This window comes from Mirounga leonina, unplaced genomic scaffold (genome assembly GCF_011800145.1).
Source record: "Mirounga leonina isolate KUSES-001 unplaced genomic scaffold, KU_Mleo_1.0 Mir_53, whole genome shotgun sequence".
Classification (NCBI taxonomy): Eukaryota; Metazoa; Chordata; class Mammalia; order Carnivora; family Phocidae; genus Mirounga; species Mirounga leonina.
The window spans coordinates 59,771,728-59,915,906 of record NW_023270807.1 but is presented as its reverse complement, the minus strand read 5'-3'; the positions used below and the strand labels follow the sequence as shown (position 1 = coordinate 59,915,906).

The 144,179-nt window shown below is 34.9% G+C and overlaps 1 long non-coding RNA gene and 2 pseudogenes across 1 annotated transcript; 1 reads left to right on the top strand and 2 right to left on the bottom strand.

Moving 5' to 3' along the window:
- The first annotated feature begins 41,513 nt into the window (after nucleotides 1-41,513).
- On the top strand, nucleotides 41,514-114,026 carry LOC118001244. The gene is made up of 3 exons (XR_004676658.1): nucleotides 41,514-41,550; nucleotides 42,711-42,790; nucleotides 113,976-114,026. It is a non-coding gene; the product is annotated as an uncharacterized LOC118001244 (long non-coding RNA).
- A 3,043-nt stretch (nucleotides 114,027-117,069) lies between these two features.
- Nucleotides 117,070-117,937, bottom strand: LOC118001243 (annotated as a pseudogene).
- A 4,489-nt stretch (nucleotides 117,938-122,426) lies between these two features.
- On the bottom strand, nucleotides 122,427-123,384 carry LOC118001341 (annotated as a pseudogene).
- Nucleotides 123,385-144,179: the final 20,795 nt, after the last annotated feature.

Sequence of the window (144,179 nt, the reverse complement as noted above, 5' to 3'; positions counted from 1 at the left end):
TATTGAGTACCTTGTTAATAATAAAATTTGCTCTTAAATAATATTTTGATAGATGAAAAATGTTATGTATGTATACATTGCATATGTATACATTGAATTTGTGATTGTATATATAGTTATACTATACACATAAAGATGTATAACCTTATCTAATTTATTTCAGTCCTCTGGGAAAGCTCCTGAAATTTTTCATGTTTTAGAAAATATGGCTCAACTCCTCTTAATCTATGGTTGATAACGGTCTGCTTCCTTTCTTCAACAGCACCACACTGATCTAGTTGACCGCCATCTCTCCTTAGAGTTTAGCAGGAGCCTTCTTATTAATTTCCTTGCAATAACTCTAACTCTTTTCCCATCAGCTGGGATGATTTAAGGTTGTTTTTTTTTTTTTTTTTTAACTTAATTCTTTTCATGTCCCCTTCTCTGTTTCAAGTTATTCAATTGTTGCTTGTTGTTTATTGATGAAGATAAACTCCCTAAATGGATAAGTTTCACATCATTTTTCTAGAGAAGATAAGGATCTTTTAAAAATATTTTATTTATTTATTTTTAGACAGAGAGAAAGAGCATGTGCATGAGAAAAGAGAGGGGCAGAGGGGAAGGGGGAGAGAGAGAATCTGAAGCAGACTCCTCATTGAGCGTGGAACCTCACATGGGGCTCAGTCTCAAGACTGTGAGACCATGACCTGAGCCAAAACCAAGAGTCAACTCCTTAACTGTCTGAGTCACCCACGTGCCCTGATAAGGATCATTTTTATATCTTTCAAACGTAATTGTCCAAAACAGAACTCTTGAACTTCAGATGTTTTCTTCAAAGCTTCTCTTTTATTTTCCACCTCTCAGTCAAAAGCACTAACATCCATGCCACATTTCAAGACCAAAAAATTGGGATCATCCTTCTTTCTTCCTTCATTTTAGCTAGATGTATCAGCACATCCTCTTGAATACCTGTCAACCTGAGATCAATCTCCCTGTGTTCATCTAAACTATAATCTAAATAATCTTCATTCCCCAGCTCGGTTGATTTAACATCCTGATAACTAATCTTCTGATCTTGCCTCTACAGGATTCATTTTATATCCAGAAGTCAGGATGATGTTCTAAAAATAAAAGTAGGTGATCTACCTGTCTATTCCCTCTTCCTACCGCCACTCCTACCATCGGCACACACTCTTCAAAGGCTTGCTATCGCTTTGAGAATATAACTAAGTTCTTTACCCCATTCTATACATCCCTGTGTGATCTAGCTCCTGCCTCTTTCTCCAGTGTCGTATCAGTTCACTTTCTCTCTTGCTCATTATGCTTTAGTCACATTGGTCTTTCCTCTGTTCTTTGTAACTGAAGCTCGTTACTTTCCTAAGGTCATTCGCAAGCTGTTTCTCTGCGTGAAATGCTCTTCCCCTTGTTCTCACAATGAATAGCTCTTTCTTACTTTTTCCTCCCCATTAAATATCACTTCTTCTTCAGGAAAGTTTTTTTTTTTTTTTCCTCAAACATTCAGTTTTACTAAAAAAATTTGTTGTATCCGTCATTTCAGCCTGATTCAACTCTCTGAAAAGAAGTTTGTATCACCTGACATTGTCTTGCTCAGAGAAGTTTTCGGTTATGTCCACTGCTCTAGTCCCAGTGGTTTAAAAGCAGCCTACTTAGTGCTCGATATATACTCATTGGACGGATGAGAAAATGCATGGATGACTGGAATGACAGCCTAGCCCGATGACTTCTCTTCTCACATCTTAACCTACCCCTACTCCAAGCCAGAGTGTTCTTCCTCTTAATACATTGTGAAATGTTAAGCTCCCTTCCCTATCAGGGCCTTTCACAAGTGGTTCTGTCTCTGCATGTAACACATTCCTGTTCCCTTAGATCCCTTCCTCACCTACTGAACTTGTGTTTATCTTCAGATTCCAGCTCAAATAAGTCCTCCTCGGGAAAATCTACTTTGTGACAGGGAACGTTTTCATTATAAAGTTTCATAACACCAAGTTCTACTATTTTGAAGGACATATCTAGGCTGTAGTTTCTTTTTTCAATTTTTTATTCTCATTTTTCTCCTCAACAAAATTGTAAACGCCTGAGTCAGGACCATATCCGTTTTTGCATTCGATTATATCCTCATCAACTAGGCAGGTAGGAAGTCTTACTCAAAAATATTAATCCAATCTCTTTTATCTCCTTTAATTGTCTAAATAAAAATGAAAGTAAAGTCCCACAAAAGCAATCAATAAGTACATCCTCAGCCAGAGCCTATCTATTTCCCATAACCTGTGACTGAGCTTAATCAACAATTAGGGCATTTTGAGCTCTAATGGACCATGGATACCAACGGCTTGGTCTAACTATCAGCTCCCAAAAAAGACAAGTGGAGGGCAAACATAATTAAATGGCAGAGCTCTATCAACAGTTCAGTAATCCTTGTCCACACCTGGGTGACTCCAATAATAGCTGACAGTAAGATGCTGGAGGTAATAAAACTGAGCTGCCTTGCATGTTGAGGGCCCTGTGTTCATTCTGGGGGGAGACAGAGAATTTCTAAAGCATATAAATTTTACCCCTTATGATGTGTTTTTAGTTGCCAACAAGGTAGGTAAATAGTTCTATCCCTGTCCCTTTTTCTATCCTTTGTTTCTTGTTCAAGCTATATTTTATTTTATTTTATTTTTATTTTTATTTTTTAAAGATTTTATTTATTTATTTGAGAGAGAGAATGAGATAGAGAGAGAGAGCATGAGACAGGGGAGGGTCAGAGGGAGAAGCAGACTCCCTGCCGAGCAGGGAGCCCAATGCGGGACTCGATCCTGGGACTCCAGGATCATGACCTGAGCCGAAGGCAGTCGCTTAACCAACTGAGCCACCCAGGCGCCCTGTCCAAGCTATATTTTAAAGAAAGCTGAGATTTGGGTGGAAATGGGTTCTCTACCTATTTTTCTGAATATGCTATCAAGCAGCTCCTGGTTCTACTCCATTCTTACGGGTTTTGTTACATTTAATTAAATGTGATAAAATTAACAATCAGTCTTTTAAAAATATCAATAGAACTAACTAATGTTGACCCAGTATTTTCTGCCACTTTGTTTTTTTTTTTTTTTTTTTTGTAATCATTGAATGCCAAGAGAATAAAAACTGCAGGCAACCTACTATCCACTAAAGTGCTCTGGAATTCTGTTATTTGAACTCTGTTTGGCAGCAGGGAATGGGTTTGGAATGGGTCAATGACTATTTTTTGGGGGAGAAAAAATTGACTTTGTCCCACCTCAAAACAAAATAATACATATAAAATGAGAACTGCGCCAGATGCCAACATTTTGGTGCACTCAGCATATGCCAACCACTATTCTAGGCACCTGCCATGTGTTACTTCAGTTAATCATCACAACAACTTTATATATCTGTATCTTTCTTATAACAAATTTGAGGCTCAGAGAAAATATATCTCTTGCCAAAGTAAGTGCCAAAGTGAAATTTGAACTCCACATTGATTTTTCTACATGAACAGAATGTCAAAAGAAAAACAAGTTAAAAACACTAAGATTAAGCAATAACCTTTGCTAACATAACTAACATCTGTTGAACAACAAGAACAAATAAACACTATGATAAGCAAATGAGAGGATTAGGGGATTTATTTCTAAGATGCTCTGTGTTGGTACATCTGAGCTAGATAATTTAGCAGTTACAATGGCCAGAGAAGAGTTACTGTTTGCTTTACTTCAATTCAAGAATATTTGGGGGGCACCTGGGGGATTCAGTTGGTTAGGCATCTGACTTTTGGTTTTGGCTGGGTTCATGATCTCAGGGTCCTGGGATCAAGCCCCAAGTTGGGCTCTGCATTCCCTCTCCCTCTGCCTCTCCCCCTGCTTGTGCACTCTCACGCTCTCTCTAAAATAAATAAATAAATCTTAAAAAAAAAACCCACAAGAATATTTGGGAAATAGAATAGCAGATGTTCTAATTGTGAGGCTTATAAACATTCTGCTATTGTCAATGGAGAGTATCTTCACAGTTGATTGTCACAGTTTCATCCATCTGTACCTAGATGTCTGACATAGTACTTATGGTCAGGTATTGGGTTACAATTTGCTTGTAGGTAGGTGTTATAATTCCTGCCAAAGATGGACTCTCAGGATAAATAACAGCAAATAATAGTAATAGAGATTATCATTCAGAATGCATTTTGTTTGTGTTTTTCATGATTCAGTTGAAATCCACTGATGATGACTCTCAGCTTCTGTGTATTATATTCTCCCCATTAATGGGTTTGACTTGCAAACAAACTGTGGTCTCAGACCTGGATGGATTCTAGAACCAACACTGACCCGAGGCAAGAAAACTTTATGTAGCACTACGTCATCTTTAAATTTTCTGATATTCCTGGCGCCTGGATGGCTCAGTCAGTTAAACTGCCTTTGGCCCAGGTCATGATCCCAGGGTCCTGGGATTGAGTCCCGCATCGAGCTTTCTGCTCTGTGGGGAGTCTCCTTCTCCCTTTCCCTTTGCCCCTCTCTCCTGTTCTTGCCTGTGCTCTCTCTCTCTCTTTCTCAAATAAATAAATAAATTTTTAAAAATTTCTAATATTGCAATATTTGATGTTATACCTATATAGCACATTCAATAAGCAGTTGGATTATCTTTTTAATTATTGTGCTGAAATATAACTGATGGTTTTGGTGGAATGATTTAGCTTTAAGTGAAGCATAAAAAAAATGAAGGTTTTTAATTTGCGTATGTTTGAGTCTCAGACGCTCTTAAGAGGGTAGCATAATTTTGTTTATGCCCTTTGTTTATTATTTGCTTCAACTTTGAACAAGGCTTTTAATCCAAATATTAAAATATACAAATTTAGGAATTAAGGTAGATACTTACTGGCATAGGAATTGACAGATTGGTGAAACACAATAGAAAAGTCTGAAACAGATGAAAACAAATAGGAATTTAATGCGTGATGAATGTTTTAAATATATGAAGAGCTCTTACAAATCAAACTAATATAACACTGCATGTTAACTATACTGGAATTAAAATAAAATATAAAAAAATATGGCTATAAGCCATATTGATACAAATAAACAGGGAGATGGAAAGGTTCTTTTTTTAATTAAGGTATTTATTAAACAGTTGTGTATCTAAGAATTTCTATGAAACAGAAATACTTCTTACACTACAGGGCTTTTTTTTCCTTTAATTTTATAATATTAACAGAATTTTAGACCTGCAAGGGGATTATAGAGACTTTGTTACCTAACAAAGAAATACTTATTTATTTATTTATTTATTTATTTATTTATTTATTTATTTATAGAGAGGGTGGGGGAAGACCCTGAGATCATGACCTGAGCCAAAATCAAGAGTCAGACACCTAACCGACTGAACCACCCAGGCTCCCCAAAGAACCATTTAGAAAAAGAATTAAAGGAATGTCATTGCTAAATTTATTGATACTTTCACTTAGGCTATGCCTGAGATCATTTTTAGACTCATGGTACATTTTTATGTTGGGGTATAGATATCTTTTTCTAATACTTTTCCAACTGTATTTCAATTGGGATGTTTGTGAATTTAACAAAAAAATATTTATGAAATCACAAATACTAGGTTTATTTCCAGAAAATCTAGCATGGAATGTTTAATATTGTAAAACTGAAGTATATGAAAAGGCTTTTTCTTACTTGCCAACTAATGCCAACTAATAAATACAGAAAGTATGGATGCTAAAACACATGGATGAAATTGTTCTAAGGAATTTGATATTTACAAGTTCTCTTCCTAAATTACTTATTAATTAGAAATGGAAAGTAGTAACTTTGTAATGGAGAAACCTGGGGGATACCACTAAAAAAGTCATCAAATCTAACATCACCAATATTGGAACAAATGACATCAAGTGCCTTCTTATAAATGCACATAGAAATAAACATCATTTCTGCATTATTCCTGCCAACAATATAAAGTCTAAATTTAATCACAAGGAAACAGGCAAATTGAAGTTGAAGGACATTCTATAAACTGTTCCTAACTCTCAAAATGTCAATGAAAAGAAACAAGAAAATGCTGAGAACATGTTCTGGAATAAGGGAAACTAAAAAGCCAAGACAACTAAATTGAGTGTTGGTCCTGAATTTGATCCCCATCCAGGGAAAGATAGCCATAAAAGAAATTATTGGAACAGTTGATGACATTAAATATGGATTATGATTTAGACAATAATTTTATATTATTGAAATTTGTTTGATTTTCAAAACTGCATTTGTTTATGAAAGATAATATGTTTATTCTTAGAAAATACACTAAATACTTTTAGGGACAAGTATAGGGTATGGTTCCTTAACTTATTCTCAAGTAGTTCAGCAAAATGTAATAATTTGTATATATATAAATGTACTGATGTATAGTAGGGAGGAGGGAAAGAGACAGGGACAGAGAGAGGAAGGAGAGAGAGAGAAATAAAAAAAATTTGAACAATTGCTAATATGGGCAAAGGATATAAAGGAATTCCTTACACTATTCTTGCAACTTTTCTGTTAGTTCAAAATTGTATCAAAATAGGAACTTACTAAAATATCTGAGATGTTAAGCAATGAAAGCTTGTAAAACTATTAGAAGTTCTGTTGCAGAAGTTTATCTGTTGGCCTAGAGATGTTCTTAAATATATTTTTAAAATTAAAATTATAAATGCATGCTATGTTATAATTCACATACTAAATTTCAATACATACATGATTTTCAGTGATGTGTGGTAAAATTTCAGACTTTTGTTTGTTACTTCTTTTCTTTTGCTTACCTCTCTTCTTTGATTTCTCTGTAAGAAACACTTTTTGCTTTCATAATAAAAATATTTAAAAATTATCTACAAAACAAAATGCCCTTTCAGTATACATACCCCAAGAACAAGTTATTTTTTAATGTGTCCTTTAAGCTGTCACTTCTTTAAGTATGTAGTACATCAGACTTTGGAGGGGAAACTATATTCATTTGCTTGCCAGTATTAACTGAGTGAACTTACTCTACCAGCTCTTTCATCTTGATTGACTAGGGCTGTGTTGGTGTGACACTAAAACAAGAAAAAAATATAAATAAAATAAAAAGATGGTCCTAACTCTAATATAAATCTCCATAGAAACTCAACAATAGAAACCAGGGTGACAAAAGATACACAAATACACACATGTACACACACACAAATCAGCAATGAACTTAAACCATTTATTTCTGACATAGAATGGAATAAAAAAAGGAATTCTTAAAATTCCAAATGCTCAAACTAATATATACTAATATATAAAATGATCAAGATTACTCTTTATAAGAGAAATTTTGCATTGTTCAATAAAGTACTACCATACTGTAGTTAATTTCCTGGAATATGTCAAGTATATACTTACAATGTTATACAATGTTAAAAGAAATCCCAGTACCTATGGGAATCAAATAATCATTTTGGGAGTAAATGGAATAATAATTCACTCACTTTTTATGAATATGTTAACAGAATTTTAACAATTGCCAAATCCCTTTTACATTGACATGTTTTAAGTCAGCTGGGTATAAGAACTTATGATAAAGGGATACCACCCTTTTACCCAAAGGTCATGGTTCATCCCCAGTTTACTATTGTTCTTAATCAGAGCATTAAAGTTAGTAAGTTATGGAGCTGTCAAGGTATTCAGCAAAGAATTTACGTATGAAAATTTAAGAGTGGCAGTCCACTGAACAGTGGCAGAATTCTGTAAAGATATTGGATAATTGAAAGTGTAAGTTTATCTCTACAGAACTTCTCTAAAGTACAGTTTTATACAATCAGCATAATGTAACTTTCATAACTGGTTTATGAGAAATATTTCTACTCTGCGGACTTCACATTAAATTATTCTTGTTTCCACTAGGTGGTTCTTAAACTGAAAATTCCTTCTGTAACAATTGATATAGGGCCCTGTATTTTCTTCCTTTTTGCTATTGCTCAGAAGAGCAAATCAAGATTGCTATTTGCTAGCAGTAAACAACCTCTGTAAGAGTAACCTAATCACTTTTTTCCTTTGACTTTCTGAACCAGTTAGGCAATGATCTTGCATTTGATTTTCTTTCAATAATTATTTCAAATTATATAGAAGAGGAAGATGTATCTGTTTTCGAGTATGCAAAACACATTCACACACATACACATTCACACACATAACACACACACACACTAAACCCCCTTCCAGCCAAATAATTGGAGTATTAATCCTATTACTATATTTTTCATACAAAAGTAAGTAAAATTTAATGACTAGTGGAAAAGAAAGAACTTAAAAGAATCATTTATTTTTAAGCTGGACAATAGAAGAGACAGGAAAACTGAAAAGTGAATCAGGTTAATAAAATAGTGTAGAAGAGTAACCTATTTTACAAGTAAGCTATGTGGTAAAATATAGAATGTAGGAAGAGTTGAAATATAATGTGGTCTCTAAGCAGCTTGAGATATTGAACTCATTTTTATCTTCTCATAGAAAGAGAAAGAAAATAAATCGAGGTTATAAGAGAACAAGTGAAAATTATCGGCATCAGCTATTTATTGGGCGTTGCCTATGTGCATAGTTTCACAATTACCATCATTGATCAAAAGCGGACAAGATGATGTTGACCTTAGGAAATTTCAACATATGAAAGAAAGTAGTAGACAACTATGGGTTATCTTTTGGCTTCAAACCCACACTTCCAACAAGGCATTTTGGGAGGAGGGGACAAAGGTGAAGCCGGTAATTTTGTTTAAATGGCTAAAGCATGATTAACATGTTTGGAGATATGAGCTCATGCTTGGGGTACAGCTTCATGTTGCAGACCAATTTCAGATTCTGTATCTTTGTCATATTCTGATCAACATCTTTACTTGGAAAGGATAACTGTGTTTCTCTATTCCATTATGAGCCATCTCCTACTGTTTCTTTACCATCTATTCCTATCCTTTATTATTCAAAATATCCTTACACACCACATGTCTTTCCTTCAACCTACTTTTTAATGTTTTATCAGTAGCCAAACTTTATTTTCCCAAATAGAATAATAATTGTTTAGCATTGGAAGGTGTCTTCCAATTCCTTCCATAAATAGAAATTTCTTCTACAACCTAATAATACTATTTAAAATGTTACTACTCCTGAGAATTATGATCCCCCTTAGCAATGACATCTTAGTGCTGTAATTCTCCGTGGGTGATGAAAAAAATCTCTCTCTCTCAAACTCAGTTTTTCTTAATCTGAATCATTTATTTTTAGGATGGCAAGATAAGAAATATTACTTAAAATTAGGTTACATGATCATAGATACCACTTCATTTTTTCAACCCAAAATTATAAATGTTATTTTGTAATTTTCCTATTCCCTATGATATTTCCAGTTTTTCTACATCTTTGAGCTCCACCAAAACATATGATAGATATAAAGATCATTGGCATAGTATAGCTCACCTATGCGTTTATAAAAACTCAGGAAAAATTTTATCTCACATATATAAAGATCAGAAATTTCTGTTTTTCTGTATAGATAATATTATCAGTTCACTTTCTTATGGAAGGTGAAGAAATCTCTTTTGTTCAAGGCAACTAATTTCATTTGCTCATAAAGAGAGGGCATTGTTGAAATTTTTTCACATGGTGTTATTCTTTCCCTAATACTGTTTGCATTTTATGGGCAGTTCTCACATTTAATGCTGTTACTAAACTCTTTTCAGCTACTACAACATCATAGCCCATAGACACGCTAAGGCTTTCCTACTGTGAATACTTTAGTTCTAAAAGATCATTTTCCATGATAATACAGTTTTAGCTATTGCAATGCTAGAAAGTACTCCAGAGACAAACTTTCATTTTACACATGAACAAATTTGGCCCCAGAAAAATAAAGTAACTTGCCTAATGTCATACAGATAATAAATTAGACCCTCTTCAGAACTAGAATTTAAATGGATTGACTCACATCCCACTGTTCATTTCATTATACAAGTATTTTCAAAACACTCCTAGCCAAGGTTTGAAATAAATTCCCAAACTTAGTCTTCTTTGTTTTTACTTTTTTTTCTTTTCTTTTCTTTTCTTTTTTTAGGTTTCAGAGATTCTCAATCCTAGTTTAGAAATACTTTGGGGGTCCAGGAAAACTATGGATTTGTGTTTCTAGATCTTTCTAGCTTGGTTCAGCCTGCAGAGACTTTTAAGTTTTTGGAGTTTAGATTTTATTATCAATTAAATGGGAAGACATAGAAGGTTAAGATAAGTGATTAATTAATATAATTTCATTAGCCTTTGAAAACACCACTCTGATGCTGTGATGGGAAGGAAGAGGTCTCTTAACCAAACTGGACTTCAGTGAATACATATACATTATATATATTAGTGTCTAAATATTTAAGTTCCTAGGAAGTTCTGAGTTGATACGAATTCATTTAAAAATAATCACCTAGACAGTCAGAATTGCATGGGAGTGGGGATGCAGATAAGGACTGGGAGTTGTAGCTATTGGCAAACTGTACTTATTTCTTGGACCAACCTTGTGAACTTCCAATGGAGATAATTAACCATGTTGATTACCTAAAATGTCTTCTTGACTCTGAAAAAACAAGATGTATCTACAGATTATTTTCCCACTTATAATATGTGCAAGTATCAGTGGTTTGCCGTTTTCACAATGGCAAAGATTATAAAGAAGTGCTATATGAATGACTCATTAAAATATACTTTCAGGAATTATCAGGTTTTTATTAAAGATTTTATTTATTTATTTGACACAGAGAGAGCACAAAAGTGGGGAGCTGTAGGCAGAGGGAGAAGCAGGCTCTCCGCAGAGCAGAGAGCCTGATGCGGGGCGGCAGACACTTAGCAACTGAGCCACCCAGGCGCCCCAGGAATTATCAGCTTTTGAATAACAGGTTCAACATAAAAAATTGCATAAATATAAATGTGTTTAGAGTAGAAATAAATTATATAAAACTTTGAGATGATGGCTGTGAGAATAAGGCTAGAAAGACTAATAGAATAAAATTAAAATTAAATAAAACCACAGTTAGAGAAATAATAAGCATGTAAAGAAAAGAGAGATATAACCCTCTTAATCAGAAATTACATATAATTAATAAGAAAACATATCAAAATTATTTGCTTTACACAATGTGCTTTTTTTTCTCTCACTGCAGTTTATTCGTGCAAAAAATATATATTCAACTTTGGCTGTGAGCCAGAGACTGCTCCAGCGCCAGTTACAGTGATGAAGAGATTTGACACCTGCCTTCATGGAGCTTTCATGATGTTGAGAATACTTGATAAACAGGTAAAAATATTAAATAAATAGAAATTTGATATAGGAATAAGTGTTGAAGTTTAGCATTGTATGGATAGAGAGGGACTTAGGGGCGAGAACAGAGAATGCTTTAGGTAAGGTTTTCAAAGAAGAATTCTTAGGACAGTTTTTGATTTGAAACCCAATGGTCAGTAAAATATCATGGAAAATAGAGTTCCTGACAGAGAGAACAGAAAGAACACAGGCCCTGAGATGGAAATGAGGTGGTATATTTGAAGAACAAAATCAATGCCAGCTCTGGAGAGCAGCAGTGAGGGAGAGGGAATATGAGACAAGACAGAAGACAAAATCTGGTCAAAGGATTGCACCATCCCATCAGGTAGAGTTTGTTTAGACTGCATTCTAAGCAGAGTTACACCTTAAATAACTAGATCCAATTTCTGAATTAAAGGGTTGATAATGTCAAATTTGATTAACTGAAAAAAAAAAAACATTTAGGAAAAATCATGAGATTGATATCATTTTTCACTTAATTTTTAGCTCTGATGTCTCCATCAGCAAAGTGGACAATAGCTGTGTTTTTTATGATACTGAAGTTGCCTGTGGTGAAGTGATAGAGTATATTTAATTCTCTATTTCTTCACTGTTATGTAGGTTGCTTGGGAATGTAATATTGATTACTGTATTCCATAAAGTAGAATAGTGCATGCTTCAGATTGCTCAATTATTATTTATGACTAAGTGAAGGAATGAATGAGCCACTGAGTAAGTTCATATGTTAATAGAAAACCATTTTTAAATTTCTTAGATAAAAATACTTAATATCCCAAATCATAGAAGGAAGTCATATGGTGGTAAGTGACATCTTGATTCAGCATTAAAAAAAAATAGATTCAAGTATGTGCTTTATAATTATAGCAAGTCCTTTACTAAAGAAAGGAAAGGGCTTTCCTCTTCCTCCTCTTTTGTAAATGAGAAGGAAGGGGGTGATGAAATATCACCAACAAGGATGTTTGGATTATGGGGTTTTTAAAATTTTATTTTTTTTTTAAGATTTTATTTATATTAGAGAGAGAGCACAAGCAAGAGCAGGGAGAGGAGCAGAGGGAGAGGGATAAGCAGACTCCACACTGAGCCCAATGAAAGGCCTTGAGATCATGACCTGAACTAAAACCAAGAGTCAGATGCTTAACTGACTGAGCCACTCAGGCTCCCCTGGATTATGTTTTTTAAATAGGCAGGCTAAGTCATAAAAAAAAAAAAAAAGGAGGGAAAACACAAATTACTAATACCAGAACTGAAAGAGAGGACAGCACTAGAGATCTCATGGACATTAGAAGAATAATAAATATATACCATGAACAAGTCTATGCCCATAAATTTGATAACCTAAATGAAATGGACCAATTTCTTGAAAGATAGTCTATCAAAACTTACTCAAGAAATAGACAGTCTGAATAGAAACTAAATCAATGATTAATAACTTTTCCAAAACAGAAAGTGTCAACACTAGATGGCCTCAGTGATAAATTCTACCAAATATTTAAAGAAATAAGTATACCATTTCCCCACAATCTCCTCCAGAAGATAGAAGCAAAGGGACTACTTCTTAACTCATTCTATGAGGCTGTTACCCTAACTCCCACACCAAAGACATTACAAGAAAAGACAACTACAGATTGATATTGCTTATGAACATAGATGCAAAAAATGTCAACAAAATATTAGCATATAAAATCCAACAATGTATAAGAAGGATTTTATACTAGATCAAATGGAATTTATCCCAAGTATGCAAGTCTGGTTCAACATTTGAAAATCAATTAATTTAGTATGTCATATCAACAAACTAAAGAAGAAAAATCACATGATCATATCAATAGCTTCGGAAAAAGCATTTGACAAAATCCAACACTCTTTGATGATTAAAAACTCTCAGCAAGTTTGGAATAGAAGGCAACTTCCTCACCCTGACAAAGAATGTATGCAAAAACCCTCTAACTAACATAATACTTACTGGTAAGAAACTAGAAACTTCCCCGCTAAGATCAGGGGAACAAGGCAAGGATGTCTCTTCTCACCACTTTTACACATAGTACTGGAAATTCTGGCTAATATGGTAAGACAAGAAAAGGAAATACAAGGTAAATAGATTGGAAAGGAAGACATAAAACTCTCTTTGTTGGCAGATGACATGAACATTTAGGTTTTAGAAATCCAAAAGAATAAACAACAACAACAAAAAACTTCTGGAACAATTACAGCAAATTATGGCAAAGTTAGAGAATACAGACCTACCAGCAATAAACAAGTAGAGTTTGAAATTTAAAAAAAAAATTATATTACCACTCCCCAAACTGAAATACTTACGTATAAATCAAACAAAATATGTGGACTGTCTATGAGGAAAATGGCAAGACTCTAATAAAAAATATAAATAGGAACTAAATGGAGAGATACTCTATGTTTATGGATAGGAAGTCTTAATATTGTCAAGATGTCATTTTTTTTCTAGCTAATCTGTAGACTCAATGACATCCCAGTTAAAATTCAACCAAGTTATTTGGTGGATATCAACAAATTGATTCTAAAGTTCAAATGGAGGGGCAGAGAACCATGTGCTGGGTTTAGTGTATTTTTGCTGGACATGCCTTACCTATATGTCTTAGGGAAAAGGTCCTGTCTCTGTGTTTCTTTCTTTCTTCTAAGACAAGCATGAAAGCAGCCTTACAGCAGGAGAATACAAAATCTGCTTGGTACAAGTTTGTCTGAATTGGCTTGTGAGGATTTTTGTAAGGATTTTTGGGAAAGCACTTAAGGCCCTTTGAACGCATGGGATGCCCAATTACTGTAGAATCCCTCCTTTTGTGAGAAGGGAAGACATCCACCCCAGAGAGCTTCTTGATCAGTGAAAAGTGATTCATCTTCCAGAGTTATTTTTTACACTATACTGCTTGTTGCACTAGGGTCCAGTCCTTTATCCTTGAGGATCATCATATATATCTAAAATAGGAATAGTGGGGAGATGTTTGCAAACCTCTTTGCCCTTTTGTTCTTTGGGATTGAAAAGGTTTGCTAAGCACTCAGGGTATGAACCAGATTGTCATTTCCTGGAGCAGTAAGATAAGCAAAGGTTATCACTTTGTTACCGTGGATTGCCTCTGGGGGAAGAAACTATTGGTTGCAAAGGCATTGCTACTTTTATAAACTCACTAAGATTAAGTAGGAAAAGTATAGGATTTCATGCTTCTTCCTGAACCTTCTGCCTGAATTTCTTCTTAAGTATTTTTTTTAAGATTTTATTTATTTATTTGTCAGAGAGAGAGAGAGCACGAGCAGGGGGAGGGGCAGAGGAAGAAGCAGACTCCCTGCTGAGCAAAGAGCCTGATGTGGCACTTGATCCCAGGACCCTGAGATCATGACCTGAGCTGAAGGCAGATGCTTAACCTACTGAGCCACCCAGGTGTCCCTCTTCTTAAGTATTTAAAAAAATTTTTTTAAAGATTTTATTTATTTTTTTGACAGAGAGAGACACAGCGAGAGAGGGAACACAAGCGGGGGTAGAGGGAGAAGGAGAGAGAAGCAGGCTTCCCACTGGCAGGGAGCCCGATGCGGGGCTCGATCCCAGGACACTGGGATCATGACATGAGCTGAAGGCAGACGCTCAACGACTGAGCCACCCAGATGCCCCTCTTCTTAAGTATTTTATGTGTTTGTTCAAATCCCAATATTTTTTAGATTTTGGCTGAAAAGTTTCCACTAGGCTAACGAAAATTACGGCTATTTAAAATGAATGAAAAAGTAGATTAAATAGATATTTAAGGAGAGGCACCTTATATCCATAAATTAAATTGAAAAATCATCTACTTAAAAACTTAGTGCAAAGATTCTGGAACATGAGTGTTAACAGTGGCAGCATAGTTTTTGGCTCTTCCAAAAACCTCACATAAAACCATAAGAAGCAACTAGATAGCAAAGAAAACAAAAAACAAGCAAACAAAAAACCAAAGCAACAAAAATCTAATGGACAACATTCATATAAACATTAATGACTAGGTATCCCTATAAACTTCAAAATACCAGCAGCTATAGCCACAAATACACCAGTTATTGGTACAGGGAAATAGAAAACAGAGGGAAACAAAGGGATAACTGATAGACATAAAGGAGATTACAAAATAGTCTAAAGTTATTCATTAAAGTACACTGACAATTTGAGAATACTGGCTACATCTACATGGAGAATTGCTTGTTCTGAAAGTGGAGGAGAAAAGGGCCTATGGTAAGTACTGAAGGGGCTGAAGTAGTCTAGGTTCAATGAGTATTCAAAACTGATCTACCCAGGATCTCTCCTAAACAAGGTCCTCTACACTAAGGAGAAACTACTGGAAGGAATTAGAGTGGGGAAGAAGAATAGAACAAGGAGAACTCAGAAAGCAAGATGCCATATTTTAAAATAATACACAAAAACAATAGAAAAGTGGGTTTCTGTGATGTAGTGAAAGTTATCTGAACCAGGCATCTTTTTAAAACGAAGGACAAAGAAGTATTAGTGCCAAATCTCATGCAGTACTTCCATAGGAAAAAAAGAGATTACAAAGCAGAATGACATCACAGTGAGAAATGTGTCCTCAAGCAGATCAGAACTTCAATATTTCAAAACAAATGTCAAAACAAACTGAAATACATCAAGAAAATGATACCAGATATGAATGAATAAAATATATCAGAAGCAGGAAAACATTCAGGAATGATGTGACATACTCATAAAATAATTTGAAATAAAAGAGAAAATTATTTTACACATGAAGACTAAATGAGAAGAATGAAAAAGCAACTCAACACAATAATGCTTTAAGAGAAAAAGATGGGAAGGAAAAACATTTTTAAATTAACACAAAAAGGGATTTGTAACTATATATTGAATGAATACAGCTTACATTTGAGAAATTCTACCCAGAACAACCGACACAAAAAATACAACCACCAAAAACAACAACAACAAAAAAACCTAAACAAAACCCAAACCCAAACCCCAAAACACTTCGAGCATCTGACACAAAGGGTATGTGACTTACAAAGAAAATAAAATGAGATCGTCAAACCCTTTGGTAGCAACACGTTATCCCAGAAAAATATGAAATAACATACTGAAAATAAGAAAAGAAAATGTGAAGCAATGATTTTATATTTGAAAAAGTTGACATTCAAGTATAAAAGGCATGTACAAACTGTTATTAATACACAAAATCTTGAATATTTTTCTCAAGAGCTCTTCGTATGGAATTTACTAGAGAACAAGAGTTGGGTAATGAAAATGACTACAGAGATATCAATGTAATTAGTGCTGGAGAGCATTAAATATATAATTACTTGTAAAACCAAGACAAAATGAGCCTTTGAAAGAAAAGATTATAGCAGATAATGACTATACAATCTGACAATGGGGAGAAAGTGGGAATAATTCATGCAGAAATATATTTAAAACTATTTCTAGTAATCATAATTGGTTGGGGTAGCATTAGTTTTGTTAGTCTGAGACTGTTGTATAGCAAATAAACTAGTTCTTAAATATTTCAATATTGCCACCCACCCTTAAGAATTAGAATTCACTGTATAGAAGAAAGAAGATACAGCTATAATATATAAGAGGTTCTGTTGAAACCTTTTAGTTTTGAATTTGAATTGCAGGTATTAATATGAGCTTACAATGTATTTAATTTTTCCATTGAAGAATTCTAGAAACAATTCCCAATAAACATCCCTAGTGCCAATATGGTGGACTTGAAATAATATTTTTTTATTGAAAAGCCAGAGCTTCCTGAAAAATGACTGATTACAGACCTGGGGCAGGAATAATTTGGCATACCAGATAGGAAGGACTATCAGAGACTTAACAGGGTTATGTCAAAGGAGGCTACAATAAAAGTAGATATGGCAATGAACCCAAGCCCATCAAATGCATTTAAATTCATGAGTTCATAATAATACTGCAAAAAGATTAATCATTGGTAACTTTCTCAGGCTGACAGGTAATAGAGTCATTATGTAAAAAAGCTAGTTACATAAAAGAGTCAAGCATTTCTCCTGACTTTTCTATTAACCATACATTTAATAAGCAAATAGTAGATGAGAGAAAGCATCTCCATGCAAATTTATTCCAGCTATTTAATGAAAACAAAATGATAGCATTTGAATATTAACATTTTAGAACCCCTGATGATTTAATGGATCCATGTGTTGAACATCAGTGGATGCTAACACCATAGATAAGTAAATTAAACGAGCTAACATACTGTAAAACAGCCATTGATTATGTACTTCTTGATGAAAGAACACATCACACTATCATCTTGGTAAGGGTATCAAACCTGAATCTCAACAAGCATCTGGATCCAGTTGTCAGTTTGTAGGAATTGTAGATGACAAAGAAATATAGTGAACTGTGAAAAATCCATAGGTTCAGTTTCCCAGGTTCTTCAAGAGATTTATTGTAACAAAAAGAAAGGGAAGAAGAGATAAACCTGTAGGTTAAAAGAGACTTAAAAGTAATATAAAGTTGGAGTACCTGGGTGGCGTAGTTGGTTAAGCATCTGGCTCAGGTCGCAGGGTTGTGAGATTGAGCCTTGCACGGGGGCTCTGCTTGAGATTCTCTCTCTCCCTCTCCCTGCCGCTCCCACTTGTGCTCTCTCTCTCTCTCTCAATCTCAAATAAATAAGTAAATCTTAGAAAAAAGTAATATAAAATTTAAAAAAGTGGGCATGTACTTTTGGGTGATAAAATCATAATGAAAAGTGGAGTGCCTCGGCGGCTCATTTGTTTGAGTGTCTGCCTTCAACTCAGGTCATGATCCAGGGTTCTGAGATGGAGACCTGTATAGGGCTACCTGCTCAGTGGAGAGCCTGCTTCTCCCTCTCCCTCTGCCCCTCCCCCTGCTCCTGGATGCACATACTCTCTCACTTTCTCTCTCAAACAAATAAATTGTATCTTTAAAAAATATATAACGAAAAGCCAGGGAGTGATGATGAAAGTCAGGATAGCAGGGGCTTTTAGAGGGAGAAGAGCCATGATTAATATGGGAAAATGCAGGGGCTACTGGAATGGCTCCTAAAGTTCCATTTATTCACCTGGATAATGGTTTTAAGATTATTCAATTTATAATAGTTTATTAACCTCTATATATTTTTGCTTTCTTTATTTGTGCTTTATATTACAATAAAAGATTCAAAAGTATTCATGAAAGTAGCTGCTAAATATATAAGCAGTTTAGTTCTTTTTAGCTAAAGTTGAGTTTAATACAATGTCTGAATTAAAATGCCCTAAAATCAATGCTGTTTGGTAGGGGGACAGTGAAGGAAAATAATTGATCATATATTTTCTATTTTGTGTACTATTTCTATTTTATATATTCTTTTATGTTTCAATCTGTTCTTTAAATCAGAAGCACATATTGTATAATTAAAATCAAATATTCAAAAAGAAGTTAGCCTGGTGATGGGTATTAAAGAGGGCATGTATTGAGTGAAGCATTGGGTGTTATATGCAAACAATGAATCCTGGAACACTACATCAAAAACCACTAATGATGTGGGTGAAAGCGGCGGGGAGTTCGTACAGTGCAGAAGGCGACGCATCTCCAGCTTGGGGTCTCTTCTGATTTGTTTAGTGTATATTTTTCTGGGGTTGTTGTTATCCTGTTAGCATTTTGTTCTCTCATTCATCTGTTCTCCTCTGGACAAAATGACAAGATGGAAAAAATTACCTCAGAAAAAAGAACAAGAGGCAGTACCAACTGCCAGGGACCTAATCAATATGGACATTAGTAAAATGTCAGAACTAGAGTTCAGAATGATGATTATAAAGATACTAGCTGGGCTTGAAAAAAACATGGAAGATACTAGAGAAGCCCTTTCTGGAGAAAAAAAGAACTAAAATCTAACCAAGTTGAAATCAAAGAGGCTATTAATGAGGTGCAATAAAAAATGGAGGCTCTAACTGCTAGGATAAATGAGGCAGAAGAGAGAATTAGTGATATAGAAGACCAAATGATGGAAAATAAAGAAGCTGAGAAAAGGAGATTAACAACTACTGGATCACAGCGGCAGAATTCAAGAGATAACTGATACCATAAGATGAAACAATATTAGAATAATTAGGATCCCAGAAGAAGAAAAAAGAGAGGGGGGGGAGAAGGTATATTGGAGCAAATTATAGCAGAGAACTTCCCTAATTTGGGGAAGGAAACAGGCATCAAAATCCAGGAAGCACAGAGAACCCCTCTCAAAGTCAATAAAAATAGGTCAACACCCCGACATCTAATAGTAAAACTTACGAGTCTCATAGACAAAGACAAAATCCTGAAAGCAGCTCGGGACAAGAGATCTGTAACCTAAAATGGTAGAAACATTAGATTGACAACAGACCTATCCACAGAGACCTGGCAGGCCAGAAAGGACTGGCATGATATATTCAGAGCACTAAATGAGAAAAATATGCAGCCAAGAATACTATATCCAGCTAGACTGTCATTGAAAATAGAAGGAGAGATAAAAAGCTTCCAGGACAAACAAAAACTAAAGGAATTTGCAAACACCAAAACAGCCCTACAAGAAATATTGAAAGGGGTCCTCTAAGCAAAGAGAGAGCCTAAAAGTAACATAGACCAGAAAGGAATAGAGACAATATACAGTAACAGTCACCTTACAGGCAATACAATGGCACTAAATTCATATGTTTCAGTAGTTACCCTGAATGTAAATGGGCTAAATGCCCTAATCAAAAGACACAGCCTATTAGATTGGATTAAAAAAACAAGACCCATCGATATGCTATCTGCAAGAGACTCATTTTAGACCCGAAGACACACCCAGATTGAAAGTGAAGGGGTGGAAAACCATTTACTGTGCTAATGGACACTAAAAGAAAGCTGGGGTGGCAATCCTTATATCAAACAAATTAGAGTTTAAACCAAAGACTATAATAAGAGATGATGAAGGGCACTATATCCTACTTAAAAGATCTATCCAACAAGAAGACCAAACAATTGTAAATATCTATGCCCCTAACATGGGAGCAGCCAATTATATAAGGCAATTAATAACAAAAGCAAAGAAACACTTCGACAACAATACAATAATAGTAGGGGACTTTAACACCCCCCTCACTGAAATGGACAGATCATCTAAGCAAAAGATCAACAAGGAAATAAAGACTTTAAATGACACACTGGACCAAATGGACTTCACAGATATATTCAGAACATTCCATCCCAAAGCAACAGAATACACATTCTTCTCTTGTGCCATGGAACATTCTCCAGAATAAATCACATCCTAGGTCACAAATCAGGTCTCAACTGGTACCAAAAGATTGGAATCATTCCCTGCATATTTTCAGACCACAGTGCTTTGAAACTAGAACTCAGTCACAAGAGGAAAGTCAGAAAGAACTCAAATACATGGAGGCTAAAGAGCATCCTACTAAAGAATGAATGGGTCAACCAGGAAATTAAAGAAGAATTAAAAAATTCATGGAAACCAATGAAAATGAAAACACAACTATTCAAAATCTTTGAGATATAGCAAAGGCTGTCCTAAGAGGAAAGTGTATAGCAATACAAGCCTTCCTTAAGAAACAAGAAAGTCTCAAATACACAACCTAACCCTACACCTAAAGGAACTGGAGAAAGAACAGCAAATAAAGCCTAAACCCAGCAGGAAAAGAGAAATAATAAAGATCAGAGCAGAAATCAATGAAATAGAAACCAAAAGAACAGTAGAACAGATCAACAAAACTAAGAGCTGGTTCTTTGAAAGACTTAATAAGATTGATAAACCCCTGGCCAGACTTATCAAAAATAAAAGAGAAATGACCCAAATAAATAAAATCATGAATGAAAGAGGAGAGATCACAACCAACACCAAAGAAATACAAACAATTATAAGAACATATTATGAGCAACTATATGCCAGCAAATTAGATAATCTTGAAGAAATGGATGCATTCCTAGAGATGTATCAACACTAAAACTGAACCAGGAAGAAATAGAAAACCTGAACAGACCTATACCCACTAAGGAAATTGAAGCAATAATCAAAAATCTCCCAACACACAAGAGCCCAGGGCCAGATGGCTTCCCAGGGGGATTCTACCAAACATTTAAGAAGAATTAATACCTATTCTACTGAAGCTGTTCCAAAAATTAGAAATGGAAGGAAAACTTCCAAACTCGTTTTATGAGGCCACCATTACCTTGATCCCCAAACCAGACAAAGATCCCATCAAAAAGGAGAATTACAGACCAATATCCCTGATGAACATGGATGCAAAAATTCTCACCAAAATACTAGCCAATAGGATCCAACAGTACATTAAAAGGATTATTCACCACGACCAAGTGGAATTTATCCCTGGGCTGCAAGGTTGGTTCAACATCTGCAAATCAATCAGTGTGATACAATACATCAATAAAAGAAAGAACAAGAACCATATGATCCTCTCAATAGATGCAGAAAAAGCATTTGACAAAGTACAGCATTCTTACTTGATCAAAACTCTTCAGAGTATAGGGATAGAGGGTACATACCTCAATATCATAAAAGCCATCTATGAAAAACCCACAGTAAATAGCATACTCAATGAGGAATAACTGAGAGCTTTCCCCCTAAGGTCAGGAATGCGGCAGGGATGTCCACTATCACCACTGCTATTCAGCATATTATTAGAAGTGCTAGCCACAGCAATCTGACAACAAAAAGAAATAAAAGGCATCCAAATCGGCAAAGAAGAAGTCAAACTTTCACTCTTTGCAGATGATATGATACTTTATGTGGAAAACCCAAAAGACTCCACCCAAAAACTGCTAGAACTCCTACAGGAATTCAGTAAAGTGGCAGGATAGAAAATCAATGCACACAAATCAGTGGCATTCCTATACACCAACAATAAGACAGAAGAAAGAGAAATTAAGGAATCGATCCCATTTACAATTGCACCCAAAACCATAAGATACCTAGGAATAAATCTAACCAAAGAGGCAAAGAACCTGTCCTGTCCTCAGAAAACTATAAAATACTCATGAAAGAAATTGAGGAGGACATGAAGAAATGGAAAAACGTTCCATGCTCATGGATTGGAAGAACAACTATTGTGAAGATGTCAATGCTACCTAGAGCAATCTACACATTTAATGCAATCCCTATCAAAATTCCATCCACTTTTTTCAAAGAAATGGAACAAATAATCCTAAAATTTGTATGGAACCAGAAATGACTCCGAATAGTCAGAGGACTGTTGAAAAAGAAAAGCAAAGCTGGTGGCATCACAATTCCGGACTTCCAGCTCTATTACAAAGCTGTCATCATCAAGACTGCATGGTACTGGCACAAAAACAGACACATAGATCAATGGAACAGAATAGAGAGCCCAGAAATGGACCCTCAGCTCTATGGTCAACTGATCTTTGACAAAGCAGGAAAGAATGTCCAATGGAAAAAGGAGAGTCTCTTCAACAAATGGTGTTGGGAAAATTGGACAGCCATATGCAGAAGAATGAAACTGGATCATTTCCTTACACCACACAGAAAAATATACTCAAAATGATTGAAAGACCTAAATGGGAGACAGGAGTCCATCAAAATCCTAGAGGAGAACACAGGTAGCAACCTCTTCGACCTCAGCTGCAGCAACTTCTCCCTAGAAACATCGCCAAAGGTAAGGGAAGCAAGGGCAAAAATGAACTATTGTGCCTTCATCAAGATAAAAAGCTTTTGCACAGCAAAAGAAACAGTCAACAAAACCAAAAGACAACCAACAGAATGGGAGAAGACATTTGCAAATGACATATCAGATAAAGGGCTAGTATCCAAAATCTATAAAGAACGTATCAAACTCAACACCCAATGAACAAATGATCCAGTCAAGAAATGGGCAGAAGACGTGACTAGACATTTTTCCAAAGAAGACATCCAAATGGCCAACAGACACATGAAAAAGTGCTCAACATCGCTTGGCATCAGGGAAATCCAAATCAAAACCTCAATGAGATACCACCTCACACCAGTCACAATAGCTAAAATTAACAAGTCAGGAAACGACAGATGTTGGCGGGGATGTGGAGAAAGGGGAACCCTCCTACACTGTTGGTGGGAATGCAAGCTGGTGCAGCCACTCTGGAAAACAGTATGGAGGTTCCTCAAAAAGTTGGAAATTGGGTACCCTACGACCCAGCAATTGCGCTCCTGGGTATTTACCCCAAAGATACAAATGTAGTGATCCGAAGGGGTACGTGCACCCCGATGTTTATAGTAGCAATGTCCACAATAGCCAAACTATGTAAAGAGCCAAGGTGTCCATTGACAGATGAATGGATAAAGAAGATGTGGTATATATATATATATATACATTGGAATAGGAATGAAATCTTGCCATTTGCAATGACGTGGATGGAACTGGAGGGTATTATGCTGAGTGAAATAAGTCAGTCAGAGAAAGACATGTATCATATGATCTCACTGATATGAGGAATTCTTAATCTCAGGAAACAAACTGAGTGTTGCTGGAGTGGTGGGGGTGGCAGGGATGGGGTGGCTGGGTGATAGACATTGGGGAGGGTATGTGCTATGGTTAGCGCTGTTAATTGTGTAAAACTTTTGAATCACAGACCTGTACCTCTGAAACAAATAATACATTATATGTTAAAAAAAAGAAGATGATATTAGGAAGAGAAAAATGAAGGAGGGGATATCAGAGGGGGAGATGAACCATGGGCAACTATGGACTCAGAAACAAACTGAAGGTTCTAGAGGGGAGGTGGGGGGGATGGGAAAAAAGAAAACTAATGATGTAATGTATGTTAATTAACATAACATAATAAAAAAAGAAAGGAAAAAAAAACAACAAAAGAATGAAAAACACTGTTTAGCAGTTTGAGACATTGACAGTTAATAATATGAAAAGAAACAAATGTTTGCAAATTTCAGTCAAAGGGTTAATGACACTGGGCTGTGTAGTTGCTGGGCTCTTGTATTGGTTACTTTATCTCTTTTGACTAGTACAACTAGACTGAAATGCCCAGATCAAATACTTTCCATTTAATTTTATGTAGCTTGGGAGAAATAGAGGAAAACAAAATATTCTATTTAAACGTTATAGTTTTGGAGACAGAATAGAATATACATTAAATTCTAAACTACAACTTGTTTATAAAATTTTAATTATAATACTTTATTCTTTAATAAAATATTGGCTTCAGCAAAGAAATACATAAAGTAATGCTACGTGCTTTGTTCTGTTTAGTAGCTCAATCATCATGCCTCTTAATGTTGAGGATTCAGTAAAGAGTTTCCTTGTAGAAGTTGAAAAAGTCAGTTCCATGTCAAGACAATATGAACATGAGAAGCATTATACTTACTTCCAACACTATTTTAAATTCTCTTTTCACAATCTTTAAAAAGATTATCTTGACCAACTGTTATTCTTCCAAAAAGAAATATGTTAGATTATATTTTTTAGCTGTTAAGGGTTGTCAAATATTAGTCAAAATATGTAGATGCTGAACTCCATTTCCATCTGCCATTCTTAAATGATGAATTCATATTTTAAAATAATTTTCTTCCCTGATTTTAACAGTGGCAAATGGAACAGGAACTTTGTCTTACTGGAGTTTTCCAATATTAAGTCATGTTTTTGACTTTATTCCAGGGGAATTAATATAGCTTTTAGAAAGAAAAAAGAGCAAGCATCACTGACTGCATCCACAGTGCAAATGGAGTGTGCTCATTATGAGCCATTTTTAGCAGAGAAGGAAAATACAGTTCTAATATAAATTTCAAAAGTAGGAAAATAATTTGTACATTACAATTCAATTTTGGTACTAGAATGACAAAAATAGGCCAATAATTTACAAGCATCCTTCACAAGCTACTAAGCCTAGATTTTGTAACATTTGAATTCAAATGTAAGTGAAATGTAGTCTTCCTACCATTTATTTAAAATCTAAGAGTTTTCTTTTTTTAAAAAAATATCTAACAAGACAACATATACAGTATTCAAAGAGAACTTTGAAATTATGCAGCCCACTCTACTGTTTTTCTGCTTCTCAAGGTATGATTCAAATATATCCCCTTAACAACATGCAGTACATGCTAGGTAAATAAAACCTCAATACGAACACAATTTATCTTCCAATAATGTGATTTTGGGTGTTCACTGGCAATTAACTAATTAGTTCATACTATTTGTCATGTGCCTTCTCCATGGGATGTAGTATGCTAAGTACTAAGGATACTCCTGCACAAGGGCCTTTGCCCTTAAAAACCTTACATTCTAAAAGGTGACACAAATAAATGAATTAATAAGATAAATTCCAGGTTGTGATAAGCATTCTAAAGTCAATGAAAATGTTGTTCATATCACGATTGGTCATTTAGAAGGAATATACCTAATGCACTTCCATTTAAGCTCCCTAAAGAGTGAGGAACTAGCCCTGTGAGGACCTATGCAAAGAGGGCTCTAGGGAGAGGAGATGCCATGTGAAAGGCCCCAAGAACAGTGAGATTGGAGCTTAATGAGCAGGGGGAGAATGTTGTGATAAAGGAGAGTTAGTCGCAGATAAGATCCTGCATGATCTTTTCTTTTGGAAATGTTTTGAATGGAGGGAGTGTGACATGACAGTACACTCTCAGTGTGCAGTGGCTCATTTCTAGTGAGCAATAAATTATTGCTATACATATATTAAGATGTCATAACTTCTAAGTAATGCTTTATAAATGATTCTAATAAATAAATTTTTACTGTGGACGTAGAGATTGGATAAGCACAGCCCCTTTCTTATCTCCCAAAGATACTCCATCACCAGACACTCACATTGTCCTTTGGACAATATGGATTTTAACCCCCTTCTAGAAATGATGAGTTGGCAATTCATTAAAAAAATATATTGAGCATTTTTTTTTTTTTTTAATGATAGGCACTATTCTAGATGCTGGGAATAGAGCAGTAACCAAAATGAGACCAAAATCCTAATATCCTAATATGTGTTTCCTCTCATCAATTAGTGAAATTTATTCTCTCCCTCTCTCTCTCTCACACACACACACACACACTCACTCACATGAAATACACATACACAGATATTCTCAGAGAAAAAATACACATACAAAGCAGGGAAGGGAAATAGGGAGGAGGGCAGGGGTGAGGGAAGGGACAGGAATAGAGTATTTAAGAAAGGTTTCACTGATGTCAAGATATAAAAGCAAAGATGTGAAGAAGTTAAATTTACAAATAGTAGGGATATCTAAGGATTTAAGGGAAGGGTGCTCCAAACTGAGAACAGGTGCAAACACTATGAGATTAGATCGTTCCATGTGTATGTAAGAAAAAGAAAGGTATGGGATGAGAGAAAATGAGAGAGTAGGAGATGAAGTCAAATAGGTAACAAAGTTTAGAGGTAAGGGGTATGAGAAAAAGGAGTCAAGGTATCTATAAAGTACTCAGCTAGAACAACCCACAAAAATGAAAGAAGGATATTATTGGCAAAGCAAGATAATCAGGATTTGCTTTCATCCATATACAATTTTAAATGCCTATTAGATATCCATCTGAAGATGTCAGGTAACCAATTTGGAGCTCTGAGGAGAGATCCAGGGTGTAGGTAGAAATTTGGGGTTTATCATCTTATAGATGACATTTATAACCTGAGACTGGTTGAAATTGCCTATCGAGTAAACAAGGATATCAAAGAATTCCAACATCTGAGCCCTTGGGTATTCTAACATTTATGAACCAGAGTGGTGGTGGAGTTGAACTAGCAAGGGGACTGAGAAAGGTGACCAATTCAACAGAGAAAACCAAGATAAAGATGTTGGGAGAGAATTGAAAGAATGATCACCTGTGTTAAATAAGTCAAAAAGATAACGGACTTACCATTCACCATTGAATTGAGCAATCTACCAGTCAGTCAAAATAAAGAAAATAATAATTTCTCAACATTCCACAGTAAGGTTAAAGAAAAATGAGTTCAAGTTCTAAGCCTTCATACCCTGATTTCCCAGAATTGTCATAAGGAAAAGAATATATATTTATCTGCCTAAGACAGATGTTTCTGTACAGGGATTACAATTTGTTTTGCATTGCCCCAATTGCTATATCCAATTCACATGTTGATGTCCTACCCATTTTCATCAGGCACGAACATTTTAGTGTGAATAGACAACCTCTATCTACCAATACGTCCATGTCTAGACTTGCAGGCTTTTTCTGGAATGGGAAGATATTTCTGCTCACACCTAGGACAGGGAGAAGTGCCTGGGAATTAACACCTCTGGCTAGCAGAGATGAAATAGCTCTTCATTATGAGTTTGACTCCATTTACCAGTCTTGTTAGATTAGTATCTAGTCAGCCATTCCTATAGCTGGCTTTCACCCTTTGGTGCCTGAATTTCCTTCACTCTAGGACTTCTCTAATTTCCTACCAGAGTACCTTCCACCTATCAAATAAATCACTGCACTTGAATCTTTGTGTTTTATGCCTTTCAGATAAATTAATTGCACTTATGTATTTTCTTAGGTACCTGAACATACAGCAACAACGATACATGGTTATCTGTCTGTTCTCCTTTTTGAAGTAGGAAGACTCATTAAAAGGATCTTAATTTCCCCCCATCTTCTTCTTCTTCTTCTTTTTTTTTTTTTTAACATATAATGTATTATTTGTTTCAGAGGTACAGGTCTGTGATTCAACAGTCTTACACAATTCACAGCTCTCACCATAGCGCATACCCTCCCCAATGTCTATCACCCAGCCACCCCATCCCTCCCACCCCCCACCACTCCAGCAACACTCAGTTTGTTTCCTGAGATTAAGAATTCCTCATATCAGTGAGGTCATATGATACATGTCTTTCTCTGATTGACTTATTTCACTCAGCATAATACCCTCCAGTTCCATCCACGTCATTGCAAATGGCAAGATTTGGGGGTTTTTTGATGGCTGTATAATATTCCATTATATACCACATCTTCTTTATCCATTCATCTGTCGATGGACATCTTGGCTCTTTACATAGTTTGGCTATTGTGGACATTGCTGCTGTAAACATCGGGGTGCACGTACCCCTTCGGATCACTACATTTGTATCTTTGGGGTAAATACAAGTAATGCAATTGCTGGGTCATAGGGTAGCTCACTTTCCAACTTTTTGAGGAACCTCCATACTGTTTTCCAGAGTGGCTGCACCAGCTTGCATTCCCACCAACAGTGTAGGAGGGTTCCCCTTTCTCCACATCCCCGCCAACATCTGTCGTTTCCTGACTTGTTAATTTTAGCCATTCTGACTGGTGTGAGGTGGTATCTCATTGAAGTTTTGATTTGGATTTTCCTGATGCCGAGCGATGTTGAGCACTTTTTCATGTGTCTGTTGGCCATTTGGATGTCTTCTTTGGAAAAATGTCTAGTCACGTCTTCTGCCCATTTCTTGATTGGATCATTTGTTCTTTGGGTATTGAGTTTGATAAGTTCTTCATAGATTTTGGATACTAGCCCTTTATCTGATATGTCATTTGCAAATATCTTCTCCCATTCTGTCGGTTGTCTTTTGGTTTTGCTGACTGTTTCTTTTGCTGTGCAAAAGCTTTTTATCTTGATGAAGTCCCAATAGTTCATTTTTGCCCTTGCTTCCCTTGCCTTTGGCGATGGGGGGTGGGGGAATCAGAGGGGGAGATGAACCATGAGAGACTATGGACTCTGAGAAACAAACTGAAGGTTCTAGAGGGGAGGGGTGTGGGGTGATGGGTTAGTCTGGTGATGGGTATTAAAGAGGGCATGTACTGCATGGAGCACTGGGTGTTATATGCAAACAATGAATCATGGAACACTACATCAAAAACTAATGATGTAATGTATGGTGATTAACATAACATAATAAAAAATAAAAATAAATAAATAAATAAATAAAAGGATCTTCATTTTTGAAGACTGATTAAGAGGATCTCAATATTCCCATTCTGTTTAAACCCAACATGAGGAAATTTCCTTGGAGCATTTTCTTCGTTAAGCAATTATTTGAGAGCTGTGTCTGCATTTATTGTTGTTGTAACAAATTTCAATAAATGTAGAAGCTTAAAACACATCAAATTTATTATATCACAGTTCAATAAGTCAGAAGTCTGTGTTCACATCACTTAACTGGTTCTTCTTCTCCAGGTATTATAAGACCAATATCAAGGTGTCTCCAGACCTGTGTTCCTTTCTGGAGGCTCAGGGGATGAATCTGCTTCCAGCTCATTCAGTTGGTTAGCCAAATTCAGCACTTTGTGACTTTAGGGATGAGTTCTCATTTCCTTACTGGTTGTTAGTAGTAGCTTGTTCTCAAGATTCCAGAGGAAGTCTTCATGCCCTAGTCTGTGACCCCTTTCATTCTCCAAACCAGCAATGGAGATTTGAGTCCTTCTCACCCTGTGAATTTCACTAACTTCCTTTTCTCCTCCATCGGTGTCACACATTCAGAGAGGTTTCTCTGCTTTAAGGGTTCAAGTGAGTAGCTTGGTCGCACCTGGATAATCCAGAATAATTGCTCTTTTTTAAGATTTGAAGCCTTAGTTTAGTCAGCAAGACCATTTCACAGAAGTATGTAGATTAGTGTGTAATTGAATAACTAGAGGAGAGGAATGTTGGCAGGACATCTTTAGAATTCTTCCTACCATGGAAGGCATACAGTTTATTTGTCCTTATTATCCTTGAGCACTTAGAGCAAGAAGGAAGTACAACTATGAAGCCAAACTTCTAGGCAGTCGTACCAACTGCTAGGTCTCTTAACTCTACCCAGAGGGTAGTAGCCAATTGTAGGTCTCTATCCTCATACAATCTTCCACGGAGGGATGGAGTATTTTTCATCACCATTCATACTTCTACATCACAGTTGTTATAATCATCACAAACTTACACTGATGCTACAGTTTTTAGTCATTAATTTTGAGTATATGAGATAGATTCAGTAAGAGAAAATAAACCAAACAAACAGAAAAAAACAATAAAGTATGCTTCCGAGGAAAATGGCAAAAATTACTAAAAATTTCAGGTGATGATATCTCCTACAAGCTCCCACCTATAGAGTAAGATCAGGTACAGAACTTTATGTAACAAAAGCAATCATTTCTGGAAGCCAAGGACACTTTTTAGTCATTTGCTAAATGGATGCAGGGATGAAACTTTTGGGCCTCTATAAGGTATCCAACTTCTCAGACTTATTCTGAAAAGAACTAGTTGATAACTCAATCTCTCTAAATATTGAGTGTTCTATCTAATTAAAAGTTTTAGTGGTATTTAATGTCACTGTATTACTTCGCAGGAAAAAAAATGTTCATTTTTGTATTTTGATTAATTGTGGGAAAATATACATAAATAAAATTTACCATTTTAACAATTTTTAAGTACACAGTTCAGTGGCATTAAGTCCATTTGCATTGTTGTGCAACTATCACCACCATCCATCTCCAGAACTTCATCTTCTGAAACTGAAACTCCATATCCATTAGACAATGATTCATGATTCTCTCCTCCCCTCAGTCCCTGGTGATCACCATTTCACATGATTTCTCTATGAATTTCTCTACTCTGGGTACTTCATATAATGGCTAAAATATAGTATTTGTCCTTTTGTGACTGGCTTACTTCACTAAGCATTAATGTCTCCAAGGTTCATTCATGTAGCATGTGCAGAATTTTCATCCTGTTTAAGACTCAATAATATATCATTGTATGTATATATCACAATTTTGTTTATTCATCTGTTTGTGGATGCTTGAGTTGCTTCCCACCTTCTGCTGTTGTGAATAATGCTGTTGTGAACATGGATGTACAAATAATTTCTTTGAATACCTACTCTCAATTCTTTTGGGTATATAGCTTTAAGTGGGTTTGCTAGGTTATATATCAATTCTGTGTTTAAATTTTTGAGTAACCAGGTAAGATTGAGAAAGACTGATAAAATAAAACCAAGTATACATCTATTTCCACCCTCACCATGCTCTTTTATGTGTCAGGATATTTGTTCATCATGTTTCTTTTGTCTGGATTCCTCAAATCAGAAACCTGGGCACATTTAGCTAGACTTTGGTTTAGTATTAGGATGCTTATATATTTGTAGCTAGTTTCAACTCCCTTACCTGATTCAGCCTTTTGGTTTGAAAATACTGTTAGTTTGTAACCAGAAGATAAAGGGCAAAAGTCTCATGCTAAGACCTGGATGGTTTCTAATGATTCAGATTAGGAGCCTCTATTAGTATTTTTACAAACAAAGTTTATGGCAGTAAGCATTACAATATATTTTTGTTGAATAAAAATCTAAGGTATTTATATTGTTATGCACTCGCTGTCTCTGGATTTTTTATGCCATTATATACCTATGCCATTTCTATCTAATTTGTACCAGCTTAGAATTACATAAACATACACACATTGGTATTTCAAGTAAGAAAAAAATGAATATGTTCCTTTTGAAATAACTCAGTTTAATTTTTTAATCAAAGCATTGGGTATGTACCCTAACTTTAAAATAAATCTTTAGGACATGTAGCTGTTATCACATTATAACTCAAGATGTGTGCCTTGAGAATATTTTTCATGATTCATTTATAATTAATGCCTTCGAACATTTCCCATATAATGATGATTTAACATTTTAAGATATTGAAACCAGTCAATATAATTTTACTTCATAATACTCAACTAGTTATATGAAAATGCAAATTAAAGATCAGAGTATTAGGCAAATCAAATTTGCATGCATATGGTGTATATATATAAAATGATCCAGAATATTGGGTATCATTATCCACTCATTATACTCATAGACCATAATAAGGAACAAGAGGAATTTGCCACATAAAAGACATTAACAAAATGGAAAATTTTACAGGCATACAATTTATATTCTAAGCCCTAACATGGACCTGAATGCCAAAGTCGATATAGCTAAGAAAATAAAGGTAAAAGCAACATTTCTTTCAGCATTCTGAAGAATATCTCTATAGGGAACAAAGTTAATGAGGTCGGATTTTATCTAGATCTCTTCAAAAGGACTTGAAAATACACATTTTTTTTTTCTATTTAAACATTGGGATAACTCACTAGAGTGAACATAAACATATAGTATAGTACTATGAATGACCATTCTTCCTTAGTAAATGCTAAATATATGTAATTAATATCTACATATTGGAATATCAAGCCTAAGTTTCTAATATTTGTCAGAATATCTGGTAGATTTGAAAAATCTGATTCGGGGTTCCTGGGTGGCTCAGTCGTTAAGTGTCTGCCTTCAGCTCAGGTCCTGATCCCGGAGTCCTGGGATCGAGCCCCGCGTCCGGCTCCCTGCTCGGCGGGAAGCCTGCTTCTCCCTCTCTCACTCCCCCTGCTTGTGTTCCTTCTCTCACTGTGTCTCTCTCTATCCAATAAATAAAATGTTTAAAAAAAAAAAAAAGAAAAATCTGACTTCAAACCTTCAAGCTGAATAGTGAAATTCAAAGCATATATTCAGGAGGCCAGACATTCCACTCATACTATTAGCTAAATCAGTATTGGGTCTTAAAAATAGAAATTAATAGGGCGCCTGGGTGGCTCAGTTGGTTAAGTGACTGCCTTCAGCTCAGGTCATGGTCCTGGAGTCCTGGGATTGAGTCCCACATCGGGCTCCTGGCTCGGCGGGGAGCCTACTTCTCCCTCTGACCCTCTCCCCTCTCATGCTGTTTCTCTCTCTCTCTCTCTCAAATAAATAAATAAATAAAATCTTAAAAATAGAAATTAATAACTGATTTATACTTTTGCATGTCCACATGGACACTGTAACTGGGGCCAGAAGCAGTACTCATTCAAAGTTGGAAATATCAACATTAAAGCTATGTGTATGTGCAAAGTGAAACATCTGATCAAGCATCCTGGTACTATTTGTGTTTATTTTACTCTAGCTCAAACATGTAGTATCTGCAAACATGTAGATTTCCTAACACCTTAAGTTTGATCCATCTTTGAAACTAGAGTACATTTCTTTTAAAAAACTTAAGACACACACACACACACACACACATAGATATACAGACACACACACATATATATATACACATACATACACACACACTATAGTATATGTACAGTATGCATCAAATACTTTCTTAAAGAAATTACCAAGGTAAAGATAAATCATTAACTGATTTACTTTGTATGTCATGATCTATCAAGTTCTTGAAATTAAATGCAACTGAGGTTTTCTGCCTCTACGATTTTCAATTTAATATATACATGTATATGTAGTTGTATATGTAAATAAAGCACAATTGTGATTTTGAACTTTTAATGTGTTTGTAGGAGTAGAAGCAGAGGTAGGAGGTAGAAAAGCATAGCAGTAAGAGGAATGGCTACTGGACAAGAATATGAAAATGATGCTCTATTAAATTTCTGAGTAAATACATAATTTTACCTACAGATTAAGCAACTAGGATAATTGTATTTATGTGAATTCCTTCTGGAAATAGTCTCCTGATTACTAAGGAATTAATTGAGTTGATACCATGGCATAAGATGATAAAATTAAAAATTTTCAAGTTTCCAGGAATCTCTGCTTATTCCACTGAAATAAACCTGTGGCCTGTTTAAGGGGTAACAAAATATTTTGATGAAATTATTAAAACCCTGATCAAGTTAAATGTAATTTGACTTCTTATTCTTTCCAAAGCACTTTTGGTAACTTTCCAGTGCAAGATTTCAGAAATTAAACTCATATATTCATAGTCTTCCTATTTATTTTTTTCTCATTTTCATTCACCCAAATATTTATTATTCTTATCCAGTTTCCAACATAAAACATACATTTTTTACTGTGTCCATGTGCTACCTAGGGTTTTAGTTGTGGAAAGTAAAATAAAATTTTATTTTATTATTTATTTATTTATTTATTTTTTAAAGATTTTATTTATTTGAGAGAGAGAGAATGAGAGACAGAGAGCATGAGAGGGAGAAGGGTCAGAGGGAGAAGCAGACTCCCTGCCGAGCAGGGAGCCCGATGCGGGACTCGATCCCGGGACTCCAGGATCATGACCTAAGCCGAAGGCAGTCGCTTAACCAACTGAGCCACCCAGGCACCCCAATAAAATAAAATTTTAAAAATCCTTGCATTCTAATCAGCTTAGACAGCCATTGAATATAATAAATTTTTGACTTGTATAGTAAGTTAAAAAGAAACAAGGGCTAACAAAACCCACAAAACAAAACAAAACAAACTAAAGAGCAGGGGGTAGGTAAGGAGTACCGCTTTGGAATGTTAACTAGGGCAGTCAGGATAGACCTCCAAAAGAAAGGTGTCAAATGAGCAGAGACTTGAGAGAGGTGATGGAGCAAGATATACACACACATGAAGGAAGATATTTCCAAGCTGAGCAAGAAACTAGTGCAAAAATATTTGAGACTGGAACATAAATGTTAGGGAAGCTCAAGGAGGTCTTGTGTCACACAGGTGTACTGTGAAAGGAAAGAAGAGTAGTAGAAGATGGCTTTAAGGGAGGACCATAGGGGAAAGGAGGGAAATCCAAAGGGGGAGAAATCAGAGAGGGAGACAAACCATAAGAGACTATGGACCCCAGGAAACAATCTGAGGGTTTCAGAGGGAAGGAGGGTAGGGGAAGGGGTAACAGTGTGATGGCTATTGAGGAGGGCACATGCTATGCTGTGATGAGCACTGGATGTTATACGTAACTAATGAATCATTGAACACTACATCAAAAACTAATTCTGTACTATACAGTGGTTAACTGAATGTAATAATAATAATAATAATAATAATAATAATAATAAATGATGGCTTTAGTAAGGAAACTGGGAGCTAGTTAATGCTCTCACAGGTCAGTGTAAATACATTGGCTCTTGCAGACCTGCTAGAGTTTTTGCACCAAAGAATGCTATGATCTACTTATATGTTAAAATAATTACTTTGTTAGATTGGCTGAGAGTAAAGTATATGGGTCCAAAGGTGTAGGCACAGAGATTAATTAAAAGGCTTTTGGAACAACGCTCAGGACTCCTGCCAGAAAGTCCACATGTGGTGTGTGCACACTTCCTTTTCTTTTTGGATTTCAGCACTTGGTCGGTGCTATGCAGTAGTTGGTCCTCACCATGCAGCTGCCTCTGGGGCGGGCCCTGGTTAAGTTGAGCAAGGAGGCCATTCAGAGGCTGCAGCAGCTCCAGGGCGGTTGGTTTGCTATTTACTGGGGATTTATTCGTCTCGTATTTTACCTGGCCTACTCTGGGAAAAAAAGATTTGGGTTATCTGGATTTGGAAGCAGTCAAGAACAGGAACAATGTAGAAGGTGCATGCCCTAGCTGATATGAGAGATGGGATATACTTAAGACATTCACCAGTTCACAGGGCTCTTACTTCACAGATGCATCCACGTCAGATTAATGTTAAAAAATGTTTTTGCAAAAATCCAGAGTAGACCTTGTGTTGGATTGGAGCAAGGTGTTAGCAGTGAAGTTCAGAAGTACTTGGATTCTGTAGATATTTTGAAGATCAGTAGAATTTTCAGATGGATTTTATGTCAGATGTGAAAAAAAGAAAGCAAGGATGACAGTACATTTTGATCTAAGCAATCAGACAAATGGAGTTACATTAATTGTAGGTAGAGCAGAATGAGAGCAAACACTGGGATTTTGATTTTAGTCATGTTAAATTGGAGAGTAGTACAATATTTTGATACTACTTAAATGTAAACAAACTTTATTAAGGAAGTAGTTCATTATATGACTCTGAAGTTGAAATATAAACTGGCTATAAATCAAAATAATTTAGTGTTATCATATAGATAATATGTAAAAACCACAAACCATGGGAGTGAGGGCTGATAGAAGAGAGAAAAAGTCAAGGACTGAGCACTGAGCCCTCCCATATTATTAATGTGATCACACTAAACCAACAAATGAGATCAAGAATGAGCAGCAATAGAAGGGAAAAAAAAAAACAAAAACAAAACAAAACAAAAAACCCCAGAAAGGTAAAGTGTTCTGAAAGACAAATGAAGAAACAGTGTGGGAAGTTGAAGGGGTCGATTATGCCATATGCTACTGAAAGATCAAAAATGAGAATTGATCATTGGATTTTGCAATGAGGATAGTATCAGTGACCCTTATAAGGGCAGTTTTGGAAGAGTGGTGAGAGCAAAAGCCTAGTTAGATTATTTGTTAAAGAGCAAACAGGAGGTACTGGATTCAGGGAATATAGAAAGCCTGGTCAAAGTATGTAAAAGGGAAGGGATGTGGGTGTTAAGGTTTTTGTTTTTATTTCTGTAATTGACAGAAATGATCTAGTAGAAAGAGAAAAATAGATGAGTTGGGAGAAAGATTGCTTGAGTTGTTTTTAGCAGATGATAAGATATAGGATCTATTGCACAGTTGAAAATGTTGGCCTTAAATAGGAGTATAGAAAATTAACCTATGGTGATGATAGAGAAACCAGTATGTGTCTAGATGCTGGCAATGGCTAGGCTTAATGGAGGGAGATAATACTCTTTTTAAACATTGCTTAATTTTCTAATTGGATTAAGAATCAAGGTCATCATTTAAGAATCAGAATGGGCTCTGGGGGGTTTTGCCTATTAGAGGAAAGAAGAGACGATTGTACATGATAGTCTAGAACAGGCGTTGGCAAACTGCAGGCCATGGGCCAGATTCAGACTGTTGCCTGTTTTGGTAAATGAAATTATATTGGTACACAGCCATGCCTCTGGCTTAGTTGAGCAGTTATAACAAAAACCATCTGTTTCACAAAGAATAAAATATTCAATATCTGGTCTTCATGGAAAAAGTTTGCTGACCCTTGGTCCAGAAAGTTAAAGAGAGAGTAGATCAAGGTAATCAATATCAAGGCCCTTCTAGAATTCAATGTGAGAATTCACACACGTGGCTACAGATTTTTTTCAGGACTCATTTACCTTTACAGGTGCACATGCAGAGTAGAGGGAGAATTGGATTTAACCAGGGCAGTGTTACACTAAGGTAACACAATGAAGGAAGAGAAGGCCAAGGAAGGATCAAGTGATTAACCATGTTACATGATCACATGGTTACATGGATGTTACATGAGAATATTCACTTGGTAATAATTCATCAGGTTGCACATATATGGCATGTATATTCCAGTGTGCATGTTATAATTCAGTAAAAAGCTAAAATGGTTAAACATGGAATTCAAATTAGGAAAAGAGGGCAAGAAGGAAATTAGGGAGATGAGGGCTGTATCATCAATAGATCTAGGTCACAGTGGGTTGAAAAATTATTAGAGATTGTGTAATAAAATAAATGTGTTGAAAAGGTAGGGGGTTGTAGATACTGTGTGTGTTAGTTTGCTAGGGCTGCCTTAAAAATACCACAGACTAGATGGCTTAAGCAATAAAAATTTATTTCACGAGGTTTAGAAGTCCAAGATCAAGTTTCTGACAGGGTTGGTTTTATTCTGAGGCCTCTCTCCTAGGACTGCAGATGGTCATCTTTTTCCTCTGTTTTTACATGGTATTTTCTCTGAGAACACAAATGTCTGTGTCCTAATCTCTTCTTATAAGGACACCATCATATTGGCTTTAAGGACCATCTATAGGCCCTCATTTTACCTTAATTCCCCTTTTAAAGGATCTTTCTCCAAATACGGTACATTGTGAGATACACGGGGTTAGGAGATCAACATGTGAATTTAGGGTAGGGGTGACATAGTTCATCCCATAACAGTGTGGGATGCTTGAAATTAAGATTGGAGGAAAATTACTATGTAATAGCAGGGTCTAGGACATGAATATGGCAGAGAATAGCTGAGGTAGTAAGCAGGGCAAGATCACTGGAAGAGAAGTGTTGAAGTAATGAGTATCTTTATGTATAATTAAATTACCCAAAATTAATACAGGAGTAGTGTTGGAGGAATTGACTAAAATGTAAGTGGGGATGAGCTGAGAGTGTAGAAGAAATTACCTCTGAAGTGTAGTAGTATGGACCAATGACATGAAATTCAGTATTGTTTGCTTTCAAAAGTAAAGAAGGGAGAGTGATCTGAGACCAACAATGGAATGCAAAGAGGACACTTAGCACCAACTCCAGGGCCATTAATGTATGGATTGTGGTAGAAAAATGGTCCACCTGTTAAGAAGGCTACAAGTGGTAAGATTCAGAGAAGTCATTTACCGAAAGGTGATGGAAGTAACAGAGAAGTGATTGAGGATTTAATGTTGATGACATGTAGAAATACTGTAGTAACACTGTACTTAGAAGTATGTATACATGTATACACACATGTATACATGTATACATACATGTACCCCCCAAATACAGAAACGTGTAGACACACATAGACACGTGGGTACACACACACACGCACACAATGAGTTTGTACCTGTGAGCCCGAGCGGATACTTTCCCAAAATATCTTACATACATCCCTCTTGTAATTAAATAGTATAGTTAAAGAGCTTCAAGAGGAATATTAACTATTGCGTAGTTTCACAACTCCAGAAAATAAATGAGTTAGCATGGACGGACACTTTCCAGAGAAATCTGTTATAGCTTTTTGTTTCTTCTACTCTTTCCCCTTGTATTTCTGTTACTTCCCATGCATGCCACCTCAATGCTAACCTGCTGTCAACTGTAGCCTCCCTCTCCACTTTTTAAATGTAAGTAAAAACTAAAATTTAGCAAGTTAAAAATAGAGAATAGATGACCACATCTTGGAATTGGGACAAATTCAGGAACAACTCAGAACCAGCCCAGACCTTGTCATGGTAAGTGAAGTGCAAAAGGATTGTTGAAGCTTTATGTATGTATGTATGTATGTATGTATTATTTTTTAAAGATTTTATTCATTTGAGAGAGAGAGAGAGAGCACAAGCAGGGAGGAGGGTCAGAGGGAGAGGTAGAAGCAGACTCCCAGTGAGCAGGGAGCCCGACATGGGGCTCGATCCCAGGACCCTGAGATCATGACCTGATCCTCAGCCACTTAACTGACTGAGCCACCCAGGTGCCCCGAAACATTTTTTATTTTGTCAAGCATTTTAATTTTGTTTTTCTTCTGTTCATTATGAAGTTTTTGGATCTTGGTTGGTTGAGTTTGCCATTTGCCCCCTAGGTACTATTTAAACCAAAACCAATAAAATCATAAATTAATATCTGTGCTCTAAAAATAGCACGAGTGAAGTGAATTATCTCTTTTAAAATCAAAGCAGTTATTTCTTATAGAATTTATATAAAGCATGAGAAGGAAGAAAAATAAAGGGGACTATTTAAAATAATGGAAAATTATAACTCATATTTCAATTAAATTGTTCAGAGGAAACAATAGGGATATTTTATAGACCTCTTTACAGAGGTTTTTAAGGCTATAAATTGTTGCTTAATGCACAAAAATATAATTATTTGAGATGGCCAAGAGTATTTTTCTCTTCTTTCTGAAGTCTTCTATTATAAAAAATGCTTATGATAAGGATATGTATATTTTATACCTAAAATCAATACATGTTGTCTTAAGAGTATAATCCTTAACATTTTAGACTTTATTTAAAACCACAATTGTGTGACATGTTATAAGGAGAAATCTACTTGCGACTGCTAAATACAAGTTCTCAGCAAAATTTTAACTTCTTTGACAATTTGTATCTTTCAACTGGGTAACTAGCACTCTAAAATTATTTTTTTCCCTTGTTTTCTTGATGTGAACCACATGAACTGGCTTGCTCAATTTTCTTCTGTTTTTATGTCTCAACACAGAAGCAGGCAGTCTTGTGAAAGTACAGATGTTCTCAAATAATCATGTTCCAGAGATGTGGAGAATGGAGAATCTCAGTGGATTTGAAGTATTTTCTAAAATCGGATCAGAAACTTTATAGCACATTCTAGTCTTCTGAAGTAGGAGCTTAAAGCATTGATAATAAATCCACTTGTCTCCTATCCTGTTAAAATGGCAACATTCTTGTTGTGCTAAAATACATAGCTTGCTTTGCTAAGCTGAAAAATTGTTTAAAAGAATATACTAGTCACCACTTATCTACAGAAGATATGTTCCAAAACCCCCAGTGGATGCCTCAAACTGAATAATATTGAGCCCTATATATACTATGTTTTTTTTTTTTCTATATACACCTACCTGTCATAAAGTTTAATCTATAAATGATGCACAATAAGCAATTAATGACAATAACTAATAATAAAATAGAACAGTTATAACAGTATTTTGTAATGTTGTGAATATGGTCATTGTCTGTCTCAGAATATCTTGTACTGAATTCCTCCTTCTTGTGATGAACCATGATGAAATGGTTATGGGATGAGATAGAATAAGGTGAATGACTCAGGCATTGTGATGTAGTGTTAGGCTACTCTTAACCTTCTGATGATATGTCAGAAGGAGGATCCTCTCCTCAGAAAGTCAGTTACTTGTTTCTGAACCGCAGTTGACTGTGGGTAACTGAAACTATGGCAAGCGAAATCGTAGAAAGGAGGACTAGTGCTCTTAGAATCAGGATATAAACTCAACTTTTGAGACTCATTTGGAATTTGTATTTGAAAAGAAAAATGTGAACAATGTGAATGAGTTTTAGGATAAATTCTATCAAATACATTTTCTTCTCTGTTTCTTGCACAAGATCTGTCTGGTTCAAGTCTACTCTTACTTTTAATTCCTAAATTTTGTTTCCTCTTCTTGTATTTGTTTTTAGTTGTGGATGGATTTTAGCACAAGTCATGTTACATATAGTTTCTTTTAGTTTTGCCTAAATTTGTGTTAAAATATGAAACCCAAAATGTCTGCATGTATAACCATTTCAAGCCTTTTTCCTACCCTTCAGTCACTAATCCATATATTTTTTCTATATTAGCTATTTTCTTTTACTTATGGTGTTACAAAAATCTGCTTATCCTTTTTATTTCCTTAGGAGTTTTGACATGTGAATATTCTGAAATAATATCTGTATGGACCTATAGAGGATTGTTGGAAGAGGTCATTGCGAGTCCATGACCACTGGTTGATACACAATTTGGACCTTGGAATAGGAGACTTCTCACCCTGTCCCTATCCTTGGAATATATGCTCTGCCAACCATTCCCACAGTGGGAGCCATTTTCAAGGACACAGCCTTGACAGAGCAGTGTGTTGTTGAGACCATCTGCTGAATACGTTGTTGAATCCAGTTAAGACCTCTGTATAAACTTTTAAGATTCTGGTGGACAGGTTTCAAGATCTACTCATCTTGTGACTGCATGAGATAAGCCTTGTAAGTAAATTCTCTTGCTTATTAAACCTGCCGCTTGCCAATCTGGAATGGTCTGCCTCTTTCTTCTGCCTCTGTTTGCTCTTTTTTGTGCTGGGCCAGTTTAGGAACCAACAAGGATAACTACCAAATACTTATGCGTCAGTGGTTCTGCCATTAGGGGCGGTTTTCCTTTGCTGATCAAAATAGATTTTTAGGATAAAGCCTGTGTTAACAGGATAACAGAGTGCTTAAATTTTTTGCCCTGACTCTCTCTGACCATGGTTTCTACTCAGTGTACATGATAATAAATTGTATATTTTATGCTGCTGTAAGTATATATGTTTTGTCTTTCCCACTGATGTATGTCATAGCAGAGGCTACGTGTCAATTCTTGTACCTATAGGGTCTCCTCAGAGGTATTCAGTACATAGGGCTGACTCTAATTTACGTTTGAAATAAGATTAAATGTATTAAAATCTCGTATTAGTTATTGAATTCTGTTGGTAAAAATCATGTTAATACCTCTTAGGAAATTACAAAATCTGAAGCTATCTGATAAGTACAACTATGACCATTAAGGAGAACATGCTACTGAAAAGTCATGCCACCGCAGTACTCTGACGTAGTATTAATACTTCTAGTGAATAAATTCTGTACTGACTGAAAATAATTCTAAACAAGACAGCAGTACCATCGATGAAAGAAAAATCATAATTTTCTGAGGCAAACCTGACTCCAGGAGTGTATCTGGACTCTGCGAACACTAATAATACTAAGTATTAGTAATGATTTTAAACCACATCTGTTAATATCATTGAAGTTTTGTACTTGTAACATTTCATGGTCCTAAATGGTTTTTAAATCAATATTTTAATGTTTAAATATGTAAAAATTAGTTAGATTTCTATCTGCAATATCTGGAGACCTATAGGGGTTTATCTAAAACTATCTATTCTTTAGTATTTCTGGAACTTAAATAATACGCACAAGTGAAAAACCAGTCTTACAATATATTTATGCTATTTACTATATATATGATACATGTAATATGTATTAACTTGTCTGTAAAATCAATTATATTGATAAATTATAGTATAAATATTGAAAAGTTTTTCTTAAAAATAATGACTTCTCTTGGGACTTGTACAAGATATTTCATCAGTAATTCTCTTTATGTTTAGCTCTTTTGTGAACTCTGCAACTTGAGTCAATTGTATGAAAAATAGCAACTTCTTGGATATAGGAGATCCTGTAACTCCAGGTAACATAGTCATGCCAGAGATTAACTATAGTCATGTTCACTTCTCCCATGCCATCTAAATACCTGATTCAAGAGTCAGGAATATAACAATTATTTTATATAGTTACAGTCAGGGAAGAGAAAGTCACAGCCATCTGAGAAACAATGTCCTATATCCAACCCCCACCAATTGAAAAGGTTATTTCCAAGTGTAAATAATATGTATCAATTAGTTAATATATATTAATTAATTAATATTTTGTATTTATATTTTATTATAATATTAATTATTTTTATTTAATATTTTATTAAAATAGGTAATATTTTAATTAATATATATTAATAAGTTTTAGTTGGTTACAATGGGTTTTTTGTTTTGTTTTGTTTTTATTGGGGGTTTGGCTACAGTGGATTTAAACTGAGAGTAGAGGCTTGGTTTCAGTGTGAAGCATGTCTCAAAAAACATTGATTTTTAAGGAGGAAAGGAAGGGAAGGTTGGTTTGGAATAGAGGATGAGGAAACTGAGTAGACTCTACTGATGGTGCTAGAGGGAAACACCTAGTGAAAAAGCCCAAAAGGGATATTCTGCAGATACTCATATAGGAGAGGTGTAAGGGCTCCGGCATGGCCTAAATGTTTCATGCATTATGTGATAATTTAAAAAGTGAGACATTATGTATAGGCTGGTTTTAGGAAAACAGTTTGTTCAGAATTGTGGAGTTCAAGGAATGCCGTTGAGACTGTTAGGGGAGGTGCCTTTTAAAAGCTAGCATGGTATCAGGGCCCCAAGAAGGTAAACGAATTCAGAGCAGAACAATCAAAGTGAAGAACAGAAACAGTAATTAAAAACAAAATAAAATAGAGAAATAAACCAAGACCACATCAGCTATTTCTCACGTCCTGGGCTCCTTTACCTCTATAATAGGGAGTGTTAAGGTCAGGTGGATTGAAAACTCTGGAGCTTCCCTTGGTTTCCAACTTGGTAAACCCAGTGCAATAATATGTGTCTGAGAAAAAAACAAATCACGCAAATCCTCAAAGACTTGAGGATGCAGCAGTGGTGATCTAATCACATTCTCTGTTATTATTATTTTTTTAATTTAATTTTTAAATTTTTTAAAAAAATATTTTATTTTTTAATTTTATTTATTTACTTATTTGAGAGAGAGAGTGGTGGGGGGAGGAACAGAGGGAGAGAGAAGGGGCTCGATCCCTCAACCCTGAGATCATGACGTGAACTGAAATCAAAGAGTTGGACACTTAACTGAGTGAGCCACCCAAGCATCCCAGTACATGGAGTTCTAAATAGTAGCTTTAATGAAATGATAGGACAAAACCTTGATTGTTGTAAGTTTGTACAAATGAAGGGATATGTGAAACAAGATAAGTTGTTTTTTTAAGATGGAAAAAATACTACTACTTTTTTTTGGTGATGGAAGTAATTATGTAGAGAGCAAAATAGAAAAAAAAGGAATTGTAGGAGATACTGGGATATTGTTACTGAGTTGGTGAAACCAAATAAGATCTAATTTAAAAGTGAAGGGATTAAAATCAGAACAGACATCTCACCAAAGAAGATATACAGTAGGCAAATAAGCATGTGAAAAGATGTTCAATATCATATGTCATAGGGAATTGCAAATTAAATCAACAAAGAGATATTGCTGCACACCTACTAGAATAGCAAAAATCTAAAACACTGACAAACCAAATGATTGTGAGGATATTGAATAATAAGAACTCTCAGTCTTTGCTGGTGGGAATACCAAGTGATACAGCCACTTTGAAGATGGTCTACAAGTTTCTATAAGTTTACCATAAAATCAGCAATCTCACTCCTAGATTTTTACCCAAATGAAGTGTAAATTTATATACACACAAAAACCTGCAAAGAATGTTTACAGCAGCTTTATTCATATTTGCCAAAACTTAGAAGCAAATAAGATGCTATGTATAATACATATAGGACATTATGCATTTGTTAAAACCCATAGAACTATACAACACAAAGAGTGAATGCTAATGTCAACCATGGACCTTAGTTAATAATTATGTATCGACAGTGTTTCATCAGTTGTAACAAATGGATGAGTGGGTACTAATGCAAGATGTTAATAATGGGAGAAAATGTGGTGAGAGTGTATATAAAAACTGGCTGTAATTTCTGCATATTTTTCTGGAAACTTAAAACTACTGTAAAAATTACTATTCCAGGATGAAAAAAATCAGCAGAATTATAAAAATGTTAAAAATAAGTGGAGGGACTCTCTTCTGATACAAGCAGAGATCTTTGGTAACAGGTAGGAAATTAGCATATTCAGGTATAGATGCTGGTTGATGAGATGTAGGGAAGAAAGATGGTGAAAATTATGTTCTATTGTTTCAAATTCTTAGTAAAAGAAGAAGAAAAGTTTTAATCATGGAGTGAGGATATTTAAGTATTAGAACTTTGAGATATGAAGAAAATATGTGAAATAATCTCTTAAAAGTAGAAAAATCAATGTGTTAGGAAAGTATAAGATAATTGCAATGCAGTTAAGGGCCAAGTTGACATCTGTGGTTTTAATTTTAAAACAAGACCAGGCAATGTGGTTTTAATATGAAGTTCTTTTTTTTTTCTTGCTCCAGACTTACTCAAGATATATGTTACATGTGTAGAATAGACAGACATTGGATGTAACTAGAGTTGTGGTTTTGGGAAGCAAATATGATAAAATGTGTCAGGGATATGGAAGAAAATTATGAGAGAGAGTACTTTTAATGCATTACCATATGTATTAGTCTGCTAGGGCTGTCATAACCAAATACCACAGACTGAGTGCCTTAAATAATAGGAATTTTTTTTTTTTTCCACGGTTCTAGAAGCCAGAAGTCCAAGACCAATGTATTGTCAGGTTTGGGTTCTCCTGAGGTCTCTCTCACAATTCATCCAACTTCTTTAAGTTTTTTGCCACTTTGTGACAAGGGTCACCTTTCCTGTAGTTTCTAGTAACACATTCCATATTTCCATCTCAGGTTTGACCTAAGAATCCCCTCTAATGTCCTTATATCTGCCAGTAGTCTCTACAAGTCCATCTAGGCTTTTTCGTTTTTTCTCCTTTTTTTTTTTTTAAGATCTTATGTGTTTATTTTGAGAAAGAGAGAGTGCATGTGCGTGAGCGGGGGGAGGGGCAGAGGGAGAGAGAATCTCAAGCAGACTCCCTGCTAAGCAGAGGCCATGCAGGCTCGATCCTATGACTGAAATCATGACCTGAGCTGAAATCAAAGAGTTTGGAGGCTTAACCAGCTGAGCCATCTAGGTGACCCTAGGCTTTTTCTAACATGCAACTCAAATTCATCCAGCTTGTACCCATGCCAAAGCCACTGCCATATTTTTAGGCATTTGTTTCAACAGAACTCTACTTATGAGTGCCAAAATCTGTCTTAGTTTGCTAGGGATGCCATAACCAAAATACCACAGACCACGTGGCTTCAGCGATACAAATTTATTTCCTCAGAGTTCTGGAGGCTGGAAGTCCAAGATCAAGGTGTTGGCAAATTTCTCCTGAGGCCTCTCTCCTTGGCTTGTAGATGGCCACTTTTTGCTGTGTCCCCATATGATTATTCCTTTGTACACACACACCCCCTCAGTGTCTCTAAGTGTGTCCAGATTTCATCATTTTAGAAGACAGCAGATAAGTTGGATTAGAGCCCACACATATGGTCTCATTTAATCTTAATTACCTCTTTAAAGGACCTATCTCCAAAGCCACATTTTGAGGTACTGGAAATTTGGGCTTTAGAATATGGATTTTGAGGGGGACACAGTTCAGCCCCTAGCACCATATAATTTAAGATTAGTAGAAAGGGAAGAAAGACCATCAAATAGATGAGAGACAGTGAAAAAATAATAGGATCTATGAATTGGAGGTCGTCTTAATGTCAGACTTGGAGTTTGAATACTTGGAAATAAGATTATGGAGTGTTTACAGTTCTTGACAATGCCACAGTCTAAGATACTTCTATGGAAATGAGCAGTAGAGAGAAAGACCAGATCAGTTTGGGGAAGAGGTTCAAGGTCATTGGAAAGACCCTGTAGGTTTGTTTTGAAATAACAAAGAATTTAAACTGGAATCATGTATCATATAGCATTGGTGAACAGGAGATAAAATCATTGAGGAATCAGGACTAACATGTTAGAGGTACATACATGACAGCAGTAATGAAGGTATATATATATATATATATATGAAGCAGTAATCTGATGTTCCAATTTAGTGACATGAGATTTAAAACTGGGGAATTTAGGGATAAAGGAGGGAGAATTGTGTGGAAGCAACAATGAGAATTAAGGAGGACACCTACCATTTCTGCTGACATGTGGAGGCCTGAGAGTGGTAAGAGAAATACACAGTTATTCCTGCAGAGAAATCAGAGTCCTCAGGGAAGAATTAGGTTTCCTTTAGAGCAAGAAAGTACAGGGAATATTTAGAAAAGAGTTTGGTGATGATGATGTATCATTAATTTTCAGTGTTTTAGAAGTTGTGAAAGGGTAAAATAATGGGGTTCTACTTGAAGTGTTTAAGAAATTGAAGAGGGGTGGAAGGGTTTCACGAATTGAGGATAAGAGGCTCAGTAGGAATATAAAGGGCCATAGGGACATTAATGAACAGAAGATGAGAAATGACTTAGAACTCTGGGCATTCCTCTGATACTAACATAAACAGATCAAAGGGGCTATTTAAATTAGTCTCAGTAGATTCAGAGCAGATCCTGGTGGCAAAGCTGGAGGTATTGTACATGGATGATTTCTATTACTCTCTCTAGACATTTGATAATGGAGGCAGAGGTGTCTGGGAAAGGGGTGTCTTAATCCTTGTGCTCAAACTGATACTGGAAATAGAAGTTCTAGGGGAAGCTTGTCTTATTCCCAATATAGGCTTCATGTTGTTTAGTTAGTGACTACAACTGCTGTTCTAGATGAGATCTCTTTATATAACTAATCAACAGCACATGTCACCAGGCATAGGCTATTTATTTTTTATTAATTTTTTCTTTTACTACCTTTGACCCCCTTCACCCATCTTTCCCACTCACCACCCTCCATCTCTAACAACCATTAACCTGTTCTCTGTATCTATGAGCTTCTTCTTCTTGTATGTTTTTAATTTTAATTTTTTTAGGTTCCACATATATGTTTTGGATATTATGCTCTTATTAGATATATGATTTGCAAATACTTTCTTCCATTTAGTATGCTGTGCAGAAGCTTTTTAGTTTGATGTAGTCCCACTAGTTTATTTTCACTTCTGTTGCTTTTGCTTTGGTGTCAGATTAGAAAAATAATCACCAAGACCTGTGCTTTCTTTTAGGAGTTTTATGCCTTCAGGTCTTACATTCAAGTTTTTAATCCATTCTGAGTTAAATTTTATGTATGGTGTAAGATCATGATTGCATGTAAATATCCAGTTTGCCAACATCATTTATTGAAGAGATTATTTTTCCCATTGTATATTCTTGGGATTTTTGTCATAAATTAATTGACCATTAATTGCAGGTTTATTTCTGGGGTATTTATTTCGTTTTGTTGATCTGTGTGTCTTTTTTTTGTGTGTGTGTGCCAACATCATATTGTTTTAATTACTGTATCTTTGTAGTGTAGTTTGCAATCAGGGAACATGATGCCTCCAGCTTTGTTCTTTTTTCTCATGATTGCTTTGGCTATTTGGGGTCTTTGTGGTTCCATACAAATTTGGGGATTACTTGTTTTATTTTTGTGAAAAATGAGTTTTTGATAGGGATTGCAATGAATCCGTACCTTGCTTTGGGCAGTATGACATTTTAATATTGTTGATTCTTCCAAGCACAGAATATCTTTCCATTTATTTATGTCATTTTCAATTTCTTTCATCAGTATCTTACAGCTTTCAGAGCCCGAGTCTTTTACCTCCTTGGTTAAATTAATTCCTAAGTATTTTATTCTTTTTGATGCAATTATAAATGGGATTGTTTACTTGATTTCTCTTCCTGATAGTTGACATCTTTGTGCTCTTCCTTTGTTGTGCTTCAGAGCACCAGTATCTCCCAGAAGGGAGCTTTTACATGCATCTCTTGCCCTAGATTTTGCTGCTGCCATCCAGGGACACCTCTTGACTGCTTGGTGTTGGAGGCTAGAGGAGCTTGTGCTCATGGTGCCATGGGATTGTTACAATTGGTGTCACCAGGGAAGGAGCTCATACCCCTATCTGGCACCCCAGTTTTTGTGGCTGCTGCCAGGTACACCTCTACATTGCCTGGTTTGGTAGCCAGTGGGACGTATACTTTTGTGCCTCACAAGAGAAACATTTCTTGAACAGATACCACCCTGAGGGCACAGCAAGGGGCAACTGACTCAGGAGCTTTGTGAAGGGAGCCTATCTGATAACCATCATGTACTCCAGCAGCCTGGAGTACAAGTTGCTAATTAAACACACATTCAGGTGCTGACTGTAACCCTTTCCAGAGACCTTGGAGGGCACGTGCTGTCTTCACCTCTCCTCTGCTGCATTCCGGAGCACTAGTCTTTCCTAGAGGGGAACTCTGTATGTGTCTGGTGTCCTGGGTTTTACAGCTGGGGCTCTGATTTTTGCTGTTGCTTCTCAGGGGATGCCCTTTGATCTCCTGGCTCTGGTGATATAGAGGGCCTAAATTCCTGGGTTCCCCAGGACTGTGGCAATCGGAGAGACACTTGTTGAGGGACTACCACCCCCAGGGCACTGATAGCAAACTGAGGCCCACCCCTTCATGGGCAAAGGAGGCCTCTTTGCTTTTCCCAGAGCTTTGGCCTGGGGGGTAGGCTTCAGGTTTGACACACATCTGGTGGCCTGTGGAGCTGCTCTCAAGGAACATAGGCTGTAGATGACATATTGGTGATCTCTCTGCTTTACTCCAGCTCACCAGTACCTCCCAGAGAAGAGCTTATACACTTGTCTGGACCCCCAGTTTTTGCAACTGCCTGACAGAGGGCATTGCCAGATCGCCTGGCTCTGGTGGCCAGCAGAGTTTATGCGTGAGGTCCCACAAGGTTCTATATTTTGCTTACTTTTGAAAGCTTCTGTCTAAGGGTCTGGCTTCCAATCAGCTTGAATCTAGGTGTTGAGATCCTGCCCTTAGGGACCCTAAAAGGTCATTGCACATCCTTAATTACTGAGAGCTATCAAAAATATAATAGGCTGCTTGGACAAGCATGGAGTTTTGAGAGATAACAGAGAGCTAGAACAGGATTAAAAAAAAAATACTTATCTCCTAAAAGAAGCCACTCCTTCAAGACTGAGAGAGGTGGTTTTATCTATTGTAAAGAAACTAAGGACGCCTGGGTGGCACAATCAGTTAAACATCTGACTCTTGGTTTCGGCACAGGTCGTGATCTCAGGGTCATGAGATGGAGCCTCACATTAGGCTCCACACTCAGCACAGAGTCTGCTTAAGTTTCTGGGTCTTATGTCTGCCTCTGCCCCTGTGCCCCCTCCCCCCATGCTCACTCACACGCTCTCTCTCTAAAATACATAAATAAATCTTAAAAAATAAATAAATAAAACAGCAGAGACAGTCAAGCAAATGAAGAAATTCAGGAATATGTTCCAAATAAAAGAGCAAGATAAAAATTCAGGAAAAAAGGCTTAGTTAATGGAGATAAGTGATTTACTTGATAAAGAGTTCAAAGTAAAGGTCATAAATATGCTTAATGAACTGGAAAGAAGAACAGATTAACACAGTGAGAACATGAAAGAAGAGATGGAAAATATAAGAAAGTACCAAATATAAATCATAGAGTGAAGAATGCAATAACTGAACTGAAAAATTCATGAGAGTAGTTCAGCAGCAGATTAAGTGAAGAAGAAAGGATCAGTGAACTCGATGATGAGGCAGTGGAATTCACCCAATCAAAGCAGCAAAAAGAAAAAAAGAATGAAAAAAAATGATGATAGCTTAAGGGACCTCAGGGACAATATCAGATGGACTAACATTCACATGATAGGGCTCCCAGACAAGAGAGAAAGGGGAAGAAATCTTATTTGAAAAAACAATGGCTAAAAACCCCTAACTGTGGGAAGAAAACAGGTATCCAGATCCAGGAAGCCCAGAGAGTTCCAAATATGATGAACATAATGAACCTCACACCAACACACATTATAATTAAAGTGTCAAAAGTTAAAGACAAGGAGAGAATCTTAAAAGCAGCAAGAAAAAACAGCTTGTTACATAGAAGAGAATACTCTCTTGTAGGACTATCAGATTTTTTAGCAGAAACTTTGTAATCCAAAAGGGAGTAGCGCAATACATTCAAAGCACTGAAAGAAAAACAGACAGACAAGCAAGCAAAAACTTCTAGCCAAGAATATTCTACTCAGCAATGTTATCATTCAGAATTGAAGGAAAGACAAAGAGTTTTCCAGACAAGCAGAAACAAGTTTTCCTTTCCAAACAAAGGGGAAAGGAAGGGAAAACTTATCTGGAAGATGTTTGTTTATTTAAAAAAATGCATAATATCAAAAATAGATATTTGCCTGCCCTGGGCAGCACAGGTGTATACTTTCTCTCTCTCATTTAAGAGGTTTACTAAGGTTCTCTGATTTCATGCTTCCATTTAGTCTGCAGGTAAGATGATTATTTTGTCCTACTCAAAGGATCATGCCCATCAGACATATTGATAGGTAGGACATGAGATTAAAATCTGGGAGACTTTAGAGATATGTTGTCAGCTCTGAAGAGCAAATCTCAGGCTCTTTTAATGCCATAATAAATATCATGTGAAAAGTCAATTTTCCTTGTCTCTACTAGCATTCAGAGAGATGCATCTCTTTTGGTGGATTTTGGTAGATTTCCTGTGGATTTTGAGTGCAAAATATAACATGTTTGAGTGTATTTCTGGGACCTTTTTACTAACGGACCTCAAAGTCTGTCTGTTTCCAGTTAGGCCTTTGATAAAGAAGGCTTTAGACATTGTTCAGGCTGCATTGCAATTCCTGTCTTTAACTCATTTCACCAAGAATATCCAATCAGGTTGGGAAGTTCTATGGATCCCATAGCACATTTTTATAGGACAAACACAGGAGGAACCTGTAGGTTTTAGGAGACACACATTTATATATTAGTAAATAAATTTTTTCTTTTGAAAAACTACTCTTAATTTGCGGAAGGTTCCTATATAAATTGAATGCCTCATCATAAAAGCAAATGACATGAATCTAAAGTGCCTTCCATCTGATATGTGTTACATGATTTTCTGAGCCATAAGTGTCATATTTGAAGAATATTCCACCCTCAAATGAAAGTTATATTTACATGCCTATGTAGCTCTTTCTGTAGCTCTCTATGTAAGAGTGGGGATTATCAGATCCTAAAATCATCCTTTGATATATTTTTATGCATTGATTTATTTTTAGTCTTTCACACTAGAAAAGAAGCTTCATGAGAGCAAGAACTCTGCCTTATTACTCAATTACCCATAACTAGAAAAATATTGGCACATAAGAATAAAATTTAAAATATATGTACTTTTGAAGGACTCCGTGAAAGGGGATTACCTAAAATTGATGTGCTGGATCTAGAGAGCCTCTCCCATTTTACTTTCTCTGCCAATCTCTCCTTCAAATCTCTATTGCTCTTTTTTACACATTTATTTGGTAATAGCTTCAAGAGTCCTTCTGTCTTGGGACAACTGGGTAGCTTAGCCGGTTAAGCATCTGACTCTTGGTTTTGGCTCAAGTCATGATCTCAGGGTCCTGGGATTGAGCCCTGCATGGGGCTCCACTCTCAGTGGGAGTCTGCTTGTGTATTCTGTCTCTCTCCATTTTCCTCTGCCCCTTCCACACCCATGCTCTTGCACTCTCTCTCGCAAATAAAAAATAAATCTTTGGAAAAAAAAGCCAGGCTGTTCTGCTAAATGTAGTAATGAGGCAGAAAACTCTAGGAGACAATAATAAAAGAAACAGTGACTGGCTCTTTCTCTAGAGGGAGAATTACTTTTTTTTTTTTTTTAAAGATTTTATTTATTTATTTGACAGAGACACAGCAAGAGAGGAAACACAGCAGGGGGAGTGGGAGAGGGAGAAGCAGGCTCCCCGCTGAGCAGAGAACCCGATGCGGGGCTTAATCCCAGGACCCTGAGATCATGACCTGAGCCGAAGTCAGATGCCCAATGACTGAGCCACTCAGGCGCCCCTAGATGGAAAATTTCTATCCCAGAAGCATCAAATAAGAATAGATATAATACTTTACATAAATATTTTCTCATTTCTCTCATCATTATGCAACTTATGCAATTTATCAAGAATTCCTGATATACTAATATTTTATAGTATAATTAATATTCAGTTTTAACAATTTCACCCTTTATGAAATTGCCTCAGGTCACAATTACATGGCTTGTGTAGAGTAATTAATTAAACAGCTGCTTTTGAATCCATATCATATTATTTGACTTTATAACCTCTAACAATGATGATTCTATTACCAACCATGAAAAATCTTTTCTCTAGGCCTAATTTTGCCTTTATTGAAATTTACTCTAACCCTTCATTATTGTATTGTAGTATACTGTACAAAGAAACAGAAGATCAATTTTCATTGTATTTTTTAGTAATAATGATAAAGCCTTTCCACTTTTTCAAATCACATAGTCAAAGAGCCCCAACAGCATTTTTTAGCAGAAAAAAAAGCTGCTCTGATAGAATATCATACCATACTCAGACAGCTCCTGGAATTTTCTTTCAGTGTGTTCTGAAATACTGGCCTTACTACTTTTTTTCTGAGCCTTGGTGAATTTTTTCAACCAGTTTTTTCAACCAGGGCATTCATGTCCATCTGACAGTATCTAAAATCAAATTGAGTTCACAAGGAGTCCTATCACATGGCTTGCATTGTTCTTCTGGTGCTTCTGTAGTGATACCTATAGTAAACTAGAATAATAGTATTAATAATGATATCAAATAACATGTTTTTATGAGCTCACAATGTACCAGATGCCGTGTTAGACATTTTACATTTATAATTTTATTACAATACCTACTATGAAATAGATATTAATATTATCTGCATAATTTAGGGAAGTTTCAGAGCCTATGATCACATAGCTGACAAGTCATATAAATATCATTAAAACTCAGGAGTGACTCTGTGCTCTATAGTTATGCCAACCATTTACAGCCAGGATGAGATATAGGTGTCCAAAGATTCATTTATTGTATAACCAAATCTGATTCTTAATTGTGACCCTTGAAAATATCAATGACATAATAAATCTTGTTTAATGAAAGGAAACATTTAATGAAAAGAAACCTGTGTCTGGGCAACTCAGGTGTTAAGCACATAATAGTAATGACACTGTTGTTGATTTTTGTTTAACAAAATGATTTGTACTTTGTCATTTATACATATGACAGGCTAAAATTTTCCATCATTCATTGAGTCTGGCTAAATCACTAAATTCATACTAACAATTGTGCAGTACAGATTTGAGCATTACTGTCATGATTAATCGCAGTATACATGGCATTTTTAAGGATGCATGGAAAACGTTCTGGTGCACAGATTAGTCTCTTTTGGTACAGTGTTTAGTATCTTTCAAATCTCTAGTTACTGCACTAGGGGCAGCAGTTAGTATCTCTTAAGAACTGATGTCCTGACTTCATTTCCAGCATTTCTACAGCATGAGGGTGTTTGGAATAATTAGATGTGATCCAATCAATACTCAGAGGCTTCAGTGATTCTAATCAAAAGAACATTTTATCATTAAAAATATAAACATTGGAATGGCTAATTTTACATATTTTGTTCCTGTCATGTTGGTCACCTCCAAAAAGTGAAATCTTTCTTTTTTCCCTGTCTGCCTTCTTTCTCACTCCTACTGGACAAGAAACACTCTTGGGGAAAAAAAAAAATCATATAAATGCACAGATCATTATGTCTATATTGGATGAGATTCTCCCATTATATGTTTCTACTCCATTCTATTTCACATTTATCAATGCCATCTTCACTTTCACTGGGTACTATGAAGACATCATATTCAACCATTAAACAATACTACCTCACATCCTCACTTTTTGGAAGAATATTTTCACTACTTCTTTGCTTTGACCAAATTCTGGTTCTTCTGGATGGGCCCTGCTTCTCTGGGGCTGCTCAGTGTGCTCGCCCTAGGTAGTGAATTCTTGGATGTGGATAGTGCTCTCAGACTACCTCATTGCTGCTTCCATCCTTTTGTCTCATCTACCATTCATTGTGCTACTTGAGTACTGACATCCACCTCCTGGTCACTGACCCACATTTTGAAGACGTTAACATGTAGCTTATCTTCTTTTTACTCATAAATTCCAAGGAGCTTTAGCTCATATGAACATACCTTCTTCCACCTATCACTCAGAATTTCTTGACCATCCCACTGTTCACTTTGTTCTTATACGACCTCACTAAAAATGTTCCACACACATTCCTTGCAGTGAGGATAAATGCAGATAATGTTATCCTTGTAACATTTTTTTATAAAGCACTCCATTAGAAAGCCAAACAAATGGAGGGGAAAAAAAAAAAAATCCCAAATATCTGGCTTGAACTGAGAGGTAAGGGAAAAGAGATAGATTTTAAAAAACAATCTTGTTCCTAATAGTTACCACAAATTATATTGTAATTTTAGGGCTCAAAAATAGTAATTATTAAGCCTCTAATAACATTTTCCATTTGCTAACACAATTGCTTGGTTATATGTGTATCTTATTCACTGAAATGCTCTAATTCTGAAATCTTAAACTCTAACACTATACCTGGCAATTGGCATCATATTTTCCCATCCTCTTATGGATCCTCATGGATTCCTAGTTCACCATATTTCCAAAGACATTTTTGACATTCAGTCTCTTTAGCTTGTTTTAACCACTTGTTATTTGAGTGTTCTTGAGTTGCTTACTTAATTCTTTGTGTTTGAGTTATTTCATCTGTAAAATGAGTTAATAATGGCATCAGCTTTATGATTAAATAAGAACAATAAGAACAGTTGCTTGCACACAAAGATTACAAAGTAATTTTTAGCTATTCACATTAATTATACTATTCATATCATCATTATTATTCTATTATTTTTTTATCTATTCTTGAAATTAGTCCTTTCCTCAGGTCTTCTCCTTCCTTAACTAAGATTCTTCAGTGTTTACATCCTTTCTTCCCTGTATGTTCAACTGCTCTGTTCACTTTGCCTTTTCCCGGAGCCATGCAGCAAAAGGCCAATAATACATTAATCCCATAATCACATTCTCTGTTTTTTTGTTTAGCCTATAACAAAATATCTTTATTACAAGTCTTGTTAAATATATCACTATAGGGGCACCGGAGTGGCTCAGTTGGTTAAGTGGCTGCCTTCGGCTTGGGTCATGATCCCAGGATTCTGGGATCCAACCTGCACTGGGCTCCCTGTTCACCAGGAAGCCTACTTCTCTCTCTCCCTCTGCAACTCCCCCTGCTTGTGCTCTCTCACACACACTCTCTCTCTCTGTCAAATGAATAAATAAAATATTACAAAAAAATACTTCACTACATGCATTATGGAATGTATTTCACTTCCATTCACTGAAAGAAAACTGTGCTGAATGCAGTTTGCAAGTAGCTTGTTACAAACATCTTTATTACAAGTGTTTTAAACACTTTACTACATGCATTACAAAATAGGTATTCCTTCCATTCACTGAAAAAAAACACTGTGCTGAACCCAGGGTGCAAAGAGCTTCCTAGAATTATCTTTATATTAAAAATCTTTTTAAAAAAATCTTTTTCCACTTTTTTTTTTGCCATTTTAGAAAAAATCACTGGAAGAATAAGTTTGTACAATTTCTCTGAATTTATTTTATTTTATTTATTTTTAAAAAATTTTTTTTAAAGATTTTATTTATTTATTTATTTGACAGAGGGAGAGATGGCGAGAGCAGGAACACAAGCAGGGGGAGTAGGAGAGGGAAAGGCAGGCTTCCCGCCGAGCAGGGAGCTCGATGTGGGGCTCGATCCCAGGCCCCTGGGATCATGACCTGAGCCGAAGGCTGACGCTTAATGACTGAGCCACCCAGGTGCCCCTGAATTGATTTTATTTTTGAGGTATAATTGACATATAACATTAGTTTCAGGTGTACAACATACTGATTCAATATTTGTATATGTTGTGAAATAATCACCACAATAAGTCTAGTTACCATCTGATGTTCCCTGTTTCTATACCCATACTCCTAAGTGCTGCTGAAGAAAAATTACAAACAAAAATTACTAAGAGTCATTAGAAATTCATGGTTCCCCTGGGGTGCCTGGGTGGCTCAGCTGGTTAAACATCTGCCTTCCACTCAGGTCATGATCCCCAGGGTCCTGGGATCGAGTCCCACATTGGGCTCCCTGCTAGGTGGGGCAGGGAGCCTACAGCCTACTTCTCCCTCCACTCTCTACCCCTCTCCCCTGCTCATGCACTCTCTCTCTCTCTCTCATACTCTCTCTCAAATAAATAAATAAAATCTTTATATATAAAAAAAAAATTCATGGTTCCCAATATCGGCTCTCTCTTCAACACTTTTTGGCAATTCTATTGTAGGTCACTAGTCAGCACCTTCATTATTCCCTTTGGTGGCTATTAAGAATCTTCACTGATGGGCGCCTGGGTGGCTCAGTTGGTTAAGCGACTGCCTTCAGCTCAGGTCATGATCCTGGAGTCCCAGGATCGAGTCCTGCATCGGGCTCCCTGCTCGGCAGGGAGTCTGCTTCTCCCTCTGACCCTCCCCCCTCTCCTGCTCTCTCTCTCTCTTTCTCTCTCTCAAATAAATAAATAAAATCTTTAAAAAAAAAAAAGAATCTTCACTGAGCTCCTGAAGTCCCCTTTACCACCCTTACCCACCTCCCCCATTATCCATAGATGATCTTGCTTCTTACTTCAAAATATATTATAAAAATAATTAGATGTGAACTTCCTGAATTTCCTAACATCTTATAAATTTATCTACACTTGATCTCATTGGATATTTCCTGTTTTCCCTGAGATGGAGGAATATTTGCCCCTCCACTATTGAAATCTAAGCCATTCACCTGGTTTTATTTTTCTGGGGAGCTACTTTATCACTCATGTTTGATTTTTTGTCTCAAAATAAACAGACTGCAATGTGTTACATGAAGACAAAAAGAAAAGAAAAACCATTTAACTATTTCTCCTTCAAACTCTTGCTCCTTCCTGCTAGAGCCAGACTCTCAGCCACTAAAGTCTGTGCTCATTGTCCTCATTTTCACAGGATTGATGTGCAGTTCATTTCTTATCATTTTGGTTTCTACTGTCTATTCGCTAAATCTACTTTGGCAAAATGAAGCAATATTTATCATGATCACTAACCTGTGATAAACATCATGGAATCTATATATCTGTATCTATAACATCTGCATCTATCAGTCTCTCCAGAAGTTACTCAAATTCATTTTAGGAGACAAAAAGCACGGTCTATAGAGCTAACGTACAGGTTGCTCTATTCTCTAGCCTCTCCTTTCACTGCACAGAAGCTCGGGGGTACCCACAAATGGTATAATGTTCTCCTTTCAGTCAAATGCGGTTCATGGGATTTCTTTTTTTTTTTTTTTAAAGATTTTATTTATTTATTTGAGAAAGAGAGAGAATGAGAGAGCATGAGAGGGAGGAGGGTCAGAGGGAGAAGCAGACTCCCTGCCGAGCAGGGAGCCCGATGCGGGACTTGATCCCGGGACTCCAGGATCATGACCTGAGCCGAAGGCAGTCGCTTAACCAACTGAGCCACCCAGGCGCCCCAGTTCATGGGATTTCTGATGCTGCTTTAGTAGTTGGTAATTTTTTTCCAGATTATAGGAATATTTTCAAAATTGTATACATTAGGGGAACTTTCTGTAGTGTGGTCTCTTTGGCCTATTCATTGCACGTCATTATAGAACACTGTGATAAAATATAGTGGCTGTCTGGGCTCATGGGGTATTTAGAGCCCTGTTAACTGCCACTGTGGCAGGGAAGGGCCATAGATAGAGAGAGTGAGGATGTGTGAGCATCTTTTCTATAAACCCCAAAAGCACCACCTTCAGCTAGAGCTGTTCCATCATAAAACATATTACAAATACATTTAGCTTCTCTGTAATTTTTGTTCATAGAAAGTTTCCATGGCCAAATCTAATGAATTGCACAGAGACTTTGGTGTCAGACACACCTGGGATTTAGGTTTATGTCTCCCACTTTCTAGCTGTGCAGCCTCAGCCAAATTAGTTTTGACCTATTTCTTACCCAGTAGATAGGGCTATGATTTCAAATTTGAAGGCTGTAAGACATAGACCTAAAACATACAAACAGCCCCAATAATTAAAATAGATAACATTATCTTCATTCTATAAATAAAGAAACCATGGCTTTAAGATGTGATGTAAATGCTGAAGATGACTTAGCTGGTCACGGACTGAACTCATATTGATCTGATTCCAAAGTCCATGCTCTGAAACAAGATGTGGTACTTGGTACTTTACATAACACAGCAAATGCCAAGCCAATAGTAAGTAATAAAAAGGGTCTTATAAAGTTTCTGTTCCATAATAAAATTTTAATTAAGTATATTCTTTATATTTATAAGCTGGTTTAAATTTCAAAGTTTTTTGATAGTCATGTTTTTACTTGAAGTTTAAAATACTTCTGTAATGGAGACCAAGTAGATACTCCATTTTTCAGATAAACACACAGATCCATATAACTAAAAGGACTTCCTTGAACATGATTAGTAAGTGGCACAATTATTTGCATTTTTTTGCTTTCCCTATATCAGAGTGATTTATGAGAAATAAATTTTATATTCCACTCATAACACAGAAGAGCAATATTATAAAATAGTTCAAATCATTCTTATTTAATACCACTTAATAGTATTAACCTGAGAAAGTCCTACTGCCTCTTTTCATTTTCCTTTAGCTTTAAACAAAATTTTCTTTAAAATAGTTCCCTAAAAGAAAGAGTGAAACATATAGAGTATATTTCTGTCTGTAAACTGGAAGGTTAGTTCTTTAAAAGAAAAAGTTGAAATTGAACACTGATTATCTGCGAGAGTTTAGGACTCTAATCAATGAAGCTGCTCTTTAATGTCTGTAGCTATAAATGCTTTAGATAGCTTCTTTCTTACATAATTCATATTTACTGTCAAGATCCCTCAGTAGGCTAACGAACAACTCATTTTGGTTTCTCAGTATATACACTATAGTGGTTTCTGTGCATTTGATGACTTAAAACAATAAAAATACTAACCTGTTTTTAAGGCATGAATTGTCGCTTGAATGTTCACAAGTGAAATTTTGAAACGTGACAGAAGAAATCAAAAGGAACGACTGCGTAATGTAACAGGTGCACTTATTAAAATAAAGAAAATTTTCTAACATTAGATATTACATAATCGATTCCCTAACCTCAATTTGCAATAGGGAATAGTTTTATATTGAGCTTTGCTATAATATGCTTTACTTATTTTATTCATTGACAAAATATCAAACTGATTGAAAAGAATACAACTTTGGCAGAGACTACATTGAGTTGTTGATTCCTTTGTTGTGTGAAAATTTAGACTAGTGGTAATAATGTCCGTCATATTGATACATATTACAAACAGATGGTTTGGTGGTTATCAAACATCTCTGCTCTGTTTTGGCATTCCATCTCCTTCAAGAGCTATTTATTGACTCATATATTCAACTACTATAAACATAATGCCTTATTTAGAAAATGTATTGTGACAGAATAAAAATAAGAGCACTAGTCAAAGACTGATTTATAGCTTGCAAGAGCTTGATCATATAATTCAGCATATAAACACATTGACATGTCTATATTAAATAAGGAAATGTTAGGGAATTTCTTTTTATTTATTATATTGTAAAATATATAAATAGATTTAACCATATGTCCTTAAGTTTTCAAGCAATATATAAATTATAGGTCACCTCCCATAACATTTCATTCTCATACATATGTATATGACATCTCTTTATCCTATCGTGATTCACAAGGGAAATATTTTAGAGACCATTTTAATGTCATGAAGGATCTTTGTTATATTTTGAAGTTAGCAGTGTTGTTACTTTAGTTTTTCTTTTTTTTTTTTTTTTGGTATTTCATTAGTAAAAGCTTTAGCCATTTTTATATATGCAGTGATGCATGACAGGGGAGAGATTTTTAGCTGAGACGTTTATAAGCCTTGTATTTGGTAAGAACACAGAATGTTTCAGTCCATTCCCTTGAATGCTCCATGAGAGTCGGATGGTGAACGAGAAGTTGGGCCATGGCATCCTATAATCAACAGTGAATGATATTTAAGACAACAGTATACTAGCCTGAGCCAAAAGAGGTTCTTCTAGGCTAACAGGGTCTGTACAAATAAGATTTTGTATTGTCCTCTGAACAACAGGTTCATTTCTACTTACTAACAAGTAGTTCTTTTTTTATTTTTTTAAAAGATTTTATTTATTTGTCACAGAGAGAGAGAGAGCACAAGCAGGGGGAGTGGCAGGCAGAGGGAGAAATAGGCTCCCTGCCGAGCAAGGAGCCCAATGCAGGACTCAATCCCAGGACCCTGGGATCATGACCTGAACTGAAGGCAGATGCTTAACCCACTGAGCCGTCCAGGTGTCCCCTAACAAGTAGTTCTATGAGGATATAATTCCTTCTGCATGAATTATGACATTTCTGTCATTTAATTATCACATAGTCATTAGGGAAGAAAGTAATTAATAACAGCTGTTATAAATAGTTCATATCTGATCTTTGGTTCATCAAAATTTTTATTTTGTTTTGAGTTCTGGAAAAGTAGCAAATACAGAGCATCTCATTTCTTCTACTACAATCTCACCTTGAAGATGTGTCACAGCCTGCCTTGTGCAATGTATTGATAGGGTAATGTTTTCACATTGAAGCTCAGAAAAATAGTTGTGTTTCCTGAAAGTCTATCCAGTGTCAAACAGTTATGAGATTAAAAGGGAGTTAAGCGATGGCATATCTATGTGACATATATGAAATATGATTATGATAATTAATTATGTAGCATTCACATTAAATATTTATTGCTTTTGTTGTCAAAACACAGTCTTCTTAAACATTAAAAAAATTTAACTATTTAAATTTAAACTTCCAAAGAAATTGCAAAAATAATACAGAACTCTCATATACCTTTCACCAGTGGCACAAGAAATTAGATGCTCTGTAAACATACTAAAATGTAAAATAAAAATCAGTTAATAGAATGAAATATGTTTTGTTAATGCATTTTCAGGTCATTTCCTCAGACTCTCCTTGTGTGTAACACTGCTTTGCATAATTTATCTCTAAATCACAGAGGCTGATCAGTGTCTTCCAAGTGAATAATTGAAATATAAAATTAATTTAAAAATAGTAACAAAAAAATCTGCAGGTAAGAAGAACTTTATAAATGCGTATAAGAAACATACCATCATGTTGATGTGTAATGTGAATTCTTCTGGTAAAGAGAAATGCATTAAACACTCTCAGTGTTCCTCCAAAGTACTGTAAGATCTGCTTATGTTTTAGTGTCCATCAGCTTGACTTCTGGTGGTCAACATATACATCAGGGTCAGAATGTCACCCTGGGTTGCCAGAGTATGCTTTGCCTATCAGCATGCCTGGTTGGAATTGGCTAGAATTTAATTTTCTTTGGAGGCAGCCCTTAACCAATCATTGGCTGATAGATCTACGACAGTACTTACTCTAGTTCCTTTGCCCTTATATAATTTTGAAGCAAGAATTTTATACCATTTCCAAGATTTTCTCTAAGACTTTAAGCTTTAGTCACTCACTGCAGTAGCTGGTTTAATGCTCCCCTTGTTGGCCTGTACTTTCTTTATCACTTGCCTCTCACCTTCCATGGTTTCTGCACGCCCCATAGTGATGACATGTGCTTAATCCTTCTCTCGGGGTCTGCTATTTGGGGGACTCAATTAAGATAATACATAACAATGAGAATTATTTTACAATCTATGATATAGTCCCACGACATTTTCTCCTAGGTTAAAACAGTTGACTTTCTGGATTTTGGTGTGATACGCACTTTTTCAAGCAATGGATATTCAGTGAGAATTCTCTTTAACTTATCAGAGTTCATTCTTTCTGAAATATCTGAAATTCTCTGATAAAATTATGAAATATTAAATCCAGGGACTTAACAGCTGTTGATACTTTCTAATTTGGTAGAAGTAAACAGTAAGAAAAGATTCTGATGGATGTGAGATTGGAGTATAGTTCAAGCTACTTGTCACCTAACCAGAGATCCATTGGTGAGTTTATAGTCAGTATAATGCCTGCCAATAATATGAAATGATTATAGCTACTAATTTACAGTCATTTCATGTTCTATTTTTGCGAGGTAAAAATTGGGGTAAATCTCTCTCTTTATAAAGTTACCTAAAATATTTATTTCACCTATGAGCTTATGCTCATTAAATAGATGTCAAGTGCCAAAACTATTGAGCAAAATTGGGTTAGGGTACTGGTGAGGTGCTTTCAATGATTAATTGTCACATAATGGAAACAACAGCTCTAGCTATTTAGGAATTTACAATCCTTCACATAGGAAGAGGTGCTAGTCATGAGTTGTAATAAAAATTTTGAAAAGAGCATTTATTTACATGTAGTCTTTACTTAGCCCCTTTTACAATCCTATAATTTGTTTCCTTTTGTGGGGTTATTTTTGTTTGGACAAGCAAACCCATCTCGTGGGGAAATTCATCACCAACATCAACATCATTAAGGGTGCAAGAATTTCCCTTCCGCTGTAACGCATTAATATCTTTAAATGTATGTTTCACTCCCTTCATATTCTCAAAGCACATACTTTTTAGGGTACAAATGCCATGTTGTGGAATAAAAGAAAGTGTGAACTGGTTATCCATCTCTCTGCCTATCTATCATCTTCATATATCCCTTTTTGTCATCAATAGGTGAGAATTAGACTCTCATTTTCGATATTAACACACAAAAACTTTCTCCTTGACTTTTCACAATAGCCCAAACCCTTCAAAATGATTTATAGATTAAATTCATGTAAAGTAAATTTTAAAAATTTATATTTCCTAGGCCTTACATAATCATACTGTCAGCAGGCAGTATGGATTCAACAGTTATCTAATTATAGTATGTTGTTATGTATTGTCAAAAATAGAAAGAAGGATTTTATGAAGGATTTTTTTCCCATTCTTTATTTAACATTTTATCTTTGTAAACAGGATGTATTCTTAGTTGTTGATAAATGAGTCACTGAGATTTTTAAAATTCTACTGTCACACTCTCCAGAATGGCTATTGCTTAATTTATAGTAACCTGCCATTCCTTATCTAACAGGTTTGCATTCAGTGTTTCACTTAATGGACTCCATTTAGCTCAGGAAATTTATGTTTCACATTGTCATGGGCTTTGTTTCCCTGGTAAAACCAACATCAAATATAAAAGAGAGGGAGAAGAAACAAAATTCAAAAGGAAAATGTACTTGCAGTCCTAAAAGAGATTACTTGTTTTATTTTCCATCCCATAATGAATAAAATGGCTAATATTGTCTTAACTTTGGAGGTGACCTTACTATACTTTAAATAATGAAAGGGAAATGATTTATGATGATGCATTTTATGCTATTACATTTGGACATGTATAAATGATGTGCAGAATTTCTATAATGCATCAATTTACCTATGTTATCTAAAAGTATAGTACCTTTCTCTTTTTTGGCAGAGTATGTGCTTCTGTGTATAAAAAATTATCTTAAGCCATACTCAGAACAAAATATCTATCCTCAATTTCCATTAAAATATAAGTATAATCCAAAAATATAGATTTAATTTTATTAAGTAAAGTTTCTGATATATAGCTATGCTTCATATAAATATTTAAGAAACATCTAGAAAAAAACAAGTTTCTATCTATATGAGATATTTTCAGAAATTATTATCCACATGATAATTTCACTTTTATATTATTTCATATTACTCATTTTTAGCAGTTCAATTCAAAATTTTTCCTCAAGGATGGCTCCTCAATAAAGCTTAAACAAAATGTTTTAAAAGTCCAGATTATTTTTTATATTACTATAATAATAATAATAATATATGTCAGCATATATTATTATAGCATATATTACACTTGGGTCTCATGATTTAAATTAGACAAGATTATATTTAAAGATTTTATTTATTTGAGAGAGAGAGAGAGTGTGCACGAGCAGGGGGGAGGGGCAGAGGCAGAGGGAGAAGCAGACTCCCTGCTGAGCAGAAAGCCCAATGTGGGGCTCGATCCCAGGACCCTGAGATAGTGACCTGAGCCAAAGGCAGATGCTTAACCGACTGAGCCACCCAGGCGCCCTAAATTAGACAGGATTTAACATGATATACAGACAGCTGGGAATAGTCATACCTATAAGAATAAGGTGGCTTTCCAGTGTTAGGATTGTATAGGATAAAAAGACTGTTACCTAGGGAAATTTTAGAGATAGTGAGGATCACCAAGCCAGAGGAAGGAAATGGGCTTAACTGTTTTCACTACAAAATAAGTAATGGTAATTATGTGATGTGATGGAGGTGTTAGTTAAAACTGTGTTGATAATCATTTTTGCAATATGTAAGTGTAACAAATCAAAAGTTGTACACCTTAAACAATGTTATATGTCAATTATACCCCATTTAAGCTGGAAAAAAAGGAAAGAAAAAGAAAAACAAAAGAATGCTATAAGGACTCAATATCTTTATTGCTGATAGTCAGTAATAAGGGGCTAATTAAAATCTACTTCCACATCAGCAAAGTTGATTGAACTGGCAGAATTAGAAATGATGATTTTTAGATTTTTTTTATTAACATATAATGTATTATTTAAGGGTGCAGGTCTGTGATTCATCAGTCTTACACACACAGTGCTCACCATAGTACCTACCCTCCCCAGTGTCCATCACCCAGCCACCCCATCCCTCCCACCCCCCTCCACTCCAGCAACCATCAGTTTGTTTCCTGAGATTAAGAGTGTCTTATGGTTTGTCTCCCTCTCCAGGTTCATGTTGTTTCATTTTCCCCTCCCTTCCCCTATGATCCTCTGTCTTGTTTCTCAAATTCCTCATATTAGTGAGATCATATGATACTTGTATTTCTCTGATTGACTTATTTCACTTAGCATAATACCCTCTAGTTCCATCCATGTTGTTGCAAATGGCAAGATTTCGTTCCTTTTGATGGCTGCATAATATTCCATTGTGTATATATACCATATCTTCGTTATCCATTCATCTGTTGATGGACATCTAGGCTCTTTCCATAGTTTGGCTATTGTGGACATTGCTGCTATAAGCGTTGGGGTGCAGGTGCCCCTTTGGATCACTATATTTGTATCTTTGGGGTAAATACCCAGTAGTGCAATTGCTGGGTTGTAGGGTAGCTCTATTTTCAACTTTTTGAGGAACCTCCATACTGTTTTCCAGAGTGGCTGCACCAGCTTGCATTCCCACCAACAGTGTAGGAGGGTTCCCCTTTCTCCACATCCTCACCAACATCTGTCGTTTCCTGACTTGTTAATTGTAGCCATTCTGACTGGTGTGAGGTGGTATCTCATTGAGGTTTTGATTTGGATTTCCCTGATGCCGAGTGATGTTGAGCACTTTTTCATGTGTCTGTTGGCCATTTGGATATCTTCTTTGCAGAAATGTCTGTTCATGTCTTCTGCCCAAAAAATGATGATATTTTTGAAAGCAGAGATCTCCTGTACATTTATGGATTTAGGCTTTACTCATTTACTTTAAGGATATGAATTTAAGAGTTCTGAAAATGTGTTATTTCAGTTTTGGAACACTAGATTTATTTATTTTTCTCAGAAATCATTGTTTTGTTTGCTTTTATGCTTTCTGGATGCTGTGTTGCGTGTGTGACATTTTTGGTTGAAAGAAAATATTCAAACTTAGAAAATTAGCGAGTTTGATATAATTTTAAATATTGTCACCAAGTTTTAAGTTTGAATATAATTAGTTTTAGTTTCTTAAGTTTCTTTAGTTTCTTAAGACCTTAATTCTTAAGGTCTGTTGGTTAAGGCACCCTGGGGAGATGATTACTTGGTTTTCCAATTAGATGAGTGCTAACATTCTTATTCATAGTATTGATTAGCTGATTCTTGCTATGTGGAAAAAAAATAGGTCTTTGTATTCATTATCTGATTATTCAAATAAGAACGACAAAATTATAGGGTGCCTGGGTGGTTCAGTTGGTTAAGCTTCTGACTTGGGCTCAAGTCATGATCTCAGGGTCTTGGATTGAGCCCTGAGTCAGTCTCCACAGTCTTTGGGGAATCTGCTTCTCCCTCTGTCTCTACCCCCACCCCCCGCCCTGACTCCCACTTGTACTGTCTCTCAAATAAATAAATAAAATCTTTAAAAAAATGACAAAATTATTAGTATCTACTTTTGGGTTTCAACTGAATACATCTAGAATTTTAGATAATTGAAACAACTTGAAAAAATCTGAATTATCTTTCTATCCAAATATTTCATTTTGGAATAATTTATAACAATTATATTAATGAATTTTAAGTTTTTTGTTTTTAATAAAATATTTCAAAATATGTAAAGTGAATGTAAATCAAAACAAGATTGAATCACATTATAAATTTATCATAAGTATTAGATTTAAAAAATAGAGTTATAAATAAATGAATGCCTAAATTTTAATTTTGCTTTTTTAAAGTACAGTTTGTTTCCCTTTTGTGTATTGTTTTTCTATGGAATGACTTTTGGGAATACTAATAATTTCATTATAAAATTTTGACCTGTCCATTAAATGGTTTAAAAGGCTATTTTTAAAATAATTCCACTCGTAATGTGTTTGGTAGTCTCTTTAATTCATCTCAAAAGTTGTCATTGTGATCAACAATGCTGAAATATTTTTGACAATCCTGTTTCGTAAATTTTTCTTGTTAGAGATTATTTGGAAATTATAAAGGAGATACAAAATTACGGAAAGTGAAGCATGGAAGGATGGTTAATGATGTCTACATGAGAATATCATGGAATACAGAGGCAGTAGTATGGCCTGAGATCAGGACAATTAGAAAATTTAGATGTCTGTCCTGGATTTATATATTTGTTTTCTGCCTTTCTATCCTATACTGTATTCTCCTTTCTGCAACTGTATTCTTCAGATACTAAATGAATTGCTTGAGGTATCTACTTACTACAAATTTGACTTGTGTATGATTTTCGTTTAACATGCCATACTCTGGGATGGTCTTTCAGATTTAGCATCTAGAGCATCTGTGACTTTTCTCATAATTCACATTTATTAGAAATAATATATTTGGATTCTGTCATCCTCTGGATTGATTTCTCTCAATTTGGTTGAACATGCAAAGTCCTTTCCACTGTGTTCTGGTCAGGTCAAGTCATGTGGTTGTAGGTAAACTTAGATTTGAGGGATATATTTTACTTTGACAAAATGGTTGACAGAATGGCTGCTGGTATCAGGGTAGTTTTCTTTGCTTACTTTTTTTTTTTTTTTAACAGAGTAGATTATCAATTGATTCACAGTAAGTCCATTACATTTTAAAGAAATTGTATCATTTTTGAACCAAAAGAGTTAATGGGTATGCAATAAAAGGACCTTGTTAGATAGCAAACTGTAGAAAGTTACTCAGTTGCGGACTGGGCCACTTTATGCAGTAAGAAGGGATTACACAGAGTGTGGAAGAAAGAACCCAAATGATAGAGACAGGAGACAGGGAGAACTCTGCTAAAGCACAGATAAGCCTTAATCAAGGAAGTGGGAAAATTATTCTGGCTGAATTTTAGAATTGCTTTGGATTAGTGACTAATGAATTATGAATACAAGTGTGTTATGGATTGAATTCTGTCCCCTTAAAATTAATATATTGAAGCCCTAATCCCTTATCTGACTGTAGTTGGAGATAGTGTCTTTCAGGGGGTAATTAAGGATAAATAGGTCATAAAGATAAGCCCTAATCCTGTGGAACTGATGTCCTTATGAGATGGAGAGGAGACACCAAAGGTATGTATGAACAGAGAAAAAGCCACGTGAGGACACAGAAAGAAGGTGGCCATCTTATAAGCCAGAAAGAGGGGTCTTACCAGAAACCAACCCTGTTGGCACATTGATCTTGGACTTCCAGCCTCCCCTATTGTGAGAAAATAAGTTTCTGGGCACCTGGGTGGCTCAGTTGGTTAAGCGACTGCTTTCTGCTCAGGTCATGATCCTGGAGTCCCGGGATCGAGTCCCACATCGGGCTCCCTGCTCAGCGGGGGGTCTGCTTCTCCCTCTGACCCGCTTCCCTCTTGTGCTGTCTCTCATTCTCTCTCTCAAATAAATAAATAAAATCTTTAAAAAAAAAAAAAAGAAAGAAAATAAGTTTCTGTTGTTTAAGTCACCCCAATCTATGGCATTCTGTTATGGCAGCCCAAACAGTCTCATACAGAGTGTCTATGATTGTTATTCTATGCTTGTCACACCGTTGCATGCTGGCTGTAGGACTAGTAGATATCTTGTCTTTTTACCTTACCAGAGGAACTACACTTAATGAGTCTCTTCCACTTTTTAACGTGGTAGAGATCATGAAGTATCTGAACTTGGGCACATAGTTTTAGAGCTAATGTTGTAAAGAGGTGAGATTTTGATGGTTTGGGGGGAAAGAATGAGTGTATTTTGAATATAGAAATGATATGATTTGTGGCTAACAAGTAGACTGTGGCAAAATGTATTTTTCATTGATAGTAAAAACAGATTCTGCCATGTCATATGCTTTTTTACAATCTGACCTTTATAGTTTTCCTATCGTGTGGATTTATATCCTGTCCTCTTAAATCTTGAACAGCCTTGTTACTTATTTGTAACCAAGAGAATGTAAAATAAATGTTGCTGTTTTTTTGAGGCTAGGTTGTAAAGGTGATGTCCTTTTCACCTTGTTTGCAGGCATATTTTCTTTTGGATCCCAAGCTGTCATGTAGAAAAAAAAAAGTGCAATTATCTTGGGCCCAGACCACAGATACAAGATGTTCCTTTACTAAACTCTTTTACCATGGATTCAGTGGGAATAGCAAATTAGTTTGAGTCACCATATGACAATTTACCACAAAAGTTAGTAGCTTAAAATATAAGTAGTAGGAAGAGAAAGAGATCTTTGTATGATATGAGAAAAAAAAAAGCTGCTTGTATGTAGTTACAATGAAAAAAAGTAATATGATTTTAAGGGTGGATGTGTGGATGACTGAGATAATTATAATTTTATTAATAGAAATAGAAAAATTTGTGTAGGAGAGTATTATTTTAAATAATTGAATTTTAGATGATGTAAGGAGATATAGATGTTAATACATGATAGTTCTTAAGATTAGGACAAAAGTATGAAAAAGAAATGGAGACTGAATCTAAAAATTTGTAAATCATCTTTCAGAGTAATTTTAGGAGCCATGGAGTGGTTTCTTGAATTTTTGCTGAGGGACTGTATGCAGAGAGAAGAGAGGAACGTATACTAAAGAATAAATAAAAGAAGGGCAAGCTATAGAAAATTGGAAAACAAGGGAATTTACAAATTCTTTAAAAATGAGAGAATAAAGAGTTGTAAATAAGATGAATGATGACCGGGGTCAAATAATATGTAAAGGACATTTTTATTTATTTTTCTGGCTGATTCAAGATAAAAATACATAATGACAAATCATCACCTATCTTCAAATGCATAGAAATCTTACCATAATGCAAGTAGAAGTAAATAATGTGTTTTTATGCTTTATTGTAACCAGTATAATAATATTTATGTGCTGGTCATTTTGATAGATACTGGTGTTACAAGCAAGAAAGATCCTATGTTGCCTTTGAGTGATGGACATTTAATAGGAGAGATACAGATACGAATAAACAAATCCAATAAATTACATAGGTGAGCCAGTACATCTTTGTGAGTCCTATGGGAAGATACTTCAGAAATAGAAATCAGGAAAGACTGAAACATGAGTTTGTTAAAGGGATGTTACTCCCGGGAAATTGCCCATCAACTCAACAAGTCTCACTAAACATTTGGGGTTATAACAGCATGCAGGCAGTGGAGAAGGCAGGCACGTGGCCAGAGTTTTCTAAACATTTCAAATGAATCAGGAAAATAAACATACCTCTGAGAGTGGTGTAGGGAGATTGTGAAGACCCCATAGTGATTTTTGCCTGAAGTGAGACAATTTCTATTTTAACCTCTCCATGGGGATTTGTAGGCATAGGAAGATTGCATCCTAATCAGATAAACAACTGCGCTTCCCACTCTGTGTGGGTGCCTGTGGGTAAATGAGTAAAAACCTTTACCTTCATTAAACTTTGCAGGAGTCTCTTGGTGTTGCAAGTGTCGATTGGTGTTTTGCATCAATCACTCAACTTTAGCCTTTTAAAAAACTTGCAGCTAACAGAGAAGGGAATTTCTACTGAGCCAGATGTCAGGGTAAGTTTTATCAGAAAAGTGACTTGACTTGGATCTTGATATGTGAATAGCTGTGTGCCCTGTGAATGTGGAGGATGGTAGCTCTTTTTGGTCACAATGTGAAGTTTGCTTCCAAATTCAGAGATATCAATAACTTGGCATTTCTGTGGTCTGAAACATGTCCACTGTAGCTGGAGCATAGGCAGAAATGACAAGAGGAACATATCAAACTTCTTCACACGAAGGGATTTTGACCCAGGAGACCTTTGCAAGTGATGTGATTATGTGGAGATCCTGAATTCTGTTAGAAATTCCTTAGCAGTCCAGAAAGAAATTCCTCACCTCCAAGTTGACCATCAACACATATTAGTAGAACAGTGTTATAAGTACTGAAGGTTCAGGCTAACCAAATATGATAATTTAAATATTTCCCCTAAATATGTTTCAGGATAGATTAGAGAATTATAATTAATAAAATTGCTTTCATTCCTCTTAGGGACAAAAACCTAGACTAAACATTTCTTTAAGTCAGTCTACCTTGGATAGCCTATGATTTCTTTAATTGCATCTAGTAATTTAAGATTGTTTTTGTAATTTAATGAAAACAGATAACTTTGCTTTTTAAAAACAATTCTGGATTTTGATTCTTATACATGATTAGGCATGTGCTTGATTTTTTTTTTTCCCCTCCTGAAACATACAAACTAAGAGTACTCCTGAATGGTATATAAATACTAGGCAAAAACTATCTCAGTGAAAGGTTATAAAGTATTATTGAGAAAACTCAATCTATGTAAAAATATAATGAAAGGAGAGCTATATTTTAAAAATAAGGTATTTCCTAACTTAACTGAGTTAGGAGACAATACCTTGTAGCCAAATTACCTCCTGGTACAAACACTTAAAATCTTTCCTTTGCGTGAGGTTTTCTTTTGCTTATGGCTTTGTTTTAAGTGAATTTAGTATTTGATTACTTGACTGTGAAATCATACAATCTGTGCTGAAAAGGGTAATCAAGACTGTGTTACTATTCACCAAAGATATCTCTAATGTTCCTAGGTTAATGGTATGCAGTACTTTGTGCTTTATTATTCTGTATAAAAGTTAAAGAAAGACAGCTAGCCTAAGTGTAGGGACTTGTTGATAGAGAATATACATTCTGAAGGGAAGGAAAAGTATTTACTAAGAAAGCTGAATAGTAAGCTAAGAAACAGAAATAAAACACTGAACACATAATTTATTCTAATATTTCTCCCAATGTAGAAATTCCTTCTTCGTGCCAAGAAGACAGTGACCTTCTCAGGCCTGAATTCTTCTAGCTATGGTAAACCCTGTACTCTGGGTATCCACTCATCCATTTTTGTTCAGTGCGGACTTATGCAGGGATTCATCCAAATGAGCTGAAACCTGCCTCCCTATAACTTCTGATCATTGATCCTATTCTTTGGAGACACACAGAATAAGACCAACCTCCTTTTCAAAGGATCATGGCACATGGAAAATATGTTTTATTCTGATGAATATTTTGGCCAAGTTCAGTTGTATTTCCCTTTACATAAGCAGTTGTTATGTGCACGGTTGTTTAATTTATCATCTAGTATTTTCTGAAGTACTTTTCTCCTTTCCTTCTTTTTCTCTTTTATATTATGTATTTTATATTTTATCATTAACTGCCCCAGTTGTGTTTTGAGTTTGGTTCAAGTTTTTTTGTATGCATGTGAAGTAAAAACAATTCTACACACATATATGTCTCTCGACCTATCTATACACACACATATAAAAATATCTTTGCTATTGTGTAATTTCTCACTGTTTCAATCATCCTGCAAGTGCCATCTTTCAAACCATGCACAACTGTGGTCACCTTCCCAGGGACATGTCCTTTTATGGAAGCTGTGTTGTAAGGTGGGACAAAGGAGCTGTCAAGAAGGAAAAACCTTTACCATAAATGAATAAGGAATTTGTCAGGTTTCACTAGGTCTGTGTAATGAATTAATTGTTTTTATATCTACCCTGTCCAGATTGTTTTCCTACTTCCACCTCAAATTACCTATGTACTTGCAAATAAGAGGGCTGCTTAGAAAAACTGAGAGAACTAATACTAAATGTATCATTCTTAACGGGACTGCTCTTCACTTTCAGAGCCCAGTCTGTAAAAACCAATGTATTTTCCTCCATGATAAGGGAAGTCAACAGGTGGGAATGGTGAAAAAAAAAAAAAAATCTGATGGAGGTAGCATAGAGGAATTATTGATGACCTGAGGCACCTGGGGCAAAGGGTTGATGAATTTCCTCTATGTAATAGCTATTCTGATTATGCTTAAGGCAACTCCCTTTGTTAGGGATTTCTAGAAAATTAAAATTGAACATGTTAAATGTTTCCAAGAAACAAGTAAGGAAATTAATTTAGTGGACCTAAGATAAAACTTTTTATATGACCTTATCTGGGATCCACTTATATAACACTAGTGAATTATCCTGATTACAGATGCGATATGTTAGCTGATGTGATGTTTTCCTCTTTCTAGTACAATGTGTGTGTGTGTATGGGTACACACACACATCTCCCTAAATGTAGATCTCACTTAGGAAGCTCTCCCAAACTTCTTTGCCTGCCTATTTAAAACTCAAAAATTCAACTGCCTATTTAAAACTTCTTCCTGGATGTATTCAACCACAAATATTTACCAAGGACCTAATAGGCAGGACCTGCTCTAGGTGCTAGGGATACAAAGGTGAGCATGATATCACTAGTTCTCTACTAAAAAGCTCACCTTCGAGTGGTGAAAGTAAGAATGTAGAACATATATCCTACAACTGAAACAACTGCAAGTTATAATCAGTGCCATGATGAAAAAAAAGAGACTGAAAAAATAGATTTTCATTAGTCAGGGGAGATCTTAAGAAAAGGACATTTGAGCTATAGCTGAAGAAAGAGAAGAAGCTAATCATATATATAAAAAAGGTACAGAGCATATTCCTGGCATAATTCTTCCTGTGTCCAAAATATTTAATGAAGTCCAACACAATTTCTGATAAGAGGGGTTGAGAGTGGACAAAATGAGGTTTGTGAAAATATGCAGTGATAAGACCCTATCATGAGCCTTAGTAAGAAGTGTGATTTGATTTTAAGTATGAGTGCAATGAGAAGCCACTGAAAATTTTTAATTAGTAGGGAGTGATGTGCTTTGATTGACACTGGAGAAGGTTCATTTATTACTGTCTAGTACTGGACCAGAGGCGAGCAAATGTGGAAGTTGGGAGAGAGGTTATTTTGTGTAATCATCCATACTCAAAGTCCTGTCTGAAGTGGTCAGCAGTGATGAAGAGGAATGGGGCACCTGGGTGGCTCAGTTGGTTAAGCGTTTGCCTTCGGCTCAGGTCATGGTCCCAGGGTTCTGGGATTGAGCCCCACGTCAGGCTCCCTGCTCAGTGGGGAGTCTGCTTCTCCCTATCCCTCTACTCCTCCCCCCTGCCCCCTGTTTGTGCTCTCTTTCTCAAATAAATAAAATCTTAACACAAAAATAATAAAGAGAAAAAGGAGGTAGAACTTAAATTATACTTTAAAATAGAATCGGGACAAAAAACACTATTTTTAACATTGCTGACTTATGTAGATTTTTATCCCAATGAGCCAAAACCCACCTCCCTATAACTTCCAGCCATTGATTCTTTCCTCTGGAGACATAAAATAAGACTTAATCTCTCACCTCACTCCACTATCTGACATAAAACTCTGTGATACATTCATTAAACTCCATGACACAAAACATTACTGTTACTCTGATGAATATGTGGTTAGACATTTGAGGACTTGTGGATAATAGTTGGGTTTCTTGCCTGATCGATAGTGATAATATTTAACTTGATGGGGGAGACATGAAGTAGGAAAAAAAATCTTGAAAAGATCAAGATTTCTGTTTTATGTATGTTATACTTGTGATCTGAATTATGATCTTTAGGACACATCTGATTGGAGATAGCAAGTAGTCATTTGGATATTCAAGTTTTGAGTTCAGAAGAAAAGTTTTATTTGAGGATATGAATTTGGAGGTCATATAAAGATAGTATTTAAATCTTTGGGAAGTGATGATATTGCTAACTGAGAGTATGTGGGAGGAAAGAAGAGTTCCTAGGGCCAGCCCCCAAGAAACCCAGCATTTTCAAGCAGAACCAATAAAGGAAATTCAAAACATTATTTTATAGCTCTCCAATTCCTTGGATTCCCATGGCTTTTATTTGTACAAAATCAGGTTATCTGAATACATGTAAGCATCAGATTAACACAATAAATGATTGTTGCATGTAATAATAAAACGTGGTAATATAGCTAAAAGCCAAACCAACATAATACAACACTGTTAATATCAATAATACACAATGTAAGAATAGAAAACCCAGAAATGAACCCACAACAAATAGTTAATTAATATTCATCAAAGCAGGAAATATCCAATGGGATAAAGACAGTCTCTTCAACAAATCTGGAGCATTGACAACACCAAATGCTGGTGAGAATATGGAAAAACAGGAATTCTCATTCATTACTGGTGGAAATGTAAAATGACTCAGCTAATTTGGGAAACAGTTTAGTGGTTTCTTACAAAACTAAACATAGTCTTACCATATGATCCAGCAAATGCATTCTTTGGTATTTACCCAAACAAGTTGAAAACTTGTGTCCGCACACAAAAACCTGCACACAGATATTTATAGTGGCTTTATTTGTAATTGCTACAACTTCAAAGCAACCAAAGTGTCCCTTCAGTAAGTTAGTGGATAAATAAAATGTGGTTCATCCAGACAATGGAATATTATTCATCACTAAAAAGAAATGAGCTCTAGTTCCATCCACATATTGCAACTAGAGGGTATTATGCTAAGCGAAAAAAGTCAATCGGAGAAAGACAATTATCATATGATCTCACTCATATGTGGAACTTAAGAAACAAAACAGAGGATCATAGGGGGAGGGAGGGAAAAATAAAACAAGATGAAACCAGAGAGGGAGACAAACCATAAGAGACTCTTAATCATAGGAAACAAACTGAGGGTTGCTGGAGGGGGAGCGGGGTGGGAGGATGGGGTAACTGGGTGATGGGCATTAAGGAGGGCATGTGATGTAATGAGCACTGGGTGTTATATGCAACTGATGAATCACTGACCCCTACCTCTGAAACCAATAATACATTATATGTTAATTAATTGAATTTAAATAAAAAAGTGAGAATAAAAAGAAAAAAGAAAAAGAAATGGGCTATCAAACTATGAAAAGATATGGAGATCCTTAAAAGTGTATTAATAAGTGAAAGAAGCCAATCTGAAGAGGCTACATACTTCATGATTCCAACTATATGACATTCTGGAAAAGGCAAAACTGGAGAGACAGTAAAAAAGACCAGTAGTAGTTGCCAGAGATTAGTGGGTAGGCTGTGATGAACAGGCAGAGCAGAGATTTTTAGAGCAGTGAAAATATTTTGTATGAAAGCATATAGGTATATACATGTCATTGTTCATTTATCCAAGCCTATGGAATGTACAACATGAAGAGTAAACCCTGGTGTAAACTATGGACTTTGGTTGATGTATTTGGTTGATGTATCAACGTAGGTTCAGCATCGTAGTAAAGGGACTGCTCTGGTGAAGATGTTGATACTAGAGGTGTTGTTCCGTCCTGAGGCCAGTAGGTATAGAGAACTCTCTACTCAATTTTGCTCTGAACGTACAATTTCTCTAAAGATAAAATCTATTTTAAAAAAGATACATTTGATCTTTTACTATAATTATACAAATAAATATGTAAAATACTCTTTATTAATTCTTTGACCCTGGGAGATTCCTCATCAACAATATTATCTAGGTTCTTGTATTCAGAAATATTTGGACTGTAGCCTTTATGCTTATGTGGTAGCTTACATAGATTAAAAATGTTTCTTATTTTCTTATCTTGATTACAGATATTTTTATTCTCTATTTTTTTATTCTAACATTGAATATTTCTTTGGAAAAGTCTGAGGCCAGCCTGGAAATTTTTCCATCATAGGTGACTGACTTGGTCTTGGCTACCCCAAAGATTCATAATTTATTCATATATTTTCATATATTTTTAATACTTTTATAGTGTGGTAACTGCATTGGGGTAAATTTTGAAATGAACTATATTTTTCTCTGGCACATGCTGTGTTCTTTTACAATATACATTAGCTTCTTTATTTCAGAAAAAATCTTCATCAGGTAAGTCATACATATAAATATTTGTGTTTTTCCATTATTATACATTCTGTATTTGGGAAATCCAAAATTTATGTGTTGAAACTATTTTGCCCACTCTTACTAATCTTTATTTAAAATTTCTTCAATTCTGTTTGTTTCTGTTAGTTTTTCTCATTCATATGTCTATGTCACTTATGTATTTTACTCAGTGGTTATTTTCTTTGTGTTAATTTGTAATTTATCTTTTCTTTCTAATATTTTTTGAGTTTCAATAGCTCAAATTTCTTCCCTTGATTTTGTCACATTGTATCTTATTATATTCCTCATTTATCTTTTTCTTTGCATAGGAAAATAGATAAATAATTATATAAATTTCTCTGTTTCTCCCATATAATTTTGTGTATGCTGAGTCAGATTCATGTTTATTACTGGTCATGGAACCAGCTGGATTATCCCTGCTATTTGCAGAGATCTCCTGTGGATGAAGGATACATACATTCTTCTAGGCCTTATGGTTCCCTACTCCATTGTGAACTTTACTGCCTTACTAGAGCCATATTGCTGTGCATTGCAATGGCTTCTCTGTATTTAACTCTGCTTAACTGAAAGGAATTATTTTCATGAGTGCTTCTGTCACCGGACCTGGTGGTCCCCCCCATTCATTGCTACACCTAAAGGATTTACCTTCAGGTTGAGTCCCCCTTCCTTTCGTACCTAATATCTTTGTATCTTCAGGGATGTTTTACTTTTCTGTATATTTTCAGCACCATTGTACATCGAGTTTTGAAAATTAATACTGTTGTTTAGGAATTAACATTGTGCTTATATTTCTTCCCTCTTGGTTCACTTTTCATTTAATATAGTTTCAAGCTGAGAAGATAACTGTTTTGGGGTAATTAGTCTTAAATACAACTATCTTGACTTTACTACATATATATATATATATATTTACTACATATATGAAATACATTTTGAAAAACAGCATTTTTAAGAAAATTATTCATGGATAAGATGACCTGAAAGTATAGTTAAAATATTAAAATTCACAATGAAAAAAGCCATTTGGAATGAATGACACTGTTGGGAACAAATAACACTGCAGGTTCTAGATTACTAAGAACAAAATAAATTGATTAGGGGTGGGGAGAAGGAGCCTAACAATGCAGGAAGTAAGTGATTTGTAGAAGATTACTTCCAAATGAGGCCCAAATCACTGGGAATTATAAATGGAATAGAAGAATTAAGATGCAGTTACTGAATTTAAGGGATAAGACAATCCTATACACGATCATAATTTGATCTCCTTTAGCTTAAGAAATCTAAATGAAAATTGCATTACAAACTTCATATGACATTACTAAATTGGACTTATGAAAATTCTCAAAATTGATAAATGGGACTATTTTGAAAATTTGAGATTCATTATTAACTAATTAGATGGCTCATGTAAGATTTTATGGTTTATATAGTCAGAAGAGGGGAGATTACTGAATATAGAACAAAAGTGGTGAGTATGCTATTAATTTGGTTACATTGTCTTCATATATTTAAATTGAAAGGTTGCCAATGAATTTTTAATATATCACTGCCCCTTATTCTGATGCATCTCCATTGACCCATAGCTTTTTCATATATTGGGTAACATTTTCTCAAAGTGCATTAATATGTATGTGTGTGTTTATAGTGACCTGCAGTATGAAAAATATAATTGATATGATATGTCATACTATGTGTTATTGAAATATGTATTTGTTAAATATTCATTTATTAGCGGAAAATAGTTGATAATTCTATAGTGTTTCAATTCACACTAAAATATGAATGCCCTCTTCAAGGACTTTTAATAATAATATTAATTATTATTTTCAAGTAATATTCATTATTTGGAAATAATTTCAAATAATATTATGATCAATAAATATTTATATTTGGAAATAGAGTACATATTGTTTTTTTGAATAAGATAAGTGTTATTTTCCTCATGAACATAAGTGTGCATGTGTGTGTGTATCAGCTTCTTTGTTTTGTTGTTTGCAATAATTAATATTTTACAGAAACCTGGATTATTTCTTTAATTTACTCTATTGCATGGACTTAAAAAGATCCAAATGAAAGCATTTCTTTAATTAGCACCACCTGCTTTTTTAATCAACTTGAGAAATATATCTTTAATTCAGATTTCCTCAGAATAAATGAAGAATTGCCCACCCCTATTTAGCATTATTAGTAGCATTTAGTAACTCCTAAAATGCTAAAATGTCACCATTAAAAGGAATATAACATATCCTCTGAAGTATCAAAGGAAAAAAATCTTGCCTGGAATAAGCCTAAGAATGTGAGAATGGTTTACATTATCAAATATGTTAACAGATTAAAAGATCTTTTCAGTATATGCTGGACAATGTTTTATTAAAATTTTATTTCCAGTGATAAATACTTCTAACACACTAATCATTAAAAAATTTCCTTGCATTTATGACATGTAATCTAAAATGTCTATAGAAAAGATGTGATAGCAATACCTTATTTTGTATAAACAGAACTTCCGAAAAAAAGTTTTAAAGTCATGTAAAATTAATTTCAAAGTTACTTAAATGTAAATAGGTTGAAATCATATATATTTTGATATGCAGTTAATAATAAGTGTTAACTTATGTTCTCTTTATTATGATGTATTTGTGTCGTGTTTAAATGCTAAAAGGCTGTTAGTTTGTGAATCCTACGAATTTAAGTTCTAAGCCCAAAATTGTTCTAAAATTAAATGGAAGCCATACAGAATATGTTCTTAATTTATCTAATAAAATTAAGAAAGGTGATACTGTCTTTCAATGTCACATATTATATTTTTATTCATTTATAGTTTTATTTTTTAATATTATTATTTCATCAATAAAATTGATATATAGCTAGACAATTCAGTTAAAATCCTGTTTTATAGGTAATCATCAGAAATGAAAAGTCATTTCATCTTAATGTGCATTAGAAACTACATAATTTCAGAGACTTTGTTGCAAATAATGACATTTGCATTTGTCTACAATTGGCATTTATAAGATTATAGATTGAATATGTAGAGTGATGTGGCTATTGTGGGGTTAAAATTATGAGCTTTCTTTTTCTTTATAAAATATCTTCCAATCGAAGTTTGAAGAGAAAATGTAGAGAAACATATCTACTAAAGGTATTCATGTATAATGCTTAAAGGTAAAGCATATTTAAATACTTTATATCTTTTTTGACAATCAAATTATTCTTATTAATGAATTATTAAGTACAATTAAAATGAGCAGAGAAACAAATTCCTCTCTATTGGACTTGGAATATTTCCTTTTTATTTCACTAGTCTTGATTTGATTTTAATTTCTCAAATATTTCCAGAACTCTTGTGTGGCAATATAGTCAGTTACATTTCAAGTAAAGATGTGATTTAATGTACCATAAAGCATATGTCAAAAATCCCTAAACACAAAGAATAAGATGCATAAATAAAATTATAGTTTAGTCCGACTAAAAGTCACATAGCAGTACATCCATTAACTGTCACTATTATAATGATTAATTTGCTGGAGATATTCATTTAAACATTGCTTTAAAAACAAAAAAAATTTCAACTTGATCATATTATTAGTTAGTGCAATCTTTTGGGATTAGAGCTCTGCCTTGATTATTTATGCTTTACTATCCTAAGCCCTCTGATCTAGTGAATTGTGTTTCTCTGCCTCTTACAAGAAATAAGAAACACTAGATAAATTATAAATTCAAGAAGTTTCTAGAATCAGAAGCAGAAGAGGCAGGGTAACCAACTGGGCTGAAACCTGAAGAGAAAGTTATGTCCACATAGAAGAGAAGCAAGCACAACCTTACCTGGGATCCCTGGAATAGATGCAATCAGAGGCTAGTAGAAAAGTTGAGAAAGAATGGTTGATGAATTGTTGTAGGGCAGTTGTGCACTGCAAGAGATTGTGAAGCTCAGGGTGCTACAGAAATTGGAGGCTGTGCTCTCTGGGGAATGTTAGTAAAAATTGCAAGTAAATGTTTATGTGTGGTGTAGATTTATGGGAGTAGGAATGCAGCCACGGCGGGGGGGGGGGGGGGACATGAAACTCCACAGGGATACTTCTCTCCTGTCTTACTTGTGGAACAAGTCTTGATCTATTGGGGAATGACAAAATCACACTGTCACCCTTACTGGAGAAAATCTACTGGAACATGTAGAAGAAAACAGAAAATAACCCTGTATGTAAGGTAGGGGTAGGAACATGTGCTAGACCTAGAGCTGTATCCAGAGAGGGACAGGCATGCTGAGGAAGCCACACAGGGAGACACAGGAACATGGTACCTTGCAAAGATTGAGCCCTAATAACTAGTAACAACAGAGAAGATATCTGTAATGCTTTATCCTTCTCCCTTAGACTAACAAGTTTAAGTAACAAATAACAGCAAAATAATATTGAGAGAAGTACAGGGGAGGGATAAGAGAATGTAAAGAAAGCCTCTCTGAGGGGCAGTGCAAAGGAAAGACCTAAAGTCAAGGTTAGAACATTAAAGGGACAAAAACAACAATAAAAACAAACAAAAACCTACACAATACCAGCCCCTAACTTGACAGTGTATTGCTAGAAGCATTAGAAACCTGTAGTGGACTGATCATTACCATATTAAACAATCCTCAAACCCAGCTTAACTCCTAACTGGATTAACTCAAATCCTTGTACTAAAGACATAGTGGAAGGAAAGATGTTCACATTTCCAGGCTAAACACTGGATACCAAAGCATTGACTGTTCCACTCAATATATCTAGTTTTCAACAACAACAAAATTATAAGGCATACAGACGGTAAGAGAAAACAACATATTTTAAAGAGACAAACCAGTTACCAGAATCAGAGTCAGATATGACACATCTATTGGAACTAGCTGACAGAGAACTTAAATGTTTAAAATATTAAAGACTCTAAAGAATATGATAAACAGTATGAAAGATCATGTGAGTAATTTCAGCAGAGAGTTGGAAATTATAGAAAAGAATGAAATGGAAAGACCACAAATGTATAATCAGTTATAGAGAAAAAGAATACTTTGGGTGCGCTTGCTCATCAACAAATTAAATACAACTGAGAATGAATTAGGGAAGTTAAAGATAGGCTGGTAGAAATTAGTAAACTTAAACACAAAGAGAAAAAAGTTAAAAAACAGTGCACCCAAGACTATCTTTTGTCAAGAAATGTATAATTAGAATCCAGAAAAAGAAGTAAGAAACAGGGCAGATGAAATCTTTGCAAAAGAATTTTCTAAATCTAGTGACAACTTCCAAAGCATAAATCAAATTAAAATAGAGAGCACCAACTGGAATAAATGCCTAATGAAACAAATAAACAAAAAGAAACCTAGGTATATCGCATAGAAATTTTTGAGAACAAAAGGCAGAGAGAAAATCTCGAGGACAGAAGTACACATTACAGAGGAACAAAGATAGGAATTACAGCAGACTTCTTGTCATAAACTATACAAGCCAGAATATGATGGAGCCATCTCTAAAGTGCTGAAAAGTAAAATGAAACAAAACAATTAAAAATCCCTTTCACGTCATAATTCTATAAACAGAACATAGGATTTTAGTTAAAAAAAAAAACACCTAAAATTGGAATAAATTCTGTAATGTAGTAGTATTGTGCCGATTTTTTTTTGGTTTGACAATTTTTTATCATAATTTAAGATGTTAACATTAGCGAAAGATGGGCAAAAGTGTACTGAAATTCTCTGTGCTATCTTTTCAACTCTTAAAAATTAACAAAAAGAAAATGAGTCATTCAAAACTAAATAGCTACACAATAGTCAATTTTAGAACGAAGACTATTTCATATTTTTAGTTATTGCCTATTTTAATTATATGTTAAATTTACAGGAAATCTTTACTATATGCCTTTAGCTATGGAAAGTAGATTTATTTTTATTTTGGTGAATTCAGAAGCCAGTGGATTTTGGTATGGATTCTTTTTTTCCCCCTGCATATTATAATTAGTTTCAATGAGGACCTTTTAAGATGAATTTGTATGGCTCATAAGATGTGTGACATAAATGTAAGTTTTAAAATATATACTGATGAAAATAAATTGTGAATAAGAAGGTAATTTATTAAGTACTTGTTTGGATGCTGGAACAAAGACATTTGTATTTGACCAAATTTAAATCCATGCTTTACTTAATCTTGAGTACTTTAGCTTGGAATCCAAGTTTTTTCTTTTACTGTGTTTTCTGTATCATCCTCAAACACCTACTCTCTATTAGGTGTTCTTATTTTCCTTTCCTCTCTACTCTATAAATCCAGTCAAGTATTTAGTTATTATGGCATCTTCTAGATTGTTGTGGTATGTATGTATATGGTTGTGTGTTTCTCCCCTACTTTCCTAAGCTTATATTTTATTCTAATAAATTTATCCATATATTCAAGAATACATGATATCCTTGTCTAATTTTCATCTTCTCCAATAAACCTTTACTTTTCCCATGTCTGTATCTATACTTGTGGCACATGAAATGCCGTTAATTCATGTCTGCCTAGTGAAATCTAACTTATCCTAAATGGTCTGTATCCTTTGCTAATAATTTTATTAATAATTTCCTGATCACTTACAATTAGAAATTCTCATTTTTATTTATAACCTCAGGTCATTAAGTGTCCTGTGCTTATTTCATATCCACTGTTTTATTTTCACATTATTTGATATAAATATTTCACCTATTCAGCTATCCAGTGGTGAGCTAGGACAAGTTGGTTAGTCTCTTGGTTAAAGAACATTTCTGTTACAAATGAGAATATTTGTAAACATTTCCTAATTCAGTTATCTCTTGTCTGTCCTCAAGTTTTTGGATGATTTAAGTATTCTTTAAAAAGCAGGCAATAAGAAGTGAGATAAATCTATTTATTAAGTCTTACTGACCAAACAGAAAAGAGACTTTTATATCCATACCTTTCTTCCTTCTACGTAAGTAGCTTTTGTTTTAGGTACTGTAGTTTCATGTTTTCTTATCTAGCCTCTTCAAGGTTAGTACATCACTAAGAGTAATCTTTTATTCCTCTGAATCCTACATGTGTGATAGTAAAATGGATACAGTGGTACATGCCCTGTTCACCTTAAATGTTACTATGAAAATCAAAACAGTAATTGTGTACAGAAAATTGCTTAGGATATTATCTGTACTCTGCTAAGTTAAAGTAATGGTAACAGACCAGAATATTTATTTATTTATTTATTTATTTAAGATTTTATTTTATTTATTTTTTTATTCTTATGTTAATCCCCATACATTACATCATTAGTTTTAGATGTAGTGTTCCATGATTCATTGTTTGTGCATAACACCCAGTGCTCCATGCAGAATGTGCCCTCCTCAATACCCACCACCAGGCTAACCCATCCTCCCACCCCCCTCCCCTCTAGAACCCTCAGTTTGTTTTTCAGAGTCCATCGTCTCTCATGGTTCGTCTACCTCTCCGATTTCCCCCGCTTCATTCTTCCCCTCCCGCTACCTTCTTCTTCTTCTTTTTTTTTTTCTTAACATATATTGCATTATTTGTTTCAGAGGTACAGATCTGAGATTCAACAGTCTTGCACAATTCACCACGCTTACCAGAGCACATACCCTCCCCAGTGTCTATCACCCAGTCACCCCATCCCTTCCACCCCACCCCCCACTCCAGCAACCCTAGTTTTGTTTCCTGTGATTAAGAATTCCTCATATCGGTGAGATCATATGATACATGTCTTTCTCTGTTTGACTTATTTCGCTCAGCATAACTCCCTCCAGTTCCATCCACGTCGTTGCAAATGGCAAGATCTTATTCCTTTTGATGGCTGCATAATATTCGAGTGTGTGTGTGTATATATATATATATACCACATAAATAAATCAACTTAATGAGATTTCCTATAAATTTTAAGTTTAACCTTTAATGCTTATTGTCATATAAAACAAATAATAATTGAATGTATCTTCTCCTATCCATGATTTTCTTTGTTTTTTATTCTAATTTTGGCCCATTTGCAAATGTCTTTACCTTAATAACTTTTTACAAGTTTCAACAGGGTTAAGAAAACACTCTTTAAAATCTCAAGAAAATCCCAATGCTATTTAGGCTTAGACATCCTGCATCTCTCTGTCTTTGTGGTAGAAATCAGAATTCCAAATGGGATTTTTAATATCTAACAGGTATAGTTACCTGTTCACTCCATCATATAATTTTATTAGTCTCACTGTGAACACATGAGCTCTCTTCCTCTTTTTCTCCTTTTGATTTTTTAGACTCTTTACTTGGTAATCTTTCCTTCTGCCTAATGGGCCAGTGGCTCCCTAGTGACAGTCTTTCCTTGTCCTTGACAGAACATAGAGGGCTACATTAATTCTTTCAGCCCTTCAGGGACCACTTAGTGTGCTTTAATGAGTAGTAACATGGAGGAAAGCACATAATTTACTTTAGACAAAGAGGCGACACCCATACTATCAGATATTTTAAATCTAATTTTTGTTTTCATCAAGGTGATACTTACATATTTTCAGAAACTAATCATGCTAAAAAGATGTTAATAATAGCAGAAATGCCTTACTCTTTCCCTTCCAAACTCTACAATGGGTCTTCAGCACAGCCCCTTCCAAATTTTTAATATTTCTTATGTTACATTTTTGCTATTCTAAATAGTATGCTTCTCTTGAGAGCTCTTGATTTATTGAGTTTTGACATAATATACCAAATTTTATTAGAGTAAATGAGTGTCTGGTCCTCTGAATATGTTCCTATAAAGCAAATTTGTATTAATCAATACTCGGTGTTCTATTATTACACTAGTATAGATAGGGCTCAAAGCAGAGCCAGTTACAATTCTCCCACCCTGTCATATGTTCAGCCAATTTGTTTAACTAACTAGTATGCCAGTTATTGTATCTTCCTCTGGAATTTGCTTTCAGATGTACTTAATTGTTATTACTTTTTTAAACTATTGTTAATCTTCCCAAACACTCTTGTATTTTTCAGTTCAATTTTTCACAGATTAATGAGCACTTCTTTTTTCTTTAAAACTTAGCTTGCGAGACTGGATCCTCCAGGTCAGGTATAGCTTGTTTTCAGTGTCTGTCCATGTATATTATGGAATGAGGCATTAGAAAAATGGATGCTTTGTGCACATAGACGGGATGCTAACTATTAGGCATCACCATGGGTCAGTTGTTCAGCGAGACAGCTGTTTCATTGTGGACTTTCAAAGTTTAGTATTACCTTGATTTTCCTGGGGCACTTTTCTTCATCTAGAGAATGATTTCTTCAGTTTCCTGACTAAGAGAGTGTATTTTTTTTTTCTATTTCTGCATAAAAAATTATCACAGCTTTAGTGGTTTAAACAAAATATATTATCTCAGTTTCTGTGGCTCAGGAGTCTGGGGGATGGTTATGCTGGATCCTCTATTCATAGTCTTCAGGGCTCCATTCAAGATACTGGTAGGGTTGAGTTCTCATATGGAGCTTGAAGTTCACTTCCAGCTTCACTCAGATGGCTGGCAGAATTCATTTCCTTGTAGTGGGAGATCTGAGGCCCTCAGCTCCTATGGACTGCTTTTTTTCCCTGGGCTACTCATATTAGGGCCGTATGCTTCAAAGCCAGTAGGAGAGCATCTCAGAACTTCAGGGAAGGACTAACCCCCCTTTTAAAAAATTCATATAATAAACTCAGGCCTCTCCTGGATAATCTCCCTTTGAATAATTCCATATCAGCTGATTAGGGACCTTATTTACATCTGCAAAATTCCTTTCACCTTTGTAATATAATCATGGGAGTGATATCATACTCATGGGTCTGTTCCTACTGGAGGGAAAGAGATTACATATGGGTGTGTGTCACTGGAGATCATCTTAAGAATTCTGCCTATCATAGAGTGCTAAGTGTCTGTTGATTTTCATTGATGCAGGAAGGTGTAATTCTGAATGAGCTTTTTCCAATGAATTCTACTTTTTTCAGACCAGTACCTATCCTAGTCTCAGCTGTGTCTGGTGTCGCCCATCCCAGAGAATAAATCCATCACTCCTACAAGGGTGAAAATGGGGTTCTGTGATTCTAAAAGCTTTCCTGTTTTAGAATTATGCTTTAGTCTGCTGCTTAGGGTACCTAGCCTTTCAACGCTTGAACAGAGACAAGTCTGCTGCCTAGGGTACCTAGCCCTCTGACACTTGAACAGAGACGAGTTTCTGGAGAATAAATGGGTTGCCTTTCATAGGTACCTCCATCTGTAGCCAGTTATGTTTATCCTGCTGCTGTGCTGCCAAGGCAGTTCACATCTCCTCCATCTGGTATCCGTCTTTATTGTAAAAGATGCAATATTTCTGTCACGTTTTTACTTTAAGCCTGTATTTCTTAATTTGCATATTATTTCTGAAAGGAAAATGGGACAGAAAGCTCTGTAATTGACTACAACACATTTAATAACATATTTCTGATTATAAATTATACCATGAAGTGTGGTGTCACTGTATAAGAACTAATAAATGTGTTTTTAAACTTTCGCATAAAGTTTACACTGCTTGAGATTTTAAGGGAAGAATTGAGGAGATAGACAATTTGCGGGCATGATATTTTGGGACAGAATTGTTAACTGCAGATTTTATAATTGAAAGATTACAGGTAGAAAAGTATATAAGGCATAAATATATAATTTGATGGTTTCTTACAAAATAAACCCAATCATATAAGCATCCCTCAAGACAAAAATTCGGGCCTTAGTAACAGCTCAGAACCCCACCCCACATACTCTTCCAGTCAACACCTTTCCTTGTCTCCAAAAGTAAACGTTATCCTAACTTGTAATGCTTGTAGCTACTGTGTCTGTTTTCAATGAAATCATATGGTGTCATCTCTTCTTCTGTGCCTGGATTTGTTCATTTGACAGTATGCTTGGAAAATTTGTGTTGTTTATGTTTGGCTGTATTTGTACATTTAAATTACTTTATAATATTTAATTGTATGACAATACCAAAAACGATTTATCCATTCATGTAGATGGACATTTTGAGTTGTTTCCAGTTGGGGTTATTATGAATAGTGCCAATAAGGACATTCTTGTGCATGCTTTTACATGCACATACAAAATGCATTTCTGATGGGTGTATCTCTCAGAATGAAATTACTGGACCATTATGTATGTGTATGCTAAACTTGGTAGATATTGCCACACTATTTTCCAAAGTGGTTCTGCCAAGTTACAACTCCACTAAATAAAAATTCCCACTTTTACACATCCTTGCTGATACTTGGTATTTCTTTCTTCTGTAGGGATAGCCATTTGGACCAGCATTGTTATTAAAAAGGACATTTTCCTACTAACCTGATTGTTACTGTGATCCTCAGTGCATACGTCTGGTTCTGAAGTCTCTATTCTGTTCCATCAGTCTATGAATATCCTTGTGCTAATAATAGACTTACTATCTAATAGAATAAATCAACTATGCTCTTCTTTGCAAGTTGTCTTAGATATTGTTGGTTCCTTGCATTTACAGACATATTTTAAAGATTTTATTTATTTATTTATTTATTTATTTATTTATTTATTTATTTTATTTATTTAATTTTAGAGAGAGAGTGCATGTTCAGGCAAGGGTGCAAGAAGGGGGCAGGGAGCAGCAGAGGGGGAAGGAGAGGGACAAGCAGACTCCGCACTGAGCTTGGATCCCTACTTGGGTCTCTCAGGACCCTGGGATCTTGACCTGAGCTGAATCCAAGATTTGGATGCTTAACAATTGAGCCATCCAAGCACCCCTACAGACATATTTTAGAATTAATTCATAAATTTCCGCAAAATTCCCATTGGGATTTTGATTGAGGGCTGCATTGAATGCATAGAAACATTTGGGGAAATGTATCATCATTACAATATTTGATTTTCTAATTACTGATTACCATAAACCCCTCTATTTAGGCTTTATTTTTCTTAATCCAGTTTTATTTTCTATGGAAAGCCATTTTCTGAAGCTTTTTATAACTCGGTGTCACATACATTTGCTGTTGTAAATGGAATTTGTGTAAAAAATAATTTTTCTATTTGCTGCTGATATATAGATCCACAATTGACTTTCTATATTGACCTTGTTCCCAACAAAATAACTAATTTGCTTTGATTATTTCTAATATTTTGTGCAATTTAAAGAATTTTCTACATATGTAATCATGCAATTTGTGGATAATAGTGCTTTTTCATTTTTCTCCAGTACATATAGTTTTTATTACTTTTATTACATTAGTGTTCAGGCTAGGACCTCTAGTAAAATTCATGATAGTGGGTATTTGTGTTGATTCTTTTTTTTTTTGCAGTGGTCTTAAATTTTTATTTTGCACGGTTATACAGTCTGAATGACTAGCTTACAATCCGAGGCAGTTTTTATAAGCTTTGCTCTGCAAAATGGTGTTAGTGTTGTTGTAGGGCAAAGTCCTCATCGATAAAGAAATTACATTAATGAAAGGAAATCAAGAATGATGTGCTGGCACGTCAGATTACAAAGTGGCTCTAAGCAAGCCAGTCCCCAACTTCTCACAGCAAGGGAGTTCAAGAGCTAGAAACTCCTTAGAAAAATTAAATGGCACCTATAATAACACTCATATAAGGGTCAAGTTTGTAAATTTTTAATCCATGGTACTCAAAAGTGAGAGAATTAAATACAAAGCTACAATTGGGTAAATCTTCTCACTTCCTCTTCTTCGTGGAATATAGTTTTTCTTCGAGTGGGACGGTGTTCGGTCCCCCAGATTCTCCAAGTTGCTCACCATCGCCCCTCTGTCCATCAGGGCTTCTACTGTACGTTTCAAGGCAGCAAGCAGTCTCTGGCCGCTGCATGGCTTTCAGGATCAAAGCCAGCTCGCAGCGGGACATGCCCGGTCGCACCGCGCGCGGCTCGGGACCGAGCCAGCTCCCGGGACGCAGGAGGGGCGGGGACCGCGGGGGCCTGACGGATGCTGGGCCTGAAGGCTCCTGGTCGGCGAAAGGCTCCTTTTTAAGAAGGAAAGATTTTAACATTTCACCATTAAGTATGATTTTTGTTTATTTTCTCAATACATTTTATTATATTAAGTGATTTCCATAATTGACTAAGATTTTTGTCATGGATATGTAGTGAGTTTTATCACCTTTTCTCAATTTGTTGAGACCATCATGAGTTTTCTTCCTTATTTTAAAATTCTTCCCCTATTTGTACCAATAAATTTTCTTCAGTCAAATAAGTTTGAGCTGCACTGTTTTAAGAGGAATTATAATCTCTCTCCCACTGATATCCACACAGTGCTTCTTTGAGATTCTAGCATACCAATATCCATTGCAAATCTCCAGGATATTCAAGCATATAGCATTTTATAGTTTTTCAAAATAAAATTTAATTTTGAATATCTGTAACAAATGCTAAGTCCACTCTTGTGATTCTGCCTTTTTAAAGCTAACCTCCCAAATTTTAAATGTGATCCTGAGCAAACTGAATGATAACATGGATATATACATAGTAGAAATCTTACCTGGCATCAGGTTTTACTAGTGATCAGTCAAGACTCCAAGAGAGAAGCAGTAACCATATGTTCTCAATGTTCACCTCCACATATGGGATGCCCCACATCTATCACACATAGCTGCCTAAATTCCCTACTCTTTTTCACCAGGACATGTTTTTCAGAATTATAAGAGCAAAAGGTGGATTCTGGTCAATCTACTTGCATAGATTTGGGGGTCTATTTCACTAGCTCTAACTAAAAAGCCTGCATTCTTCAGCACATCTGAGGTTTATAAATCTACAATAACAGGTCTATTTACAAAAAACAAACAAATAAAAATATAGCCAGGATAGATATGTCCTGTTAAAAGTGTTCCTTAGAAAAGAAATCAGTACATAGCTACACCTAGAATATCCTACCAATATATTTACATGGATTTCTAGTTAAGGTCAAAACACTTTCATCTGCCACTGAGGAAGGAGGAAATGAAGGGAAAAGAGTTAACATTCTACCTCTGAAGAGCTTTTTCTCTTTGATTCTCTTCTAACTTAATCTATTATAGCCGATTGTTTTAGACCTTAGTGCATGTTCATGACATACTATAGATTATGCCAGTATTCTCACAACCCTTGAAGACCTTTGGTACTCTGTCCAAACTTAGCCTTTGCTTCTCCTATTTCATCCTGATGAGGAAAACCTATTCGTGTCATCATAATTTAGGATATTCTTTCCAAAAATAGAAAGTGGTGCTACTATCATCTTGGTATAGCATTTATGTATGGCTTCAATTCTAATAACATTTGGAATTTCACTTTTCTTAGAAGAAATTCCCTGAAAGCTTGAAATAAGTGATATTATTTTTCTATGTCACAACAAAATAATTCCCCTACAACAGTTTATATGCATCCTTTTTTAAAATGAATTTTTGTATAATTAATTTGATGCATTATAATTTTATTAAAATATTAATATTTATTAATTTATTTCAGCCTTAAGCAAAGAGAGCTCTAAACTCTCTTTGGGTTTGTCAGATGATTACCTTTTGTTATAGCAGTTCCTAAGAATTGATAGTGGTGGCCTCGAGAATGTTATAATAAAGGATTCAAAAGCTGAGACTAGACTTAGCAGGAAGTAGTTTAAAGACTGATAAAGACTTATAAAGATTTATTTATTTATTTTAGAGAGAGAGGGTGCTAGTGGGGGGGGAGGGGCACAGGGAGAAAAGAGAGGGAGAAGCAGACTCCCTGCTGAGCAGGGAGCCCAAAGGTAAATTGTGGGGGGGTGCTCTATCTCACGACCCTGAGATCATGACCTGAGCTGAAATCAAGAGTCGGATGCTTAACCGACTAAGCCACCCAGGCTCCCCTTTAAAGACTGATTAATGAAGTTTGCCCTAAGTATAGAACACAAGAGTAGTAAATATCCTACCAATTTAAATATGCATTTAAAGGGCACCTGGGTGGCTCAGTCGGTTAAGCGTCTGCCTTCGGCTCAGGTCATGATCCCGGGGTCCCGGGATGGAGTCCAGCATCGGGCTCCTTGCTCAGCGGGGAGCCTGCTTCTCCCTCTCCCTCTGCCTGCCGCTCTCCCTGCTTGTGCTCTTTCTCTCTCTCTGGCAAATAAATAAATGAAATCTTTACTTTTTTTATTTTTATTTTTTTTTAAAGATTTCATTTATTTATTTGCCAGAGAGAGAGGGAGAATACAAGTGGGGGAATGGCAGGCAGAGGGAGAGGGAGAAGCAGGCTCCTTTCAAAGCAAGGAGCCCAATGTGGGACTGATCCCAGGATCCCGAGATCATGACCTGAGTCGAAGGCAGACGCTTAACCATCTGAGCCACCCAGGCACCCCTAAATGAAATCTTTTAAAAAAAATGCATTTAAAAACTTTATTTTACATTATGAGACATATTAAAAGAAGTTCAAACACATTTAAAAACCTTATGAGACAACTCAAAGTTGCAGATTTTGAAATGATCACCATTTATAGGTGACTTTTTTAAAAATGAAAAAAAATTATATTTTTGCTATTTTAAGGAACGTATTGAGCTTCAGTTATAACATATCATCAAAAAATTCTATGTTTAGTGGAATTTGTTAAGATAAAGCAGTCAAGACACCTTTTCCTACTACATAAGAGTTTGCATGTTAATTTTCATACCTTGTATTGTAATAGATTGCCTCCACAGCTTATTTGTTCCATGACCACCTGCTCAGTTCTGCTATGTCGCACCTAAATACCTTGAATCATTGTGTTAAATCATCTATAGAGTTTTCTAAAGTGGAATATATCTGAGAAAGAAAGCAAAGATTAGAAATGCAAATGATCTAATTGTTGCTTTGGGTGTTGTTATATTCTTTTTCTTTCTTTAATTTACTTTGTAAGAGAAAATAAGATGATTTTGAATTATTCACCACATTTCCTTCCAATGTGAGCTTCTTTTTATTGTGATTAGACTTTTACATTAAGTGTTAATGCTTTTTACTAAGAAGCAGGTTAATTATACCATCTATTTTCAATTAGCCCTAATAGAGTGCATGTATAGCTGGAATCTATTGTGCATGTCCTTACAGAAGTGAGGAAATAGAGTAAAAGCTATTATTTTGATGTCCTGATAAATTATACTCCATATTATGTTAGATTAACAAAATGAATGATTAATGTTCCATGTACACATGAGCTGTGACAGCATTTTTGACTTAATAAATCTGAATACTGGCTGATAGCCAATCCTTTTTTATATTAAATGCGAATTAATCTAGATTATTTCATTACCTTTAGTCACTGTCTTCTAAACACACACACACACACACACACATAGCTGTTATTGACTTTTCAGAATTAATCAGACAAATTCTAAAATATTTAGGTTTTTTGTTATCTTATGAGAACATATATGTCAAACCTTATGGGAAGATATAGAATGAAATGCATTGTTCTTAGCTTACTGAGAAATGAAATGTGAACTTTTACATTTAGAATTGTGAAATACAGTTAATTGTTCAAAAGCATATATATGTATATATATGTGTGTATAAATATAATATATTCATGAAAACATCTTGAACAACAATGAAAAGACTAATTTTATTTATTTATTTATTTATTTATTTATTTTTTAAAGATTTTATTTATTTATTCATGAGAGACAGAGAGAGAGAGAGGCAGAGGGAGAAGCAGGCTCCCAAGGAGCAGGGAGCCCGATGCGGGACTCAATCCCAGGACCCTGGGATCATGACCTGAGCCGAAGGCAGACGCTTAACCATCTGAGCCACCCAGGCGCCCCTGAAAAGACTAATTTTAAATGGTTGCTAAGAATTAGAAAATTATTAACTGTTTGGGAAATGCTTACATTAGTTATGCTTATAAAAGGCCAAATTTTCACTTGCCATATTTTGTAGATAGTTTTAATTCAGGAACACCAATAAATCTAAAATATATCATAATATTATTGGAAGAAGTGATCACACTTCTGTAAATACTGAGGTGTTTGTTTTCTATATATCTGCTAGGGTTTTGGTTCATTTTCAAACTATGAGTCAATCCTGAGTTGATGATTTCAGCCCTAGTTTTGTCTTCTTTCCCTGTCAAAACAAAATTAAATGACCCCAGAAATACCAAACTTTTAAAAAATGCAAGAACTCTGGAAAGTGAAGGTATTATACTCTTCTACAAAAAAGAAATTTTAGAAACATTCTCTAAAATAACTATTCTTTGAATATTTCTAATCCAGATTAATTAATTAACTGCAAATTTCAGTAGCAAGGAGAGTTCTTAAATTCATTTCAGCTACAGTTTTCAAAATATATTTAATCATATAATCATTTTTTAGAGAACACTTATTGACATTTTTTTGAACTAGTGTTCTTCAAAAAATGTTTGAAAACAACTTTATAGACTTGGGAATCAATAGAAATGATAAGTTAATAACAAATCACATCAAATTGTGTATTAACATTTGAACACAGTAAAATCAGGTTAGAACTATTTTAGGTCAGCAAGGCAGTTAAAACTTAAGAAGATTATTAATGCATCCATTTATGCAAATGAGAAAAATCACATAGTTTTGACATCTTAAATGTCACTTGATAAAAACAAATATCTCCTTTGTGTAAAATGTCATGTTAGTAATGGAATGAAAGGAAACTTCCCTACCATGAAGAAGAGTATTAGAATAGTAAAGAAAACATCAGTTTTAGTGATTAAACACTTAGCCAACTGAGCTACCCAGGCCCCCCAACAGTTTTTTCTTTATTAGTCATTTGTTCATCCAACCAAACTCCTTTCCTATGAAATAAAGCCTCAAATGAGGCTTGTACTTACTCCTGAAATTCTTCAAATGTATTTTAGCAATGTTTGTCTTAAAATTTTATTAGATATAAACATATGATAAAAATTAGAAGCAACTATAATTCTTCAAATTATAAAAATTGGCTTATTGGAAAGCCAACTAAACTAGAAACTAAAAATAACTTTCTTTTAGTCTTGGCTTTTAATGAGCTATCCTGTTCCTTTGAGTAATCTCAGTGAGTATTCCAGTCATCCATAAAATGAAAAAAAATATGGTTACATATTCAGTAAATTTCCCTATATATTTTAAACCTAGTGCTTCAACCTTTATATAGCTGAAACTCAAAGCAGTTGGGTTCTTTTTTTAAAATGAAATCTTTAGGATAGAAATTCTAAAACTCCCACAGAACTATTCAATTAAAATAATTAATGTTTTATGTCTTCATTTGGTAAACAAAGGCCTGAATTTTAGTTATGACCATCCAGAATAAAAAGTATTATTTTCCAGTTTTTCTTGAAGCTAGGTATGGTCATATGACTAATTTATGATCAATAGTAACAAAAAACACTGATGTATGCAATTTGGGGTATTGGTTTTAAGGAGAATAATTGTGCTTTCCTTTTTTTCTTTTTTCTTTTTTTTTGGTACTTCCTATTGGGTGGAATATTGAAGTGATAACAGAAGTTGATCATCTTAGATAATAATGGAATCTATAGTTATCTATAGACTAGCTTAGCAAAAGAGAATAGAAGTATGGGCCTCCAACCATATAATCACCATTATTACATTTGGCCTTTTGTTTGGAATGTTACGTGATACAGGAATAAACTTCTAGTTTGCTTAAACCATTGATAATTTGGTCTTTTTTTTATGACAGGCTACATTTGTATCAATTAATGTAGTTTTAGATTTAAGTAAGCATAGAAAATAGGTACCTGCTATATATTTTCTTTTTTACTCACAACTCTTGGAGAATAATGTACAGGAAGTTCAGTAATTGAATAAATCATTGCAGAATGCTGCAAAATACGTGAATCAAGTATGAAAGATAATGACTAAATCATGAGGTGACTTATTTACATATTTTAAAATTTGCAAATTTACTTTTTTCATGTCAGTTATTTTCTTTAACCTCAAATAAATATGTCCATTATTGCTATTATTGACCCTTCACACATGAGGAGACAGAACCTAGATGGTGAAGAGACTTTAGCCAACTTAACAGTAGTTGGATACCATATTTATATATATTTTTTAAGTATAATTACCAAAAAGAAAAATCCAGTATGGTTCAAATTAGGGGAAATGACAGACTTTAGAGCCATCATTATCTGTCACCTAACCTAGTGAAATTACGTTTTAAGCTATACATTTGCCTCTAACATTTTTCTCTATTTTCATGATAGTACTGGTCATTTTACTTATGAAACATAGATTGGAACATTTGTTACAGGACAGTTTATTAGTTTAAAATGAAACAGCATAAAAATTTTTGTTAATTCTGCTTGTGGTCTTGCTTATTGCAAGAACTTAATTTTATGATTATGGTAATATCTTTAATTATAAAAAATATGAAATATATAGAAGGAAATCATATAAACAATGCTAAATAGGAATGAATTTGTCTTTTCTGGACATTGTTTTCAGATGCCCTCGTAGGCAACTTAATCATTTTCTCTTATTTTTTCCTAACGTTCTTTATTATTAAGATATGTTTGTTTGTGTTGTATATACTTCTTATTTTGTAAGAGTTCAACCATATCCAAAAAAAAAAAAAAAAAGGACTAGCCTAGTGAACTCAATGTACTCATTATCCGGCTGCGACAGTTTTCACCACAGCTATATATAACCTATGCCCTCACCAACTTCATCCTCACCACATAATATTTCAAAGCAAATTTCAGACACTATGGCATTTTATCAGTAAATATTTTGGTTAAATCTAAAGATAAGCCTCTTTTTAAATGTCTCCATAATATCATTATCAAATCTAAAACTCACAAATATAATTGATTTTTATGCCCTATTTCCCCAGCCAAGTCATGTTTAAGGCAGTGTTTCTCAAATACTAATGTGTATAAAAATAATCTGAAGACCTTATTAAAAATGCACATTCTGATTCAGGAGTTCTGCAGTGGGATATGAAAATCCTTCATGTGATTTTACCACTCCTTATCACACTTTGACTTTGGAAATTATGTTATACTTACATAAAATTTGCAAGAAAGTATAAAAAAATTCCCATGTGCCCTTCATACAGACTTCCTAATTTTCAATATTTTACTTTAGTTGCTGTCTCTTTTGATTTCTCTATTTTCTCTCCATACATTTTTGTATTTTTCTGAAATGTATAAGAAATCAATCCACAATAACCCTTAAAATACTTCCTGTTTAGTTCCTGAAAACAAGGATACTCCTTACATAACCATTGAACAACTCCTTACATAATACCTATCAAAATCAGAAAATTAACACCGATAAAGTACTAACATCTGTAGAGACCTCATTCACTTCTGGTGTGAGATTAAATCCAAGGTCACAGGTTGCATTTAAGTGTCATGCCTCTTTAGTTAACTTCTTCAATCTGGAAATGTTCCTCAATCTTCTCTTGTTCTTTCTTGTATTTGTCTTGAATACTTTGAAAGAGTACAGGCTAGTAACTTTGTAGAATATTCCTCATATTGGGTTCCATGATTAGACTAGATATGGATTTGGGCAGTAATACCATAGAAGTGATGCAGTCTGCTTCTCTGTCATACAGTGTGTATCAAAAGGCACTCAGTGACCATGTACCACATTGCTCATGATATTAGTTTTAATTATTTGGTTAGTGTGTTGTCTACAAGGTATCCACACTTTAAAGTTAATTATAAATATTTTTTGTGGGGTGACAGTTTGAGCATTTATAAATGTTCTGTTTCTCACAAAATATAGGCCAAATAATTTTATGGATAATTTAAAGCAGAAAATTTATTTTGATTCTTGCATGAATCCATTTTTACCATGATGGTTATCTCATGGTGGTTTTCTAATTCAATCATTTCTCCATTTTACTAGTTGACATTCTACTGACATGTAGAATCTTTGTTTCTTTGTTTCTGCCTTTTTTTTGTGAGTATGGACTCCTAAATTCCTCTTATTGTTTAATGATGTACAATCCTTCACTTACTATTATTTCTTTCAATGCTCAAAATTTCCCAGATTTAGTTAGTTTCTGTCTATCTCCATTTGACCTGCCCCATCATTCTTAGAACATTTTCCTACTTTCTGCACAACAAGATATTCCAGGGTCACCACCTTATATTATACTTGCCCCAGCTCTGCAATCAGCCACTTATTTCCAAGAATCTCTAGTTCGTATGGCTAAGGACTACATGTACTCTTTGCTACTGCATTGTCATTGATTATATATCCTCAATAAATATTGGTAGAATTAAAAGTGTTGAAAAGCAATTATTTTGGTGTAGTTGTTGATTAATATAAATAAAATGTTAATATTATAAATATATTTTCATTTATATTTTCAAATAATATAATCTCTTATATAAATGACATCATTTACAATTATTATTTAAAATGTATGTATTATCTAAATGTGGAAAAACCTATAACAACTCTGAGGAAAGAATGAAGTATGTCATTTTTTTTAAAGATTTTTATTTATTTATTTGACAGAGAGATAGAGAGCACAAGTAGGCAGAGTGGCAGGCAGAGGGAGAGGGAGAAGCAGGCTCTCCGCTGAACAGGGAGCCAGACATGGGGCAAAGTATATAATTTTTTTTTAAAGATTTTATTTATTTATTTGAGAGAGAGATAATGAGAGACAGAGAGCACGAGAGGGAAGAGGGTCAGAGGGAGAAGCAGACCCCCTGCTGAGCAGGGAGCCCGATGCGGGACTCGATCCCGGGACTCTAGGATCATGACCTGAGCTGAAGGCAGTCACTTAACCAACTGAGCCACCCAGGTGCCCGCAAAGTATATCATTTTTAATAAGCAAAGGAAACTAGCTATACATTGTTGACAGAAACTAAATTTTTGAGACATGATTCTACTTTTAGTTACAGTAGATAAATCTGTAATCTGAAATATAGGTTCTTATAAATTTTCCATATGCTTATCATAAAGTAATGTGTATTAATGATGAGTAATTAAAGGATTTCATCCAGTCACATTGAGTTAAACATTTTCATAAGAAAAAATGCTATTAAAATTAATCCAAATGATCAACATAACCGTTTAAAAGAAACACATACTTTAATGTGTCAAACTCTAACCTTTTCTATATTAGAAAAATACTTTGACACAAACACTTTACAAATGTCAGCAGAAAATCTATACTTCATTTCTTCACATTGGTTTTGTGACATTGTGTTTGCTGATATTCGACAAGGAATAAGTTGGGATTGATTTCTTCTGCCACTGCTCTTTTCTGTTGTATTATGGGAAATTAAAGGGCTGAAATGAATTGAGTCCCTTACAACCCCATAGTCACTCATGTGGGCAGACCTACGAAAGGTAAAACCTATGCGCTCTCTGGGTCTTAAAGGTCAATAGAAAGTTTAGGCTGTCAATTTAAATTGAAGGAATTATCAAAATTAAAGTCTGTGAAGAAGACAGGTATTTCATACATACTTTATAAAAATGATTTCAAAATCAAAGTGTATTTTCTCTCTTGCGTGAGATATAAGCCTACTCCCAGGCTCTCCCTAGATAAGATGCATCCAAAATTATCAAATTATAGGCATCATCATTGTAGATCATTAAAGGAGCTCAAAGAGAATTAAAATATACTTATTTTATTTTTATTTGCATATATGACACATAATGTTACTTTAGTTTCAGGTGTACAACATAGTGATTCAACATTTCTCTACATTATGCTATGTTCATCACAAATGTAGCTACCATCTGTCACCATACAACACTCTTACAGTATCACTACCTGTATTCTCTATGATGTACCTTTTATTCCTGTGATTTACTCATTCCATAATTGGATGCCTGTATCTACCACTCCTCTTCACCCATTTTGCTCATCCCCCCACCACCCTTCCTTCCAGTGACCATCAGTTTGTTTTCTGTATTTATAGGTCTTATCCTGCTTTTTTGGTTTGTGTATTCATTTGTTTTGTTTTTTTAGATTCCACATATGAATGAAATCAAATAGTATTTGTCTTCCTCAGTGTGACTTACTTCACTTAGCATAATACCCTCTAGGTCCATCCATGTTTTTGCAAATGGTAGATCTCATTCCTTTTTTATGGCTGCATCATAGTCCATTGCATATTAAAATATTTTTATTTTCTTTTAATTTTTTTTTAAATATTTATTTGACAGAGAGAGAGATAGCGAGAGCAGGAACACAAGCAGGGGAGTGGGAGAGGGAGAAGCAGGCTTCCCGCCGAGCAGGGAGCCCGATGTGGGACTCAATCCCGGGACTCCGGGATCATGACCTGAGCCGAACGCAGATGCTTAACGACTGAGCCACCCAGGCGCCCTATTTTCTTTTAATTTTTACCTTTATTTTATTTTTTAAATTTTTGACAAATTTCATTATTCAGATGCAAAATCAACAAGAACATTTTTTTACTTGAAGCATATTTCAGAATACATGGTTCTAAAAGATAGATATAAAACATTCCATCCAAGAAAAATAGAATACACATTTTCCTCCAGTACACACAGAATTCCCTGGTTAAGTCACATAAAAAGAGACATAATGAATATTACAAATTGTAGACTGAAATCATACCAAGTATAATTTCCAACCACAGTGGTACAAAACTAAAGGTCAACAATAAAGCAAAGCTGGAAAATCTACAATTTAAATATTAAATATTTACTATGTAAATATTACACAACATGCTACTGTACAAGCAATGAGCCAAATAAGAAATGAAACAGTAAATCAAAATATGTCTTAAAAGAAAAGAAAAAGAAAACACAACATTCCAAAACCTCTGGGATGCAGCAAAAGCAGATGTTAGAGTGAAATTTATGCTATAAATTCTTGTATTAAGAAAAAAATGTTCAAATAAACAACATTACACCACAAAGAATAGAAAAAGAAGAAACTTAGCTGAAATTTAGTAGAGGAAGGAAATAACAAAGAAAAATCAGAAATAAATAGACCAGAATAAACAATAATATAACTTTGAAAGTAATGACCAGTTTTAAAAAAAAAAAAAAATTGGCAATGCTTTACATACATTAACTAAAAAAGAGAGAGAGAGAAGACTCAAAAACTAAAATGAGAAATGGAAGAGGAAACAATACAACAGGTATATGAAAGCATGGCATATTGTATTTTGTTAATTAAGTAAAGGCTATTATCTAATCTATATGCTTCTCAATCAAATAGTGGCCCTTTATATATATGCTAAAATACAATTATTTTGTAATAAAAGGTAGCGAATTTCAGTTAATATTTTATTTTTATTTATTTATTTATTTTTAATTCTTATGTTAATCCCCATACATTACATCATTAGTTTTAGATGAAGTGTTCCATGATTCATTGTTTGTGCACAACACCCAGTGCTCCATGCAGAATGTGCCCTCCTCAATACCCACCACCAGGCTAACCCATCCTCCCACCCCCCTCCCCTCTAGAACCCTGTTTGTTTTTCAGAGTCCATCGTCTCTCATGGTTCGTCTACCCCTCCGATTTCCCCCGCTTCATTCTTCCCCTCCCGCTAGCTGCTTCTTCTTCTTCTTCTTTTTTTTTTCTTAACATATATTGCATTATTTGTTTCAGAGGTACAGATCTGAGATTCAACAGTCTTGCACAATTCGCAGCGCTTACCAGAGCACATACCCTCCCCAGTGTCTATCACCCAGTCACCCCATCCCTCCCACCCCACCCCCCACTCCAACAACCCTCAGTTTGATTCCTGCGATTAAGAATTCTTCATATCAGTGAGATCATATGATACATGTCTTTCTCTTTTTGACTTATTTCACTCAACATAATACCCTCCAGTTCCATCCACATCGTTGCAAATGGCAAGATCTCATTCCTTTTGATGGCTGCACAATATTCCATTGTATATATATACCACATCTTCTTTATCCATTCATCTGTCGATGGACATCTTGGCTCTTTCCACAGTTTGGCTATTGTGGACATTGCTGCTATAAACATCAGGGTGCACGTACCCCTTCGGATCCCTACTTTTGTATCTTTGGGGTAAATACCCAGTAGTGCAATTGCTGGATCATATGGTAGCTCTATTTTCAACTTTTTGAGGAATCTCCATACAGTTTTCCAGAGTGGCTGCACCAGCTTGCATTCGCACCAACAGTGTAGGAGGGTTCCCCTTTCTCCGCATCCCCGCCAACATCTGTCGTTTCCTGACTTGTTCATTTTAGCCATTCTGACTGGTGTGAGGTGGTATCTCACTGAGGTTTTGATTTGGATTTCCCTGATGCTGAGCGATATTGAGCACTTTTTCATGTGTCCGTTGGCCATTTGGATGTCTTCTCTGGAAAAATGTCTGTTCATGTCTTCTGCCCATTTCTTGATTGGATTCTTTGTTCTTTGGGTGTTGAGTTTGATGAGTTCTTTATAGATTTTGGATACTAGCCCTTTATCTGATATGTCATTTGCAAATATCTTCTCCCATTCTGTCGGTTGTCTTTTGGTTTTGTTGACTGTTTCCTTTGCTTTGCAAAAGCTTTTTATCTTGATGAAGTCCCAATAGTTCATTTTTGCCCTTGCTTCCCTTGCCTTTGGCGATGTTTCTAGGAAGAAGTTGCTTCGGCTGAGGTCAAAGAGGTTGCTGCCTGTGTTCTCCTTTAGGATTTTGATGGACTCCTGTCTCACATTGTGGTCTTTGAACCATTTGGAGTCTATTTTTGTGTGTGGTGTAAGGAAATGGTCCAGTTTCATTCTTCTGCATGTGGCTGTCCAATTTTCCCAACACCATTTGTTGAAGAGACTGTCTTTGTTCCATTGGACATTCTTTCCTGCTTTGTCAAAGATGAGTTGACCATAGAGTTGAGGGTCCATTTCTGGGCTCTCTATTCTGTTCCATTGATCTATGTGTCTCTTTTTGTGCCAGTACCATGCCGTCTTGATGATGACAGCTTTGTAATAGAGCTTGAAGTCCGGAATTGTGATGCCGCCGGCTTTGCTTTTCTTTTTCAATATTCCTCTGGCTATGCGGGGTCTTTTCTGGTTCCATACAAATTTTAGGATTATTTGTTCCATTTCTTTGAAAAAAGTGGATGGTATTTTGATGGGGATTACATTGAATGTGTAGATTGCTCTAGGTAGCATTGACATCTTCACAATATTTGTTCTTCCAATCCATGAGCATGGAACGTTTTTCCATTTCTTTGTGTCTTCCTCAATTTCTTTCATGAGTATTTTATAGTTTTCTGAGTACAGATCCTTTGTCTCTTTGGTTAGATTTATTCCTAGGTATCTTATGGTTTTGGGTGCAATTGTAAATGTGATCGACTCCTTAATTTCTCTTTCTTCTGTCTTGTTGTTGGTGTATAGGAATGCCACTGACTTCTGTGCATTGATTTTATATCCTGCCACTTGACTGAATTCCTGTATGAGTTCTAGCAGTTTGGGGGTGGAGTCTTTTGAGTTTTCCACATAAAGTATCATATCATCTGCAAAGAGTGAGAGTTTGACTTCTTCTTTGCCAATTTGGATGCCTTTGATTTCTTTTTGTTGTCTGATTGCTGTGGCTAGGACTTCCAATACTATGTTGAATAGCAGTGGTGATAGTGGACATCCCTGCCGCGTTCCTGACCTTAGGGGGAAAGCTCTCGGTTTTTCCCCATTGAGAATAATATTTGCTGTAGGTTTTTCATAGATGGCTTTTATGATATTGAGGTATGTACCCTCTATGACTATACTCTGAAGAGTTTTGATCAAGAAAGGATGCGTACTTTGTCAAAAGCTTTTTCTGCATCTATTGAGAGGATCGTATGATTCTTGTTCTTTCTTTTGTTAATGTATTGTATCACATTGATTGATTTGCGGATGTTGAACCAACCTTGCAGCCCAGGGATAAATCCCACTTGGTCATGGTGAATAATCCTTTCAATATACTGTTGGATCCTATTGGCTAGTATTTTGGTGAGAATTTTTGCATCCATGTTCATCAGGGATATTGGTCTGTAATTTTCCTTTTTGATGGGGTCTTTGTCTGGTTTTGGGATCAAGGTAATGCTGGCCTCATAAAATGAGTTTGGAAGTTTTCCTTCCGTTTCTATTTTTTGGAACAGTTTCAGAAGAATAGGTATTAATTCTTCTTGAAATGTTTGGTAGAATTCCCCTGGGAAGCCATCTGGCCCTGGGCTTTTGTTTTTTGGGAGATTTTTGATGACTGCTTCAATTTCCTTAGTGGTTATAGGTCTGTTCAGGTTTTCTATTTCATCTGGTTCAATTTTGGTAGTTGATACATCTCTAGGAATGCATCCATCTCTTCTAGGTTATCTAATTTGCTGGCATAGAGTTGCTCATAATATGTTCTTATAATTGTTTGTATTTCTTTGGTGTTGGTTGTGATCTCTCCTCTTTCATTCATGATTTTGTTGATTTGGGTCATTTCTCTTCTCTTTTTGATAAGTCTGGCCAGGGGTTTATCAATCTTGTTAATTCTTTCAAAGAACCAGCTCCTAGTTTCGTTGATCTGTTCTACTGTTCTTTTGGTTTCTATTTCATTGATTTCTGCTCTGATCTTTATGATTTCTCTTCTCCTGCTGGGTTTAGGCTTTATTTCTGTTCTTTCTCCAGCTCCTTTAGGTGTAGGGTTAGGTTGTGTACTTGAGACCTTTCTTGTTTCTTGAGAAAGGCTTGTATTGCTATATACTTTCCTCTTAGGACTGCCTTTGCTGCATCCCAAAGATTTTGAACAGTTGTGTTTTCATTTTCATTGGTTTCCATGTATTTTTTTAATTCTTCTTTAATTTCCTGGTTGACCCATTCATTCTTCAGTAGGATGCTCCTTAGCCTCCATGTATTTGAGTTCTTTCCAACTTTCCTCTTGTGGTTGAGTTCTAGTTTCAAAGCATTGTGGTCTGAAAATAGGCAGGGAATGATCCCAATCTTTTGGTACCGGCTGAGACCTGATTTATGACCTAGGATGTGATCTATTCTGGAGAATGTTCCATGGGCACTAGAGAAGAATGTGTATTCCGTTGCTTTGGGGTGGAATGTTCTGAATATGTCTGTGAAGTCCATTTGGTCCAGTGTGTCATTTAAAGTCTTTATTTCCTTGTTGATCTTTTGCTTAGACGATCTGTCCATTTCAGTGAGGGGGATGTTAAAGTCCCCCACTATTATTGTATTGTTGTCGATGTGTTTCTTTGCTTTTGTTATTAATTGCCTTATATAATTGGCTGCTCCCATGTTAGGGGCATAGATATTTACAATTGTTAGATCTTCTTGTTGGATAGATCCTTTAAGTATGATATAGTGTCCTTCCTCATCTCTTATTACAGTTTTTGGTTTAAAATCTAATTTGTCTGATATAAGGATTGCCACCCCAGCTTTCTTTTGGTGTCCATTAGCCTGGTAAATGGTTTTCCACCCCCTCACTTTCAATCTGGGGGTGTCTTTGGTTCTAAAATGAGTCTCTTGCAGACAGCATATCGATGGGTCTTGTTTTTTAATCCAGTCTGTTAGCCTGTGTCTTTTGATTGGGGCGTTTAGCCCATTTACATTCAGGGTAACTATTGAAAGATAGGAATTTAGTGCCATTGTATTGCCTGTAAGGTGACTGTTACCATATATTGTCTGTGTTCCTTTCTGGTCTATGTTGCTTTTAGGGTCTCTCTTTGCTTAGAGGACCCCTTTCAAGATTTCCTGTAGGGCTGGTTTTGTGTTTGCAAATTCCTTTAGTTTTTGTTTGTCTTGGAAGCTTTTTATCTCTCCTTCAATTTTCAATGACAGCCTAGCTGGATAGAGTATTCTTGGCTGCATATTTTTCTCTCAGTTAATATTTTAAAAAATATATAAATTTTATATTTACAGAAATTTTAAATTGATTCAATCACCTACTCTGAAGTTTGCTTGATGTAGTTTGTTATGTGTACTGAACCATGTTCTTATGGAGTAGCTCAAAGAAATGATGGGCAGAAATATGGATTGAGTAAATAAAATGATGACATGCATAATTCATATATTAGTGTACATTAATTTTGTGCTTTCATCTGACAAATAAATGTTCATGCCTTCTTTTGGCAGTTGGAAACTCCAAACAATTATAGCATTAGAACTCAGCTGCCTTTTGTTTCAGGTCCACAGGGCAAGAGATATGGAAGGGCATTTCTGGGAAGAAGGGTGTGAGTCGTAAGAACTGATGTTTGAAGCTGGGGTCATGCTATCTGTCTTTACCTTGGATCCCAAGTGACAGAGATACAGATCCATTTTATAGTGGGGGATATGTGTGTATGTGTATGTGTTTGTGTGATTGCAATCACCATATAATCATGGATAGGGCTCATGATGTAGGTCCTCTTGCCCAAGGCATGATAAAATCTACACATATCTTGGAAATCTGGTTTTGAAATATTACGCCATTTTTTGTATCTATGAATAATAATGACTTAATAAAATAATAACTTTAATGTGTGATTATTGAAATTTTACTTGATTCAAATTTTAGTATTCTGCACATTAACTATATGCATGTTCAAGTCCTAGGAAATGAGTCATTTGGATGTTATAAATGCTAAGTTCAAAAATATCACCTCTTGTTAGCCTGCTGCTTTTTAGGAAAATTTTTTTCTGGGTTATGTGCTGATGCTAATTTTTAAAATGACATGGATCAATGACCAAAGAGCTTAAGTATTTATTTCCCTGGATATATATTATCCTATTGCTTAGTAGATGTCAATGATACAATACTTACACCTTTCTGATTAAGCGCCTGTTGAACTTTAGATTGCAGTAATCAAAGACTTGTTCAATTTAAATTTTAGATTATTTAAGAAGTCTTCAGCAAAAAAGACATTATAATATGTGATGATTACTGTAGATGTTGGGAAAGAGGCTGTTAAATCCACTGGGAATGTTCATCAGCATACTGTAATCAGCAACTAGAGAGAATGCTTAATTACAGTTATTTAGGTGACAAGTTGATGTAGTGTAGTGGCATTGAAAGCAAAGATGCCTGGATTAACACTTGCAACATGTAAGAGGAAATGAAACACATCAATATCAAATAAGGATCTCATTATATGACTGTTCATATTAATTTCTCTTATTCTATAAATTCCAAATGCAATTCTCACTATTACTTGCTTAAATATTTCTGTGAGAAACACAGTATTTTGTATGAGAAGTAAAATCCTAGATATTAAAGGAGGCTTATTTTATATTTTATTTTATTTTATTTTATTTTAATGACTTACCTAGTATTTATTTATTTATTTATTTATTTATTTTTATTTTTTTATTTTTTATTCTATGTTAATCCCCATACATTACATCATTAGTTTTAGATGAAGTGTTCCATGATTCATTGTTTGTGCACAACACCCAGTGCTCCATGCAGAATGTGCCCTCCTCAATACCCACCACCAGGCTAACCCATCCTCCCACCCCCCTCCCCTCTAGAACCCTGTTTGTTTTTCAGAGTCCATCGTCTCTCATTGACTTACCTAGTATTTAGTCATGACAAAATAATATCGATTTGACTACTACCTTACTTCAACTTCTTGACAGTATAGAACACATGCAATTATTTCTGATTTATTAAAGAAGAGTTTATTATAGTCTGTGATTTAAAAGGAGAACTCTTTAAAGTTCTTAGTCGTTTATCATTCATATTATTTGTAAGTCAGCTTTATAAATCTAATTACTATTAGTTTCTTATAATAGCTGCTGTAACAGAGTACTTCAAACTGTGTGGCTGGAAAACACACACACACACACACACACACACTCATTCTCTCAGTTCTGGAGGCCAAACATCTGAAGGTGTTGACAGGCTGCAATCCCACTAACTCTAGGAAAGATTTTATTCATTGCCTTTTGCAGCTTCTGGGGGCTGTCAGCATTCCCGGGTTTGTAGCTGCATCACTCCAATCTCTGGCATTGTGGTCACATTGCCTCCTTCTCTTCTTTTTGTGTCTCTTATAGGACACTTGACATTTCTTACAAGACACTTAGTATTGAACTTAGGACCCACCAAGTAATCCAGGATGATCTCCCCTCTCAAGATCCTTAACTGAATTAAATCTGTCAATACTCTTTTATCCAATAAGGTAATGCCCGTACATTTTGGGGTTTAAGAAATGGACATATCTTATGGGCCAAGATTCATCCCACTAAACTGGCTAATCTTATGACAGTATAATTGAAGTATATTTTTTATTAGAAATAAAACAGAGTTTTGAAAGCAGATTCTAATAAGACAGATTAATTAACTAAATATGTACATTTAAAAGTCATATTAGTAATGCCACATATTGTAATATTGAGAATGAATGCTAATATGAAGTATATTTCTGGGTTACAATCAATTCCTCTAATGGTAAGTTTTATTTTAACAGAATATTTCTTGATCAAATGAAAGTATTTTTTCTTGAATTATTATACTTCATCCTTACTGATATAAAAATGCATGTTTTATTTTTGCTAAGTGGGCATATAATTATTTTGCCTTCTATGAGCCAGTGGAGTGGTGGACAAGAAAATAAAAGCTCTGCAGGTATTTGGAACCTAGTAAATTAAACATAATAGGAAACAGCAATATAATATTGCAATGTTTGAACACATACATACATATGTATAATTATTATATATTTAATTTTGTTTAACAAAATAGATGAGAGAAAATTGTAATTAGTCTTGCTTCAGGTGGCATATTAGGCAAAGTTTTAAGGAGTATGTGGTTTTGAAAAGGGTTTCTCAAGATAAATAAGAGTGACACAATTCCAGGTAGAAAGAGATAGTGAAAGGAATTGACTCATAATGATATCCAACTGTGTATAGTAAAAAGAGTGGCAATAGAATGACCATAGTGAGATTTTTCATGGCTTGTCATGGAGCTTAGACTTTAGATTGTCAAGGGAAAGTCAGTAAACATGTCTAAAAGGAAAAGAGTGTGACCATATTATTTGTATTTTGATGGGATTATTTGGTTAAGTGTACAGCATGAGTTAATGTAGTAAAGGATTGGGGTAAGAAGATATGTTTACTGATACATTTTTTTTTCTTTTTAATTGAAGTATAGTTGACGTACAGTATTATATTAGTTTCAGGTGTACAACAGCAATTCAACAATTGCATACATTATGAAATGTTCACCACAATAAGTGTAGTTACATTTGTCATCTACAAAGTTATTACAATATTATTGACTATATTTCCTATGATCCACGATTATGTAGATCTGATTAAAGCCTCTCTTACCTCTGAAACCCTATGTGCCTTTATTCATACTCTTAATTTTCCTTAGTATGCCCTTTCTGTTCTTCTTTACCAGTACTAAGTTTTCTAGATCCTTTTTTCTTGTTTCAAGTCAGCTCACCTTGCATTATACCTCCTCCTTTGGTACTCTAGGAGCATAGCTCTAAAAAAACCCTTGTTTTGCATTACATTAAAAGATTCCCTTTGATTATACTGTACCCGCTCTCCAGACTATAAATACGGACAGTGGCTAACACTTATTTCACTTATCTTTACATTTAATTTTATCACTGTCATTCAGTAGATACTCTTTTTTTTTTTTAATGGAACTTACGTGATTATTTACTTAGATATTTTTCACAAAATGAAAAGGCAAATCTTAGACTGGTAGTATTTACAAAACATGCATTGAATGGACTTGTATTCATAGTGTATATATAAACCTCTTTAAACTCAGTATTAAGAAAATAGCAGTTTGGAACAAACTGAGTGTTGATGGAGGGAGGTGGGTGAGGGATGGGCTGGATGGGTGATGGGCATTATGGAGAGCACTTGTTATGATGAGCACTGGGTATTGTATGGAAGTGATGAATCACTGAATTCTATTCCTGAAACCAATATTTCATTGTAGGTTTACTAACTAGAATTTAAACTTAAAAAAAAGAAAGAAAAGAAGCAATTTGTAAAGTCAATGGGAAGAAAACTTGAATGGACATTTTAACAAAGAGTTAATACACATGGCAAATAAGAACATGAAAAGATGTTCAAAATCATGAGTCATCATAAAAATGCCCATTAAAACCAAAACACAAAATCTAGCATACACTCATTAGCATGGCTAAAATTAAGATTGACAATATTAAGTATTGATGATGATATGAAAACTTTGCCTATTGCTGGCAGAAGTTAAAAATAGTAGTTTTAGAGATCAGTTTTTCATTTTTGATGAAATCAATAAGACAATTAACCATATGAACCAGAAATCCAACTCATAGGTAATTATCTAAGAGAAAACACGTTTACTTAGAGACCTATACAGCTTTACTCAAATAGCTGCACATTTCCAAATATTATTGGATTAACAAATCTGTGGTATATACATTAGATAGAATACTATTCAGCAATACAAAGGAGTAATAAATCCTAACCATGTAATGTGAATCTCATAAGCAGGATGTTAAATGAAAAAAAAATTCAGAGATTAAAGGCCAAATACAGTAGGAGTTCCTTTGTAGGACATTCTAGAAAACCCAAAACTATAGTTACAGAAAGCAGTTCAGTGGTTAATTTTAAGAGTAGTAATTATAAAACTTTAAGTGTTTAAAATACTCCCATAGATTTGTTCTAAAGAGGTCAATAATTCCTTTCAAACTTTATTCAAAATTGTGGAACTCTTATTAGCTGTAATTCCTACTGTGGTTAAGTTCAATGATTCATTATTCAAACTGCTCTGACTTTCATATTCAAAGACTAAACCATGGCAAAATATTAGCAGCATTGTTTCCCATTGCTTATTTTACCAAAGAAGAATGAGTAGTCAGAAGAGTCAAATATTTGTATGCCTTGGGAGATATTGATGGCTTGGATTTAAGAAACATAAATTCTTAGTTCCCTGTCAGTAACGGAAGGGGCCCAGCATGCATCTAGCTCTTCAATGACTTAGGTTATCAAATGATCACATTTTCAATAAAACTAATTCTTATCATGGAAATATTTTTCTAATAATCATTATGTTTTCTCTGCCCTAATTCTTTTTTATTACTCCTGGAAACATTTTAGAGTGATTTGTATTCCAAATGAAATCTTGGAATATTTGGGTAACTAGCTGCTTAAAGCTATGGCATTAGAATAAATGGTTACTTGTATTCTTTTATAGTTATTTTAGTATATATTTAAACTATTCATTTATCTGTGTCTTCTGATACATCAATTTTTGCCTCTCTGAGGAAGCTGTGAATCACAAGTACCTGTTTAAATTTGTAGGATATATTGGTTTGGGAGAATGAATTGAAATGAAACTTTCTATTTATTGCATTACATATTATCTATAACAATTATGGAAACATCAGTCTCAACTGGGGCTTATACTGCCTCAGAAACTACAATTCTGCTTCAATAAAATCTTTCTTTTATTTGGAAATTCCAAATCTGGTCATTTAGGAGATTTTTGGCTGCAAGAATAGAAAAGCCTTGAGTCAAACTGGCTTTGTAATAAAGCTATATATATAGCTATATGTATAAAGCCATATATATAATATGGTCCCCAGAATAACAGCAACAGCATCACCAAGGAACTTGTAGAGATGCAAATTTTCTAGTCCTACCATAGACATAGTAACTCAGATATTTGTGTATTGAGAAGAACAATTTTTGTTTTAACAAGCCCTTAAGATGATGTTAAGAATCTGTAAACAAAATACATTATTCAAAGAAGAGCAAATGCAGACATGGGGCAGGCTCCAGTTTGTGAAATAATAATTTAGGTTTTGTGGACATCACTTGGCAAAATAATTTGAAGTGAATGTTGGAAAACAGAATTTAATTTGGGAAAAATGAGCTTTTGCTTAAGTAAGCAAGCTCATATTTTGAGGCAAAAACTGTTTTGCATTGGCTTGAAAATATTTCCTAAGGCTACAATGAAGTTTCGGTTGTGGTGGTGGTGGTGGTTGTTTTGCTCTGTAGGCTTCTCTTCCTGCCAAACCTAAACTAAACTAAAATCCTGAAACAATTCATTGTCAAGTTGACACAAATGTTCTTAGTCTCTAACATTAAATCATACTTAACTGGTCTCAATTTTCAATCCTTTCTTTGGTTGTTATCAATCCAAACTGGAGGATAGATTATTAATTCCACCTGAGAGGTACGTTGACTCTATAGGATCGGTTTTAAAAGTGCAGAGTTTATAGTAGATATGGTAGAACTTATTGATCAAAAATTTCAAACCTTTTCATATGGGGCAATTTCCCCTTCAGAGTTTGCGGGTGGGTGCTTGTTTTCTACTGACAGCACCGTTATTCCACCTGATTTGTTTTCATTAGTTACTCAGTTGTTGCAGAACAAGTGTTGTTTTTCAATATACATATATATTTTTAACACACTGTGTCTACAAGTGTCATTTCCAATAACTCTCTCTGGCATATAGGAGCATCTACCTGTTTTATCTGTGGAGCTTTTTCTAGATATTTTCTGCTTTTGCTCTAAGTCTGTTTCATTTGTTCAGTTAGGAGTTGGCAACATGGAAATGGGGCTATTTACTATTACTATTTTTGCTTTTATTTATGTTTTTTAAAGATTTTATTTATTTATTTGACAGAGAGAGACAGCAAGAGAGGGAACACAAGCAGGGGGAGTGAGAGAGGGAGAAGCAGGCTTCCCGTGAAGCAGGGAGCCCGATGCAGGGCTCGATCCCAGGACCCTGGGATCATGACTTGAGCCAAAGGCAGATGCTTAATCGACTGAGCCACTCAGGTGCCCCTCCACTTACACTTAAATATGTATGATAAATTGACATAAATTTTGTAATGCCTAGCAGGCAACCTTTTATTGTGAACTGTTGGACTGATGTGTGCTCTTTTCTAAGTATCAGTGCTTACAACTAACTGCAGAAGCAAGTCAGGATAACAGTTCTTTTCAGCAATGTGCCAGATTAGAATTGTCAATTCTGTGCATCCTTAGATATTAGAACATTAAAAGAATGTATTCCTATGTCTATTCTCCATCAATGACACAGTTAGTAGAAATACCACCTAACCGTTGAGTTCTCTAGTCTTTACACTAGAGTATTGGAAAAGTTTGTCTATATTTTTTCTGTCTTTTTTTTCTTGGTAGACGAGACGTGTGAAGAGTTTATTCCCATTGATTATCTTGAAAACCCTTGTACCCTATAACAATGTATGTATTTCCTCTGTAGAGTTATTCTCTCTCTTTCTCTCTCTCTTTAAAGGCCCATTTTGGTGTTGTACCCTTTTGAGGAGATCAAGTCACTGACCCAGACTAACTGTAACAAATCCCTTCATATGATAAATATTAGAATGCGAAGTAATAGTAATTGTGAAAGAGGTTTATTTTTAGTTTTGTTTTTGATTTTTTCCTGCTTAGAAACCTTCCATGACTCTGACATCTACAGGATGAAAACCAAACTCCTTTGGGTGACTTATGAGGCCCTCCATGGCCTGGTGACTGCCAGTTCCTCCACGTTGTTCTCTGGCCACCCATCTATTCTAACCTTAAACTCTGCACATGTTAAGCTCTCTTATGATTCTTCAACATGATAGGCTGTTTCCCTGGACTATGATGCCCTTAACACCTACTCTAGATTAACTTGGTAAAGTCTTCTTTCTCCTTTAGGTCCCAACTTACGATATCACCTTCCCTGTGAGGCCTGTCCCAATACTCACAGGGATGGAAGCCCTCCCCAGGTCAGTACCTTGTATACTGCTCCTTTGTCTCAGTGATCATATGGTGTCATGTTTAGCTCTTGAGGGTTGTGTCTGTATCTTCACTATACTGAGTGTTTTGTGAACAGGGATCGTGTCACTTTTCATTCGTTTACCTTTCACAGTTAACAGTGTCTTGCCTGTAGTAGGCATTAAATATGAACTTGTTGAGTAAAATGAATTGAGTGAAATTTTTAAAAATTAATTGAATGGAATAAATAAATGTAACTTAAAAAATAGTATCTTTGACTCAAAAGCTGCCCTAATAAAGAAATCTTGAATCATTACTAGAACCATTACTATAAACTCAAAAGGAACAAGAAAAATAATTTTAGAATAAACAATACGTAAAATCTGAATTTAAAACAGGTAAGGTAATACTACTCATTTCACTTTGCAAAAAGTACACACAGAACTGTGATAAATTATATTTACCTAATATTTCAGTTTTCAAAGGATACTTACATACTCTATTTCATTTGTCTTTTTTTTAAGATTCCACATATAAAAGAGATTATATAGCATTTGTTTTCCTCTGTCTGACTTATTTCACTTAGTATAGGGCCCTCAAGGTCCATCCATGTTGTCACAAATGGCAAGATTTCGTTCTGTTTTTTTAGTCTGAATACTATTTTAGGCAGAATAATAATTATCACAGTTTCTTTATTCATTCATCCATTGATGGACACTTCGGTTGTTTCCATATCTTGGCTATTGTGAATAATGCTGCAGTGAACATGGGGGTGCAGATATGTTTTTGAATTTATGTTTTCATTGCATAAATACTCAAAAGTGGAATTGCTGAATCATATGGTAGATCTATTTTTAATTTTTTGAGGCCTGTCCATACTATTTTCCATAATGGCTATACAAATTTACATTCCTACCAAGAGTGTACAAGGGTTCTCTTTTCTCCATATCCTTACCAGCTCTTGTCTTTCTGATAATAGCCATTATCAAATCCGTGGTTTTGATTTGCATTTCCCTGATGATTAATGATGTTGAGTATTTTTCATGTACCTGTTGGCTATCTGTATGTTTTTTTAGGAAAAATGTCTATTCATTTTTCAATTGTATAAATTGAGGGGTTTTGTTTGTTTGTTTTCTGGGTTTTGTTTTTGTTTTTTGCTGTTGAGTTGTATGAATTCTTTATATATTTTGGATATTAGCCCCTTCTTAGATATATGATTTGCAAATATTTTCTGCCTTTTCATTTTATTGATGGTTTCCTTTGCTGTGTAGAAGTTTTTCATCTGATATAGTCCCACTTGTTTATTTTTGCATTTGTTGCTTTTGGTACCAGATTAAAAATTATCACCAAGACTTTTGTCAGGGAGCTTACTGCCTATGTTTTCTCTAGGGGTTTTATGGTTTCAGGTCTTAAGTTTCCTTAATCCATTTTCAGTTAATTTTTGTGTTTGGTATAAGGTAGTAATTTAGTTTCATTCGTTTGTGTGTGTCTATCAGGTTTTCCCAACACTATTTATTAGAGACTGTCATTCCCCTGTTGTATTTTCTTGTCTATTTTGTTTTAAATTAATTGACCAAATATCCATGAGTTTATGTCTGGGCTCTGTTCTGTTCCATTGATCTGTGTGTCCGTTTTTATGTCAATATCATAACTTTTAGTTACTGTAGCTTTATAATATAGTTAGAAATCAGGGAGCATAATGCCTTTAGCTTTGTTCTTTTCTTGCAAGATTGCTTTGGCTTTTTTGGATCTTTGGTGGTTCCATATAAATTTTAGGATTATTTGTTCTGTGTCTATGAAAAACTCCATTGGAATTTTGATAGGTATTGCATTGAATATGTAAAGTGTTTTGGGTAGCATGGGCATTTTAACAAAATTTTGATTTTTCTAATCCATGAGCATGGACTTTCATTTCATTTGTGTCATCTTTAATTCCTTTTAGTAATGTCTTATAGTTTTCAATATACAGGTCTTTCATTTCCTTGGTTAAATTTATTCTTAGGTATTTTATTCTTTTTGATGAAATTGTAGAGATAGTTTCCTTTTTTATTAACTTTACATCATCTTCATTCCAGATCATGCTAAATACTCCTCTATAGTTACCATCCACTCCTCAACTGAACAAAATTTGGAGACTGCTAAGGTACTCTCAAGCTTTCTTTTATATAGTTTCTCATTCAGGAATGACTTCCATTAATGTAGCTTTAATTATTATTCTATGAATGTAAATAAAAAGATTTACTTTGTACTTTTTAATTCAAATATGAATGCCATTCTGTCAGTTGAAACTCACTATTTTCAATATTAAACCTATTATCTTTGTTTTTTTTTTTTTAAGATTTTATTTATTTATTTGTGAGAGAGAGAATGAGAGAGAGCACAGGAGAGAGGGGAGGGTCAGAGGGAGAAGCAGACTCCCCGCTGAGCAGGGAGCCCGATGCGGGACTCGATCCCGGGACTCCAGGATCATGACTTGAGCAGAAGGCAGTCGCTTAACCTACTGAGCCACCCAGGCGCCCAAACCTAGTATCTTTGTACATAAAGTTGTTCTTTATCTGCATTGTCTGATTGTGTTATTCACAAAGTTCTTAAAAATGTATGTTGATTTATATGGAGACAGAGTCACACACAATTAACATTAACTTATTTTCACTGAAAGATGAAAAATATTTAATATGGGAATGATCTAATACAAAACGTTTCTATTTATTAATTTTTCTGTGTATTTTATTTATTTTTTTCTGTAAGCATTTTACTATTACTTTTAATATAATCAAACAATAACTGTTCACATATACAAGGGATTCCCTTCTGTTGTACTTCAAATAGGCACCAAATGCTTTTAGTTATTCCGTTTTTATAGGACCTTTTTCTCTCACTTCTAAAAGATCTTTCAGTATGATCTAGATGGGGGCAGAATTTTTGTTGTTGTTGTTTTTTAAAGTTTCATCCTAAAACAAAGAACAAAACACAACCAGAGAGAAGGAGAGAGCAAGATGTGAGCACGTCTCTCCCATTCGGCCTGACTGCGTCCTCACAAGTCAATATCCCGCCGGTCGGTAGGGGCGCTGGCCTGGTCCAGTTCATCCTCCGACTTGGACCCGTCCCCCTGGTTCTGACGGAACTGCTGCAGGCTGTTGAGCAGCACCATCTCAATCTGCTCCTGGCAGGCTTTGAGGCAGTCCACATCCGTGTTGGTGATCTTGGCCAGCAGGTCGACCAGGGCATTGCCAGAGAGGGAGCTCACGTCCTCATCCTGCTGGAGCCCAGAGATGGCTGCTCCCACACTTCCAGCTGCAATTATCTATGGTGGGTACATGGCGAACTTAAAATCAGTGGCACACAGAGCAATGAAGGTCTGTGCGTGCTTGTGGGTCAGAGACAACTTCTCACTCAGCTGGGGCAGCTTACGAAGGATGTGCTGGATGAAGTCGTGAGGAGTGACGGCCGCCAGGTTCCACTTCAATTTCCCCAGCACCACCAGCTCCCACTTGAGCAGCTCCTGAGGCTTGATGGAGTTGTCAGTATAAATACACAACTTCCCCGCCGTCAGAGGGATGGTCTCTTTGAGCTTGAAGGCCAGGAACATGCAGACAGCACCCAGGAGCTGCAGATTGCTCTTAGGAGTTGGGACCCCAGCCACGAAGCGGTCCAGGTAATTCATGGCCAAAGGGAAGACCTCCTCTTCACACTTCTGTTCCTTGCAGACCTCCAGCATCCAGGTGGCCACCATCCTGCGCATGTAGGGCTGGATGTCCTTCTGCACGCATTTGAAGTAGGAGCTGGGGAAGGTAGCACTCCTCGATGGTGAGCAAGTTCTGCAAAACGCGGTCGTTGTAGAGCAGGTTGGCGTCTGGCGTGGCCCTAAGGACCAGGTCCACCTCGCAGCACAGCAGCTGCATGGCCAGCCAGGTGCCCACTCGCTTCCCTGCTTTCTCTGGACTGGAAAAGTTGGGGGGTTTTGGAGGGGGGAGGGGAGAGGGTTCCCCTTACCTCCTTCCTTTGGCTAAATAGGGGGTTTTCGAGAGAAAAGTTATGGGGCAGAAAGAGAGAGAGGCTGGGGGAGAAGAGAGGAAAGGGATGGGCAGTGGGAGAGGAGAGCCTTAGGGGCTGCTAACTCTGCCTGCCCTCCCCTTCAAACTTGTCTCGCTCTCCCCTGCTCGCTCTTCTCTCTTTCTTTCTGTGTATTTTAATTCTAATGTATTTATACTAGAAGGATAATTTGATACTACATCAATTTGATTTGAACTGAATTTGGTTGCCTTTATCTTTTGAAGTTTGTGTTTACCTTTCGGTAGCTTTTAAATAGAAATTATATGTATATGAATTGACATATAAATATTTTTTTGGACCAGGTTATAAAAACAACTTTTCTGAATTTGCATCAGAGTCTCACTGAGTGAAGTAAAGGAGCATTGCTTAGAACAATGTTAAATTTAGTTTTTGAATAGCACTAAAAAATGTGTGTTTATAATTGATCAAAGTTACATTTTCCTCTTTTTAAAAATATGTGTGAATCTTAAAATTGCTTTATTCATATTTTGAGACATCTACTACTCAAACTTCTAGGTTTAGCTTTTTTAGAAAGTGAGATATATGCTTGGAAAATGTTTTAAAGCTACTTATTTATAAAGAAAACTATACTTTCCTTTTTATTAAAAAAAGAAAATACTTTAAATAAATTGTAACATAATATCCTATAGTTCATTCCATCTTGTCACCTTAGAATTTCCATGTCATTATTTTATTTGTGCATATTTAATAGAAAAAGAATTAAGAGATTGAGGATGTTACTTATATTTCAGACTTCTAAGAAAAAAATAAAAATGTACATACATACTAACATGGGATAAATTTTATTACTTTTATTCATAATGTCTATTGCATTGGAAAATAATTCAGATGCTTATAAGAAATTTAAATATAATAGCATTGACTAATTGTTTTTTTGTTTTTTCAACAATTTATAATATTTAAATATAAATCATTTCAAAATAAAATAGTAACATTTCAATTAAATACCTTACTATACTATGGAAGGAAGATTTTATTATAATTCTAGATCATCTGTTTGATGTCTACTACTTTGTACTCATGTGATATCAAACATATTAATTATATTTCTTGAAACTGGAAAATTCTAAATACTAGTGAAATATATTCATTCTTTCTATAAATAGATATTCAACAACTATAATGTACTATGTTAAATATGTGTTATTTTAAATGCTTGGTTTGCAGAAGTGGATCACTTTTAAAATAAAATGTATTTATTTTGTTTAGCAGAAACCGAAATCCCACCTCAATCAACATATTCTTTTTTTTTAGGTTTTTATTTAAATTCCAGTTAGTTAACTTACAGTGTAATATTAGTTTCAGGTGTACAATATAGTCTCACATTTAAGATAATATGTTTTCTAAATAAAGTACAATATATGCATTGCTGATTGTATCATTTATTAGGTAATGTAATTAATTTTTCTAGAGGCTTGGAAAGGATTTCATGAACTGAATTTTATTTTTTTGTTTTTTCATGAGCTGAATTTTAAACTCTTGGGGGAAATGGAGGTGTTTTCTTTATGTATTGGGATAGCCGTACATGTGAGAGCACAGGTTTTTAGACGGGGGGAAATATTTGCAAAGAAATACAAATACAAAACTATATGTTATGCTTGACAAAATATGAAGTGTTGTTTAATATAAAGTGTTTCATTCACAGTTCAGAAATAAAAAAAAAAAGCTGTATTTATTTTCTTTGGCAGAAACCGAAATCCTACCTCAATCAACATATTCTTTTTTTTTTAAGTTTTTATTTAAATTCCAGTTAGTTAACTTACAGTGTAATATTAGTTTCAGGTGTACAATATAGTGATTCAACACTTCCATACATCACCCAGTGCTCATCACAGCAAGTGTGCTCCTTAATCCCCATCACCTATTTCCCCTACCCCTCCACCCACCTCCCCTCTGATAACCATCAGTTTTTTTTCCTGTAGAGAGTCTCAACATATTCTTCTATAATTTTATTCACCCCACTAAATATTCAGAATATATTAATATAGTGATTTTAATATATGTTTGACTGTGGTACTGGCCCAAACCTCCCTGGAAATTATATAATAAGAGGATTGATTATATTGTGTTATTGCATGGTATTACATTATATTACATTTCCAGAATCTGAACATTGTTGAATTTTAAAATATATTTGGGCCCAAGGGTCTTGAAATTGTAATTACAAATCTCTGATATATCATACTAATATAATAGTAAACATGTATCAAGAAAAACTGTATGTAAACAGTAACTGTGACTATGCAATATAAATAGAATGGAGTAGAAATGTAATAATCTTGCTGAAATTTTAACAGTAGTGTTTATTTTGTTAACATGGTCAAAATTTGGGAGAAAAAAACATCAGGTTTTACAGTACTGTGACAATGTGATAATGAGTGGAAATTTGAGAAAATCGTAAGTGTGTTTTAATTTGTAAACAGAGCACTCATTGGGTTGGGTAAACAAAACCTACAGCCATGCCTGCTTGGCAGTGCCTTTGCTCTGTGTTCAGACAGCAAAGACTCTCTCTGAAAATGCAGGAAAGCTGGACAGAGTAGATACCTCTAAAAAGCTGAAAAGGAAGTTATTTCATCTCCTCCCTCACCGTGACGTTATTGAGTGGTGTGACACTGGAGATTTTATAATAAGTGATGGAGGGAGCAAGCATTTGAAGTAGCCAGCATCTCATGGGGCCCCAGGAAAGAGAATGTGGGCCAAACCTGGGATCAGAGTTAGACTAGAAAAATCATTTAACAGCATGAAAAAGGCAAAGATGGAAAGACCCATAATCTACTAAAATACACCCAAAAGTTCAAACTTTTCATGCTGTGGAGCAACTGAGGCTTGTTAGCTTCATAAACCACTTACGGATTTACTTGTGTTCATTCATTGACTTAATTTTTATAGTTAAGGAACAAGCTACATGGCCTCTATTTCATATATTCAGAAGTATCCCAGATACATGGATGGAGTCATGTCTGTGTAGGGAGAGGTGGGAAAGATGGATATGGCAATCTAGAATTATTCCATGAAAATAATTAGATGTAGAAATGTGTTAAGAATACACTTACAGAAGGTAACTCAATGGAGGACTATGTTAATTTTAACTTTGAGCCAATAAGGCAAAAATAAAAAGCCTGATATTTATGCCTAGGTTAACACATTTTAAAAATCACTTTTTCATTTTTGTCCATGGGCATAAAAATCTGAGGGGATTAAATTAGAATGTTTTTCTGTTTTAAAGGAACCCTGGTTTCTACCTATCTATTTGCCACTGCTCTTCAGAGATGTATCCTTAAATAAAAGACATTTGCAAAGCACAAAACAGAATGTTTTAGGTGATCCTAGATAAAATAATTTTTAAAAGTATATATGGGAATGTAAAAAAAAAAAAGGAACAGTACATGGAGTTTATTTGCTAATATTTTTATTTTAATATTTTTAGGGTAGGATTTTGATAGGTATTAAATTCTTTCTACAGGGAAAAATAAGCTAGTTCTGCAATCTATTGCAACACTGCGTACTTGTCTTCCATTTATTTTGTGGCTATTACATTTTTAGGTAAAAGATCTTTGGGCGCCTGGGTGGCTCAGTTGGTAAGCGACTGCCTTCGGCTCAGGTCATGATCCTGGAGTCCCGGGATTGAGTCCCACATCGGGCTCCCTGCTTAGCAGGAAGTCTGCTTCTCCCTCTGACCCTCCCCCCTCTTATGCTCTGTCTCTCTCTCTCATTCTCTCTCTCAAATAAATAAATAAAATCTTTAAAAAAAATTAAAAAATAAATAAAATATTTTCAACAGGAAAGAACACTATATAAACCCTCCATGACAAAAAAGGGTGGGGGGAAACCCATCATAGGCCAATACAGCCACAGAGGGAAGATTAAATGCAATGGCCACATGAAGAAAATATCTCTCTCCTTTCACATCTGATATCCACAATTAGACATGTGAGTCTGGAAATTAATTCCAAAATATGTTGTTGTTGCTGTTTTTTTAAAGACACATTTATTCAGCGTCATGATCAGACTATTACATTTAACAATCAGCAGCATGGGTGCAAAAAAACAAAAAATCTACATTAAAACCCTTTGTTGGAACACTTTACACTTTCCACAGAACAGAAACTAAAATATCGTTTTATACAATTAATCACAAATACAGTCCTCGAGATTTTTGCCCATACACATGAGTATTGTCTAAAACATGTCTTCTATGTAGCAGCTAGGCCCTGCCACCACTGTGCTTGGCTGAGTTCACAAATCTGTTGTAACCTGTAGCTTCCCCGTCCCTCCTCTGTCTCTCCTCTCCTGCTGAGCCTTGTCTCCTGGCAGTAATTAAAACCTCCTGTCACTGCCACAGCTACTGCTGCTGCAGGAACCACCATAGCCACCTTGGTTTCGTGGTTTGGCAAAGTATTGGCCTCCACCACCATAGGGGCCAGAGCTTCTGCCTCCAAAATTTCCTCCTTTCATGGGTCCAAAATTTGAGGATTGATTATTGTAATTGCCCAAATCATTATAGCTTCTGCCACCTCCAAATTTGCTTCCATCATTACCAAATCTGTTATAGCCATCCCCACTGCCACCATATCCACCACCACCTCCACTGCCACCAAAACCACCTTGACCACTGAAGTTCCCTCCACGACCAAAGTTGTCATTCCCACCAAAACCACTTCCACGACTACCACCAAAGTTTCCAGAACCACTTTGACCTCTTTGGCTGGATGAAGCACTAGCCATCTCTTGCTTAGATTGGACTTTCCTTACTTCACAGTTGTGACCATTCACAGTATGGTATTTTTGAAGACAATCTTGTCTACAGAGTCATGGTCATCAAATGTTACAGAAGCAAAACCTCTCTTTTTGCCACTGCCTCGGTCAGTCATCTCAATCACTTCCATTTTCCCATACTGTTCAAAATAATCTCTAGATGATGTCCTTCAGTGTCTTCTTTAATGCCACCAACAAAAATCTTTTTCACAGTTAAGTGGGCACCAGGTCTTTGAGAATCTTCTCTTGAGACAGCCCTCTTTGGTTCCACAACTCTTCCATCCACCTTGTGTGGCCTTGCATTCATGGCTGCATCCACCTCCTCCACAGTGGCATATGTAACAAACCCAAAGGCTCTGGGGTGCTTGGTGTTCAGATCTCTCATTACCACACAGTCCTTAAGCGTTCCCCATTGCTCAAAATGGCTCCTCAGACTCTCATCGGTTGTTTCAAAGCCCAAACCTCTGATGAAGAGCTTCCGCAGCTGTTCAGGCTCTTTGGGAGACTCTGATTTAGACATGATGGCAGTGGGAGGGGAGACTTGAACGATGCTTACTTGGCAGCATCCACGGGCAGAAAGCCCAGAATATGTTTTTAATAAATACATATGTTATCCCATTTATAGAAGAAGATGAGAAAAGTTGCCCTTACTCCTCCCACCCACTAAATAAAGTGACTATTAATTTTTTATTAGGAAATTATTTCATTTTTTCTAATACAACAGTAAAATCTAAGCTATTTTGGTGAGAATATTTTTTAAGCTGGATTGAATTATGTTCTTTTGTTTTTAGCAGTCTGTGGGTATGAATAAAAATTTAGGAAAATGTTTAAAAAAGGTAAGACGAATATTTGTAGAGTCAGTGAACACTCAAAATCATTGTTTAGATATAATATCAATGGGATAGATCCTATCACATTACAATGGATTTTTTGTACACAAATATGATTCTATTTATTTTCAAAGTAGGGTGCATTTATTATGAGGGCACCCTATTACAATTTTTTATGCTGTGAAAATTATTTATGTAGATGTAATTTATGAATTAAGTTTTATTAGATTATTTTTAAGGCTTTGGGTTGTTTAAAATTTCAGTGTAATTCTTAGAATTGCTTCTGACTTAATATTTTCAACTTATTCTCTTATTTATAAATAAAATATATACATAAACATATATAATTGAATACATTGTTGCTATTTTTATTTGAACAATTATCTGTTATTTCAGTTAATAAAAAAATTAATGTTTTTATTTTACCTTCTCTTAAATTCTCTTCACTGATGCTCTTTCTTTTTGTAGATCTAAGTTTCTCCTATATAATTTTCCTTCTTTCCTTCTTTCTAAGGGACTTCTAAATTTCTTGCAGCAAATCTGCTGCCAACAAATGCCTCAGTTTTTGTTTGACTGAGAAAGTATTTCTCCTTCACTTTTGGTGGATAATTTTGCAGGGTACAGAATCTAGGTTGGTGGGCTTTTTCTCAACACTTTAAATATTTCATTCTGCTTGCTTCTTCCTTGAATGGTTGAGATGTTAGTTGTAATAGTTATCTTTGTTCCTCTATGTGTTAAGATTTTTATCCCATCTCAGGATTTTTTTTTTTTTTTGCCTTTTATTTTCTGCAATTAGTAAATGATATTCCAACATATACTTGTTCGTTTTAGCATTTATCCTGTTTGATTTTCTCTTGGATTTCTGGATCTGTGCTTTTGTGTCCAATGTTAATTTGGGCAAATTCTCAGTCATGATTATTTCAAATATTTCTTCTTTTTCTCTCTTTCTTCTTCTGGTATTCCTATTATATGTATGTTGTCCCACAGTCCTTAAATATTCTGGTGAATTTGTTTTTTTTGTTTGTTTGTTTGTTTTTTGTTTTTGTCTTTGTTTTCTTTGCCTTTCAGCTTTTTGAGGATTCTATTGGTATGTCCTGTAGCTAGGAGATTCTTTCCTTATCCATGTCCAATCTACTATTAAGCCCATCAAAAGTATTCTTCATTTCCATTTGAGTGTTTTTTTATCTAAAACATTTTGGGGGGTGTTAGGATTTCCATCCCTCTGTTTATAGTGCCCATCTGTTCTTACATGCTATCTCCTTTATCCACTACAGTCCATTAATCAGTCCTCCTTAGGATATTAATCATAGTTGCTTTAAATTCCTAGTTTGATAATTTCTTTTATTTTTTTAAGAGAGAGAGAGCACAAGCAGGGGAGCAGCAGAGGCAGAGGGAGAAGGAGACTCCCTGCTGGGCAGGGAGCCCAACATGGGGCTTGATCCCAGGACCCTAGGATCATGACCCGAGCTGAAGGCAGATGCCTAACTGACTGAGCTGCCCAGGTGCCCCCCTAGTTTGATAATTTCAATACTGCTGCCATATCTGGTTCTGATGCTTGCTTTGTTTTCTCAAATGGTGAATTTTGCCTTTTGTTATACCTTGTGACTTTTTCTTGATAGCCAGACATGATATATCAGGTAAAAGGAATAGCTTTAGTAATGTCGGGAGGTGTGGGGAGAGGGTAAGCAATCTGAAATAGTCCTTTGATCAGGTCTTAGTCTTCTAGTAAATCTATGCCTTTGGACAGAATTTCACAAGTGTTTCTCATTTTTTTTCTCCCTGTTTAGGCATGGGACATTATAGCTAGAGTAGGTGGGCTGGAGTATTGAGTATTTTCTTTCCCTACACAGCTAAAGCTAGTTGAAGTCGGGTTTTTCCCTTCCCCATGTAAGTCTGACTGATAATACCCCAGCATATTAGGCTCTGGTTAACTGCTTTCACCTGAAAGCAGGTCTTGTTAAGACAGAGTTCTCTGGTGTATTTTAAATGGTTCCTTCCTCCTCCTCCTGCAAGAAATCCAAGGGGATTTTTCTTTGACCTTTACTATGGGAACTTGGTTGAGCTTCTCCAGGTAAATCTCATAATATTGTGGGGGCCCCTCTAGACTGGGTCCCCTGGAGTTGTTTTTTTTTTTTTTTAAAGATTTTATTTATTTATTTGAGACAGAGAGAATGAGAGAGAAAGAGCACATGAGAGGGGGGAGGGTCAGAGGGAGAAGCAGACTCCCTGCCGAGCAGGGAGCCCGATGCGGGACTCGATCCAGGGACTCCAGGATCATGACCCCAGCCGAAGGCAGTCGCTTAACCAACTGAGCCACCCAGGCGCCCTCCCCTGGAGTTTTTAACTCTTAGAGTTGTTCATAATACCCCTCCATTAAGAGTAGAAGAGACAACTTCCAAGTTCTTCACATATCGGAGCTGAACTGAAAGTCTCATTTTTTTTTTTTTTTTGGTCTCTTGGCTGTGTGTTGTTATTTTATTTTTCCATATGTTTCATAGTATTTTTGTGAAAACCTGGTATCTTTTTTAGGACAGCACACACAGATAAATAGATTTTTATACCTGCAAATGTATCTATCTTTTCTTCTTCTAGGCCTTTGATGTGGTAGTTTCAATTAATCTACACAGGAGTATTTCTGAGTTGTGTGTGGTGGTGGTGGACACTATAATTAACCTCACTATATCCCAGCCTACATATTCCTCAAGGCATAACTTATGACTAAGTTGGGGGCTGGCTTGGCACAGAATTTCTCTCAATATCTACTCCACTATCAACTTTAGGTCTTTCTTTTGTATTATATTTCTATGGGGATTATTTATAAAGAAAAGGAAACATTCCCAGAAGTAAATACTGTAACTTTTTACCTGATACTTGCTACCTTGATGTTTAAGATGATTCTGATTAAGCCACAGTCTTACGCAGGCACTGTGTCCCTAAAGTGCAGAATTCTGGACTTCCATGGGTTCTTATCCTTTCCTCATCTCTAGTACTAGGCCCAGCACTTATTCCTACTGCTTCCCATTTAGTAGAGGGTATTTTTCTGTTCTTTCTCCAGCAGCATTAATCTTATACCTGTGCTATCAGAATGCAGTTTTTGTTGCCCTTTTCCCAAAGATAAAGGCTTTTGTTTTCTAGGGAAGCTAAAGCAGAAGGGTCCTGGCAAATTTTGTGCCCCTCACATACCCTTTGTTATTCTCCACTTCAGAGCATGCACTATGATGGATGTTTTCTCAGGACTCTGGCCAATACGATTTGTGAGGATCTAGTGAAAAAGTCTTGAAAAACTATTACTGTGAAAAGTCTTCAAGATTTTGCCAAGTCTCCCTAGATGTCTAACATCCTAAGGCTCTACATTTTCTCCCAAAAATGCTGAGGATGCTGTTGAAAAGCCATTAAAGCTGAGGATATAAGAACAAAAAGCCCTCTACTAATGAGGAAAGGGTAAGAATAAGTGCTGAGCCCAGAACTGGATGTGGGGACTGGAAGGAACAGGGCCAGAGCAACTAGTCCTCTGAGAATAAGAGACAGAGTGCCTACATAAGACAGGTTTAATTAGACAGAAGTCCCTTGTCCCCGCCATCATGGTAGCAATATTGGATAAAAAGGAACTATGATAACTCTAGGAGTGCTCTGTTGTCTCCATGGGTATCCTTAAAGAAGGACAACACAAAAGGAAGATCCCCTCCAAGCCTCCACCAAGTTATCCTATCTGAAGTCTTCATAGCTGAGCCTAGCTCTGTCTGTTGCAAGTAAGCAAGTGTTCACATCTTGTATCTCATCGGGTGCCTGCCTCTCCATAAATCAATGACTGTTTGGTAGTCTTGTCATCTCAACTTCTTGATGGTTTCAAGTAAAGTTGTGAACTTGCTGTTTTCCTGGCTTTTTGTTTTTGTAAGATTGTGATACTCTTTCTAGCTCTTTGTATCTCTAAGTGAAATCCAATCATGCTTTTAAAATTTTTATCTGGCTTTTAAGACATACTTCTGGCGAGTGGGTTACTCTTAAGTTGCTCCTTGATAGCCTGAACAGGAATCGTGTAATTTTTTTCCCTCACTGATTTGCTGTACATTCTTTCAACATTCACACTAATTTGTTTCTTCAGTTTTCAAATGATTTCATCAATTATAAAACATTTCTTCACCTTTGTCTCATTTGCAGGTTTATTCTGTGATTCCTAATAAAAGATTTGGGGCAACTTGAAGGTATTTGCCTCTTCATGTATATTATTTCTGACTCTGTTTCTCTGTCTCTCTGTCTCTGTCTCTCTTTCTCTTTCTGTCTTTATCTATCTATCTATCATCTATCTATCTATCATCTATCTACATATACATATCTTATTTTGTTTTGCAAATGAGCCCTAGCTGCTGCTCCCAATGCTGGTTTTATTATTCATGTAACAAATAGGTCAATATGTGAATATTGTAATATTGCTTTAGTTATGAATCCAACTTCAATAATTCTTAAGCTTTCACTCTGTGGGTCAGATTAGCATGCTTTCTAGAAGATAGTTTCATGGAAAGCACAAAACTGAGTGTGTACCTTATTTGAATTTATCAGTGCTGTCGACTGAATGTCTGTGTCACCCAAATTCTTATATTGAAATTCTAATCTCCACTGTAATGGTGTTTGGAGATGGGGCCTTTGGGAGATAATTGGGTCATGAGGGTGGAGTCTTTATAGCAGGATTAATGCCCTTATAAGAAGAGACAGGAAAGAGCTTCTTCCCCTTCTCTCTCTTTTTCCATCTGTCTCTGTCTCTCTCTCTTTCTCATGTGGGGATACAACAGGAAGATGATCCTTTGAAAACCTTGAAAAGTGCCCTCACCAGACCCTGGATCTGCTGGCATCTTGATCTTGGATTTCCCAGTCTCCAAAACTGTGAGAAACAAAATTCTATTATTTAAGTCACACAGCTTATATTATTTTTGTTATAGCAGCCCAAACTAAGACATTGCATTTTGGATTGTAATTTGCTCTATCAACTTTGGGCTGGCAGTAATCATGGTGTTGAAAAGTGAACAGGAAAAAAAAATTATGAGGCCATTTTGGAGGATAATTTAGTAAGAAGACTGTTCTCCTTGGCTTTGGGTTATCTTATACACTTCATTTACAACTTGTGAATTTAGAGATTGCTGAACTCATTCCTTAATCCAGCATTTATGCTTGTATTTCCATAGTCTCCAGATGCATAGATTTCTTACTTCCAATAAGGAAGTGTAAGAATGAAACAAGAACAATATTCAGAAAGTGTTTCTGCTTCTAAAAAGTTGGAGTGGATAAAGTTAGTATTATTATATTTCACATTCTTATGAAATATTCTAGTGTCTGAGTAAATTTCTCAAATTCTAGGCAATTTGGGTCAATGTTCTCTAGCAGTTTCTGAGACTTTTCTGCTTATATCAACATTTTTAATTTCCTAAATTCACCAGCAGGCTCTGTCCATTAGAGTCAAGAAAAATCTTTTTCTTCCCTTCATTTTTACATGTTGATAGATTTTAATTTAACCTGTCTGCGAGGTTGTCATACTTTCTGTAAGATCTCCTTTGATTCTTCATGCCAGTTTGTCAGCTGGTGATTCTAAACTGCTACACTGGGCTTGCAATCTTTAAAACATTACTTGAGTTTGAGTTCTATTTTAACTTTCCACCGTCATTCTTCATGAAAGCTTTAAATGAAATATTGACACTTCTATATTCATTTAAAATATTATATGCACCCTCTGCAATTCTTCACATTTTTGCATGAAATAATTTCAAACATAGGGATATATAATTTTATAGATAATTCTTATCAGTTTGAGCTTTCCCTGACAAGCTATTAGTCTTTGAAATATTTTACCCAATGCTATGATGTCAGAGAAGAAGTGGGATTCATCACTTCCAAATTCATTTGGGCAGAAATAGAATGTCATTATAGGCATTTATCATTTTTCACACACAAAGTTTTGGTAAATGAAGTGCATCTGGGTCTTCTGTTAGGTCATCACAATTAGCACCTAAACAATATAAATGTGATGTATCATTTATCAGGCTTCATAATGAATTCATGTCTTTGTTTTATCTTTATGGTAGTTGTGCCTGTCCAAAATTTTACCAACTTCAGTACTTAAAATCTATGAAAATCTGAGAGTACTGTTGAGGACTTAAGTACTGTTGAGGAGTGAATACTGAGATATCTTTGATAGTAAGCTTAAATATGCAAATCATCATTCTTTTTTTTTGATAATACAGTCACCATTTAAATGAGAAACATGTATTAATTATTTTATAAGAAGAAAGTTACATCTTTATAGTAATATTTCAATTTTCTTACATCTAGAGGGCTAGCAGCTGGTAGAGCACTTTATGTACAGAAGGGGCTTACATAATTATTGTTGAAGTAAAAGCTTGAATAAATTATTGAATTTGGTTCATAGTATTTGAAAGATTACTTAAGTAAATATCCACGTTTCAGTTCCAGCTTTGATTTTTTGACTTAGTCATTTGGGACCTCAGTTTCCTCATTAGTAAGATTAGAGTGTTGGATTCATTGGTTTTCAAGGTAGCTCTTATAACAAAATTTCGTTTATTTTAGATGCTCCCAGAAATATTTCTTATAATCCTGTTTTCTACTTTTTTTCTTGAATTAGTAACATCGTGTTTATATTTTTTTCCTTATTGCATTGTGAATTAAAAATAGAAGCTTGGAAAATACCACTCAGTGCCAAGTTAATATACAATTGAGTACAATTCTAAATTGGTTATTGGTTTTCAGCTTGTTTTCTTATTTTGAGTGATTTTTCAAATAAGGACTTAAGATACATGCTTTTATTTATTTATTTTACAACTCAGAATTTCATAATATCAATGAATAAAGTGCTCTGGCTAGATAATGAGGAATATATAAGTAGTTTAAACAAGGATTGAAGTAGCAACTCTTAACAAATTGGGCATATTTAGGAATCTATAACATATAGCTTTATACACTTTAATAAAAATTCAAAACAAAATTCTAGAAGTTAATTTCAAAAAGATCACCCTATTTGGGGGGCAGTGCTGGATAGTAATTAAATGATAATATGGTACTGTTCTAATTCATTCATACTTATCATGAAATAACAGATGCAGTGTTACATTGAAAGATATAAATAATTTATTGTAAATTATGATCATAATTTTTTCTATAATATTAATAGGATAAAAACTTATTTTAGGATTTCTCACATATATCATTAAAGTAGATGGTATATTTAGGATTTAATACATGGAACATATGCTTTATGCAATTTAGAGTTATTTCATGTTTCAGTTAGCTAATAAGCTTAGTGATATATATCATCTTTAAAGAAGTTATGGCAAATCTGATAATTTCATTTTAATAACTAATTAAACTTAATATGAAAGATTTGGCTTAACTGCAAATATTCTTTAATTTTGTGAAAGATCACATAAAAGTATTAAATTATTTTGTCATTTGCTTTGGGTTAAAAGTTATGAAATGAAATAGACATTTTTTCCAATCTAACAAACAAGTTTAGTAATTTAGAGCAATTTCATTTGCCTTTTAGAGTCCAAAATATAAGGAAATTAATAAAGAAGTACTATTGACCTCATGCAATTTTTTTTTAAACCTGATACAAGTTGTACATAGTTCTGTATTAGGATAAAATACTTACATACTATATTCCAACATTATTTATAGACTGATAATATCCCCCTTGGTATGTATATACATATTTAAATCGGAGGTTTAGAATATAGCTAATATAAACTAAAGAAACGATCTTTTTATTTTTTGTTTATTTATTTTTTAAAGATTTTATTTATTTATTAGAGAGAAGAAGAGAAAACATGAACAGAGGAGGGACATAGGGAAAGAAGAGGGAGAGAATCTCCAGCAGACTCCATGCTGAGCACGGAGCCTGACACAGGGCTTGATCCCATACCTTGAGACTATGACCTAAGCCAAAATTAAGAGTCGGACACCTAACCAACTGAGCCACCAAAGTGCCCCTAAAGAAACTATCTTTTAAAAGAAAAGGTGTCCTCAATTTTAATTTAAAACAAAGTTCTTTGCATTAATGGTTACTTGGGTTTAGAAAATTAAAATGACTGAGAATAAATATGTAAAATGAACACCTTAAGATCTCTCACTAGAAAGTAAATACTAAAAATAGAATATAGATCCACTTCTAATAACAATATATATTTTTACAATTTTTTTCAATCCAAAGTAATATTTTACTCTTAATGTCTAGGTTCCATTAGACATAAAGAAATATTCAAAGCCATTATATTCACTTGAAATGTTTAAAATTTATTCCTAGGAATAAAGTTGCTTCAGAAAATTTGTGTTCTGATGTGGAACTTCATCAAAACCCCTTTACTGTAATTACTAGACATTAAAACGGCAAAACCTAAAATCCTAACTCCTCATTAGAGTCTTCTTGTGTGATTACTTGTATAACTTAAAATAAAAAATAATAAATTTCATCATTTCCTTCTTTGATATGAAATTCTTTCATATCTACTTACTTAGCTACAGTTCATCAACATGTATTCAGATGTATATTAAAACAGAGCCCACCATGGAAATAACTAAGTAACTGTTTTATTTTATTTCTGAGTAGATCTGCTGCAGGGTCCTATTATTTTGATTTTCAATGTCTTTAGACACCTAAATACTTTACCCTCTCTTGCTCTCATGAACCTGCACATCATGTCTTTGAGATATTGCAGTACAAATCTGTACCAGCAAAGATAAAAGGCAGCATCCTAAAAGAGTCAGAGAAGGAAATTTACTTATGAAAATTTTCAATGAATGTGTTTCTTTAAGTGACTATATTGTAGTCATTTCTTACAATTCTAGCATTATTATTTTTTCAAGTTTTTTTTTTTTTTTCAAATTCCAGCTAGTGAACATGCAGTATAAGTTTCAGGTATAGAATTTAGTGATTCATCATTTACATACACCACCCAGTGTTCATCACAATTGACCTCCTTTGTCCCCATCACCCATGTAACCCATCCCCCAGCCCACTTCCCCTCCAGCAGCCCTCAGTTTGTTCTCTATAGTTATTAATCTGTTTTTTGGTTTGCCTCTCTCTCTCCTTTTTTTTTTCTTTCCCCTATATTCATCTATTTTGTTTCTTAAATTGCACATATGAGTGAAATCAGATGGTATTTGTCTTTCTCTAACAGTACTATTATCATATGTATACCATCCACCTCTGTTGAAAAAGAGAATACCTGGCAATTGCTTTGTTTATCAGGAAATATACAGAACAAATAAATTTTTCTACTTCTGCTTATAGTTTGAATCTCTGGTGAACAGCTTGCCCATTTCTAGAGTGAGCATGTGGGAGTAGTATCATTCCATCAGTGGAATAATTCTGACATTTGGTTGATAAGATTTGCCTTAAAATGTATTTCTAGAAATTCTGTTTAGTTGATATATAGCTCTTCACAACCTTTATAAATTTCAGACTCACTTGGTTTTCTCATACATAAAACTTACTGAAATGTTTGCCAAAAAAAGCAAATCTAAATAGGGGAAAAAGTGGATAAAGAACACTGTAACTGATCCGTTTCTTGTAGAGCTGAGATGAAGCAAAGAATCAAAGACAAGATAATAAATCCTTATTTTATTTATCTACATTTATTTCACAGCAAATGTCTTATGCAAATATACAAAGTTTAGAATATTTTAGAATTTAAGTTGTTTATAATGAATTGCTATGTATTAAATTTTGTACAGGTTGTCAATTTAAAATGTAAAATAAGTTTTAGGTTTTAAAAAAGTAATAAATTATTTTCTAGTATTGACTGCAGTTATTAACACATGTGAGTTATAATATCAAAACAGAGTAGTTTTTTGTTTTGAAATAGTGTGAAAGTGAAGGGATGGAAAATATATTCTATACAAGTGATAACCAAAAGAGATCAGAGGTTGCTATACTTATATCAGATAAATTTAGGTCAAAATGACATGAGACAAAGAAAGTTATTATATAATGATAAAAGAGTCTATTCATCAGGAAGATCTATAACAGCTATGCATCCAGTATCAGAGCACATGAATATATAAAGTAAACATAGATATGGAGGGGAGAAGTAGGCAGCAATACAATAATAGTAAGAGACGATTAACTGACTTGACCAATACTATAGGCTAAATGGACTTTAAAGACAATATACAGAACATTGCTCCCAATAACAGCAGAATAGACATTCTTCTCAAGCACACATGGAGCATTCTCCAAGATAGATCATATGTTATGCCACAAACCATTCTTAACAAAGTTAAGAAGATTGAAATCATGCCAAGTATCTTTTCCTATCACAATGGAATAAAACTAGAAATCAATACCAGAAGGAAAATTAACAAATATGTGGAAATTAATCAATAAAGCCATGACCAATCATTGGGTCAAAGAAAAAATCAAAATGCAAGTGAGAAAATATCTTGAGACAAATGAAAATGAAACAACATACTAAAACTTATGAGACACAGTAAAAGTAGTACTAAGAGGGAAGTATAGAAATAAATGCCTATGTTAAAAAAGAAGAAAGATCCCGGTGATGGGTATTAAGGAGGGCACGTACTGCATGGAGCACTGGGTGTTATACGAAAAAAATGAATCGTGGATCACTACATCAAAAACTAATGATGTGTTGTATGGTGACTAACATAACATAATAAAATTAAATTAAATTTAAAAAAAAAGGAAGAAAGGTGTCAAACAACCTGACTCTACATCCCAAGAAACTAGAAAAAGAAGAATAAACTAAGGCCAAAGTTAGTATAAGGAAGGAATAATAGAGTAAAACAGAAATAAATGAAATAGATAACAGAAAACATTAGTGAAACTAAGAGTTGGTTTTTTTGAAAAGATAAAACTGACAAACCCTGAGGTAGACTAAGAAAAAAGAAAGAATGCAAAAAATGATGAGGAATGATAGAGAATACATTACAACCAATGGTATGGAAATAAAAAGGATCATAGGAGGAAACATAAACAATTATATGTCAACAAACTGGATAACCTGGAAGAAATGGATAAATTCCTAGAAGCATACAACTTACCAAGACTGACGTGAGTAAACAGAAAATCTGAACAGATCAATAATGTGTAAGGAGATTGAAACAATAATAAAAACCCTCTCATCAAAGAAAAACCAAGGATCAAATACCTTCACTGGTCAGTTCTACCAAATATTCAAAGAAAAATTAACAACAATCCTTAAATTATACCAAAATATTGAAGAAGAGGGAATAATTCCAAATTCATTTTATGAAGCCAGAATTACCCTATATCAAGGATAAAGATCTTATAAAAAAGGAAACTACAGGACAATATTTCTGATGAACAGGGATACAAAAATTCCCAGCAAAATGCTAGCGAAATGAATTTAACAGCACATTAATAGAATAATACACCATGACCAAGTGGGATTTATCCCAGGGATGCAAGGAAGTTTCAACATACACAAATTAAAACATCATGTTAACAGAATGCAAGATAAGAAATTCACATGATCATCTCAATAGATGCTGAAAAAGTATTTGACAAAATACAACATCTTTTCATGATAAAAGAAAGCCCTCAGCATGTTGGGAATAGAAGGAACATAGCTTATTATAATAAAGGCCATATATGACATTATACTCTGTGGAGAAAAATTGAAACTTTTCTTCTCAGATCAGAACCAAGGCAAAGATAACCACTCCAGCCAATACTACTGACCATGGTATTGGAAGTCCTAGCCATAGAAATTAGACAAACAAACAAACAAAAACCAAAAATCCAAATCAGAAAGGAAGTAAAATTATATCTGTTTGAAGACAGCATGATTTAATATGTAGGAAATTCTAAATATATCACAAAGAAAGCTGGTAGAACTAGTAAACAAATTCAGTAAAATTATGGAATACAAAATCAACATACAAAAATCAATTGTGTTTCTATACACGAACATAAACTATCTGAAAAGGAAATGAAGAGAACAATTGCATTTACATTACCATCAAAAAAGAATAAAATAATTAGGAATTAATTTAACCAAGGATAATGGAAGACTTATACACTGAAAACTCAGAACACTGATGAAAGGAAGAAAGCTTAGCTATAATAATCGTAACTGTACTTAGTGCAAAATTATAGTTGTGGAGTTATATTATTTTCGTTTATTTTCTACATCTATATTACATCTATATATTCTTATTTTTACTGAAGTGATCTTACATATTTTTCTTACTTTCCTAATAGTCCAGTGATATAATATGGAATTTTAAGTTGGAATGTATATTAACAATCAATCACTGCTCACTCCCTGCAAGATCAGGCTTGCTAAATATCAGAATTGTAATACCAAGAATGGTAAAGATCCTAGAGCAGTGTTTCTAAAATATTGTTGGCTAAGAGAATAGCCATCTGCCTAAAATTCATTTAAAAGTGAATTTTGGAACAGTTGTAGTAAGGATATTAGCTAAGAAGTTCTATCTGTCTCAAAAGCTATTTATCAGTGGTGACATTTTCAGGTAATGTGATAATGAACCATTTGAAGATATGTCCCAGAGCAATTTTTAGAATGTTTTTTATGGCTTCTTGATGTTTCTTTCCTAATAGGCCAATATGAAACTTTTCTCACAAGTTAATTGTAACCCATGACCTGAGTGATTTCAACTGAACTTTTCTTGTGAATTTTCTTTATTTTTGGCAGTAAGGGAAAAGAGCATTCTTTGATCTACTAGGCTTATTACACAGAAGAATTTGTGCTATGTGTCAACTCTAATTTCTTTTTCTCTCTCACTTTCTTTTTTTTTTTTGAATCATAATGCATCTATATAAACTTGAGTTTTTACATTGATATAATTTTGCTTACAGAAAGATTTAAGAATCATGTATCATGAAAGTGAATGAAATGAAATTTAAAGTTATCTTTAATTTTAATTTTAATGAACATTGATCAGTGGCAGAACATGATAATTTATATCAAAGAAGGATACAACTAGGCATTTGTATATTGTTTTAGTGTCAAAACCAAAATATATTTCCAAATTAGTATCTTATGAAAAAGAAAAATATCATTATGGAGGGAAAGAGGAGAGGAAAAGAGAGAAATGAGTGTTTACTGTTTATATATGAAGTATCTCATTTATGCCAATTTCTATTAGTTAGTGGTTTTGAACTTTTGTAGATATGGGAAATGAGAATCTGAGAGTTTAAAAATAATACTAGCTATTTACTCCAAACTTTGATTCTTAGTCCCTGATTTTTCTTCTAGTTTATTTTCTTACTTTTGTAAGTAAAATAAATTAGATGCAGTAATGAACAACATATTGGAAATGCCTTCCTTTAGCTGGAAGGCATTTAAAGGTGGATAAATTTAACTTCTCTTTCTTTTCCTTTGAAACCCAGGACAAACTGCTTAACTTCTCTGTGTTTCTTATCTATAAAATAAGGTTGAGGATGATGGTGATAACATGCAACAGTATTGGAAGAAAATGCTATAACCCATTTAAATCACTTAGCATTAACTCCTGACAGGGCTTTATTAGTGTTAGATAGTAATAATATTCCTATTGGTTCAATTTTTATTATTATCATTATTATTGTTATTAGAAATAATGTTTGACAAACTGCACAAAAATGATAGAAAAAGATCTAAAAGAGCTCCACTGGCTTTGAATCACTTTTTCTCAGCTTTATTATTTCCTGCTTTCATAAGCTTCTGCCTCACTTTATTCAACTGGCAGGTATTTATTAACAACCAATTTTGTGTCAGCAGTGTGCAACACATTGGAGAAACCAGAAGAAAATTGAGATTCCCTTCCCTCAAAGGTTTTTTTCTCCATTGAATGATAAATAAAAATAATACTCTTTCTGTGAGATATGTAGTAAGAGTACTAGGAGAGATCAGAGCCAAGCCTTAGTTTAATTCAGCGTGAGGGCTTTGGGGAAAATCTAGAAGTGATCCGGAATTGAGCTAAAATGTGAGTAAACAAGCACTGGATGGGACAGTAGTGATAGAGGTGATCTAAATAGAAGCATCAGAGTCCTTAAAGTCCTCAACATAAGAGAAAGCATTAGAAGTGCTGAGAAGAGCAAGGTGAGCCTGGCAGGATGTGTATGAAGCAAGTGGGAGGTAAGGCTGTGAAGCTAAACTGAAGCCATTTAATGTGCAGAACATTTATTAAAAAGTGCTCTTGGGATTAGAACTTGTGGAAGGGAAGAGAAAGAAGCAAGATTTGGTGGTTGAGCTCTAATGCACTCCCAAAGAATGCATCAGCCAACCTCACAGAGACAATTCCAGAGTTAAGATACCCCTTCAAAAGGATTGTGAGTTAGGGAAAGGGACTATGCCTTTGTATCCCCCATATTGATCAACCTTTAGTTGCAGGCTACCCTGGAAGAAGTTGTGACCTTGCATGTGATAATTTTCTTTAGCAGAGAACTGACAGCTAAAATTGGTCCAGTGACAGTCTTTGAATCTTGCATTTTCTTCCTGTTGTTAATGGGTGAGGGTAGTATTTGCTTCCTGCAGGGAATGTTCAGGTTATACTTTATGGTTATACATTCTTCACTGTCTATAAATTTGCCTACCCTTGACTACCTACACTACTAAGGTAAACTACTCTACCACTGCCTACCTGTAAATAGCTACAGTACTATAAAAAGTCTATACCACCATTTTAATTTCTTGCCTCTGTTACCACAGCTGCCCCTGAACTATTCCTCTTGCTTCCACTTCTGCCTCTCTAAAATCCCTCCTCCACTTGGCAGACAGATTAGAGCTGTTACACCATAAATGACGCAGTGCAGTGCTTTTTCCTAAAGCCTTTCAATAGCGTCCCAGTCTACTCAGAATGAAATCCAAAATCAGAGTACTACTCCTTATTTGATTATATTGAGACAATTTATATATTTTCTAAAAGAGATACGTACATTTAACAGGAGAGTCAGGAAATTTCCCGTGAGTGAGTGGAATAATTGGTGTTCGATGAGAAAAATACACTCGGGTAGATGAGTCCATCGACCCCAATTCTTTTTAGGGTTAGCCTGTGGAACAACATTTCAAAAACTATATTAAAACAATGTCCAGAAGGTTATCACTCTTAATGCTAAATTTTTTCATTTTATGTAAAAATGAAGAAGACATATTATATCAATACTTATATTATTAGTGTATCAATAAGATACATTTTATGTATTTTCCAGTATCTTATAAAAATATAAAACAAGCTCATATTGACATAATATGTCACAATTTGAATTTAGAAAAAAACTCCCATTAATATAAGTTGCATTTAGAATATTTTCTAAGTGACCTGAAATTTTTATACATTATTAGTACTTAATATCTTTCTGAAACTGTGCTCAAGGCTCCTTGTGAATAAACTCATTTTCCTCACAGCAAACCTAGGAGTTAAGTACTAAATTTATTCAGAATTCAGATTTCCTAGCTAATAAGTGACAAAGACAGGATTGAAATCATATCTGTGATTGCCAAGCTCATGCCCTTGCTTTCTGTGTAAGTAATTGGACATCACAACTCATATTTCAGAAGTGCAAAGAGTGGCTTATTGTACTGAACTTCTGCTAAAAACTGCTCTTATTTCAATTTTTGCTTCAAACACAGAAATTTTGATAATAGTCTCTGTAGCTTCTGTATTTTCTTTGTATAAAATTTTAGATTTTTTTGTAATATAAAGTTTATGGAATTATTAAAACAAGGATATAAATGTCAGTTTTACAATAATAAATTGTAAGAAAGAATTAGATGCTATTTTATGTTATTGTTTCACTTATTTGTATTGAGGACACAGGCTTGACTATGTCTAATGATGTCAGAATATGGAATTTTATCATTTTCTATGAATACAGTCAAGGATTTTCATTGAAATGACTTTTATTAAAAATAAACATTTTCAAGGTAGTATTGATTTAAGTCAGATAATATTTTTAGGAATTTTTTTTTTTAAGATTTTATTTATTTGACAGAAAGACACACAGCGAGAGAGGGAACACAAGCAGGGGGAAGAGGGAGAAGCAGACTCCCTGCTGAGCAGGGAACCCTTGAGCAGGGCTCTGTCCCAGAACCCTGAGAAAATGACCTGAGCCGAAGGCAGATGCTTAATGACTGAGCCACCCAGGTGCCCCTATTTTTAGGAATATTTTTAATGTAATTAAATTCAGAATTAGTCATCTTTAAGAACATCATCTTGTATTTTTTAATTGAATAGTAAATAACACTTGTTTCAGGTCAAATTTATGATACAGTAATATTTATGAAGATTTCTTTTAGACAGTAAAACTGTCACATACCCCCAGTTTTATTTTTTTGGAAACTGATGAAATCCAGGCATTATTTCTATTTAAAATATGTAAGATTAGAAGGAAAAAAATGAGATATTTACTCAACAGCTTGACTTATAAAAATATCCATCTTTTATTTTTTTAATTAATCCAACAACTGGATAAGGAATACAGGACATGGCTTACCTCCTTTTTTGCATAAAGAAATTAAAATTGAGGGGGATTAAGAAATTTAATCTTAGAAATCAGAGGGGTTAAAACAATTAACTAAGAAATTAATCAACTTAATTTAAACAATTAATGCAGCTGAAAGTCAAGGATTGATTAATTTTAAAGAGTCAACCTTTGGAATTAGTTAAATATATATTTGAGTCCTGTTTCTACTGTTCACTAACTTTGTGATCCTGTGCAAGTTATTTAAACTTCTCAAAACTCAACTTCACTGTGTATAAAATGAGTATACTATGTAGAACAACAATTCCTATGAAAGATAGAGGTAACTTATATCTTTCTTAGAACAGTACTTGATGTACAGTTGGTATGTTTTCATAATAAGGTCATATAACTCCTAAATGAGTTAAAGGAGGGCAAAAACTCAAGGATTCAGAATTCAAGGCCAAAGATCTTTCCACTAAGCATTTTTTAAGATATCTAATCCTCAAACTGATTTCTCCTCTTCCAATAGCCATTGTGTAGATTTAGACAATTGTGTTTGAATTAATCAAAATACGGTACTAATCACAGATATTATGGAACATACAATATCTAGTAATATAATAAAAGAACTTTTTTTATTATTATGTTATGTTAATCACCATACATTACATCATTAGTTTTTGATGTAGTGTTCCATGATTCATTATTTGCGTATAACACCCAGTGCTCCATGCAGAATGTGCCCTCTTTAATACCCATCACCAGGCTAACCCATCCCCCCACCCTTCCCCTCTAGAACCCTCAGTTTGTTTCTCAGAGTCCATAGTCTCTCATGGTTCATCTCCCCCTCTGATTTCCGCCCCCTTCATTTTTCCCTTCCTGCTATCGTCCTCTTATTTTTGTTTTTTGTTTTTTTTTTTACTTATAATGTATTATTTGTTTCAGAGGTACAGGTCTGTAATTCAACAGTCTTACACAATAAAAGAACTTTTTATCTGAGGATATCACGAGAAGTCCTTTAACATCTTTGTATAGGTCCTACTTTTTTTATTTCAAGTGTCTCAGTGTCTCTCCAGGAGAATTCTTCAATACGATTCGGCTGAGGTTCTTGTACATGTAAGCATATTGTACCTGTAAGCACACACGACAGTTTTTATCTCATGCTTCTACAGGAAGGAACATTACCATGTATTTAGGCTTTTTAAATTCAATTGTTCTTCTACAGGTCTCCCTTTACTGTCTCACTGTCAATGATATGCCACATTTTAGTCATAGTGACAATGAAAACTAAAGAAACAAAAATTTTACTTCATCATAGAGAAAACTAGACCAGAATTAAAATTTTAGCAAATTACTTACTATTCCTCAACTTTCAGGCATGAGTTTCTCACTTCTAGTTTTACCTATATTTAGATTACAATTCAGCAACAATTTCCCTGTCATATTCACTGTCACATAGAAAATTAAAAGTGCTTCCTACCTTCTTAAGGCATTCAAATCCTTAGTGACAGCCTCTTGCATGCATTACCCTAGCAATAAGTTCCCTAACACTCCTGTCTTTTGGTTTGTGCGGGATACTGAGCGCTGCTGAAAAAGAAAACGTTTTCTTCTAAATGTTTACATGTTTTCCTATTAATTATTCTTTAGTTCCTAGATCTAGTGTCTCCAAAAGATGCCTGTAACAGTGACTTAAAACATCTGAATTGATTATATGTTTATCAGAGAAAAATTATGAAGTTGGGTCCTGAAAAATGTAATGCTTTTCAATACTTAAATGATTTCCCCTGAAGCCTGCAATACCATTTTTAGAATTGGTGTTTCTTTCAAATTTGTCAGCTATTAAAGTGTAGGACTTCTTAGTTTATTAGTAATACAAATGTTATGACTGAATTAGAAAAGCTTCCCTAATCACTGAAAGGTCTTTGAAAGCTTCAAAGTAATTATATCTTGTAATTATCAGAAAGTAAAGTTCCCCAATCATTCCAACAGCCAGGCATTTACTGGTTCTGAGCCTGCAGCTATGTGTGGAAAAGATTAGCTGCTAATTATAGGGAGGGGAAATAATTAAGGTGAAATAAATTTTTCTTTTCAACTTGCATAATATTTTTAATAAGGATGTTTTCTGCCCTTATGAAAGCATTTCTAGAAGTCTAGAGGATGGAATGTGATTGTACGTTAGGAAGCAATGAGAAGGAAGGTAAAGGACTATAGTTCAAATATTTTATAAAATAAATAAACATGCTGAATAGTTATGCACAAATTAGTAGCTTAGATTTTTTTTTAAGATTTTATTTATTTGAGAGAGAGTGAGCAAGAGAGAGAGCATGAGCAGGAGAAGGGGGAGAGGGAGAGGGAGAAGCAGACTCTCCGCTGAGCAGAGTCCCCCTGACAGGGGACTCGATTTCAGGACCCTGGGATTATGACCCAAGCTGAAGGCAGATGCTTAACCAACTGAGCCACCCAGGCACCCCAGTAGTTTTGTTTTATTATGCTAACTTCTTTATTGAGTGGATTGAATTAAGAAGATGCATAGACTGACAAATAAATGCTAGTATTTAATGAACTAATAGTTATTGCCATATTGTGTGTAATACTGACTTATGTAATCTATGTTGTTTTAAATCATACACTTTTATTTTATTTTATTTTAAAAGATTTTATTTATTTATTTGACAGAGAGATAGAGCACAAGTAGGCAGAGCGGCAGGCAGAGGGAGAGGGAGAAGAAGGCTCTCTGCCGAGCAGGGAGCCTGACGCAGGGCTCGATCCCAGGACTCTGGGATCGTATTCAAATGACTTTCCTTGTTGCACACACAAGCCAAAGTATCATCAGGACTGATATCAGTGAATTTTCTAGTTTATATTATGACCTACAGCATGATCATTAACTAAACAAAACATCAATTTTTCTGTTATATGAGTTATTAGTGCAAGATAAGAAATTGCCTTGCTATTCTCCCACATATAAATGTGTATATTATATGCAGTGAACATTGACTCAGTGTGGTGCATTAAACACTTTTCTTGATATGTACATCAAGGGATATCAATATGTATGATCATAATGGCTCTAATATTTTATGGACCATTGATATACAATGTGAAATGGTTTTTCCAGATGGTACTGTGGATAAAATACATCTCTTAGAGAATAATGATTGCCACTAAATTCATAGTGATTTTATAATTTTATTTAAAATTGTGATTTCTTCCTGTTTTTATTGTAAGGACTCCATTAATGTTGGAAAAAGCATTTATATTTATGTTCTCATCTAAATCTTGATTTACAAAATTTATTTATTTCATAGTTCAAAATATTACCTTAAGGTTGTTGTATTAAGGACTCCACTGGTTACCCTGAGAAATCAATATTATTTTTGGAAAATAAAATGAAAGCTTTTATGGTTTCATGCTACTGTGTGTCAGCACCATCTAGGATGGGAGTGTTTTTTTCTTTTCTTTTTTTTTTTTTTCATTTTAAATGCTATGGCGTCTTTCTGAATTATGTTTTGTGTTCCTATTTAATACCTAAGTGCATTTTCAGTTCATGGATCACTTTTCAGACACTCATCCACTTTTTTAAATTGAATCTCTCCAGCAGTAGAATAATTGTGCCAATTATCCCTGACCCCCACCCCAGATCCATTACCAGCCTTTCCCCTGCCTTGCTTTCTGCTGATGTGGAATGAATCCCCTGAGCCACCTTGTTGTGAGGATGATGCTGGTTGGGTTTAGCCACTGGAAGGCAGCACACAGAGATTAAAGATTAGGGAGAGAAATAAATCAGTGTATTTCTTCCTGCTTTCCTTGCAGGAGCTGGGTTCCTCCATACCTCAGATCCAGGCTGATGAACACTTTTCTACTTTCACACGGCCCCACTAGAATGATTTCCATGCTCTTCACCTACTTCCTGACATTGCCAGTACTTGAGTGTCTTATCTTTATTTGTTCTTTTAGGATGCCCAGATTATTCTTTAAATGTAAAAGAGTCATTTTATGGTAACCATCATACTTGACCTTCAGAGAACTGGT